The sequence below is a fragment of the Punica granatum genome, chromosome 2 (assembly GCF_007655135.1).
Source record: "Punica granatum isolate Tunisia-2019 chromosome 2, ASM765513v2, whole genome shotgun sequence".
NCBI lineage: Eukaryota > Viridiplantae > Streptophyta > Magnoliopsida > Myrtales > Lythraceae > Punica > Punica granatum.
In genome coordinates this window covers 35,924,740-36,036,306 of record NC_045128.1, presented here as the reverse complement: position 1 = coordinate 36,036,306, position 111,567 = coordinate 35,924,740, and the positions used below count along the sequence as shown (strand labels likewise).

General features: G+C 37.2%; 10 protein-coding genes and 1 pseudogene across 34 annotated transcripts; 9 read left to right on the top strand and 2 right to left on the bottom strand.

Annotated features, from left to right (window-relative positions):
- Positions 1 to 5,775: 5,775 nt before the first annotated feature.
- Positions 5,776 to 6,465, bottom strand: LOC116197364 (protein PELPK2-like). Its single transcript, XM_031527486.1, has one exon. The coding sequence runs from the start codon at positions 6,412 to 6,414 to the stop codon at positions 5,983 to 5,985; it is 432 nt and encodes a 143-aa protein (XP_031383346.1). The 5' UTR covers positions 6,415 to 6,465; the 3' UTR covers positions 5,776 to 5,982.
- A 4,329-nt stretch (positions 6,466 to 10,794) lies between these two features.
- LOC116193924 (protein PELPK1-like) lies at positions 10,795 to 11,211 on the bottom strand. The gene has a single exon (XM_031522664.1). It carries the CDS (start codon positions 11,209 to 11,211, stop codon positions 10,795 to 10,797), a length of 417 nt encoding a protein of 138 aa, XP_031378524.1.
- A 2,087-nt stretch (positions 11,212 to 13,298) lies between these two features.
- LOC116194537 (beta carbonic anhydrase 5, chloroplastic) lies at positions 13,299 to 17,008 on the top strand. Of its 3 annotated transcripts, XM_031523358.1 has the most exons (10): positions 13,299 to 13,725; positions 13,832 to 13,899; positions 14,448 to 14,519; positions 14,637 to 14,798; positions 15,162 to 15,210; positions 15,294 to 15,407; positions 15,582 to 15,635; positions 15,814 to 15,899; positions 16,049 to 16,151; positions 16,638 to 17,008. In XM_031523358.1, the coding sequence occupies exons 1-10, from the start codon at positions 13,666 to 13,668 to the stop codon at positions 16,845 to 16,847; spliced, it is 978 nt and encodes a 325-aa protein (XP_031379218.1). In that variant the 5' UTR covers positions 13,299 to 13,665; the 3' UTR covers positions 16,848 to 17,008. The 3 variants fall into 3 exon arrangements, with proteins under 3 accessions (XP_031379218.1, XP_031379220.1, XP_031379221.1); XM_031523360.1 differs by lacking the exon at positions 14,448 to 14,519 and having other exon boundaries at positions 13,303 to 13,725; positions 16,638 to 16,976; XM_031523361.1 differs by lacking the exon at positions 13,299 to 13,725 and having other exon boundaries at positions 13,845 to 13,899; positions 14,448 to 14,515; positions 14,614 to 14,798; positions 16,638 to 16,976.
- A 241-nt stretch (positions 17,009 to 17,249) lies between these two features.
- Positions 17,250 to 52,827, top strand: LOC116194536 (dihydroorotate dehydrogenase (quinone), mitochondrial-like). Of its 4 annotated transcripts, none has more exons than XM_031523355.1 (12): positions 17,250 to 17,695; positions 18,182 to 18,264; positions 18,382 to 18,705; positions 18,875 to 19,130; positions 19,413 to 19,493; positions 19,585 to 19,692; positions 19,785 to 19,814; positions 20,073 to 20,210; positions 20,313 to 20,350; positions 51,683 to 51,782; positions 52,485 to 52,568; positions 52,738 to 52,827. In XM_031523355.1, the coding sequence occupies exons 1-12, from the start codon at positions 17,534 to 17,536 to the stop codon at positions 52,801 to 52,803; spliced, it is 1,470 nt and encodes a 489-aa protein (XP_031379215.1). In that variant the 5' UTR covers positions 17,250 to 17,533; the 3' UTR covers positions 52,804 to 52,827. The 4 variants fall into 4 exon arrangements, 3 of the variants coding, with proteins under 3 accessions (XP_031379215.1, XP_031379216.1, XP_031379217.1); XM_031523357.1 differs by lacking the exons at positions 51,683 to 51,782; positions 52,485 to 52,568; positions 52,738 to 52,827 and adding exons at positions 20,452 to 20,551; positions 21,065 to 21,148; positions 21,333 to 21,591 and having other exon boundaries at positions 17,252 to 17,695; XM_031523356.1 differs by having other exon boundaries at positions 17,251 to 17,695; positions 52,485 to 52,827.
- LOC116194539 (MADS-box protein SVP-like) lies at positions 26,518 to 36,841 on the top strand. Of its 6 annotated transcripts, XM_031523373.1 has the most exons (12): positions 26,747 to 26,896; positions 27,708 to 27,908; positions 29,155 to 29,227; positions 29,802 to 29,860; positions 30,079 to 30,178; positions 30,365 to 30,407; positions 30,701 to 30,739; positions 30,920 to 31,055; positions 31,891 to 32,826; positions 32,998 to 34,274; positions 34,367 to 34,418; positions 34,520 to 34,534. In XM_031523373.1, exons 2-9 carry the CDS (start codon positions 27,727 to 27,729, stop codon positions 31,907 to 31,909), a joined length of 651 nt encoding a protein of 216 aa, XP_031379233.1. In that variant the 5' UTR covers positions 26,747 to 26,896; positions 27,708 to 27,726; the 3' UTR covers positions 31,910 to 32,826; positions 32,998 to 34,274; positions 34,367 to 34,418; positions 34,520 to 34,534. The 6 variants fall into 6 exon arrangements, with proteins under 6 accessions (XP_031379231.1, XP_031379230.1, XP_031379233.1 ...); XM_031523375.1 differs by lacking the exon at positions 30,920 to 31,055; XM_031523371.1 differs by lacking the exons at positions 26,747 to 26,896; positions 27,708 to 27,908; positions 29,155 to 29,227; ... (3 more) ...; positions 30,701 to 30,739; positions 30,920 to 31,055 and adding exons at positions 26,518 to 26,725; positions 29,523 to 29,544; positions 36,576 to 36,841 and having other exon boundaries at positions 32,722 to 32,826; positions 32,998 to 33,213; positions 33,932 to 34,070; positions 34,167 to 34,274; positions 34,520 to 34,621.
- On the top strand, positions 40,734 to 46,145 carry LOC116194543 (MADS-box protein SVP-like). 7 transcript variants are annotated; one of them, XM_031523380.1, is made up of 10 exons: positions 40,939 to 41,047; positions 41,410 to 41,563; positions 41,673 to 41,873; positions 43,353 to 43,425; positions 43,974 to 44,032; positions 44,251 to 44,350; positions 44,536 to 44,576; positions 44,880 to 44,920; positions 45,078 to 45,216; positions 45,865 to 46,145. In XM_031523380.1, exons 3-10 carry the CDS (start codon positions 41,692 to 41,694, stop codon positions 45,881 to 45,883), a joined length of 654 nt encoding a protein of 217 aa, XP_031379240.1. In that variant the 5' UTR covers positions 40,939 to 41,047; positions 41,410 to 41,563; positions 41,673 to 41,691; the 3' UTR covers positions 45,884 to 46,145. The 7 variants fall into 7 exon arrangements, with proteins under 7 accessions (XP_031379238.1, XP_031379241.1, XP_031379236.1 ...); XM_031523379.1 differs by lacking the exon at positions 40,939 to 41,047 and adding an exon at positions 41,057 to 41,219; XM_031523378.1 differs by lacking the exons at positions 40,939 to 41,047; positions 41,410 to 41,563 and adding an exon at positions 40,734 to 40,876.
- Positions 52,828 to 56,436: 3,609 nt separating the features above from the next.
- LOC116194538 (MADS-box protein SVP-like) lies at positions 56,437 to 62,159 on the top strand. Of its 7 annotated transcripts, none has more exons than XM_031523365.1 (10): positions 56,437 to 56,590; positions 57,434 to 57,635; positions 59,129 to 59,201; positions 59,834 to 59,892; positions 60,099 to 60,198; positions 60,384 to 60,425; positions 60,696 to 60,734; positions 60,949 to 61,046; positions 61,559 to 61,616; positions 61,900 to 62,159. In XM_031523365.1, exons 2-10 carry the CDS (start codon positions 57,454 to 57,456, stop codon positions 62,053 to 62,055), a joined length of 807 nt encoding a protein of 268 aa, XP_031379225.1. In that variant the 5' UTR covers positions 56,437 to 56,590; positions 57,434 to 57,453; the 3' UTR covers positions 62,056 to 62,159. The 7 variants fall into 7 exon arrangements, with proteins under 7 accessions (XP_031379225.1, XP_031379222.1, XP_031379226.1 ...); XM_031523362.1 differs by having other exon boundaries at positions 60,934 to 61,046; XM_031523366.1 differs by having other exon boundaries at positions 60,934 to 61,046; positions 61,559 to 61,636; positions 61,900 to 62,067.
- Positions 62,160 to 77,676: 15,517 nt separating this feature from the next.
- On the top strand, positions 77,677 to 80,127 carry LOC116193922 (annotated as a pseudogene).
- Positions 80,128 to 85,983: 5,856 nt separating this feature from the next.
- Positions 85,984 to 88,579, top strand: LOC116194549 (MADS-box protein SVP-like). Its single transcript, XM_031523396.1, has 4 exons — positions 85,984 to 86,097; positions 86,888 to 87,088; positions 87,987 to 88,040; positions 88,536 to 88,579. Exons 2-4 carry the CDS (start codon positions 86,907 to 86,909, stop codon positions 88,537 to 88,539), a joined length of 240 nt encoding a protein of 79 aa, XP_031379256.1. The 5' UTR covers positions 85,984 to 86,097; positions 86,888 to 86,906; the 3' UTR covers positions 88,540 to 88,579.
- Positions 88,580 to 90,547: 1,968 nt separating this feature from the next.
- Positions 90,548 to 92,976, top strand: LOC116194548. 2 transcript variants are annotated; one of them, XM_031523394.1, is made up of 3 exons: positions 90,548 to 91,798; positions 91,900 to 92,000; positions 92,244 to 92,549. In XM_031523394.1, exons 1-3 carry the CDS (start codon positions 91,734 to 91,736, stop codon positions 92,504 to 92,506), a joined length of 429 nt encoding a protein of 142 aa, XP_031379254.1. In that variant the 5' UTR covers positions 90,548 to 91,733; the 3' UTR covers positions 92,507 to 92,549. The 2 variants fall into 2 exon arrangements, 1 of the variants encoding a protein (XP_031379254.1); XR_004154458.1 differs by lacking the exons at positions 90,548 to 91,798; positions 92,244 to 92,549 and adding an exon at positions 92,556 to 92,976 and having other exon boundaries at positions 91,805 to 92,000.
- A 7,187-nt stretch (positions 92,977 to 100,163) lies between these two features.
- Positions 100,164 to 103,711, top strand: LOC116194547 (MADS-box protein SVP-like). Of its 2 annotated transcripts, none has more exons than XM_031523392.1 (5): positions 100,164 to 100,313; positions 100,987 to 101,187; positions 102,683 to 102,755; positions 103,304 to 103,362; positions 103,552 to 103,711. In XM_031523392.1, the coding sequence occupies exons 2-5, from the start codon at positions 101,006 to 101,008 to the stop codon at positions 103,694 to 103,696; spliced, it is 459 nt and encodes a 152-aa protein (XP_031379252.1). In that variant the 5' UTR covers positions 100,164 to 100,313; positions 100,987 to 101,005; the 3' UTR covers positions 103,697 to 103,711. The 2 variants fall into 2 exon arrangements, with proteins under 2 accessions (XP_031379252.1, XP_031379253.1); XM_031523393.1 differs by lacking the exon at positions 100,164 to 100,313 and adding an exon at positions 100,773 to 100,877.
- The last annotated feature ends 7,856 nt before the right edge of the window (positions 103,712 to 111,567 follow it).

Below are 111,567 nucleotides of genomic sequence, written 5' to 3'. Positions count from 1 at the left end.
ACAAATACCAGACTAATTGTGTACTTGACTAAGATAAAAACGGATAATAGCGGGATAGGCATTAGGTTCTAGGATTTACGAGCGGAACCCATGTTCGGGTAATAACTTGTAATAGCCGTAGTGTCACAACGTAGAACAATCCTAAAAGCAACCCACAAATACAAGACTTGACAACAGACGTCACGTACGTCAAGTTCTCGGAAAATAATGCCAAATGCGAAATACCTTCCCGAGGCGATCCTTGATCGATACACACCCTATACCCATTTAGTCTATTTTAGGATAGGATTTGCATGCCAAGATACCCCAGTTAATAATCGGTTAATTCACGTAAATTCGGCAATAACAAAACCACATTGTCTGTTCATTTGTGCCCACTTGTTATATTCTCGCACTTATTTGTTATGCGGATCTAGCTCGATCCTTTAGGATACGATCCATAGGGGGTCCAACGCTCCAACTGTAGATCACGGGGTCCAATCCCCTGATACTGAGCGCGCATCTTAATTTCAATTCCAGTCTTTTCAAACCAAACGGTGAGCACAAGTGGAATAATAATCGAACGCGATTGAGATTCAGTTGTAATTTATATTTTATTTATTTGAGAGAATAATGTAAGGGTTTATGTTGTACATTTATTCATGTAAGAATTCCGGTCGGAGAGTGGACGGTCGGAGTGTTTATTCGAATTTACGGTGTTAAAACGCGTAAGATGAGCGGAACTCAATTAAGCGGTAATTAAATTAAAATAACAAACCTAGACAAGCTAGAGTACCGATAGGGCTTGCAAGATATAGGCTCACATGTAACAGAACCCCCGAATTCGGAACCTCGGGTTTCACAAACCATATGCCTTAGCAATTAGGTGTATCCCGTTCCCCTAGACTCGGGTAACTTGTCGGCTCTCGACTTTCGGGTCGTAAAATGACAAGTGACGACTTCTTCTTACGTGCGTCCGTCGCGCGTCCCCGGAAAAGTGGACACTCCCAAGCCGCGTTGCATAGGCGCGCGCACGGGTGCCTCGACGAGATGAAATTCGGGTGCGCACATGCGTCTATTATGTTTAATTACGAAATTCTCTCCATAAGGACATGCATCATTTTGGGAGAGGAACGAAGCCTATGGTCAATATTTAGAAGTCCAATATTGCTTCTTCTATTTACAAAAGGGAATCAGTATTATTCATATTTATGTGGCGTATGAAGCAAGCACGTTCAAGATTGGTCTGCACCAGGTTAACTTGTACTAACATCATCAGTTACGTAAACACGGGTACCTGATGGATGCATGATATAAATAAATAAATAATATATATATATATATATATATATATATATATATAGATCGATGTTCCACGACTGAGATGAGATGAAATCACCTGGACAAGATTAATTGTATACATCCTTGTGAGGTCTAAGTTGGGTCGATTAAAACGTGATGGAAATCATATAAGGTTTATATATATAGTGGAGATTTTTGGGGCATCCAAATATAAATAGTCCCTCTTATAGTTGTGCTATTGGCACAAATAAAGGAAGAACCCTCTGGTTGCCTCTGATTCCACCGAAACAACCCATACGATCAACCAAAATGAAAAGTAACACAACGAGAAGTTATTGGGTGATCATATCTCGTCACGTGGCATGATGAAGCATCAATCAAATTACATGAAATTAGAGATTTGGTGCTAATCACTCAAATAATTGTTATAATTATTCTTCATTAAAGAATTCTTATTGGTTTTTTCTCACTACATCATTTGAGATAGGATCATCTAAAACTTTCTCGGAACATAAGTAATTTATAGTAATTCCCATCAATGTACTTGCTTGGCTTTGATGGCTGTTACTCGAATTGCTGAAGAAGATTAGGCTAGTTAGAAGTTTAGTGTGCCTAATTAATTACCCATTAGAATAATAACAAAGAAGAAATGAATTAAAGAACAGAGACAACTCAAACATATCTATGTACACAAATCCACTTAAGCCCATTGAACTTTAATATGGATTAGGAGCCCACTTAAGACTTTAAAGCCCACAACATTTCACCTCTCCCTTTCTGATCTGTTAACTTGGCTCTCTTTTATATATATATATATATATATATTACTCTCTTAATCACCCGATTCAAGCTAAGCTTTGCTCTTTTTATGGGCAGGGAAGGGCAGGCGATGTGGGAATTAATCTGCTTTTTTAATTCTGTGTACACCGATAACCAGTTTTTCCTAGAGCAAATGAATATATTTTTATGATATGAAGAAAGCAGTTAGATTTCTTTCATCCCTTCGTTCGTTTGTTCGTTCGTCGTCTTTGGTCCTCTGTTATATCTTTGTCTGAAATCGATCGTTTTCTTATCTTTTTTCGTTCTACAATTTTTATGGGGCATCCTTCCTTAGTTCTCGACCAGACAGGGAGTCGGTCGGGGGTCCTGATTTGGAGCAAGCCGTAGAATGGCGGCAGGTTACGAAGCGGGGGAATTCGATTAGTGAGGGAATTCAGTTCAGGGGACAGGACAGAATCTGAAGATCTGCCCCTTTAGTTTTTCCCCCCTAAAAGTTTGTCCCCATCAGTTTCGAATTGTTCCTATTTTAACATTTGTAATTTGGGAAGGACCCATCTCAATGGATCTGGGCCAGATTTATTTAGCTAGCGACTAACGATATTGGATGGAAGGATTTTTCTTTTGATGTCCTATAAGTTAACCGTGATTTCCTAATTTTGAAAACCGTGACCGTCCCCGTAACTGATTTTCCTTTTAATGTCCCAAACTGAATATTTTTCGAAACTGATTAAATTAGAGTTTTTTGGGTTTGGTACATGACGATTTTGCAGGATGGCTCGGTTATCGATGATTTTATTTATTTATTTATTTTCCCCAAAGCCCTACCCCATTTCCATTGCATCCTTAGCTTCGACCAAAGTTGATCCATACTTGTTTGGTTATCCCCTATGACCGTCGCAGGGGTTTCAAGAAATACTGATAGTTGCCAAACCGACAAACCGATCCAACTAATAATTCAAGAATTGACTTCCAGGAGTCGGCCCAAATGCCCCTTGGATAACGCTTTTTTATGTGCGGCCCATGTCAATCTTTAATTCGGGCGATAAAATAAAATTCATAGGATTCTTTATATATGTAAAAAAAGATCTTCATTTATTTACAAATTTTTTGATGAAGTTACTTTATTTAAATGCGATGCTTTCGAGCCTCAAATTTTGTCGAAGGGGTGGTTAATATTATCGTTCTCTCTTCAGCACATTATTTGCAAAAGGATATCCTTCTTAGAGGCTTAATAGTAAACTTTGAAAATTGATTCAATATTTTTAAGACTGCGCACAATAAAGTTTTTAATTTTAAATGATGATTAATTTATCCTAATTAATCAGCATCAGGTGTCTCATTTGTAACTTAAATTACTGGCTTAGTAGTAGACTTTGAAAATTGATTCCACTTTTTAAAATTTTATTTTCAATGCATGTGCATCACCTGATGTCCTGAACTTCAATAAGCCCAATTTGTAGCGCATGCTGGGCAAAATTTCAAGAGGATTTACAAAAATATGGTATGTACATCCCAAATCCGGATCATTAATTAGCTGCCAAAGTACGTAGTCACAATGACGGACTTCAGACTGGGACTCATAAAAGAGTAGACATGCTTATCTCTTAGGATTCATCCTGAATGTTGCATGGTATGTAATCTTAAATGTACAACTTCTCCTGTAATAAATCACCAAACATTAAAAGTAAATCCATGGCATGTGACATGTTTTTCAATCATATTCCAAACAGTTTATAGTAAAGTTTTCATAACGCTAGGAATTTTGAACTTTTCGATCATATTTCAAACTGTTTTCGTGTAACTTGCTGCATATACATGCGATGAAGAATTTTCATATGATGTATATAGAATTAATGGTCCAATGTAGTATAAACTGTACCTTAATATTCTAACGAATAATTTTAACGATTATGTGTCTTGGAGAGAGAGTTGGCTCAAATTATGTCGCGCGGCTGATCATATCCTACATAACGATAATCAACCAACATCTTGATTCTATTTTCTACACACAAAATATGCCAATGATATTTGACTCTGGAATTCTGTCGTGACAATCATATGATCTTTAACTAATTAAAGAGCCCAAGCAGACATCGGATACATATGTAAAGCTGCTGGGAAAGTAATATGTGCCCATAAACAAGCCTACAAATAAGATGCTTGAGCAGAATTTCTAGTAATTCCAATCAATGTACTTGTTCGGCTTTGATGGCTGTAACTTGAATCGCCAAGAAAGATTAGGCTAGTTAAAAGTTTAGCGGACCTAATTACCCATTACAGTAATAACAAAAGAAGATAGGAAGAACAGAACAGAGATAACTCCAATCAAGGTGCATTCAGCCATAGTTCATGCTTGATGAAATGAGAAGGATTAATGCTATGCGACGAGTAATCCCTCCAATCGTTAAATTCAACAACCCACATCGTTAATTTAATTATCTCAAGTTCGATTCGATACACGCACACAAAGACATGATTTATCACAGGTTTTTGCAAAAATTAATATTGCAGTCTTCCTCAAATTTCTTTAAGTTGTAAGATGATACATTAGGTTGTGCATTGAACAGTCTTCTTTTTCCTTAATTTGCACAGTCGTCCTCGTTATAGAGTATCGGTTGCCCTTGGCCTCTTCTTGATGTGTACGTATTATTGCTACATATATTGCAATGTGTCGTGGTACTTCAGGGACTTTCTTCACTTCTGGGTTTACTATATTTTATGACAAAATTCTCTCCACAAGGACAATTGCATCAATTTGGGATCTTCTCTTTCTTCACTTTCTTCACCGCTGACTAGTTCAAGTGGAACACCGACGGATCTTCTCTTGGAAAACTTGGCCCGCGGGTATCAAAGGTATTCTCAAAGATTCAAAAGGTCTTATTATCTGTCTGTTGTGTTCTTCTTCTGGTATTATAGATTCAAATCTTACTAAGTTACTTGTAATTAGACGTGCCCTGCAAATTTCCGCTTTGAACTTCATTTTCCTTGGTCCCTCTCTCTTCATCGAGTCGGATTCCAAGATTGCTTTATCCTAGATTATGAAATCTACCAGCTCACTATAGAATTATCGGAGTATACTATTGGACATTCAGTTATTTGCTATGCACTTCACTTTGGTTCATAACAATACTACTAGAGAATCCAATGGTTTTGTGGTCGGTTTAGCCAAATCGTGTATTGATAGGCCTTCGAATTTTATTGCATGGTTGTAGGGATTATCTTGTTTCTCTTTTGTAAGTGTTTCCTTGTGCTTCTTCTTGTTTGTGGTTGTAGGGGTTGTTTGTAATTCTTTTGTAAATCTCTCATGATCTTCATTTTGTAATATCACCTCTACTAATGAAAATTGAATAAATTATCCAAAAAAAAAAATTTGCATCAATTTGGGAGAGCAGCGAAGCGCACTGTCAATATTTAGAAGCCCAATGTTGCATCTTCCATTTACAAAAGACAGTCAGTATTATTCATATGCATGTGTGGCCTATGAAGCATGTTCAGCATTGGTCAAGCGGTTTGAGACTTGTTTCGCTTAAATAAGATCTCGATTCAAGTCCTTATAAATATAGAAAATCCACGCTGGAAAAGTTTTACTTCTTAGTGCACCGACCCGATTCAACTAGATTAGTCGGTGACCAAATAGGTTTCCGGATACCAGGATCCACTCCGAAAAAAATCATCAGCTTAGGTAAACACGGATACCTGATGCATAACTTATATATACATATATATAGATGTTCCACAATGCGAACTGTAATTATGAGGAACTCGATTGTATATCTTAGTATTGGATCGGAGAAATCTGTGGTCGTAAATCATAATACTATATATTAAATTTAACACACCATATGATACCAAAAGATCACATCTATCGGACAAAACCCCTAATGATAGCACAAAAGAATATATGTTTGCCTTTCTCAACTCTCAGGGGCTTGAAATCGTTGCTGGAGGTGGAGAGAGGAACGGGATGGAGGGAATGTTGGTCGGGATCGATGGCATGCTAGGTAGCGGTGGTAATGCAACCTTCGGGACGCTAACGGCCGGGATGGTGGGCAAGCTTGGAAGCGGTGGCAGCATGGGCTTAGGCATCGCCGGCTGGCCAGTGGGCAATGTCGGCAGAGTGGGCTGAGGCAGAGTAGTTGGGATTGAGGGCATGGGTGGCACCGCTAGCTTCGGCAATGCTGGCATGGAAGGAAGGAGCGGTAGGGTGGCTGTAGGCAATGTGGGGATGGTGGGCAGTGCCGGAGCTGGCGGTGGAGTCGTATCGAGTAGATGACGTGCAGCTGAGCTCAATCCAATGCTCGAGAAGAGCAAAGCAACCGAGAAAGCCATAAGGAAACGCTTGCAAGAAGCCATTTGTGGTGAATGGAATAATAGTTGATCCCTAGCTAGTGAATGTTTAGTGGTGTTGTCTTTGGGTTTGGGAAATTGGAGAGTTGGGATTGGGCTTTATATAATTGTGGAGGTAATGGGGTAGGTAACTTGCCATCTGCTAGTTAGGGGGAAAAAAAAAGAAATACAATATTTTTCTACTAAATAATTAATTGATTGGGTTCCATTATTGTTAATTAGTTTATCTCCTTTTCGATCTGCCGAAGGAAAAATGTCCACAATGTTCTCAAGTCAAAGACAAGTACACGACCTGAGGATTAAGTCTGATCTACAGGGCAATCTCCAATTTGTTCAGCTCTGGTATCTTAAGTGTGCTGAACATTTTTCTTCCCATTAACAACCCCCGTTGGTCCAGCTCCATTCGGTGTTTGAACAGATGAGGTAGCAACCAGATCTATCGGCTAATTCTTTTATGTAGTCACAACTAACATCATGTTTCGTTTGTACGAAATTTGGATTCCAGTATGTATCTAATATTACATATGGAATTGGAATAACTTAGCAATTTAAATGATATTGTTTGTTAGATATAACAACATGCCAAATTGCCCTAGGCCAAAGAAAAACGAAAAAAAGAAAAGCTTTAACAAGGTAATACTTGTTGCAGAGAAGGATTCTCAGCATATTTCACTCTCTTTTTTTTTTGTCGGTTAGAATGGAGATTATGGATTTTAGTAAAGGAAAATAGAAAGTTAAATAAAAGAACACAACTAGTTCTATTAACAAGAATATCGAACGAAACATATATCGCCACGGGCGGATCTACTAAATTTTGGAATAATTCACTTTGATTACCCATAGTTGGTAGTATTTTTTAAATTAGTTCATTGATATTTAAATAACTCCAAATAAGTGTAATTAGAAATGGCAAATTGAATCCATTTTATCTCCTCATTCTCTCCTAAGGCTTTGTTTTATCTCCTCATTCTCTGGTAAGGCTTTGTTTTGGTGAATTCTTTCAAAATCATGATTTGGCTAATTTCCGCGATTGGAAACGTGATTTTCTCCAGCAGATTAATGTATACTTATAAAAATTACTTCTGTTTATTCTCTATTTTAAGCATTAATTTTAATTTCAGTAATTTCATATTGTTATCTCGCTTTTGTTTATTCTAAAATCACAACTTATTTTACAGTAATTATACTTCAACACTTTTGTTTCATTAACAATGCTCCCAAACCAAATCTTATACATCGAAAAAAAAGGGTCAAAAAATTAGGGTCAATTCTAAAAAAAAAATTAAATTCCCACAAATCTCTCCCATTTTTCTCTCATGAATGGCTGAAACAAAATCCTTAAATATACTAAAACTCTTGTTTCATCTCTTCCCTTCCATCCTCATGCCACCTGTCCATTTAACCCATTTTTCTATTTAGCAATCCGCACCTTCTTTTATTTTCAATTTTTCATTAAACTTCTTAAATTTTTCATTTATATCCTTCTCAAATTATAGGCCTTACAATATTCTCTTTCAATATAATGAAAGCCAATATTTGGAACTCCAATGACGCCATGCATTCTGCCATCGAATTTATGTTTTATAACCCAAAATGCTTAAGCGTTTTAATTTTCCATAAGAAATTACAGTAGAACGAAAACAAAAACTTGTTATGTCACAAAAATTTGCAATAGAATTGGTACAAGAAATATTTATTTTAGTATCAATAAAGATAGGAACTGAAATATTTATTTTAGTATCAATAAAGATAGGAACTTAATACATATCTACCTTCATCTTTAATCTTTTACTTTGGATAAATTGGCCCACATTTTTTGTGCGATTTTATTAGAAAATCAATTAAAGTGATAAAATAGAAGATATCTCTATCTACATATATTATTCTTTTTTATTGTTTTTCTTTTTAAGATTCTCATTCTATCCTGGGAGTTCCATTGGTTGCTTTTGTTTTTAGGTTACAATTTGTATGCTAATTCGGTTTTATCCTTAGAGAGCGGTTATGAATATAAATATGCAGAATTTAGTTTTCACTAGAATAACTTTTAAATTCTAAATAACCAATATATCTTTTGATAGAGTATTTAGATACATTAAATTAAATATCAATATTAACTTTAAAATGTCTTATATATATATCAAATTATCACTTAATCATAAATCACATCATAATTGGCCCTTTTATCTCATTTATATTATATTTTTGATTTATTTTATTCCGCTTAGTATCATTTACGTTAATAACTTCTAAAATATAGTACAATTGTATTGCAAGCAGGTGTAGCGTGATCAATTATATAATGCCTTAAAAAATTGCATTTAAGTTTTCGATATTGCAATTTAATTTTCATTTACTACAAAATAACTAGAATGAAAAGAAAATTAATTATATTTAGAAAAGTTATTTTTTTCCTCTCTTGCAGCGAAGCGCGAGTATTGCCCTAGTATAGAAGAAAGACGATTCTCTCTTTCCTTACATACAGCGCCTGTTGGTCATTCTCGGGTGAATTTTGCATAAATAGTAAGTACAATTTTTTCTATCCATCTTTATCAATTCCAATTGATTTTTTCCCTCTTAATTTTTAATTTACGATATAATTTCTTTGTTTCTGCAATTAGAACTACCATTTTTGTCTCTTTGGAAAGAGCAAATGATTAACAAATGTAAAGTTTTCATAGTTTTTAAAATTATCATATGATTAATTAATTGATAACCCCAATATAAAATTAAAGATAGCTTGGAGAACAATCGTAAAACGTTTCAATATATTCATATTTTTGCTATTAAGCTTTTATTTACCTTTTTATTTGCAATATTCTAACATTATTATGAAATTATAAAATATTAATACTTTCTACGACCGAAATAGATTGTACTTCTGCACCATTTAGCTCTTGCGTCCTAGATCCACACATGTATATCACTTTTTGAATGAGACTGTATACCACTACTTTACATCCCTTTTCTTCTTGCACTTATTTTATTTAATACTAAGTTCTATTTGTATAATGTACTATTAGGAAAACTTGAGAGAATTCATCCCGATTTATGCTTATCAACTTTGTCATTGAGATAACTAATTCGCAGTTTTCCCCTATAATAAGGGATGAGTGAGATATTTGGCATCATCGATCGATAAAAGCAAAAGGCTCACTCGCCCATCTAACCCGGAAAACTAAGTTGATGATACCAACTCGCCAATACGACCGATGCCCGTTACAAGGATAATCTTGCAATTACTCGTACCAGAGACGTCCCTGAAAGGCCCCAGAATAGACGTATAACTGGTCCTATATAGGATTCTATTCTGAGCACAACAATTTTTGGTTGAAGGAATCCCTACTCGACTAGCGACAACGATCTCGAGACGAACACAATGCAAAAAAAAATGACAATTCTCTTTTGTAGTCTTCGTCATATATATTAATATATTTTGCTCTGTGTCCTCGGGTCAAGTGAATTCACTCGTGTAATTTGAACAAAATTCATTTTCCCAGCTGTTAAACGGGGGTGTATTAACGCGAATCGATATAACAACTCTTTCTTGTCTCCACAAAAGAGATGGCTCCGAGCATGTCCGAAGATCTGAGGGATATTATAACGATGCACAGCATTGATCGTGATAGATGAAATCAAAGTTTGCAGATATGAAAATGGAGGTACGTGCATTTAAAATGAGCTGGGGGAACGAGATCCACTAGCAGACGATCATAATTATATATTCATACAAGAAGGTGTCAATCTCCGTGAATCCCACGTCGGTTTTGTGCAAGGAAGAAATTTAAGATTTATATGTAAGGCCCAATAATATTATTAGCAGTCAGCACTTTAAGTGCTGGGCCCGTGGTTGTTTCATTTTTATCACGTCACGTAAATCCCACATAGATTGTAGCTATTACAAAAGGCAAAAATACGATGAAACAATTAATGTCTATATTTACTGGCGCATTTGTTTTGATTAAGTTTTACGCTTTCTTGAGTATATACAGGAGTGAATGCTTCTCTTGAAACCAAAATTGATCAATGTCGATGAAAAGATCAAAAGATCAATGTCATTATGTTGATTCATGTCATATATATTAAGCTATACGGCAACGTAAGGAGAGGTAATCGCCAAGAGATAGAGAGGATCGAGTGAAACCAACTCAATTGTATGTAATAAGGTATTGTAAGGTGCAACATGCCAAATGAAATACTAGAAAAATTTAAATAATTAACACAAACAAATGAAAACACCACACTAAGCGAACTCTCTCAATCAATAAATACATATCCAAACCACAAACCATGATACGCGGTAGTCTCCGGTGACAATCCGTAATATGACACTACCGGCAACGAATTTTATTTAGCTACTGACGACATGACTCCACAGATGTAACTCTCTCAAGGGCTAGTCGGGGCCGGGGGTGGAGAGAAGAACGGAATAGAGGGAATGGTAGTCGGGATCGAGGGCATGCTTGGGAGTGGTGGCAATGTGACCTTCGGGATGTTAGTCGGCACTGAGGGGAAGCTCGGAAGAGGCGGCAGTGTCCCCGGCTTGGGCAGAGTCGGTTGAGTCGTGGGGAGCGTTGGCAGGGTTGGCTGAGGCAGTGTGGTAGGGATCGAAGGCATGGGCGGCACTGCCAGCTTCGGCATTGAGGGAAGTGGTGGTAGAGTAGCTGTTGGAAGGGTGGGGATGGTGGGCAGCACAGGCGGCGGTGGAGTCGTGTCAAGCAACTTCCGAGCTGCGGAGCCTGCGCTTATGCTTGAGAATAGTATAGCGATGGAGAAAGCAAGTGCAAAACTCGTGCAAGAGGCCATCTCAGGGACGATGACTAAGATGAGAAGAAATCACCTGGACAAGATTAATTGTACTTCTGAGGTATGAGTTGGGTTGATGAAAATGTGATGGAATTATAAGGTTTATGTAGTGGAGATTTTGGGCATGGCTTTGTCAGGTTGGTGGCTTAACCATTGGCATAGTTGGGAAAAGATCTGCCTAGAACCTGTCCTCATTGGTACTGTGGTTAGTTCATCTTCTTCATCAATATTTTCTTTTGACTAACAAAAAGATTATGGAAAAGAAGAAAAATAAAGATATTGCCAGATATTATGAATATAGAAGCTTTCGCACTTAGCCTGGTCAAATATGTCTCTCCATTTCAGATATATTTCTCTTAATCCAAGCATTAAGAGACATATTCTCTTTTGCAAAAGAGGGGAAGTCCACCACATTAAAATTAGATTTTGGGAAGGTTCTCAGCAACATTATATTTTCTTATTTGGCTTCGATATATCTCTAATCACAAGATACTTTTAATTGATTCAAATCCTTATCTATACTGCAAATAAAGTTCGCTGAATGAGATTTCAAATTTCTCCGTTGCTTCATATTTTCGTGGCTTTTGTGAACATATATTATTCTTCACAAAAAAATTTGTTCAACAAAAATAAATATGGCAATTTAATGGGGAAAAAAAGTGTTTCGGAAGGGAAATGGGGGTTTGGGGCCCAAAAAAAAGGTTAGGATTGTATGATTGGGCCCTTACAGTTGATCCAAGATAAGTGGGCTGGGATTGGACACGGCCCAGAGCATGTGCACATTTTTTTTTTCGTGTCCATGATGAGCATATGGTTAATTATTCACCAATTAATCACTTAACAGATGGTTACTCATTCACTAATTATAACCATCAATCAATATATATATAATGTCTTATCCCGTACTATTAAATAGGAGTAGAATCGTAAATATCTAATAAATTAGTATGTTATATTAAAATTGAATAATATTAATTATTATTGTAATTAAAGTAAATATATTCATAGAAACATTAAAGAAGAATTCTAATCACTTAATATTTTATAAGCAATGCTATTTTATTAGTAAATAAATATACAAAATTAGCCTTATAAAAGTTAAATTAAGTAAATCTCTCATTGAAATGGTTAGTTGTTTTATCTAAAATTATTTAAATTTACAAAACTTAATATATGAAGTATGAACGAGAAAAAAGACAATTGCGAATACTTAATGTTGAAATTTTATGGACTCTATGATTATTAATCTTTCAATAATAAAAAACTAGCTAGCGATTTTTTTTATTTTATAATTCTTTTCTTATAAATTGAATTGATAATTGACATCATGCTTATTAAATATTTTATATGAATTATTTACTTGTGAGTTGTTCAATTAATATTATCTTCCTTGGGTATGAAATTTATCATATTAAAATTTATATAGTATAAGAACAATTTTTCTATTTTCTATATATTAATATAAAGTTGCACGGATGCAATAGCTTAGTATTCTCTGAGATAGAAATCAGTAATTGATAATTGAGATTGGTATGATTTAAAAATATATGAATTTATTTCATTATACTAGGTCATGTCTCCTTCATATTAGAAAAAAAATATCGCGTCTGTAATAAAATTTATATCTCACGTAATCTCGGCTCATCTGAAACACCCCACTCGACACCGTATAATCTAGAAGTACATAGGCGTGAAAGGGGGCAAACTTCATAGTTCAAACCGGTCTCATTAGACAAAAAAACGAGAAGTTCAAAATCTCTAGCATTATGAAAACCTTATTATAAACAGTTTGAATATGATCGGAAAACATCTCGTATACCATGGATTTAGTTTTAGTATTTTGTTGCATATATCAAACAAATTCCGAATACGAGCCGCCGACCCCGAGTTCGTCATGGACTCCAGAACTGGGAATCAGTTGTAACTCCAACTCAAATGGGGAAGTTGGTGTACGACCCAATTCATGAAGATGGGCAAAAATCTATGGAACCGATTTTTTTTTTTCTTTTCTATTTTTTTGGCCTTGCAATATTTCATCCGTGTGGGATCGGAGTCTTTCAGTTTACAGTTAATTACGTTGAACTCAAAATGATCTCCCATCTCTCTCTCTCTCTCTCTCTCTCCCCCTCTCCCCCCATGTCGACATTACCTAATTAGGATTGCAGTCGCTCACATACCGCCAACACCCCACCAAGAAAAGAGCTTCGGTTTCTCCGTCTTTCTTGGAGGGCTGAGCCCGACAAGTGTCCCTTCCTTCCTTCGATCCCATCACCACCTCCTCACAAACAATTTCCCTTTTTCTTTTTTTTTTTTGTTTCTTTATCAACATATACATACATACAGCTGCAGATCTAGCACTATCCTCAATCAATGCCCATTCTGTTCTCTCATCAATCTCCAATCCATTTTCTCCTTCTTCCTCCGCGTTTGCGTAGCTTTTGTCCGTGATCTCCAATGGCGAGTCTCACCCCACCCTCCACTTCCTGCAATAATGGCTCCTCGAGGACTTCAACTGTATGTACCGCCCCGGCTCTCTCCCTGTCTCTCTTTGGTGGGATTGGGCGATTGGGCTTTTCGTTCTTGGTTTTATCTTATTTCGTGTCCTTCCTTTTTGTTGTAGATCTTTGGGTTGATGCTGAAGTCGGGGGAAGTTGAGCAGACCCATTTGAGTTTACCTGGCTCTTTCAGGTAATTTCAGTTGTTTTTGCTGCCAAAAGCAGTTTTGCTGCTGATCTTGGAGCTGATTTCTGCCATTTTCATGCACATGTTTTAGCAGATTTTTCTGTCCATCATCTGGTCTTGTTCAACAGCTGTAGCTAGAAAAGGAAATTGTGATATCAATTAGAAACTTTTCATGGAGATATGTTCAGTTCAATGACGCAATAACAGGGTTGAGCAGGAGATGATATTAAAAGTAAGGGCCATTGTGGAAAAATTCTTAGGCGAACTACAGTATTTCATAATTTTGCTGCTCCAGATTTAAGATGAATTTTGGCTTTAAATTTGAGATCCCTCTTACATCATAGGCTGATAATCATAAATGAATGAGGAATTGACCTGATTTGAGATTGTATTGGTTATGCCCTATGTTGGTTGGGACTTGCAACATCCGTTTCAGTGTCCTTGCAAAACTAATGTTGTTTTAGTACAAAATTGACAGCCTGGTTTATGAGCCAAAATCAGACTCGCTACGTATCACAATCTTCTAATGGCTACTGTTTGGTGATTTGTTATAGGAGAAGTTGTACATTTAAGATTACATACGACTACCATACTATGCAACATTCAGGATGTATCATAAGAGATAAGCATGTCTACTCTTTTTTTTGTTTTTATCCACTTCCTTGCTGTCCACCTGTTTGAGCAATAAGTTATTGATGTGGCTGTTTTTGCCTGCTACACATGTATTTACCGGGCGTTTGCAGGATGAGTCCCAGACTGAGTCTGAAGGCTTCTAAGGAGTCTCCAGGACTGACCAAGGAAATTAGGAGGGAGAAATTCAAGACTGCAGGGGACAAGCAAAATGAACAGGAGTTATTCGATGAATTGAAGAACCGGTTTCTTTCTTTTAAAAGGAACAACTACTTGTAAGTGGCAGAAACTTTGAGCTGTGATTGCGTCATCGGGTTCCTTTTTGGATTGAGCCAATTGGCAAAGCTTTCCTAATCATTCTTATTTCTATTTCCCAAATAAAGGGAAGAGCAGCTAAAAGGCCTCGAAATGTTTTACGAAAGGGGAAGTCTTGAGTATTTATCTGCGCTTAGATATTCATAGTATTCTATATAATCTGCTCAACCAACTAATCTCTTCTATCCACGTGTGTCGAGAAATTGTCTTGTTCTGTTTTTCCTTTTTCTACATGGAGGGGACATGGCATCGGAAATTAATACTAATTATATCCGTTTATATTTATATTGAAATTTACTAATTATATGGTTCTTGTGAATCAGGGAAAATTTGGAGGAGTATGAAAAACTTGCCAAAGGTCAAGCGCCTAAGGTAATGATGGTTTCTGTTTGTTCATTTTTTACATAACACAATTGCAAAGGCCATAATTCATTCACTGGCTCTTCTTGAAACAGTTCATGGTGATTGCTTGTGCGGATTCTCGGGTATGTCCCTCTGTTATCCTTGGATTTCAACCCGGGGAAGCCTTCATGGTCCGAAATGTAGCGAACCTAGTCCCACCATATGAGGTATCCAATATACTCAATTCACCTCTTTCCTTTGCATGTGCACTATGAATTTGTTTTGGAATGGCTATCTCTGCATTTCACAACTTAGTATTGTTAGTAAATATACCGTCACTTTGAGTAGTTATCAGTAATATCTGTTCATTCAGTCTTCCCCTTCCTTTCCTGGTTTTGCAGAGTGGACCTTCAGAAACAAATGCTGCCTTGGAATTTGCTGTAAATTCTCTCGAAGTAAGTGATTTCTGTTTCTAAGCATGCTCTATTCTATTATTTCTGTTTCTAAGCATGCTTTGTTCTATTATTGCTCTATTCTTCAGGTTTCTTCTTTTGGGGGTGCACTCTTTGAGCAGTCATATAAAATGATTTCGCGTTTCAGTAGTAGCAAGTAAATTTGTTCCTTTATTTGCAGGTTGAAAATATACTAGTAATTGGCCATAGCTGTTGTGGGGGCATTCGTGCCCTAATGAGTATGCAGGAGGGTTCAGATGATTCAAGGTTTAGTTAACAGTTCGTTTTTTATTCGATCTTTTATTTCAATTTCAACATTTTTATTGTCTGCTAAGCGCACTATCTTTTTCCTTTTTATTTTTTTTTTCTGCTCCTTCGCTTTTCCTTTTCCTAATGCATTCAATCTCTTTCATTAGCTTCATCAAGAGCTGGGTCAGAGTTGGGAAGAATGCAAGCATAAGCACAAAGGCTACTGCTTCAAATCTCAGTTTCGATCAGCAATGCAGGCACTGTGAGAAGGTGCTTTTCTCTTCAGTTATGTCATACGACTAATCTATAATAATTGACCCATTTAGTTCTCCACTTGGTTGTCTGGGTCAAGACGACATGCAATATGTCAAATATATGCTTGATATTCAGTTTAACTTAAGCTTCCTTGTTGAACCGTACCAAGCATATATTTGACATATTGCAAGGAAGTAGCTGGGCACATCTTGGCATTAAATAAGGAAGGATGCTTCCTTGTTTCGCGATTTGATTCAAATCAGGATCTATCAATATACTAGTAATACTTATGTGGATGATATTATGGGTATGGACCTGATCCACACGTTTAAATCTGGTACGGGCCATTCAGAATATATGGTTAATGAAGCTTTCTCTTCAATTTTTGCAAATTTACTGAATACGTTGAGCTCTTTAATCTGATCTCTGGCATGCGGTGCTCGAAGTCTTCGTTGAGAAGATTTGGAACTACTTCTTGACTCTTTGGTCTTTTGATTACAGGAATCAGTGAGTCGTTCTCTCTCGAATCTACTGACTTACCCATGGATAGAAGAGAGAGTGATGAGGGGGTTACTCTCCCTTCACGGCGGCTACTACGACTTTGTAGACTGCTCGTTCGAGAAATGGACTCTCGATTACATGGGGAGCAGCCTGAAAGAAAAGGCGGGTGGAGGCAAACACGCCACCAAGAACCATTCCTTTTGGCGTTAGATTGATCTCTTAGGCTGTGCCAATTTGTGTAACAGTTTGTTGTAATTGTTTGTGTCGATTGGACGAGGCGGATACAATAGCCACCATCTTGAGTGTGTGATTTTGCAAAGAAAACTACATATTCCAAATCGTTGCCTGGTTAGTAGATTCCGTGTTTCGACTATGGCTTCCGATTACCATGAAAAGAGTGGCAATTGTGGAAAGAGAACTACTTTTGATGATACCCGACAGATCAATGAACGAATCCAAGCATAATAAAGGAAAAGAAAAGGTTTAGGGGTCTAAGTGTTATAAACAACATTTATGCGAGGCTAGTTGGCGAAGAACTCCATAGTTTGGGGGGCTTTCTGTAATTAAACCAACGTGCTAGTGACCAGGGTTTTAGGTCCGCCACTATGTCTCTCTCTCTCTCTCTCTCCGCCAAAACCCTCTCTCTCTCTTCAAAGGCTTCTCCTTCTCCACTGCAAGCGCAAACTATCGTCCGGGAATCCATCCGAGAATACAGAAGACATCTCTCTCCCCCCCCCCCCCCCTCTCTCTCACTCTGTTCGTGTTCGTTGTGTAATCTTCTTCTCGTGCATTCGTGCATTCATTGTGTTGGGTGATTCTCTGATAAGATTCTGAATCATTGAGGGAGAGAATCATTGAGTGAGAGAGGACTTGGGATTTCTCGAGGTCACTGAGCTATGGCTGCGAGGAAACTATTCAGAGATTATTTGGCCAAAAGGGTTTCTTCGAGCTCTATTGGAGGGGGCGCCAGACGTTACTGCTCCTCTTCTTCTTCCTCTGCTTCTTCATCTGCTGCTGCTTCAGAGTCTTACCCCAGAATCCCGCATTTCTCCAAACGAGTAAGTATCAATTTTCAGACGTCTCTTTCTTATATAATTGAATTTGGATACTTACTTGCCGATAAAGTTTGAATTTTTTTCCTAATCTGTGTAAATTTTTGGTGGAAACATTAGGCTGCAGTAATACTTAACACTGACGTTTTCACTTGCTACTAAATGCGTCTGAATTTATTGAATAGTCGAATTTCACCACACTGAAGCTAAAGCTTGTGGTGGTGTATGGAATAAATCTGGTTTTCGATGGATGAAATTCGAAGACGGGATTGTTGAGAATCCATTTTACTGGTAAATATGGTCATCTTATTGGAAAGGCCGGGAAGGGATGCTGATCCTTTTATTCATACAAGAAGAGGAAACGTAGTGTGGCATCAAATGGGTCTCAAGGACACCGCAGGGGTTATAATTTATTGCAGCATGGAGTTTATTTCATTTGTACTTGATGTTCTTGTTTTTGCCTTGCTTTGTTTTGATCATTGTGATTCAAAGGGGAGACTGCTGACTGGAGCCACCATAGGATTGGTAATAGCAGGCGGAGCTTATGTGAGTACTGTAGATGAGGCAACTTTCTGGTACCTTATGATCTCTGAATACCAGTTCAATTCTCTTTAGCTTATTTAATGATGTTCTTCTTTTCTGAGAACTTTTCATTTAAGTTTTCCAGTTCCTTGCTATTCTTTATTCCACAGCGGTTGGCTATTCTCAGCGACCAAACTCGTCAATCCATTGTTTGCTCTTCTGGATGCTGAATTCGCTCATACACTTGCGGTATCAGCTGCTGCACGGGGCTGGGTCCCAAGGGAGAAACGGCCTGATCCATCAAATTTGGGACTGGAGGTTTGGGGAAGGAAGTTCTCAAATCCTGTGGGTCTCGCTGCTGGATTTGATAAAAATGCTGAGGCTGTCGAAGGTTTATTAGGGATGGGCTTTGGCTTTGTAGAGGTTGGCTCCGTAACCCCTGTTCCACAGGAAGGTAACCCAAAGCCACGAATCTTCAGATTGCGCAAAGAAGGGTAAGAATGCATGAGTTTCTCGCATACCCTTTTAAAAAAAAGATTAATAACGATCCCATGATAAACATCTAATAAGAAGTCGATGCATGTGAAGGAGTATGCTGAAGGTGCTTGTCCATGATTTGCTTGATTACAAGGAATTTTAACGCTGTCCCTTTTCATTGGACAGTGCTATTATAAATCGATGTGGGTTTAACAGTGAAGGCATTGTGGTGGTAGCCAAGCGACTCGGTGCCCAACATGGTAAAAGGAAGTTGGATGAGACTTCTAGTACATCGCCTGTGTCTGGCGATGATGTAAAACATGGAGGAAAAGCTGGTCCTGGCATTCTCGGTGTGAACCTTGGGAAGAATAAGACGAGTGAAGATGCTGCAGCAGATTATGTGCAGGGGGTCCATACATTGTCACAATATGCAGATTATTTGGTATTACTTTCACTTAGTTCTTCCTAAATAAGGACTATACACCAGATTGCAATAGTCTAGGTTGGTGCGAAAAGTTTTACATGGTCTAGTAATCTTCCACCATGCATCATTACCTCAATCTGGAGTTAGTTGCTTCGGACGAGTTACAGCTTTCTTTCATGTTATTCTGGTGTGAAAATTAATATCTTCATTTTCACCTTTAATTTCAAAGTGAAAGTTATTCGAGCTGATCTGGATTTTTTACTGACTATTCTTGACCATGGACATGTTTTATCTGAACAGGTGATTAATGTCTCTTCTCCAAATACTCCAGGACTGCGCATGCTTCAAGGAAGAAAGCAGTTGAAAGATCTTGTTAAGAAGGTTATTATCTTGAGTGAGTTGTCCGAACTTACTTTAGCACAGCAAGAGCTAACATTTTCTTCCATTTTTTCTTTTCTTTGGGTGAATCAAGGTTCAAGCTGCCCGTGATGAAATGCAATGGGCTGAGGACGGTTCACCTCCATTGCTTGTCAAGATTGCTCCAGACTTGTCCAAAGAAGACCTTGAGGATATTGCTGCGGTGTGTATAATTTATCTCTCCTTCTATAACACTTTTTCTCTTTCTCGGGAGCTGCTTGTTGGAATCTTATTGTTCCTTACCAATTGCTGTAGGTTGCCCTTGCTCTCCGCCTCGATGGACTGGTAATTCCGACCTCAATCATGGAACTGTGTAAAACCATTTCTCTCTAAAATGCTCCATATCGTTTTTTATTTCTTTTAAAAGTTTCTCATTTGTCACGTATTTTAGTTCCATCTTTATGAGCTGCTGACACGTCATGGTAAGAATCAAGACAAAAATTTTGGAATTTGGAAGGAAAGAGTGCTTAACAACCGGCTTACGCATTGTTAACCTCGGTCTCTTTTAAGTTCTTGAATTTGTAACTTTTTCTTTGTGATTAGATCATATCAAACACAACAATTTCACGGCCGGATCCTGTCAAACAAAATCCAGTATCTGAGGAGGCTGGTGGTTTGAGTGGAAAACCTCTTTTTAATTTGTCCACAAATATCCTAAGGGAAATGTATATTTTAACGAGGGTATGTTCTCTCTTTCTCTCTCGCCTCTCATTAGTACCTGTTAAAGAAGATAGTACATATTGGAAAATGAACTTGACGATTCTCCCCAACTTTTTGCTCCAGGGGAAGATTCCTCTGATCGGCTGTGGTGGTATAAGCAGGTAAAGGTGGTCTTGTTTCCATTTATTCAGCAATTATCTCGTTAGCACTTAGACCATTAGTGTATTTTATTGCTCTAAATTCGGTACACTCCCCAAATCAGTGGTGAAGATGCATACAAAAAAATAAGAGCGGGTGCGACTCTGGTTCAGCTTTACACAGGATTTGCTTATGGGGGTCCTGCTCTCATTCCAAAGATAAAGGTACATCTCCTGTTGAATAAATTTACATTTAGAATACTGAATCATAACGCCATAATACGGTTGAAGGTTTGCACTTTGCTTGTGCTTGGGAATAATGAATGAACCCTTTTAAAGCACAGACTGTTCATCCAAGACATTTAGTTGAAGGTAATTACGAGATATTGGAGTCTAATGATAAATCAAAATTTTCTTATCATGTAAGTGATGCGATAATTGAGTTATTATAAGTTGTCCCTTTTAGTGGGGACAGCCCCTACTGTCCTGGATCAGACCGTCCGGCCCCCTCAGACAGTCCTTCCTAGGACCTTAAAGTTTTCTCTCATGATACCACCAGAAACATTGGGAGCCCACCTCTTAAAAGTTCTAGTTGAATGTGCTTGTTTGATTGTTTTAGTCTTACACCAAGATATCTTTATCCCGTGACAGCTATGGATCATGTGAAAGAAAATATCACTTTCTCCCGATAAATGTTTGTTTAAGGTTATAACATGGTCGTATTGAATTTTATCCCAGGCTGAACTATCCGAGTGCTTAGAAAGGGACGGTTTCAAGAACATATTGGAAGCAGTGGGGACAGATTGCAGATAGTGTTTGCAGGTTTCCCTTCACTCGGCCTCATGATCTTCACCCATTTGAATGAGTTCCCTATTTCATTTGATATATATATATATATATATATATATATATTTACTCAACTTATGAAATGTTTTGGTTTCAAATGTATTTCCATTTTCTTGTCATTCCCTTTTTTATTTCACCCTTCCTCGTTGTTGGGTTGCAGATCTTTCTCCGCTTGTATCATACGAGAATTTTGTTGTCTGTTAACAATGAAGTTGTGAAGGGAGATGAAGTTGTGAAGGGATAATAGGTTTGTGCCAGTAGATTCTTTGCAGTACCCTGCAAGATTAATTTCATGATTTGCCATAGATCACATTGTACTTGACTGACTTGTATTGCGGCTTGCCCATGGTCTAGAAGAGGATGGGATGCACTCTCGATGGCCTAACTAAGTGGGACTATGCTATTTTCGATTTCAAAAAGAGTGATCTAAGTTTGGACACCGTGACGAATACGGCGTGATGCAATTTGAAAGTTTTAAATGACCGAAATGACAGATTGCACGGAAGATTGATGAGAATTGATAACAGGATGAATCATGAGAAGCTGAATAGAATACCTAACTTGGAAAAGGACTGGCTATAAGGAAGAGAGAGGTCAAAATTCCTTCGCTTTCTTTTTTTGTGGAATTTAAACAATACTATTTAAGTGGGTCTAAGCTATTTTCGATTTCAAAAAGAATGATGTAAGTTTGGACACCGTGACGAATACGGGGTGGCGCAACTTGAAAGTTTTAAATGACCAAAATAACAGATTGCACGGAAGATTGATGAAAATCGATAACAAGATGAATCATGAGGAGCAGGATAGGATACCTAACTTGAAAAAGGACCGGTTATAGGGAAGAAGAGAGAAAGGTCAAAATTCCTTACCTCTTTTTTTTTTTTTTTGAGTAGTCCACAAATAATTCCTGATAAACAACACGTAAAAGTACACGTGGGCTGTACAATAGGCTACGTTGTATGGGCCCCATGCCTTAATTAATGCTAAAACTGGCCCATTCATGAGGTATAGGCCCGTTGCTGTGCCTATGGATAGTCCGTTTCTTTCATTTGTCCTTTCATCTTTTATTTTATTTTTTATTATTCTAAATAATTAGTTTATGTCTTCCACTTTTTTTTTAAAAAAATGGATAGTTTATTATAGTAGGCAGTCACACACTCCCCGGGTCCTGGAGTTTTTATCCCACATAGCTAGACTCACAGGGCGCGACCCCCCATTAATATGCTTAGTGGACAGTAGGGGATGGCTTAAATGAACTCCCTCGATTCGTGTATACATTCCCACAGACATTTCTAGCTACGTACAAAACTCTTATCTATTGAAAATCCAATGGGCTAGCTTTGGGTCAATTTCTATTTAAAAGCTCAAGCTAAGAAGTATTAATACTCAAGTCTCATATGAACTAATGGATTTTAATTCGTTTTTTCAATATGAGATTAATATCCTCAACACTCGCCCTCATGTGCAACGTGTAATCTATTTTCTACCTACATGTTATCACATGTCCTTAAACACCAACTCTCAACAACTGACTTCGAGCCGATCTTAAGAGAGAGGGGACTTACACAAGGAGCATTATTGGCTGCACTTGGACATATTGGGCTTGACTTTGTGTAGGTGCGCATACGTGAGTGGACACACATATGCGTAACCTGGACTCTGATACCATGTAAAATACCTACATAGTATATAAGCGATTAGCTCTATCTCCAATTCAAAAGTTCGAGCTGATTGGTTATGGTACTAAATTTCTTATAAACTTATGGAATTTCTCTTATATTTTTCGATGCAAGACTTAACTCATTCTTAACTCTCAACACCCGCCCTCACGTTGACACGTACCCTTAAACACCTGCGCTCAATAACTAACCACAAGTCGGGGATTATCTCCCGTGCTCGGGTAATAGAGGACAAATCAAACCAATCACGAGTTTCACACTCGGGCCTGACTTAACATGATGTGCAATCTTTGTTGCCTCGAAACTATACTTAACCATACTCAGGCCAACACGGACGCATTTTTCAACTACCTACATAAATATACGTTAAATGACATGGTGTGAGTCCACATATGTGCGTGCATAAGTATATAAACTGCTTTGATATTATATTGAAAATCCAATGGGCTTATACGAGCTTGAGTTCATTTCCACTTAAAAGTTCAAACTGATAAGTGTTGGTCCCAATTCTCATATAAATCAATTAATTTTGATTCATTTTTTCAATGTTGGATTAACATTTTCAACATTATCTTAGGAAAATTGTAATTGAACGGGAGGTGACTCGAACTCGGGACATTCAAGATAACTGTCCCAATCCTTATCATCAGGTTGTCAGGCTTCGGTGGTATATTTGATTTGGTCTTAGCTCTCTGGAATCTGACAGGATTTTCTTATCCTCAGAAGTAGAGGGTCCTGATGTCCTTTAATATCAACAACAAAAGATGGAAATGTATGTGTGTGTATATATCTATACATATATTTACCCACATAAGTATATTATCCTTTGTGTTGGCTTCCCCCGGAGAGTGCAATTCTTCTAGAGCACTTTATCGAAATCTAAGCTTAAGAGTGAATCGTCAACTAAAACGAGAAAAACAAGGATATCATAATATATATTATTTTAAAAACTACAATATATCTCCAATATTTTTTAGATCTTGTATATTAGGTAGAGGTTATTCTTTTGTTCGATGTATATAATTGTAGTCTATATAAATAAAAGCACCCTTTGCACTAATTATGTGTGTGAGTGCGAGTGTTTTCATGAATCTCTTTTTTCTAAAGTTTCCATCCAGCATCAAAGCCCAAGTCGGATAATGTCGCGCACGCATTTAATTAGTTTTGTGCTAATGGGCACTCAGAACTAATCGAGCCAATATATAAGGAGGAGTACTGGATAAGAAATACATAAATCATATGACATTTTATATTAGAAGGTTATAACTAACCACATGAATATCAGTCAATATTAGATATTAATCTACAATATATTGAATATATGCACGCAAAATCAGTGGGAATTCCATAATAGTTAAAGGGTAAATTGCACCGGTGGTCCAAAATATTTTACAAATGTTTCATGATGGTCCAAAAAGTTTTTTTCGCTACATGATAGTACAAAATGTTTCAAAGTTGTTTTATGATGGTACAAACCGTCAACTCGAGCTGACGCCGTTAATATTTTGCTGACGTGGCGCGTCCTATGTGTCACTTTTGTTACGTGGAACCAATCATAGTGCGCCATGTCATTTAAGACAAAATAAAATTTTAAAAAGTCCAAAAAAAATACAAAAAATAATTTAAAAAATACAAAAAAAGAATAAAAATTTTGAAAAAAAGAGTAAAAATTTAGAAAAAATATTTTAAAATATTTTAAAATTTTAAAATTATTTTTTAAAAATTTAATTATTTTTAAAATTTTTAAATAAGATTTTTATTTTGAAAAAAATTTTAAAATTTTAAAAAAATTTAAAATTTAAAAATTTAAAATTTAAATTAAAAAATTTACCCTTTTAAAAATAAAAAAATTATTTTAAAATTAAAATTTTTTAAAAATATTTTAAAAATTTCAAAATTTCAAAATAATTTTTTTTTATTTTTTTCTAAATTTTTACTCTTTTTTGTATTTTTTAAATATATTTTTAAAAAAATTAAAAAATTTTAAAATTTTTAAAATAATTTTAAAATTTTCAAAATTTTTTAATTTTTTTTTTCAAAAATTTTACTCTTTTTTTGTATTTTTTTAATTATTTTTTTGGAATTTTTAAAATTTTATTTTGTCTTAAATGATGTGGCGCACTATGATTGGTTCCAGGTAACAAAAGTGACACATAAGACACACCACGTCAGCAAAATGTTAACGGCGTTAGCTCGAGTTGACGGTTTGTACCATCATGAAACAATTTTGAAACATTTTGTACCATCATGTAACGAAAAAAACTTTTTGGACCATCATGAAACATTTGTAAAACATTTTGGACCACTTGTGCAATTTACCCATAGTTAAAATAGCCACAATTATTGTGATTTTCTATTAACCTATACAAGAATGATCCCCATTGTTATGAGATTTTTGTTATATTTGTTTACAAAATGATATTTAACTTTACTTTATTTTACTTTTCCTTCAATTCAACAATATAATAATCACTTTTCTATCTTTTTTCTTCAAATTCTATTGCATATTTTTTCTTATATATTATTACAATTAATTTTTAATTCTAAATTCTTTCAACTGTTCAATATTTTTTTTCCTTAATTTTAATATTTTTTTATCAATTTAACAACACAATCATTACTTTTTAATTTACTTCTTCAAATTCTCTCGCATACTTTTCTCAACTACTTTTGTCTTCATCTCCTCAAATCAAACTAAATTCAATTAAATCAAACTTAATTTCGTTACAAATGCAATATTTGTGAGTTATATTCATAGCTTTCAATTTATTTCTTTATTTATTGTTTGGTTTTGGTTTTGGTTTTTCATGAGAGTGAGAATGTGTACCACGCGGGAATAGCTAATGGAGTAGAAAATGAGATAACGTAGGGGGGTCGGGGAACAAGGCAAGGTGAGTACGATGAGGGTGACGTCTGTGTTGCCATTACATCTTGTGACCATATTAAATGTCGGCATGGCTCCCCTCTGTACGGAAAAAGCTTGATATTGATATTGTGATGAGCATTGCAAATCATTATTTTTTCAGAAAAAAGCATATGAACTCTCTTGTGCTCGCTCATCTATCTAGTATGAGATAGAAAATGAGAAATAAAAATTCATATTTACTTAACTTTGGTATCTCTTTATTTCAGATTGGGATGATGAATACAATACTTTACCGAGCATCATAAGTAGTAGTACTATATATAAGCTTTCTATAGCCACTAAGAACACGAGAATCAGATGTCTGAGCAATGAGAACGAATGCTTAAAAATTAACTTGGAGACAATAGTAATAAAAAAAAAGGGAGAGACCAAATGGACATTTTTAGTGTAAATGATTGATATTGACAATGACTAAAATGATGTAACTAAGTAATGACTAAATTGATGTGACCAAATGAATGGACTAAATTGATGTGACCGGAGATCAAATTGGTGTGATAAAGAACCAATTAATGCTCCCAAAGATAAAATTGATGTGACCAAAGATTAAATTGATGTTACTAATAATTAAATTAAAAGACAAAATTGATATAACCTGAGATAAAATTGATAAAATATTTTTTCCAGGGACTCAAATAATACAATTTAATAAGTCATGCACGAAAAAGATGGTTTTACTCTCAACTTGCTATAACAAGAGAGAGGGTTTGCTGTTGGGTCATAAAAAGAATCCTCTCTTTCTATCTGTCTGTCTATCGGTTCAGTCTCTCTGTCTCTCTCTATCTTTACCTGTCTCTCTCCATCTTTACCTGTCTCTCTCCCTATTTATTTCCTTTCTTTTAACAAGAGCAAAGGTTGTTCCCTGTGGCTGGCGGTGCAGTACTCTCTCTATATCAGCAGCAAGAAGCAACAAAACAAGCTAAGGAACAGAAAGAAATTTATAACAAGGTAATAATTTAAATAAATTTATAATTAATTTGATATGAACTGAAGTGTGGCCACAATGTATATGTCCCTTTTTTTTGCTGAATCACAATGTATATGTCCTCCCCCTTCCACTTTCCCACCCCCTGCAACTTGCTCTGAGTCATGAAAGCTGTGATTGACTCCTCTTCTTTGGTATCTCACTTCGCTTTATCCTCTTCTTATTCTTCTTCCTCCTCCTCTTCTTGATCAGCTAAGCTTGGCCCATGATCCATGGACTCCATTGCCTGCTGTTCCCCTCATAAAGTTCTTCTTCTTCTTCTTGTCTGCGAGCATATATGTCAAGTTAGCTAGCTAGGGTTCTTAGGTTTGTTTCGTAATTTTCTCTGGATACATCGGATCTTGTCGTTTCTTTCCTGCAATCTGAATCCTGTGTGCTTCTTCCATTGTTCTCCTTTCATATTTATAGAATTCCTTTCTTTTGATTATTTTAGCTTTCTGTGTGTGTAAATGTTTGTGAATGGTCAGATTTTGTGACTCTAATGTCTTCCAATATTCTTGGCAATATTTTCTCCTCTACTCATGAGCATCTTGTATGGAGTACACTTGGTCTTTATATGAATAAAAAATGTCCTGTGATTATTTTCTAGGTTTATGAGATTTACTCACTCGCGATCATATCTGCCCTCATACGTATATAGATCTACATTTTTTAACGGAGCTTAATTAAACTAACAGCCATTCATCACCATCATGCAGAAATTAATCGATTGACAAACGGCCATCAATATTTACCAATACCTAAGTACCATTTCTAAATTTTTTAAATATTTTGCTCTGATGGGATAAGGTTAATTTATTTGTGTGGATCTCGGATTTTATATGTGCCAATCCATGGTAATTGTATCTTCCCCCCCATTTATTTTATTACCTTTGATTACTTCGCGGCCAAAGAGCAAATATGGCTGAGTGTTCTAATTTTTTGTTTTATGATGTTATGTTATAGGTTGAGGAAGAAGGGAAGGATGACAAGGAAGAGAACAGAGATAAAGAAGATAGACAACCTGAGCGCGAGGCAAGTGACCTTCACTAAGAGGAGAAGAGGGCTCATCAAGAAAGCTCATCAACTCTCTACCCTCTGCGATGCCGAGATCGCCCTCATCATCTTCTCTTCCACCGGCAAGCTCTTCGAGTTCTCCAGCTCCAGGTATTTAAATTAATTTTTGCTATATCACTAATTCTCTCCCCTAGCTAGCTACTTAAAATTGTATTATATAGTGTAATTAGGCAATCTTTTGCTAAGGTTTCTTTTTTTTTTTTGAGGAAGGTACTCATAGTATTTTGTATATACGAATTCACGGATCTTATTCCGAAGAGTATGAGACAGAGAGGACCGGTGTAGTGATACACACACACACTCAACATTGTGTGGGTATATCAGTGTTTGTAAACAGATATCCCCTTAAAAACTACTGATTTTAATTTCTCAAAAATTCTCTTGCATATCTTCTCTAGTTCTCTTTGTAATTAATTCATGACCCAAGTAATCAACCAGAAAACTCGTTCCTGCTAATGTACTTTGTAATGTAATATTTAGAAGCTTGTGCTATTCTTAATCAATGATCACAAATGATGAGATGTGTCATCCAATATGTGCATATATCATGCATTTTTCAGATTATGTTCAAATTATTGATATGTAATGGGGAAAATCTCAGAAATATATACCTTAGATGCAGTATATCATGTATATACACACACACACACACTCAACATTGTGTGGGTATATCAGTGTTTGTAAACAGATATCCCCTTAAAAACTGCTGATTTTAATTTCTCAAAAATTCTCTTGCATATCTTCTCTAGTTCTCTTTGTTCTAATTAATTTATGACCCTAGTAATCAACCGGAAAACTCGTTCCTGCTAATGTACTTTGTAATGTAATACTTAGAAGCTTGTGCTATTCTTAATCAATGATCACAAATGATGAGATGTGTCATCCAATATGTGCATATATCATGCATTTTTCAGATTATGTTCAAATTATTTATATGTAATGGGGAAAATCTCAGAAATATATACCTTAGATGTAGTATATCATGTATATACATCCATTGTTAACTATTATGAAAAGTCTTATCACGCACAAAGTTTACATTATATGGTTGTAGTGGATAATATATTCATATATAACATGCATAAAGATATATCTATCTTTATGAAATTTCATATTTTGTACTTCTGGCATTCATTTGTATTCATATTTATGTGTGATTGTGAAGCCATAGTATATCTTGTCAAAATTTCTTTTATTGATCGATTTCTCGAGAGATTTCGGCCCGTGGAAAGTAACCTAAAAAATATGATACAAATGTTTCTTTTCTTGTTAGCTCTGACATCGATAAATAACTTGACTCAAGGGCCCAGGCACTCTTCCATTTTTATTGTCTTAGTACAGAACAGGTGATCGAGAGGCATATCAATCTGTCCTCAGAGAAAAGCCTCAACCCCTCTGCTCAGCAACAGGTAAATTAAATTAATTAGGATTGCTTCACTCTTCTCTTACACTACAGTGTAAGTGGATTTTCTCAGTCCAATACAGGTCTCATATTAATGAAAGGCTGTGTGGTTAAACCAACATGTTGGACTATGCATGTAGTGTGTTTTACAGAATTTCTTTCGAGCATCACTGGAAATGACCTACCGACTAAAATCGAAATACCATAAAACTACAATCTGTGTCTTCTCCTCTTATGCATGACAGACGTTTAGGAATTCCCTTCTAGTATTACATACTGAAAGAATAATCTTCATGTAGCAGTGAAGAACTTCTCAAAAGCTGGTTCCTATGATGAAAAGGTTAATGTCATAACTCTTCTAAGCTAGCCACCAAAGCTTTGGAGCCATCACGAGATTACTCTGGACGAAAAAATTCTGAAACTATAATGTGCCGGTCTCCACTCGATCAGCTTATGTGCACAATTATGAGTTCCGGACTTCAAATTTTCAATCATTCTTGTTTTAGTACACAGTACAAAAAATAAGGTTTAATATCTGAATACAAGGTCTCAGTTGCTGGAGTGGTGTTGTCTTAATGCAGGTAGATGATATCCCATGTGCCTTAAGGAAGGATCTCTCCGATAGGGCTCGCGAGCTAAGGTATATATACTATTTTCGAATATCTGTTGTTTGAAGGTTGCATTTGTCGTCATTACTGGAGACAATCGGTCCATGAATCAAGTATGTATATATATATATACACACACACTCATGAAAATACGTAATCGTTCCGTAATTTATTATAAGCTAGTAGTTTAGCCTTTTACACCGTGAAGCGAACTAGTGACAATTCATTTATATGGGATCGGGAAGGACAGGCACTTGAGGGGGGAAGATCTACATGAATTGAATCTTGATCAACTTAATCAATTTGAGAAGTCACTCAAAGCCAGTCTGCTCCGTGTTTCAGAAACAAAGGTATACGTATGTACATTTTATCATCAGCATCCCTATTTTCTTCCCTTTTTCTCGTTCGGGGCCTCATTACTTAACCTGCTATTTTTTTTGTAAAGAATAATTAATGTGCTTATGTCTGTAGCAGTTTGTTACTAAATATCTTTTTCTAACATGTGGGACGATGACTGTGTTTCTTGTCGCACCCAGGCCGGAAGGATCATGAACGAGATCAGTGCCCTAAAAAAAAAAGGTTTGTTGTGCATTCAACAACTATCTACATTTTTATCTCTATTGGGAATGGGCTATGTAATTAATTAAGCTCTCCATAAGGCAATCAAATGTCGGTAACCTTAACTAAGTTCGTAATATTACGCAATTCTTTTAGAATTTAATATTTTTTATTACTTTATAAATAGACGAATATATATCACATATTTGAAGTCATATAAACCGTTTTATACTATAAAAGACATGTACTATCCGTAAAAAAAATCTAATTATTATTTATTTTTACCGTTGATTTGGGACGTTGAAATTATGCAGGGAGCACAGCTTCTGGAAGAGAACAAGCACATGAAAATGGTAAGAGCAAAGAAAATTTCATCTATGGCTAAATCGCAAATATATATATATATATATATACATACACACACATCCATCTTGACAAGAAGCCAGATACTGCATGTATTCTTTTCGATTTGCTGTTTTTATTCTGGTCTCCTTCTCCTGTTTTGTGGCTTTTTTCTATTATGCCCCAAGAAGAAAGGGTTATATATATTTTGCAGATGGTGAAAATGCAAGAAGCAATGAGAGTTCCTCGAAATAACCATTTGTCAGGAGATTATGATCACTCGTCAGCTTATTCTAATAACAACTTTGATACATCTCTCAAGCTGGGGTTAGTTTGCTCTAATTAATTGCCTTCTTGAGACGATTGATGTATGCGTGCATCTCTCTTGAACATCTTTCTAATCTCTCGTAAAACTTACTCATGCACGTGTTTTCTCACTAGATATGAATATCTAGCGCGGTTGATTACAGGTGAAGAAAAGGCAAATTCCCATTCTAGCCAAGAAAGATAATAATTCTTAGATTTAATGGACTTACACATCACCGTCTATCAACTCGTACTTTTAATTTAGAGATACATTCAAATTCTTATAGATTGGGGCTGAATTTAATTCTGACTTTTACAATTATTTTATTATAACTAAGATGTCGTAATATGACTGGTTCCTTGTGATCTTCTGGGTAACATCTCGAGTGGGGTTTCTAGGGTTGGATCACATGCAACATGACCTATTAGTTATTTTACAATATATATACATATTCATATGTATATATATGTTGGGAAAAAAATTTGGTTATTACAAAAGGCTAGAGTGACATTGTGTTACTGTAACACGCGATTCCACCCATTGAATGCACGTGAGGCCCGCGGGGCATTGTAACATCTGACAGTGAGAATTGCGGTGCCACGGTAATACAATGTCCGACTAGAATTTTCCTACAAAACATGTAGTCCACTGAAATTTTATCGGACAAAGCTTAGCTTTTCACTATTGCATAGTCTTCTCGTATATATATACACATGATGGATTTTTCTTTGGACTTAAAATTTTAAAAAAGAAAAGTATCATCTGGTACTTTTTTTTTATTTTAATCTTCTTGTTGTCCTTTTTCTCAACAAGATCGAAAGCATTAAACCTGAAGCATTTCATGTTGCGTTGCAGGTTGCCTTTCCCGCAGTAGATTGTCAGATCAATGACGTATTCCATTTGCAATTGAAAAGTGTCCTTCAACAATGCGTAAATAGAAGGATTACAATGCGGTGATTATTTTATCGACATGTATTCATAAGTCCCATAAATATATCAATAATTTCGCAAAGTTATACTGTTTGTCGCGGTTCAAAAGGTCTCGGATATTATTTATCATTATCGGTCGTTATGATGATGCTAAGATGGATATCACATGCATTCTTTTAATTGACACAGTGAATCTCCACGTTGATGAAAGAGGAGATGAGATCAGCCGTACAATAATTCTATTATGGAGGATTTTGACTTCAACAGTTATTTATATATAGGGAAAAAATATACTATATATGGTTGATGGGACATATGACATGAAAATATGGAAAAAAAAAAGAAGGAAAAAGAAATGAAAGATGCTGCATATATAGATTGCTCAAACGGCTAACCGGGAGGAACCTACAACAAGAAGTTTGGTCATCTAATGGTCATCTACATAGAACATTATCTTGTGTTCCACGGGTCTAAATGGCGGGTACTTACATGGGGGTGTCCGGATATTTTGTTATGGACGAGGTATACAATATTTCTATGTGGGTGGCTACCATTACATGTGTACGATGAAGATAGAAGACTGGATCACCTCACGCTTCCAATGACCACTTCCGGATCACAACCTTCCCCCTAATGCCCGAATTTCCCTTTCTAATATTCTCCTGAATTTCTCTTCCTCCTTCCTCCTGTCGTTTTCAATCATATGTGTCTGTCTGTGTGCCTGTCTGTTCATCATCTGATAGTGATCGAACAAAGTATCCTCCATAGATCAAAATGGATGAAGAGTACGACGTGATAGTGCTGGGGCCAGGTCTCGAGGAATGCATCCTCAGTGGGCTTCCCCCCTTTGATGGTCTCAAGGTCTGTATCCAATTCCAATCCAATCCACATTTTCAATTACCACTTCCATTTTCGTTATATCAGGAGTATTACATACCATGCCCGTGTCAATTGTCGACTGAGGGGTTCCAATTTAATGGACGTTGCCAAACCATTATTCAGCTCGAAATCATATGACCATTCTCTTTCTAGGCAAAGCTCAAAACGCGGAAAAATATTCCAGCATTGTTACTGCATTGTTACTGAGCTATGGCTGCGAGGAAACTATTCAGAGATTATTTGGCCAAAAGGGTTTCTTCGAGCTCCATTGGAGGGGGCGCCAGACGTTACTGCTCTTCTTCTTCCTCTGCTTCTTCATCTGCTGCTGCTTCAGAGTCTTACCCCAGAATCCATCATTTCTCCAAACGAGTAAGTATCAATTTTCAGACGTCTCTCTCTTATATAATTGAATTTGGATACTTACTTATCGATAAAGTTTGAATTTTTTTTCCTAATCTGTGTAAATTTTTGGTGGAAACATTAGGCAGCAGTAATACTTCACACTGACGTTTTCACTTGCTACTAAATGCGTCTGATTTTATTGAATAGTCGAATTTCACCACGCTGAAGCTAAAGCTTGAGTTGGTGTATGGAATAAATCTGGTTTTCGATGGATGAAACTCAAAGACAGGAGTGTTGAGAATCCATTTTACTGGTAAATATGGTCATCTTATTGGAAAGGCCGCGAAGGGATGCTGATCCTTTTATTCATACAAGAAGAGGAAACGTAGTGTGCATCAAATGGGTCTCAAGAACAGCACAGGGGTTATAATTTATTGCAGCATGGAGTTTATTTCATTTGTTCTTGTTTTTATCTTGCTTTCTTTTGATAATTGTGATTCAAAGGGGAGACTGCTGACTGGAGCCACCATAAGATTGGTAATAGCGGGCAGAGCTTATGCGAGTACTGTAGACGAGGCAACTTTCTGGGACCATTTCAATTTCAATTCTCTTTAGCTTATTTAATCATGTTCTTCTTTTCCGAGAACTTTTCATTTAAGTTTTCCAGTTCCTTGCTATTCTTTGTTATTTAATCCATTGTTTGCTCTCCTGGATGCTGAATTCGCTCATACACTTGCGGTATCAGCTGCTGCATGGGGCTGGGTCCCTCCCAAGGGATAAACGGCCTGATCCATCAAATTTGGGACTGGAGGTTTGGGGAAGGAAGTTCTCAAATCCTGTGGGTCTCGCTGCTGGATTTGATAAAAATGCTGAGGCTGTCGAAGGTTTATTAGGGATGGGCTTTGGCTTTGCCGAACTTACTTTAGCACAGCAAGAGCTAACATTTTCTTCCATTTTTTCTTTTCTTTGGGTGAATCAAGGTTCAAGCTGCCCGTGATGAAATGCAATGGGCTGAGGACGGTTCACCTCCATTGCTTGTCAAGATTGCTCCAGACTTGTCCAAAGAAGACCTTGAGGATATTGCTGCGGTGTGTATAATTTATCTCTCCTTCTATAACACTTTTTCTCTTTCTCGGGAGCTGCTTGTTGGAATCTTATTGTTCCTTACCAATTGCTGTAGGTTGTCCTTGCTCTCCGCCTTGATGGACTGGTAAAGGTGGTGGTATATGCAGGTAAAGGTGGTATTGTTTCCATTTATTCAGCAATTATCTCGTTAGCACTCAGACCATTTGTATATTTTATTGCTATAAATTCGTTACACTCTCCAAATCAGTGGTGAAGATGCATACAAAAAAAAAAAAGAGCGGGTGCGACTCTGGTTCAGCTTTACACAAGATTTGCTTATGGGGGTCATGCTCTCATTCCAAAGATAAAGGTACATCTTCTGTTGAATAAATTTAAATTTAGAATACTGAATCATAAGGCCATAATACGGTTGAAGGTTTGCACTTTGCTTGTGCTTGGGAATAATGAATGAACCCCTTTAAAGCACAGAGTGTTCATCCAAGACATTTAGTTGAAGGTAGTTACGAAATATTGGAGTTTAATGATAAATCAAAATTTTCTTATCATGTAAGTGATGCGATAATTGAGTTATTATAAGTTGTCCCTTTTGGTGGGGACTGCCCCTACTGTCATGGATCAGACCGTTTGGCCCCCTCAAATAGTCCCTCCCAGGACCTTAAAGTTTTCTCTCATGATACCACCAGAAACATTGGGAGCCCACCTCTTAAAAGTTCTAATTGAATGTTCTTGTTTGATTATTTGTCTTACACCAAGATATATTTATCCCATAACAGCTACGGATCCTTTGAAAGAAAATATCACTCTCTTCTGACTAATGTTTGTTTAAGGTTATAACATGGTCGTATTGAATTTTATCCCAGGCAAAACTATTCGAGTGCTAAAAAGGGACGGTTTTAAGAACATAATAGAAGCAATGGGGATAGATTGCAGATAGTGTTTGCCGGTTTCCCTTCACTCGGCCTCATGATCTTCACCCATTTGAATATATATATATATATATATATATATAATTTACTCAAATTCCTTCTCTCTCTCTCTTGAATTTTAACATAAGTTCTCGTAAACACCACATAAAAGTACACGTGGGCTGTACAATGGGCTACGCTGTATGGGTCCCATGCCTCAATTTAATGTTAAAGCTGGCCCATTCGTGGGATGCAAGCTGGTTGGGCCCGGGGCCCTGTACTGTGCCTATGAATAGTCTCTTTCTTTCATTTATCCTTTCATCTTTTATATTTTTTTATTATAATAATTCGATTATGTCTTCCACTTTTTTTTTTGAAAAAAATAGGGAGTTTATTATAATGGGCAATCACACTCTTCTTGGGCCTCGAAATTTTTATCCACATAGCTACCCTCACAGGACGCGGCCACTGAGACACTTAGTGGACATCATGGGATAGCTTATATGAACTCCTCGATTCGTGTACACCCTCCTATAGATATTTCTAGCTACGTATAGAACTCATACATATTGAAAATCTAATGAGGTTATACGGGCTTGAGCCCATTTCCACTTATAAAGTCAAGCTGATAAGTGTTGGTACGCAAGTCTTATATAAACCAATATATTTTTATTCATCTTTTCAATGTGGAATTAATATCCTTAACACCTATCTTCACGTGCAATTTGTGGTCTATTTTTACTTGCACGTTATCACATGCCCTTAAACACCCGCCCTCAATAAATGACATTGAACCGGGGCTTCTTCTTTCGTGCTCGGGCAATGGAGGACTTAGACGAGGCGTACTCTTGGCTGCACTTGGACATATTGGACTTGACGTGGTGTGGGTGTGCATATGTGCGTTAGCACGCATATGCGTAGTCTAAACTCTGATACCATGTAAAATACTCACTAGGTCTATATGCAATGGGATTTATCTCCAACCAAAAAACTCGAGTTGATTGGTTTTGGTATTCAATTTCTTATGAACTTGTAGAATTCCTCTATTTTTGAGACTTAACTCATTATTAACTCTCAACACCCATCCTCTTATATTTCTGATGTGAGACTTAACTCATTCTTAACTCTTAACACCCGCCCTTATGTTGCCATGTGCCCTTAAGCACCTACACTCAACAACTAACCACGAGCCGGGCATTGGTTTCCATCACAAAGAGATGTTAAACCCACACATGTGCGTGCGAAAGTATAACTCGCTTATACGGATTTGGGCTAATTTCCACATAAAAGTTCAAACTGATAAGTATTGGTATCGAAGTATCATATAAATCAATGAATTTTGATTCATCTTTTTAATGTGAGATTAATATTCTCAATGTTACCTTGGTTGAACTGTAGTTGCATGGGAGGAGATTCGAACTCGAGACGCCCAACACAACTGTCCCAAGCCTCAGCATCAGGTTGCCAGGCCTTGATGGTATATGTCTTCCCCTTGACTTGGTCTTAGAGAGGGGGTCCCTCTGGAATCTGATAGGGTTTCTTATCCTCAGAAGTAGAGGGTCCTGATGTCCTTTAACAACAACAAAAAAGGAAATGTATGTGTGTGTATATATCTATACATATATTTACCCACATAAATATATTATACTTTATATTGGCTTCCACTGGAGAGTGCAATTTTTCTTGAGCACTTTACCAATTTCTAGACTTAAGAGCATAGTTATTAGAACCGGGCCGGACCGACTGGTTCGACCGGTCGGATCGAAAATCGGCACTATAACAGGTCCAGTTCCACCTTCAGACCGAAAATGCACATTTGAATTCAAACTGGCCGGTTCTGTGGGTTCAACGGTTTACTATATTTAAATCAAAATAAATGAATGTGGTGGCCCTGGTGGGATTTGAACCCCTACCCCTCCACTTCACACCCAACTTATGACCATCTCACTAACCAGCTAAGCCACAGGTCCTTTTCTGCATAACTATACAAATGTTATGTATTTATTATCAATTTATTTTATCTAAAGCAATAATATAAACATTTATTATACAATTAATTAAACACGTGGTCCGACCCATCGAACCCTCGGTTGAACCCGTGAACCCATGAACCCATGCCTTACCCGGTTCGCTATCCGGTCCGATTTTAATAACACTGCTTAAGAGTGAATCATCAACTTAACGAGAAAAACAAGGAAATTATAATATATATAATTTGATATACTTTAAAAAACTACAATATATGAGAAATGAGGTGTAATGCAGTGACTAATACTCTCACTTGGTAATCTAGAGGTTCCAGGTTCGATTCTCATCAGTGGGACTACCCGTGCCCCTTTATTTAGATTTCCTTTCCATTTCCTTGTACGAGGCCATGAGTCTTCTATTGTAACCGAAAAAAAAACTACAATATATCTTCAATATTTTTAAGATCTTGTCGATTAAGCAGAGGTTATTCTTTTATGTTGTGTATGTAATTGTAGTCTATATAAATAAAAGCACCCTTCGCACTAATCATGTATGTGAGTATGAGTGTTTCCATTAATCTCATTTCTCAAGTTTTTGTCCGGTATCAAAGTGTAGGTTGGATAATATATCGCACGCATTTAATAAATTATGCGCTAATGGGCATTCAGAACTAATCAAGGCAAATATATAAGGGGAGTATTGGATACGAAATACATAAATCATATAACATTTTAGATTAGACGGTTATAATTAACCACATAGATATTAGTCAATTTTAGATATAAATTTACAATACATTGAACAGCTGCTGGGCAAAATCAATAGGCACTCCATAATAGTTAAAATAACCACAATTATTGTGATTTTCTAGAAACCTATACAAGAATGATCACCATTGTTAAGAGATTTTTGCTATGTTTGTTTGCAAAATGATATTTAATGTAGCTTGACTTTACTTTGTTTTTCCCTAAGTTAAACAATATAATCATTACTTTTCTATACTTATCTTCAAATTTATTTATTTGTTGGTTTTGTTTTTTCATGAGAGTGAGAATGTGAATCACGTGGGAATAGTTAATGGAGTAGAAAATGAGATAAGGGAGGAGGGCTGGGGAACAGGACAAGGCGGGTACGATGAGGGTGACGTCTGTGTCGCCATTACATCTTGTGATCCCATTAAATGTCAGCATGGCTCCCCTATTTACGGAAAAACCCGATATTGATATTGTGACGGGAAGTACAAATCCTTATTTTATCGGAAAAAAGCATATGGACTCTCCCGTGCTCGCTCATATATTTAGTACGAGATAGAAAATGAGAAATAAAATTCATATTTACTTAACTTTTGTATCTCTTTATTTCAGATCGGGATGATGAATACAATACTTTACCGAGCATCTTTTAATTTCTCAGCTTTGTAAATCTTTCAAAAAAATAAAAATAAAAAATAAAAAGAAAATCTATCATCGATTAGTAGGTTGTGGGCTTCACTTCCAAATACATTTTCATTCGAGACTTGCAAACTTTTAATTTGAGATAATAATTACGATGACTATATTGACGAGATAGTCGAGGATACTCTACTGAGTACGCATTGTCTTAACTGTACAGGTTTTCAATTCATCTCTATTGAGATTTTAAATCCTACATAGAAGAGTTAAGGAAAATTTAATATGTTTATATCAAATCGGGTATTACAACCTATTAGTTCGAATTTTGAGTTGGAGATGAGTCTAATCGCGTATAGACTAAGTGAAAATTTTAGATGGCATTGAAGTACTTGTGGCTCACACTATGGCACTCATACTAGCCAAACACAATTCTGGAACTTGTGGTCGTCAATTAAATGGGCTTTTAAGAGATTTGACACTCTGAGTGCTTGCAAATTACAGCGGTGATTGCAAAGAATTCTTCCAGGCAACTGGCCTATGGATATGCCGATCCTATTAAGAGTGTTAATCATCTATGGTTATTTTATTGCTAGATAGAGCTAGGATATATGCTTGGAGTCACAATAAACGAGAAACAAGAAAGAAAAGAAAAATCTATACATTTCCTAGCTACTAGTTGCACCAACTTGCTGAGTAGACTGTCAATTTTGTCATTAACTCATGCAAGTTGTATTAATTGGGTCCCTCAAAAAAATATTACATAAATTCAGTTCTAAGTCACATCAATTTTGTCCTTGATCATATCAATTTAGTTCTTGGGCACATTAATTTCGTCCTTAATCATATCAATTAGGTCCATTGTCATATCAATTTAGTCCATCTGCTTGGTCATATTAATTCAGTCCTTACTTGGTCACATCATTTTGCTCATTGTCAACGTCAATTCTTTACATAAAAAAAGGTCCATCTAGCCTCTCCCTCATTTTTACTACTATTGTCTCCGAGCCAATTACGGAGTAATCATTCTCATTGCTCAGACATCTAATTCTTGTCATAGTGGCTATAAAAAACTTGTACATAGCACTACTATTTAAGATCAGATTTCGAGCCAAAAAACAAAGGAAGAAGTTAGAAAAAAGCAATTGAAATTCGATTTTCACAAGGTAGAAATTTAATAAAGCCATATTTCTTCAATCACGCAATGAAATTACAAGCCGTTAAGTGTTGTAGCTTCCTTACGATTTGAGGAATCTGTCTATATAAATTCTTGGACCAATATTGACTCTATAAAAATTTGCCATTAATGATCTATAAAGTTTTCTCTTTATAAAACACAGGAACAAATTCTTATAGAGTCAATATTGACCAAAAAAATTATATAGAAAAATTTCTCATATCATAAGGAAGTTACACCACTTGTCGGCTAATAATTTCGTTTTACTGTTTAAGAGATATTACTCCTTGAATTTTTTGCATTGTGAGTGAAAACCAAATTTCAATAACAGTTTTCTAACTTATTTCTTTGCTTTTTTCCTCGAAACTTGATCCTAAGTAGTAGTACTATGTATAAGCTTTCTATAGCCACCAAGAACACAAGAATCAGAGGTCCGAGCAATGAGAATAAATGCTCCAAAGTTGGCTCGGAAACAAGAATAGTAAAAGGAGGGAGAGGCCATAGTGACATTTTTTATGTAAATAATTAATATTGACAACAACAAAAAATGATGTGACCAAGTAAGAACTGAATTGATGTGACCAAGCGGAGAGACTAAATTGATGAGATCAACGATCAAATTAATATGATCAATGACAAAATTGATGTGCTCAAGGACTAAATTGAGATAACCAAAGACTAAATCGATGTGAGCATGGACGAAATTGATGTGACTAGAGATGAAATTGATATAACTTGGAATCGAATTGATGTAATATTTTTATCAAGGACGCGATTAATACAACTTACATAAGTCATGGATGAAATTGATGTGACTAAGAATTAAATTGATATTACCAATAATTAAATTGATGTGATTATAGACAAAATTAATTTGACCTAAAACCAAATTGTTGTAACAATTTTTCAGGGACTCGATTAATATAACTTATATAAGTCAGGGACGAAAAAGAGGGTTTTACTCTCGACTTGCTATAACAAGAGAGAGGGTTTCCTGTTGGGCCATAAAAGGAATCCGCTCTTTCTATCTATCTATCTATCTCTTAGTCTCGCTGTCTCTCTCTATCTTTACCTGTCTCTCTCCCTATTTATTTCTTTTCTTTTAACAAGAGCAAAGGTTGTTCCCTACAAAACAAGCTAAGGAACAGAAAGAAATTTATAACAAGGTAATAATTTAAATAAATTTATAATTAATTTGATATGAACTGAAGTGTGGCCACAATGTATATGTCCCTTTTTTTTGCTGAATCACAATGTATATGTCCTCCCCCTTCCACTTTCCCACCCCCTGCAACTTGCTCTGAGTCATGAAAGCTGTGATTGACTCCTCTTCTTTGGTATCTCACTTCGCTTTATCCTCTTCTTATTCTTCTTCCTCCTCCTCTTCTTGATCAGCTAAGCTTGGCCCATGATCCATTGACTCCATTGCCTGCTGTTCCCCTCATAAAGTTCTTCTTCTTCTTCTTGTCTGCGAGCATATATGTCAAGTTAGCTAGCTAGGGTTCTTAGGTTTGTTTCGTAATTTTCTCTGGATACATCGGATCTTGTCGTTTCTTTCCTGCAATCTGAATCCTGTGTGCTTCTTCCATTGTTCTCCTTTCATATTTATAGAATTCCTTTCTTTTGATTATTTTAGCTTTCTGTGTGTGTAAATGTTTATAGATCTACAGTTTTTAACGGAGCTTAATTAAACTAACAGCCATTCATCACCATCATGCAGAAATTACATGGATCCGAAAGCTGAGTTTTTCTTTACCAATACCTAAGTACCATTTCGAAATTTTTTTTATATTTTTCTCTGATGGGATATGGTTATTTGTGTGGATCTCGGATTTTATATGTGCCAATCCATGGTAATTGTATCTTTCCCCCCATTTATTTTATTACCTTTGATTACTTCGCGGCCAAAGAGCAAATATAGCTGAGTGTTCTAATATTTTGTTTTATGATGTTATGTTATAGGTTGAGAAAGAAGGGAAGGATGACAAGGAAGAGAACAGAGATAAAGAAGATAGACAACCTGAGCGCGAGGCAAGTGACCTTCACTAAGAGGAGAAGAGGGCTCATCAAGAAAGCTCATCAACTCTCTACCCTCTGCGATGCCGAGATCGCCCTCATCATCTTCTCTTCCACCGGCAAGCTCTTCGAGTTCTCCAGCTCTAGGTATTTAAATTAATTTTTTTCTATATCACTAATTCTCTCCCCTAGCCAGCTACTTAAAATTGTATTATATAGTGTAATTGGGCAATCTTTTGCTAAAGTTTTTTTTTTCTTTTTGAGGAAGGTACTCATAGTATTTTGTATATACGAATTCACGGATCGTATTCCGATAAGTATGAGACAGAGAGTACCGATCGAGGGGAAAAAAAAATTGTTAATACATATATATACATATTTTGTTAAAGCTATGTATCAAAGTACTGAATGAACAAATCAATGATCAAGACTGCCTCCCATATGTACTGAAGAATCTTTGGGTTTTGGTGAAGTTAGATCCTCAATGTTTACACTTACACACACACACTCAACATTGTGTGGGTATATCAGTGTTTGTAAACAGATATCCCCTTAAAAACTGCTGATTTTAATTTCTCAAAAATTCTCTTGCATATCTTCTCTAGTTCCTGCTAATGTACTTTGTAATGTAATATTTAGAAGCTTGTGCTATTCTTAATCAATGATCACAAATGATGAGATGTGTCATCGACATGCACATAATGAGTTGTTCATCTGGATTTTCATAGATAATCAAGCAGCCGATACAATATTTTCATAGAATTTTCAATTTTCCGAGAAGATCTTCTAAAAAGTAGATGACTACAAAAAAATACATCTACTTACATAGAATTGAAATGATTTTTCTAAGAAAATTTTCTTCTCCACTATTCAAATTTGTGGATATTAGAAAACTCTTTTTTTAGTTCTCTAATTTTTCATTAGGCAATTCTCCTCATTTCTAACTTTTAATATATGACTTCCCTTTCTTCTTTATCAATCATCATTTATTTTCACAATATTTGAGCCCCAATACTAAATTAGTGATTGATTTACTATGAATTACGATTTTCTTACTTTAACATTAATAAATATATTTTTATATTTTTCAATGGAGAAATAAATTTAGAAAAGGAGAAGAAAAGTGAAAATTAGTTCTCTAAAAGTAAACAGGTTGTACGCTCCCAATATGTGCATATATCATGCATTTTTCAGATTATGTTCAAATTATTTATATGTAACGGGGAAAATCTCAGAAATATATACCTTAGATGTAGTATATCATGTATATACATCCCTTATTAACTATTATGAAAAGTCTTATCATGCACAAAGTTTTCATTATATGGTTGTAGTGGATAATATATTCATATATAACAGGCGTATAAATATATCTATCTTTCTAAAATTTCATATTTTATACTTCTGCCATTCATTTGTATTCATATTTATGTGTGATTGTGAAGCCAGAGTATATATTGTCAAAATTTCTTTTATTGATCGATTTCTCGAGAGGTTTCGGCCCGTGGAAAGTAACCTAAAAAATATTTGAAAATATGATACAAATGTTTCTTTTCTTGTTAGCTCTGATATCGATAAATGACTCGACTCGAGGGCTGAGGCACTCTTCCATTTTTATTATCTTAGTACTGAACAGGTAATCGAGAGGCATATCAATCTGCACTCAGAGAAAAGCCTCAACCCCTCTGCTCAGCAACAGGTAAATTAAATTAATTAGGATTGCTTCACTCTTCTCTTCACTAGATTGATAGTCTAGTGTAAGTGGATTTTCTCAGTCCAATACAGGTCTCGTATTAATGAAAGGTTGTGTGGTTAAACCAACATGTTGGACTATGCATGTAGTGTGTTTTACAGAATTTCTTTCGAGCGTCACTGGAAATGACCTACCGACTAAAATCGAAATACCATAAAACTACAATCTGTGTCTTCTCTTCTTATGCATAACAGACGTTTAGGAATTCCCTTCTAGTATTACATACTGAAGGAATAGTCTTCATGTAGCAGTGAAGAACTTCTCAAAAGCTGGTTCCTACGATGCAAAGGTTAATGTCATAACTCTTCTCAGCTAGTCACCAAAGCTTTGGAACCATCATGAGATTACTCTGGACGAAAAAATTCTGAACCTATAATGTGCCGGTCTCCACTCGATCAGCTTAATAATTCTTGTTTTAGTACACAGTACAAAAAATAAGGTTTAATATCTGAATACAAGGTCTCAGTTGCTGGAGTGGTGTTGTCTTAATGCAGGTAGATGATATCCCATGTGCCTTAAGGAAGGATCTCTCCGATAGGGCTCGCGAGCTAAGGTATATATACTATTTTCGAATATCTGTTGTTTGAAGGTTGCATTTGTCGTCATCACTGGAGACAATCGGTCCATGAATCAAGTATGTATATATATATATACACACACACACATGAAAATACGTAATCGTTCCGTACTCTATTATAAGCTAGTAGTTTAGCCTTTTACACCGTGAAGCGAACTAGTGACAATTCATTTATATGGGATCGGGAAGGACAGGCACTTGAGGGGGGAAGATCTACATGAATTGAATCTTGATCAACTTAATCAACTTGAGAAGTCACTCAAAGCCAGTCTGCTCCGTGTTTCAGAAACAAAGGTATACGTATGTACATTTTATCATCAGCATCCCTATTTTCTTCCCTTTTTCTCGTTCGGGGCCTCATTACTTAGCCTGCTATTTTTTTGTAAAGATTAATTAATGCACTGATGTCTGTAGCAGTTTGTTACTAAATATCTTTTTCTAACATGTGGGACGATGACGGTGTTTCTTGTCGCACACAGGCCGGAAGGATCATGAACGAGATCAGTGCCCTAAAAAAAAAGGTTTGTTGTGCATTTAACAATGATCTACATTTGTTTCTCTATTGGGGATGGGCTATGTAATTAATTAAGCTCTCCATTAGGCAATCAGATGTCGGTAGCCTTGACTAAGATCGTAATATACGCAATTCTTTTAGAATTTAATTGTCATACTTAAAATTTTTTCTTTTCTATAAATAGACGAATATATATCACATATTTGAAGTGATGTAATTCGTTTTATACTCTAAAAGACATGTGCTATCAGTAAAAAAAATCTAATTATTATTTATTTTTACCATTGATTTCGGACGTTGAAATTATGCAGGGAGCACAACTTCTAGAAGAGAACAAGCACATGAAAATGGTAAGAGCAAAGAAAATTTCATCATTGGCTAAATCGCAAATACACACACACATCCATCTTGACAAGAAGCCAGATACTGCATGTATTCTTTTCCATTTGCTGTTTTTATTCTGGTCTCCTCCTCCTGTTTTGAGGCTTTTTTCTATTATGCCCCAAGAAGAAAGGGTTATATATATTTTGCAGATGGTGAAAATGCAAGAAGCAAAGAGAGTTCCTCGAATTAACCACTTGTCAGGAGATTATGATCTCTCGTCAGCTTATTCTAATAACAACTTCGATACGTCTCTCAAGCTGGGGTTAGTTTGCTCTAATTAATTGTTTTCTTGGGATGATTGATGTATGCGTACGTCTCTCTTGAACATCTTCATAATCTCTCGTAAAACTTACTCATGCACATGTTTTTCTCACTGGGCGCGGTTGATTACAGGTGAAGAAAAAGCAAATTCCCATTCTAGCCAAGAAAAGATGATAACTCTAAGATTTAATGGACTTAAACATCACCGTCTATCAACTCGTATTTTTAATTTAAAGATATATTCAAATTCTTATAGAGATTTAACTCTAATTTTTACAATTAATTTATTATAACTAATACATAATATGACTAGTTCCTTATAAATTTATGGATAACATCTGGAGTGGGGTTTCTAGGGTTGGATCACATGCAACATGACCTATTAGTTATTTTACAATATATATGCATATTCATATTTATATATATATTGGGAAAGAATTTTGGTTATTACAAAAAGTTAAAATGACATTGTGTTACTGTGACATGCGATTACTGCCATTGAATGCAGGTGATAGATTTTTCTTTGGACTTAAATTTTTTTTAAAAAAGACAAGTATCATCTGGTACAATTTTTTTTTATCTTCTTCTTGTCCTTTTTCTCGACAAGATCGAAAGCATTAAACCTGAAGCATTTCATGTTGCGTTGCAGGTTGCCTTTCCCACAGTAGATTGTCAGATCAATGACCTATTCCATTTGCAATTTAAAAGTGTCCTTCAGCAATGCGTCAATAGAAGGATTACTATCCGGTCATTATCTTATCGACGTGTATTCATAAGTCCCATAAATATATCAATAATTTCCTAGAGTCGTACTGTTAAGTTGTGATTTAACGAAATTTTGGCCCAATTTCAAGCACATCTTTGTGGTTGTCGCGGTTCAAACAGGTCTCAGATGTTATTTATCATTATCGGTCGTTATTATGATGCCAAGATGGATCTCACATGCATTCTTTTAATTGACACAACGAGTCTCCACGTTGATGAAAAAGAAGATGAGATCAACCCGTACAATAATTTTACTCTGGAGGATTTTGACTTCAACAATTATTTATATAAAAGGAAAAGAATATACTATATATGGTTGATGGGACATATGACATTCGAATCCGAAAAATAGAAATAAGAAAAAGAAGGAAAAAGAAAAGAAAGATGCTGCATATATAGATGCGTTGGATATGATCATGACCTGAGAGAATCGCCAACCAATCCGTGAGTATAGCCATGGGTATAATTGTATATCCATGGTATGCATATATCAAATACCCGAGTGATGACCCATAACCAATAGGGTAATTTTTGGCTCAAACGGCTAAATATTATGTCGGAATTTTCATACGAAATGTTATTTTTCAAGTACAAAAATATTTCGTACAAAATATCAATTAACTGATTCGTATATGCAGTCGACTGGTTGTTTTGTATGAATCGTTATGCTCCTTGTAGGAAATTTGATTCTCCAAATACGAAAACATTTTGTTAGGGACACAACGACTGAATATTCAGTCGTTGGACCCAATAATTTTTCATGAAGTACATCAAGTGGTGGTTATATCATGGTATAAGCAGGTAAAGGTGGTCTTGTTTCCATTTATTCAGCAATTATCTCATTAGCACTCAGACTGTCAGCACCCCATTTTGGTCCACCGGCTCTAGGATATGACATCAACAAGGCTCCCGACTAGAGTTCCACAACTCTAACAAAAAAATGGCGAGGGCAACATATGGAATTTTGTAGTACACACAATTGATCCTGAAGAGTAAGGCACGAATTATCGATATTCGAATCGAAAGCAGTGGACAAAGGAGAAATCACGTCTCTATATCATTTTCTTCTGTGAGAATGACTATCTTCGTGGATCCTAGAACCAAGTTCGATATTTTTAGATCAAGTTTTGGTGAGTCGGGGACATTTCAATGCAAAAATCACGTCGAGAGCCCATTCGAGCAAAAAGATAAAATTCGTGGGAGCTGGGGCGCCCAAACAGTGAATACAGCAGCTCAAGCATGGGATTCGACGCATTATATCATGCTCAATCCTGAATCTAAAAGGGTAAATTCCATATGTTCAACCTAGGAAATAGAGTTAGGTTCAATTTGACGGGTCATTCATTCCAAGATTCAATACGAAGAGAGAGTTATGAATTTTTGAGCTCACCATGCCCGAAACTGTTCAATCGGGACAGACTCTGCCAGTCAAGGGAGAAAATCCATAAAAAATTCAATTCTTCTTATTTTCAAGCATGGCCAACGTTATTGGATTCCTAATTCACTTAAGATTCAGAAAATAAAAAAAAGGAGATTTTTTCGGCTAGATTAATACAGAATCGAATATATTCTCACAGATCAGAACCAAATCTCCCGGTTCGGGTCAGCTGTCAAAGAAAAATTGTTTCGGGAACTTCCCGAGGTCAAACGATCTTCAAATTTTAGGAGGATGTTCCCAACTCATGTAGGGATCAAGGAAAATTATCAGAGAGATTAAAAGTCTCATGAGCAATTCAAGAAAATTTCGAATATTCTGATCAGCTCATGGACTGTTGGTGACAGCTAGTACAGCACCCTGACTTCTCTCCTCCAGCTGCCTTCTTTCCTAAAAACGCTGACTCCCTAAAAAAAAAACCCTAGCTGCCACAACTCCCTCCTCTGTTTTTTCCCATAGCTCCTCTCCTCTCTTCTTCCTCCGGATTCCGGGATCCAAAAAAAAAAAAAAACAACGCCCACAGCTCCCTCAACTCACGGCCATCCCCAGCCCGACAACCGACACCATCGTCTCCCCTTCACCACCTCCCTTACTGCTTTTATTTGCCGTTGTGCTTCGTTACATTGCCGCCCAAACTGCCCATTCGCCATCGAGTTGATGATTGCCTCCGAAGCTAAGTCTCCTCCATCTCTATGTCAGTATGCATGTCTCTTAACTAATTTTTCTGCTCTAATACATTTTTTTCTTTTTTTCTTTTTTTTGTTGGCCTTTGTCCTTTCTCGCGCTATCCTTTCTCCTCGCGGACATCAAAGTTGGCCAAGCAAGACGAGAGGAAGAAGTCCCGCGGCCGCGCCTACAAACGGATGCATTAAAATCAGAGCCGGTGAGCACCGAATTGCACTTGTGCTCAATTAAATCTCTGGCCTAGGTTGCTTTGCTTCTTCGATCTGATTCGTTGACTAGAATGATGATTAGATAAGCCTATTCGTTTATTTGTGTTGCGGATTGGTTTATGGAAAGATTAATTTGAAGGCTTTGCAGCAAAAATAAAAAAAATTGACAGCTTTCTCTTATTGGAGTTGTCATCCTGTGTGCCTTTGTTTCTTCGTGTTTCAATCATGACCCAAATTCTCTATTTGGGTGAACTGATCTGATAGTGATGGCAACCTGATAATTTTTTTTTTCAATTCGATTGGACGTGATGTATGCCTTTGTTGTTACTCGATTTGCACATGTCTCCGTTCCGCAATCTAAACATGGGGCTAATCTCGAACTCATTGAGCGTGCAACACATTGAGCGTATGATGAGCACGAAGTGAACTTGTTCTCAGTTTCTCGGAGTCAGGATGTTTTGCTTCTTCATTCTAGACTAAGAGGATTAAATTAATCATGCCTCTCTTACTATTTTTGGTAAATTGATTTATTTTATAAAAAAATTTGTTATTGCATCGAACAGAACATAATTTCAATCCATATATATATATATATATACACTTTTTGTAGAAAAAGAAAAATGATAATTTTTGCGTGTTTCAAGCATCATTGCCTCTTGCATTTAATTCGCTCATGTTATGAATATATAATAGATCATATTGGATAACTTGTTTGGGTTTTGGGATTGTTTCGAATTTCATGTTTCATCATCGTCTATTGTTTTCTCTGATGTTTGCTCGTCTCATGTTGGCTCGAGTCCTTCGGAGTTGTATTTCCTCTTTTTCTCTTCCTCCTGGTTCTCTTCTTGTTTTCTTGCATGTCTCACGAGAGGAGAAGAAAGGTGGCGAGACAAGAAGATATTAGGCCAATATCGGTGGGGCTCGAAGATGACGGGGAGACTTACCTAGGCTTAGGTTGAGTCTGGATTTGAAGGCCACCTAGGTCCGTGGTTGTCGTGGGATCTTCCGAGCTAATCGATCCCATGAATCTCCTAGGATAAGGTATAATTCTTCGATCCTAGTGGTATGTCTAGGACTCCCCCTTGATGTGATTGCGTGATAACCCGGGAAACAAAAGATAAAGTAAGTTTTTAAAACCGTGATGATGAGCGGGACCATTTTCAAGCTTGGTTTTATAAGTTTTCAAACTGTTTCAGCTCAGTCCTTGCAACTCTTTTTCATCGTTTTCAGATCAGCCCGAAATTTTCAGATTTGTTTCAGTTGAACTCTGGCCATTTTCAGCATTTTTTCAGTTCAGCCACTGAACTTCCCAGACAATTCAAATCAGTCCGGGGAACTTTTTAATTCGTTTCAGTTAAGTCCTTATGATTCTTTTTTTTTCTTTTTCCAGATCAGTCCCAAACTTTCAAATCTGTTTCAATCATGTCTCAGGTCATTTTTAATTCCCATTCAGCCACAAAACTTTTCAAACGTTCCAAATTAGTCCAGGGAACTTTTCAAGTTGTCTCAAATCAGTCCCAGGGATTTTTAACCGAATTTTCAAATCAGTCTCTGTTCTTTCAAAATTATTTTAATTCAATCCTTGAGCAATTTATAAAATGCGTGTTATGTTCGTGATTGATATATGTTTGCATGCAACCGTATTTCATGTTTAGTTTTGATCGAACGATAAATCGTAAGTTAAATGTGTTAGATTTAAATAAATCACTTTATAAATCCCTAATTTCTAAGGCAAATGATACATCAAAATGGTATAATTAATCACTTGGACTTAAAACAGACGAATTAATTTATTTGTGATTTTTTTGTCGATATTCGTGTGCTTGGGATGTTTGAATGTGTCTTTGATTAAAACCTCACATGAATCGGTTTAATTACGTAAAGTTGACTAAAAATTGGATTTAACCCCAAGGCGGTCGGAAATTAGAGTTTATCGGGCGGCCCACCAATGGCCATTCCGACGGCTCGAAATCCGTAGACTAAAGCATTCGGTAAATTTCTAATTAACATAAAAGTCCACACATGGGATAATCGGGACACTAAATTTGGCTAAATTAAATCACTTGACTCATTTAAATGAATTGCACAAACCGATTAATAATCCGTAATCGCGTCGACAGTTCAAGAACTGTTAGCCATGCCCTTTTAAAAAAATTCACAATTTCAAAAACACCGAGATACCTGCAACGTAATCTTGATTTTGTATGCACACACATTTCCTGATTCAAGGGCATGACTATCGGTTCTTGTCCCGCCGTCATCCTAGCGTAGGTTTGTGCATAGAATGGGTAAAAACACGGGAAAACAAATTAATCACAAACTCGGCTTAATGAAACATGGGCAAATAGTCAAGCAGAGGGTTAGGTTTCGGGTTTTAGGTGAAAATACTCTTAATCTGTAAAAGTCATATTGTCACGATACAAAATAATCTAAAAATAACTCACAAATTCAGGACTTGACTACAGACATTATGTCTGTCGGGTCTGTTAAAATAATGCGGAATGCTACACGTCCTCTCTACCACCCCGCTTATTTGTTTTAGGGTAGGATTTACATGCCAAGATACCCCGGTTAATAATCGGTTAATTCACGTAAATTCGGCAATAATAAAACCACATTGTCTGTTCATTTATGCCCGCTTGTTACATTCTCGCACTTGGTTGTTATGCGGATCGAGCCCGACCCTTAGGATACGATTTACATGGGTCCAACGCCCCTAACCGTCGATCACAGGGTCCAATGCCCCCATACACCGAGTGCGTATCTTAATTTAATTTTCAGTCTTATCCAAATCATACGGTGAACACGAGTGAAATAATGACCGAACGCGAACCGATTGGGATTCCGTCGTAATTTTTATTTTTATTTATTTGAGAGAACAATGTATGAGTTTATGTTGTACATTTATTTATGTAAGAATCCCGGTCGGAGAGTGGACGGTCTGAGTGTTTCTTTGAATTTACGGTGCCAAAACGAGCGAGTCGAGTGCAACCCTAAATCATGCTGTAAATAAATGAAATGGCAAGCCTAGCAAGCTAGAGTACTGAAAGGGCGTATGGGATATAGGCCCATACGTAATAGAATCCCCAAATTCGGAATTTCCGGTTCCGTACAGACCATTGCCTTAGCATATTAGGTGTATCCCATACTCTTAGACCCGGGCAACTCATCGGCCCTCGACCTTCGGATCGTAAACAGGTAGTGGCGACTCCTTCTCACGTGCGTCCGTCGCGCGTCCCCGGAAAGGTGGACACTCCCAAGCCGCGTTGCATTTAGGCGCGCGCATGCGTACCCCGACGAGATTAAAATTCGAGTGCGCACACATACCATTTGTGTATTTTATTATTTTAAATTCGTTACACTCTCCAAATCAGTGGTGAAGATGCATACAAGAAAATAAGAGCGGGTGCGACACTGGTTCAGCTTTACACAGGATTTGCTTATGTGGGTCCTGCTCTCATTCCAAAGATAAAGGTACATCTTCTGTTGAATAAATTTACATTTAGAATACTGAATCATAAGGCCATAATACGGTTGAAGGTTTGCACTTTGCTTGTGCTTGGGAATAATGAATGAACCCTGTTAAAGCACATACTGTTTATCCAAGACATTTAGTTGAAGGTAGTTACGAGATATTGGAGTTTAATGATAAATCAAAATTTTCTTATCATGTAAGTGATACGATAATTGAGTTATTATAAGTTGTCTCTTCTAGTGGGGACAACCCCTATTGTCCTGGGTCAGACCGTCTGGCCCCCTCAGACAGTCCCTCTTAGGACCTTAATTGTGCGTTTGGTTTCACATTTAAAATAATTTTGATTTTGATTATGAAAAATGACAAATGATTGTGTAGTGTGTTGAGTTAAAGTTAAAGTTAAAATTTTTGTGATTTTAACTACAAAACCAAATGGAGCATAAAGTTTTCTCTCATATTGCTCTCCAGCTCTTAGAGTACAACACCAGTTTCTTCTGGAGTCTCCGATGATACCACTAGAAACATTGGGAGCCCACCTTTTAAAAGTTCTAGTTGAATGTGCTTGTTTGATTGTTTTAGTCTTACACCGAGATATCTTTATCCTATAACAGCTACAGATCCTTTGAAAGAAATCATCAATCTCTCTCCTAATAAATGTTTTTTTTAAGGTTGTAACATAGTCGTATTGAATTTTATCCCAGGCTGAACTATCCAAGTGCTTACAAAGGGACGATTTCAAGAACATATTGGAAGTAGCGGGGACAGATTGCATATTGTGTTTGCAGGTTTTCCTTCACCCGGCCTCATGATCTTCACCCATTTGAATGAGTTCTCTATTTCATTTGATATATATATATATATATATACTCTTATGAAATGTTTTGGTTTCGAATGTATTTCCATTTTTTTGTCATTCCCATTTTTATTTCACCCTTCCTTATTGTTGGGTTGCAGATCTTTCTCCGCTTGTATCATATGAGAATTTTGTTGTCTGTTAACAATGAAGTTGTGAAGGGATAATACATTTGTGCCAGTGGACTCTTTGCAGTACCTTGCAAGATTAATTTCATGATTTGCCATAGATCACATTGTACTTGACTGACTTGTATTGTGACTTGCCCATGGTCTAGAAGAGGATGGGATGCACTATCGATAGCCCAACTAAGTGGGACTGTGCTATTTTCGATTTCAAAAAGAATGATCTAAGTCACACACTCCTCGAGTCCTGGAGTTTTTATCTGATATAGCTAGCCTCACAGGGCGCGACCCCCTACTAAGACGCTTAGTGGACAGTAGGGGACATCTTACGTGAATTCCCCCGGTTTGTGTATACTTTCCTACAAATATTTCTAGCTACTTACATAATTGTTACCTATTGAAAATCCAATGGGCTCATACAGGCTTGGGTACGTTTCCACTTAAAAACTGAAGCTAATAAGTGTTAGTACCCAAGTTTCAGATAAATGAATGGATTTTGATTTATCTTTTCAACGTGAGATTAATATCCTCAACACTTGCCCTCATGTGCAACGTCTGATCTATTTTTGCCTACACGTTATCAAATGCTCTTAAATATCCAACCTTAACAACTGACCTTGAGCGAGGCTTCATCTTCCGTGCTCGGGCGTGATGGGACTTACACGAGGTGCACTCTTGGCTGCACTTGGATATATTGGGCTTGACGTGGTGTAGGTGCGTATACGCGCGTGGACACGCATATGCGTAACCTGGGCTCTGATACCATGTAAAATATTCACATGACCTATAACCGATTAGCCCAATCTTCAACCCAAAAGTTCGAGCTGATTTGTTATGGTACTTAATCCCTTATAAACTTGTGTAATTTCTCTTATATATTTTTTTATGTGGAATTAACTCATTTGTAACTCTCAACATTTACTCTCATGTTGCCACGTACCCTTAAATACAAACGCTCATTGTCTTCCGTACTCAAGCAAGGGAGGACAAATCAAACTAACCACAAGTTCCATACTCGGGCTTGACTTAACATGATGCACATTCTTGGTTGTCTCGAAACTGGGTCTAACCACACTCAAGCCAACATGGACGCATTTTTCAACTACCCACACATACCTGCGTTAAACCTGGCATTGTGTGAGTTCACATACGTGCATTTGGAAGTATATAACATACTTTGATACTATATTGAAAATCCAATGGGCTTATACGGACTTGGGCTTATTTTCCTTTAAAATCTCAAATTGATAAATGTTGGTCCCAAGCCTCATATAAATTAATGAATTTTGATTCATCTTTTTAATGTGGGATTAACATTCTAAACATTATCTTAGAAAAACTTTAATTGCACGGGATGAGACTCGAACTCAGGACGTTCAAGATAACTGTTCCAAGTCTTACCACCAGGCTGCCGGGCCTTAATGGGATATTTGACTTGGTCTTAGAGAGGGGTAATTCTGGAATCTGATAGGGTTTCTTATCCTCAGAAGTAGAGAGCCCTGATGTCCTTTAATATCAGCAACAAAAAAGGAAATGTATGTGTGTGTGTATATCTATACATATATTTACCCACATAAATATATTACACTTTACATTGGCTTCCACTGGAGAGTGCAATTCTTCTAGGGCACTTTACTGATTTCTAGGCTTAAGAGTGAATCATCAATTAAACGAGAAAAACAAGGATATCATAATATATATAATTTGATATAATTTTAAAAACTACAATATATCTCCAATACTTTTCAGATCTTGTATATTAGTAGAGGTTATTCTTTTATTCGATGTATGTAATTGTAGTCTATATAAATAAAAGCACCCTTTGCACTAATTATGTGTGTGGTTGCGAGTGTTTCCATGAATCTCTTCTTTCTAAAGTTTCTATCCGGTATCAAAGCGCAAGTTGGATAATGTCGTGCACGCGTTTAATTAATTTTGCGCTAATGGGCACTTAGAACTAATCAAGCCAATATATAAGGGGGACTACTGGATAAGAAATACATAAATCATATAACATTTTAGATTTGATGGTTATGACTAACCACATAGATATCAGTCAATTTTAGATATAAATATATAATATATTGAGCAGTTGCGGGCGAAATCAATAGGAACCCATAATAGTTAAAATAGCCACAATTATTGTGATTTTCTAGTAACCTACACAAAAATGATCGCCATTGTTAAGAGATTTTTGCTATATTTGTTTACAAAATGTACTTTTTCCCATAATAGTTCAAATTCTCTCCCAAACTTTTCACAACTATTCTTGTCTTCATCTCCTCAAATCAAACTAAATTAAATTAAATCAAACTTAATTTTGTTACCAAATGCAATATTTATGGCTTATATTCATAGCTTTCAATTTTATTTAGAGTTAATTACACTGGTGATCCAAAAAGTTTTAATAATGTATCAGGTTAGTCCAAAAAGTTTTTTTTGCTACTTGATGGTACAAAATGTTTCAAAGTTGTAACATGATAGTACAAACCGTCAACTCGCTATTGACGCCGTCAAGCCGTCCTTTACAAGACCGTAAATTTTACACCATCATATAACTTACGTAAAACATTTTGTACTATTAAGTTACAACTTCAAGACATTTTGCACCATCATGTAACGTCCCACAAAAACCGGTTTTGTACCATCATTGTCGGTTTGACGGCGTCAATGGCGAGATGACGGTTTGTACTATCATGTTACAACTTTGAAACATTTTATATCATCAAGTAGCGAAAAAATTTTTTTGGACCAACCTGATACATTATTAAAACGTTTTGGACCACCAGTGTAATTTACTCATTTATTTATTGTTTGGTTTTGGTTTTTCATGAGGGTGAGAATGTGTATCCTCGTGGGAATAGTTAATGGAGTAGAAAATGAGATAAGGTAAGGGGCCGGGGAACTAGGCAAAGTGGGTACGATGAGAGTGACATTTGTGCCGCCATTACATCTTGTGGCCCCATTAAATGTTGGATGTCTCCCCTCTGTACGGAAAAGCTTGATATTGATATTTTGACGGGCAGTGCAAATCCTTATTTTATCAGGAAAAAACATATGAACTTTCGTGCACGCTCATCTGAATTTTCTGCATTGTGAGTGAAAACCAAATTTTAATAATATTTTTTTAACTTATTTATTTGCTTTTTGCCTCAAAACTTGATCTTAAGTAGTAGTACTATGTATAAGCTTTCTATAGCCGTCAAGAATACGAGAATTAGAGGTCCGAGCAATGAGAACAAATGCTCTAAAGTCGGCTCGGATACAAGAGTAGGAAAAAGGAGGGAGATGCCATAGTGACCTTTTTAATGTAAAGAATTGATGTTGACAATGACTAAAATGATGTGACCAAATAAGAACTGAATTGATGTAACCAAGCAGAGAGACTAAATTGATGTGATCAAAGATCAAATTAATATGACCAAGGACAAAATTAATGTGCTTAAGGATTAAATTGAGGTGATCAATGACTAAATCGATGTGATCAGGGACAATATTAATGTGACTTGGGATGAAATTGATGTGATTTGAGACTGAATTGATGTAAAATTTTTCTCAAGGATTCAATTGATGCAAGTGAATGAAATTGATCGTTTACTCCCAAATAACAGGAGAGAGGGTTTCCTGTTGGGGCATAAAAGGAATCCCCTCTTTCTTTCTATTGGTTCGTTCTCTCTGTCTCTATCCTTACCTGTCTCTCCCCCTTTTTATTTCCTTTCTTTTAACAAGAGCAAAGGTTGTTCTCTGTGGCTGGCAGTGCAGTACTCTCTCTATATAAGCAGCAAGCTGCAACGAACAAGCTGAGGAGGAGAAAGAAATTTATAACAAGGTAATAATTTAATTAAATTTATAATTAATTTGATATGAACTGAAGTGTGGCCACAATGTATATGTCCTCCCCCACCCTCTGCAACTTGCTCTGAGTCATGAAGCTGTGATTGACTCCTCTTCTTTGGTATCTCACTTAACTTTATCCTCTTCTTCTTCTTCCTCCTCCTCTTCTTGATCAGCTAAGCTTGGCCTATGATCCATTGGCTCCATTCCCTGCTTTTCCCCTCATAAAGTTCTTCTTCTTCTTCTTGTCTGTCAGCATATAAGTCAAGCTAGCTAACTAGGGTTCTTTGGTTTGTTTCATAATTTTCTCTGGATACATCGGCACTTGTCGTTTCTTTCCTGCAATCTGAATCTTGTGTGCTTCTTCCATTGTTCTCCTTTCATATTTATAGAATTCCTTTCTTTTCTTCTTTTGAATATTTTAGCTTTCGGTGTGTGTAAATGTTTGTGAATGGTCAGATTTTGTGACTCTTATGTCTTCCAGTATTCTTGGCAATATTTTCTACTCATGAGCATCTTGTAGGGAGTACATTTGGTCTTTATATGAATAAAAAATGTCCTGCGATTATTTTCTAGGTTTATGAGATTTACTCACTCCCGATCATATCTGCCCTCATACGTATATAGATCTACATTTTTTAACGGAGCTTAATTAAACTCGCAGCAATTCATCTCCATCATGCAGAAATTACATGGGTCCGAAAGATGAGTTTTTCTTATATTGGGATTTAATCGATTGACAAACGGCCATCAATATTTACCAATACCTAACTACCATTTCGAAATTTTTTTTATATTTTGCTCTGATGGGATAATGTTTTATGATGTTATGTTATAGGTTGAGGAAGAAACGGAAAGATGACAAGGAAGAGAATAGAGATAAAGAAGATAGAAAACCTGAGCGCGAGGCAAGTGACCTTCACAAAGAGGAGAAGAGGGCTCATCAAGAAAGCTCACCAGCTCTCTACCCTCTGCGATGCCGAGATCGCCCTCATCATCTTCTCTTCCACCGGCAAGCTCTTCGAGTTCTCCAGCTCTAGGTATTTAAATTAATTTTTTGCCATATCACTAGTTCTCTCCCCTAGCTAGCTACTTAAAATTGTATTATATAGTGTAATTAGGCAATCTTTTGCTAAGGTTTCTTTATTTCTTTTTCTTTTTTTTTTGAGGAAGGTACTCATAGTATTTTGTATATACGAATTCACGGATCTTATTCCGAAGAGTATGAGACATAGAGGACCCGTCGAGGGGAAAAAAGAATTGTTAATACATATATATACATGTTTTATTAAAGCTATGTATCAAAGTACTGAATGAACAAATCAATGATCAAGACTGCCTCCCATATGTACTGAAGAATCTCTGGGTTTTGGTGAAGTTAGATCCTTAAAAACTGCTGATTTTAATTTCTCAAAAATTCTCTTGCATATCTTCTCTAGTTCTCTCTGTTCTAATTAATTTATGACCCAAGTAATCAACCGGAAAACTCGTTCCTGCTAATGTACTTTGTAATGTAATATTTAGAAGCTTGTGGTATTCTTAATCAATGATCTCAAATGATGAGATGTGTCGTCGATATGCACATAATGAGTTGTTCATCTGGATTTTCATAGATAATCACACAGTTAGTACAATATTTGGGAGTCCAGCCTGCTTATGCTTGTTTACTTTCGGAGAATTTTCAATTTTCCGAGAAAATCTTCAAAAAAGTAGATGACTACAAAAAATATGTCTACTTACATAGAATTGAAATGATTTTTCTAAGAAAATTTTCTGTTCCACTATTCAAATTTGTGGAGATTAGAAAACTCTTTTTGTATTTCTCCAATTTTTCATTAGGCAATTCTCTTCTTTTCTAACTTTTTATGACTTCCCTTTCTTCTTTATCAATCATCATTTATTTTCACAAGATTTGAGCCCCAATATTAAATTAGTGATTGATTTACTATGAATTACAATTTTCTAACTTTAACATTAATAAACATATTTTTATATTTTTCAATGGAGAAATAAATTTAGAAAAGGAGAAGAAAAGTGAAAGTTAGTTTTCTAAAAGTAAACAGGCTATACGCTTCCTATACGTGCATAAATCATGCATTTTTCAGATTATGTTCAAATTATTCATATGTAGCGGGGAAAATTTTAGAAATATATACCTTAGATGTAGCATATCATGTATATACAACCGTTGTTAACTATTATGAAAAGTCTTATCACGCACAAAGTTTGCATTATATGGTTGTAGTTGATAATATTTCATATATAACATGCGTATAGAGATATCTATCTTTCTGAAATTTTATTTTTGTACTTCCCATTCATTTGTATTCATATTTATATGTGATTGTGAAACCAATGTATATCTTGTCAAAATTTCTTTTATTGATCGATTTCTCGAGAGGTTTCGGCATGTGGAAAGTAACCCAAAATATATTTGAAATTATGATACAAATGTTTCTTTTCTTGTTAGCTCTGATATCAATAAATAACTCGACTCGAGGGCTGAGGCATTCTTCCATTTTTATTGTCTTAGTATTGAACAGGTAATCGAGAGGCATATCAATCTGCAATCAGAGAAAAGGCTCAACCCCTCTTCTCAGCAACGGGTAAATTAAATTAATTAGGATTGCTTAACTTAAATTAAAATTAAATTAAAAATTTTCCGTGAAAATTCTGATTGATAGTCTAGTGTAAGTGGATTTTCACAGTCCAATACAGGTCTCATATTAATGAAAGGTTGTGTGGTTAAACCAACATGTTGGACTATGCATGTAGTGTGTTTTACAGAATTTCTTTCAAGTGTCACTGGAAATGACCTACTGACTAAAATCGAATTACCATAACCTACAAGACAGACGTTTAGGAATTCACCTCTAGTATTACATACTGAAAGAATAATCTTCATGTAGCAGTGAAGAACTTCTCAAAAGCTGGTTCCTATGATGCAAAGGTTAATGTCATAGCTCTTCTGAGCTAGCCACCAAAGCTTTGGAACCCTCATGAGATTACTTTGGACAAAAAAATTCTGAACCTATACTGTGCCGGTCTCCACTTACTTTGGACGAAAAAATTCTGAACCTATAATGTGCCGGTCTCCATTCGATCAGCTTATGTGCACAATTACGAGTTCCGGATTCAAATTTTCAGTAATTCTTGTTTTAGTACACAGTACAAAAAAATAACGTTTAATATCTGAATACAAGGTCTCAGTTGCTGGAGTGGTGTTGTCTTAATGCAGGTAGATGATATCCAATGTGCCTTAAGGAAGGATCTCACTGATAGGGCTCGCGAGCTAAGGTATATATACTGTTTTCGAATATCTGTTGTTTGAAGGTTGCATTTGTTGTCATTACTGGAGACAATCGGTCCACGAATCAAGTATATATATATAGACGCATAAAAATACGTAATCGTTCCTTACTTTATTATAAGCTAGTAGTTTAGCCTTTTTCACCGTGAAGTGAACCAGTGACAATTCATTTATATGGGGTCGGGAAGAACAGGCACTTGAGGGGGGAAGATCTACATGAATTGAATCTTGATCAACTGAATCAACTTGAGAAGTCACTCGAAGCCGGTCTGCTCCGTGTGTCAGAAACCAAGGTATACGTATGTACATTTTATCATCAGCATCCCTATTTTCTTCCCTTTTTCTCGTTCGGGGCCTCATTACTTAGCCTGCTATTTTTTTGTAAAGATTAATTAATGCACTGATGTCTGTAGCAGTTTGTTACTAAATATCTTTTTCTAACATGTGGGACGATGACTGTGTTTCTTGTCGCACACAGGCCGGAAGGATCATGAACGAGATCAGTGCCCTAAAAAAAAAGGTTTGTTGTGCATTTAACAATGATCTACATTTTTATCTCTATTGGGAATGGGCTATGTAATTAATTAAGCTCTCCATTAGGCAATCAAATGTCGGTAACCTTAACTAAGTTCGTAATATACGCAATTCTTTTAGGATTTCATTGTCATACTTCAAATGTTTTCTTTTCTATAAATAGACGAATATATATCACATATTTGAAGTCATATAATTCGTGTTATCCTAATTTTATTTATTTTTACCGTTGATTTCGGTCGTTGAAATTATGCAGGGAGTACAGCTTCTGGAAGAGAACAAGCAGCTGAAAATGGTATTAGAAAAGAAAATTTATTCAATGGTTAAATCGCAAATATATATATATATATATACACACGCACACATCCATCTTGACAAGAAGCTAGATACTGTATATATTCTTTTCGATTTGCTTGTTTTTATTATAGGCTCCTCCAGTTTTGTGGCTTTTTTCTATTATGCGCCAAGAAGAAAGGGTTATATATATTTTACAGATGGTGCAAATGCAGGAAGCAAAGAGAGTTCCTCGAAATAACCATTTGTCAGGAGATTATGATCACTCGTCCGCTTATTCCAATAACAACTTTGATACATCTCTCAAGCTGGGGTTAGTTTGCTCTAATTAATTGTTTTCTTGGGACGATTGACGTATGCGTGCGTCTCTCTTGAAGATCTTCATAATCTCTCTTACAATTTATTCCTGCACCTGTTTTCTTACTAGATATGAATATATAGCACAGTTGATTAGAGGTGAAGAAAAAGCAAATTCTCACACTAGCCAAGAAGATTATAACTCTTAGATTTTATGAACTTGGACATCACTACCTATCAACTTGTACTTTTAAGTTGGAGGTAGATTCAATCTCTTATATGTTTGGGTTGAATTTAACTCTTACTTTTACAATTAATTTATTACAATTAAGACGTCGTAATATGACTGTTCCTTGTGAACTTCTAGTTAACATCTCTAGTGGGGTTTCTAGGGTTGGATCACCTGCAACATGACCTGTTAATTATTTTACAATATATAGCATATTCTTATGTATATATATGTTGAATATATATGTTGAGAAAGAATTTTGGTTATTACAAAAGTCTAGATTGACATTATGTCTGCAGAACGCGATTCCCCCCATTGAATGTGCGGGGGGCCCGTGGGACATTGTGGCATCCGATGGTGAGAAGTGTGATGTCACGGTAGTATAATTTCGTATTAGAATTTTCCTACAAAATATATAGTCCACTGAAATTTTACTTGACAAAGCTTAGCTTTTCACTGTTTGCATAGTCTTCTCGTACATATATACACATGATGGATTTTTCTTCGGACTTAAATTTTTAAAAAAGAAAAAGAAAAAAGAAAAGTATCATCTGGTACTTTTTTTTTTAATCTACTTGTTGTCCTTTTTCTCGACAAGATCGAAAGCATTAAACCTGAAGCATTTCATGCTGCGTTGCAGGTTGCCTTTCCCACAGTAGATTGTCAGATCAATGACGTATTCCATTTGCAATTGAAAAGTGTCCTTCAACAATGCGTCAATAGAAGGATTACTATCCGGTCATTATCTCATCGACATGTATTCATAAGTCCCATAAATATATCAATAATTTCCTAGAGTTGTACTGTTTGTCACGGTTTAAACAGGTCTCAGATGTTATTTATCATTATCGGTCGTTATTATGATGCCAAGATGGATCTCACATGCATCCTTTTAATTGACGCAATGAGTCCACGTTGATGGAAGAGGAGATGAAATCAGCCCGTCCAATAATTCCACTCCGGAGGATTTTGACTTCAACAATTATTTATATATAGGGAAAAAAATTGTCACGACTCGAAATTTTCGTTGAATTTTTCTTATATTTTTTCGATATCCGTTACCACATAACTACTAACATAAAATAGGTTTTCAATAGACTCTCAAAAATATCAAACTCTAATATGTATATACATCTCAAAAGGGAGTAATTTTCTTTCCTCAACCAATCACTAAACCAAAACTAATCATAAATTTCAAGTCGTAACATATTTAAATACATTATATGCAAAAAGAATATCTATCAAATAACTAAAGTCCCTACCTAGTTATCCGAGCTGATCCCCGACATCAAAAAGTGGTTCTTCCGCGCAGCTAGAAGCTTATCTAGAAAATATATGCAAGGTGTGAGCTGCATCTCAATGAGTACTATATTCCAAAGCAAAATGACTTATTTTTAAATAAATATTTAATTACAAATAATCAAATATTTTAATAAATAATACAATCATATCCAATCCAATTATCAGCTCACCACACACATATACAGTGTATATATAAATACAAACCATAATAATAATTATTCCCAATATATTAACTAAATTTAAGTTCTACTAACAATACACACAACTCTTCTAATCATTTATTTAATATCCAATATCACATAAACATCAAATATCCATTCATTAGCGTTCCATAGAAACTCACAACACAATCACTTGACAAGTCAAACTCTAGCAACAACACGGCTTCTACAGAATAATTTCATATAATTTCAACAATCATCACATTTCCAGCAATCTCAACAATCACCATATCTCCAATAATCATACCAGACAAACAATATACAATACAACCAATTAATATAGCCATAGGGTTACATTTCCTCGCAACATAGTTGTGATGGTACCGTGACCCCGCATACCATTACTCATATAATCCTTAACTCCCCATATTCATATCTCATAAGCGGGGGCCGCCTATTAACCTCTGGTGGTAAAAATTGACCTCAATTTATATTCCGCTGGGTCGAACGGCCGATCAGGCCCCTTTTTCTACTCCGTCGGGTGCAACAACCGATCAGCTCATATTTGTATTCCGCCGGGTCCAGCAGCCGATCAGACCCCTATTTATATTCCGTCAGGTCCAGCGGCCGATCAGGCCCATTTTATAATTCGTCGGGTCCAGCGGTCCCATGGCTATAGTTAAACAACAATACAAGCAAAATCAATTGCAACCATACCATCTCATCTCATATATCATCATACACAAACACAATCCCAATCACGTGACAATGGCAGCATGTTATCATCACATATCTCACACATAATCAATATACATAATCACACTGCATATCCCAAATCCAAAATAAAACATAAAATGACAATATCACTCAAATCAATTCACACAAAATAGCAAAACCGACTTCTTAATCTCTAACTATCACAATATTCTTCTTAAATAATTTATATAACTATAGTACTTCATTTCACAAGGGAATAGATTACTCCCATAACATATATATATATATATATATATATATATATCATTTCGCAATGGAATGAAGTATTCACCTAATACCAAAAATGATTCACCAAACTTGACATTCGGAGTGCATAATCGATGTCCTCAGCTCTATTTATCAAGATTATTGATCCATCATAACGTATATATATATATTGACATACAATTCAAACTAACTAGGTCAGCCCACATATCACTGTACGCACCCGAATTTCTTCTCGTCGGGGCACGCATGCGTGCGCCTATGCAACGCGGCTTGGGAGTGTCCACCTTCTCGGGGACGCGCGACGGATGCACGTGAGAAGGAGTCGCCACTTGCCATTTTACGACCCGAAGGTCGAGGGCCGGCAAGTTACCCGGGTCTAGGAGTACGGGATACACCTAAGATGCTAAGGCAATGGTCTGTACGGAACCGAAAATTCCGAATTCGGGGGTTCTATTACGTGTGGTCCTATATCCCACAGGCCCTTTCGGTACTCTAACTTGTCTAGGCTTGCCATTTTAATTTAATTATCGCTTTATTAAGTTCCGCTCATCTTATGCGTTTTGACACCGTAAATTCGAAGAAACCTTCTGACCGTCCACTCTCCGACCGGGATTTTACATGAATATATGTATAATGTAAAACCTTACATTATTCTCTCAAATAAATAAAAGATAAATTACAATGACTGAATCCCGGTCGGTTCGCGTTCGGCCGTTATTTCACTCATGCTCACCGTATGATTTTGAAAAAGACCGGAAATTAAATTAAATGCGCACTCGGTGTATGGGGGCATTGGACCCCGTGATCGAAGGTTATGGGCATTGGACCCGGTGAATCGTATCCTAAAGGATCGGGCTCGACCCACATAACAAATAAGTGTAAAAATGTAACAAGAAAGCGCAAATAAACAAACAATGAGATTTTGTTATTGTCGAATTTACGTGAGTTAATCAATTATTATTCGGAGTATCTTGGCATATAAATCCTACCCTAAAACAAACAAATAGGATGATGGATAGGGTATGTAGCATTTGGCATTATTTTAACGGACCCGATAGACGTGATATCCATAGTCAAGTCTCGAATGTGTGGGTTGTTTTTAGATTATTCTGTATTGTGACAATATGGCTTTTACAGATTAAAAGTATTTTCACCTAAAACCCAAAAACCTAACCCTCTAATTGACTATTGCCCATGTTTGATTTAAGCCGAGTTTGTGATTAATTTGTTTTCCCATGTTTTGACCAATTCTATGCACAAACCTACGCTAGGATCACGGCAGAACAAGAACCGGTAATCATGCCCTTGAATCGGTAAATATGTGTGTGCATGAAAATCAAAATTACGTTGTACGTATCTCGGTGCTTTTGAAATTGTGAATTTTAAAAAGGGCATGACTAACAGTTCTTGAACTGTCGACGCGATTACAAGTTATTAATCAATTCGTGCAACCCAATTAAAGAAATCAAGTGATTTAATTTAGCCAAATTTAACGTCCCGATTATCCCGTGTGTAGAATTTTAGGGTAATTAAAAAACTTTCGAATGCTTTAGTCTACGGATTTCGAGCCGTCGAGATAACTATTAGTTGACCGCCCGATAAACCCTAATTTCCGACATGGTCACATAATTACAAAAATGAAATATTTAAATGGGGCACATACATTGTCGGTGGGTGATCCAAGTAGAAAAGGGCCGGATATTTAGAAAATGTCCAGGGGACTGAATTGAACAATTTTAAAAGAGCAGGGACTGATTTGAAAATTCTGAAAAAAAATTGGGGACTGATTTGAAAATTCTAAGAAATTGGGGACTGATCTGAAAATTCTAAAAAATGGGGACTGTGTAAAAAAATTTACTGAAAATGTCCTAGGACTTATTTGAAATGAAATTGAAAATCGGGACTGATCTGAAAACAAACAAATGGCCCCAGGACTAAACTGAAACAACTCGAAAAGTTCCTAGGGATTCTTGAAAAATTATGGGAATTCCAGGGCTGATTGGAAAATAGTAAAATGAATGGGACTTTATAGAAAAGAATTTTTGAAATTCGGGGCAGATCTGAAAAGGGTGAAAAATGATCCCGGGACTAAACTGAAATAATCTGAAAAGTTCTTTGGGATTCTTTGAAAAATTCTGAAAAAATCCAAGGACTGATTGGAAAATAGGAAAATGATCGGGGCTTGATTGAAAATGATTTTGAAATTCGGGGCAGATCTTAAAAAAATAAAATACGTCCTCTGGACTGAAATGTGACTAACAGAAAGTTCGTAAAATCGAGTTCGGGACAAATCCGATCACCCACGCGACCCAAGAATACTCATTTCACATTATATCCATCAAGCAAGCAATAATATTCAGGAAATGAGCCCTAATCATGCCACTAAGTCGAGAATTTACTTAGTTCGGAAAGTGAGGGGCTTCTCTGTAAAAATAAAAAAAATCGCCGGATGAATCTGGCTTGATCGGATCGGACCTGACCGTCCGAAGGAGGAACCGCCCGGAAGAACGCTGGGCCGAACTGGGGAAGTTGGGCTTGGCTAGGCTTGGATTGGGCCTGCGAAAAAAACGAACTGGGCCGAGGCCCGTTAGCCAAAGGGCGGCCGGGATCGGGGGGCAGCGGCGGCGACGAGGCTGGGGGCGGCGGTTCTCGCCCCTGGACGCCGCGACGACGGCCGGAATGGACGCGGGAGATAGCTCTGGGCGCTGCCGATGCTTCGCCGTGGTCGATCGGGACCTCACCGGCGCTTAATCAGTCGGAATCGGGAGGAAAAAGTTGCGGCTTTCCGGCAAAGGTTCTGAGTTCTCCGATTTCAAAATTCGTTAAAACGGGAGCAAATTTTCCGATTTCTCTCCCTGGGTCCTGTTCCTCCCCATCCCAATTCTATTTATGTTTATTTAATTGCAATTTCTTCCCCTTTTCCGTTAAGATTTCGGCCGATTTGGAGAATATCGCGGAAAACCGCGATTTGGGGAGTTACGGGCCGACGGGGATCGCGGGCAGCCGGCGAGCGCTGCCCGGCCCTGCTCGGCCTACCCGAAATTATTATTATTTTTTTTAAATTAGGGCCGGCGGGTCACGGGCAGCCGATCAACGCTGCCCGACCTGCCCGGCCCTGCCCGAATCTTTTCTTTTCTTTTTTAAATATATATATATATATAATTTAATTTAATTTAATTTAAATTAATTAATTTTTATTTTTATTTTTTTATTATTAAAAAAAGGGTAAGAAATGGGAAAAATGACGATTTTGCCCCCCGGAGCCGATGGACCGAAATGGGGTGCTGACAATCCTAATACCCAAAGAAAATAGTCTCATCATACTTAAAAATAAATATCAAAACCAGACTAGCTCACATGACGGCACTTAAATCAATGAAAAGAATTAATTATAGGTCTCGTACTTGACATATTTTCTTCTTCTTCTTTCCACTAATAAGATAAGTTCCTCTAAATTTTCATACGTGAATATTAATAAGACTATAAGAACAAGAATAGTGTAAGTAATTATATTCATTTACCAATATATAATTAATTTAATTTAAATTAATTAATTAATATTTTTATTTTTTTATTATTAAAAAAAGGTAATAAATGGGAAAAATGACGATTTTGCCCCCTGGAACCGATGGACCGAAATGGGGTGCTGACAATCTTAATACCCAAAGAAAATAGTCTCATCATACTTAAAAATAAATATCAAAACCAGACTAGCTCACATGACGGCACTTAAATCAATGAAAAGAATTAATTATAGGTCTCCTACTTGACATATTTTCTTCTTCTTCTTTCCACTAATAAGACAAGTTCCTCTAAATTTTCATACGTGAATATTAATAAGACTATAAGAACAAGAATAGTGTAAGTAATCATATTCATTTACCAATAGTTCGTTCCTCCTAATAATAAGGTACCAAACAACACCCTTTTGGCCTCAACACTAAATAAATCACCAGTTCATTCTAATAGCTAACTCCTTAATGAAATTACCTAAACTTCTAAAAAGCAAGATCAGTAATGTCTAAGCACTCAACCTATTCAAGCTCAACTCTTGTTTTAGGCGTGACTAATAATAAAGGATTTAAAAACAAACATAATCTGAAGTTTCTCAGTTCCAGATTTAGTCAATTTCCCACCGAAAAGGATAAGAAAGCAATTCATCCACCGTAACCATCTCCCAACAAAACAACACCAATAATCATCAAGAAATAATTCTTGGATAACCCATAAATTCTTCACCAATACAATTGATGGATAACCGAAAAAAAATTCACTAAAAGGAATCGATAAAAAAAATTATCGTATAGGCAGCCACATGAGCACGTGTTGATGAGCTCAACGTATCAAGACGAAGCTTATACCACTAGAAATCACCCTCTGAAGTTTCACAGAAAACAGGTAATAACTCACCTTTCGATCGACTCCCGAAACATCCCTTAACTTGTCTGTTTTCTGCAGAAATTCACCTCTGCAATCACACTCCTGTTTCAGCTTTGTATTACCAATGTCCAGCTCGATTAAGTTCCCATACAATCAAAATAAACGCTATCAGCTGCCCTTCTACTCATACATGTCCCCTATCCTTGCTCTACTCGAATTTTTGAATCCACAAAACCACACGTTGCTATCCAATTTAAAGAGAGAGAACAGGATTGATGAAAAGAACTCAAACAACATGAAATCAGTAAAAGATACCTAAATTGGTCTATCAAACTACTCGATTCTTACCTCCCTCTTCCGACCCTTTCTCATCTCACTCTCTTGTTTTCTCTCGGACAGAGCTCTCTCTCTCTCTCTCTCTGTTCCTCTCTTGCTCTGTTTCTCTGTCTCTGTTTTTTTTTGTTTTTTTTTTCGAACTTGAAAGAACCCTAAAAGGAAAGAAAATGAAAACAATGAAAAACGGTGGAGAAAAGCTGAGGCGGTGGAAGAGGATTACTTGGGGGAAAATGGGGCCAGGTGGGGTCCTCTTACCATTTCTTTTTTTTTTCAGCGTATATATATAAATATATATATATATATAAAAGCATATGTAAGTGTATGTATGGATATGCACGTTTGAAAATGTCAGGTCTTACAAAAATATACTATAAATGGTTTTTGGGACATATGACATGTATATCCGAAAAATAGGGAAAAAAAAAAAGAAGGAAAAAGAAAAGAAAGATGCTGCATATGCAGATGCGATGGATATGATCATGACCTGAGAGAACCGCCAACCAATCCGAGGGATGACCCATAATCTAGAGGGCAATTTTTGGCTCAAACGGCTAACCGGAAGGAACCTACAACAAGAAGTTTGGTCATCTAATGGTCATCTACATGGGACATTATCTTGTGTTCCACGGGTCTAAATTGCGGGTACTTACATGGGGGTGTCCAGATGTTTTGTTATGGACGAGGTATACAACATTTCTATGTGCGGGGCTACCATTACATGTGTACGATGAAGATAGAAGACTGGATCACCTCACGCTTCCAATGACCACTTCCGGATCACAACCTTCCCCCTAATGCCCGAATTTCCCTTTCTTATATTCTCCCGAATTTCTCTTCCTCCTTCCTCCTGTCCTTTTCAATCATCTGTGTCTGTCTGTCTGTCTGCCTGTCTATCCATCATCTGACAGTGATCGAACAAAGTATCCTCCATAGATCAAAATGGATCATAGATCAAAATGGATGAAGAGTACAACGTGATAGTGCTGGGGACAGGTCTCCAGGAATGCATCCTCAGTGGGCTTCTCCCCTTTGATGGTCTCAAGATCTGTATCCAATTCCAATCCAATCCACATTTTCAATTACCACTTCCATTTTCGTTATATCAGGAGTATTACATACCATGCCCGGGTCAATTGTCGACTGAGCTAGGGGGTTCCAATTTAATGGACGTTGCCGAACCATTATTCAGCTCAAAATCATATGACCATTCTCTTTCTAGGCAAAGCTCAAAACGCGGAAAAATATTCCAGCATTGTTATTGCATTGTTACTGAGCTATGGCTGCGAGGAAACTATTCAGAGATTATTTGGCCAAAAGGGTTTCTTCGAGCTCCATTGGAGGGGGCGCCAGACGTTACTGCTCTTCTTCTTCTTCCTCTGCTTCTTCATCTGCTGCTGCTTCAGAGTCTTACCTCAGAATCCCTCATTTCTCCAATCGAGTATGTATCAATTTTCAGACGTCTCTCTCTTATTTAATTGAACTTGGATACTTACTTATCGATAAAGTTTGAATTTTTTTCCTAATCAGTGTAAATTTTTGGTGGAAACATTAGCCAGCGGTTATACTTAACACTGACGTTTTCACTTGCTACTAAATGCGTCTGAATTTATTAAATAGTCGAATTTTACCACGCTGAAGCTAAAGCTTGAGTTGGTGTATGGAATAAATCTGGTTTTCGAAGGATGAAACTCGAAGACGGGATTGTTGAGAATCCATTTTACTGGTAAATATGGTCATCTTATGGGAAAGGCCGGGAAGGGATGCTGATCCTTTTATTCATACAAGAAGAGGAAACGTAATGTGCATCAAATGGGTCTCAAGGACAGCACAGGGGTTATAATTTATTGCAGCATGAGGTTTATTTCATAAGGCCATAGTACGGTTGAAGGTTTGCACTTTACTTGTGCTTGGGAATAATGAATGAACCCTTCGAAAGCACAGACTGTTCATCCAAGACATTTAGTTAAAGGTAGTTACGAGATGTTGGAGTTTAATGATAAATCAAAATTTTCTTATCATGTAAGTGATGCGATAATTGAGTTATTATAAGTTGTCTCTTTTGGTGCGGACAGCCCCTACTGTCATGGATCAGACCGTCTGGCCCCCTCAGACAATCCCCCCCAGGACCTTAAAGTTTTCTCTCATGATACGACCAGAAACATTGGGAGCCCACCTCTTCAAAGTTCTAATTGAATGTGCTTGTTTGATTGTTTTAGTCTTACACCGAGATATCTTTATCCCATAACAGCTACAGATCCTTTGAAAGAAAATATCACTCTCTTCTAATTAATGTTTGTTTAAGGTTATAGCATGGTCGTATTGAATTTTATCCCAGGCAAAACTATCCGAGCGCTTAGAAAGGGACGGTTTTAAGAACATATTAGAAGCAATGGGGACAGATTGCAGATAGTATTTGCAGGTTTCCCTTCACTCGGCCTCATGATCTTCACCCATTTGAATATATATATATATATATATATATATATATTTACTCAACTTATGAAATGTTTTGAATTCAAATGTATTTCCATTTTTTTGTCATTCCCTTTTTTATTTTGCCCTTCCTCGTTGTTGGGCTGCAGATATTTCTCCTCTTCTATCATACGAGAATTTTGTTGTCCATTAACAATGAAGTTGTGAAGGGAAATGAAGTTGTGAAGGGATAATAGATTTGTGCTAGCAGATTCTTTGCAGTACCCTGCAAGATTAATTTCATGATTTGCCATAGATTACATTGTACTTGACTGACTAGTATTGCCGCTTGCCCATGGTCTAGAAGAGGATGGGATGCACTCTCGATGGCCCAACTAAGTGGGAATGTGCTATTTTCGATTTCAAAAAGAGTGATCTAAGTTTGGACACCGTGACGAATATGGAGTGACGCCACTTGAAAGTTTTAAATGACTGAAATGACAAATCACACGGAAGATTGATGATAATAGATAACAAGATGAATTATGAGGAGCTGAATATGGTACCTAACTTGGAAAAGGATAAGTTATAAGGAAGAAGTGAGAGATGTCAAAATTCCTTCTCTCTCTCTCTTGAATTTTAACATAAGTTCTCGTAAACACCACATAAAAGTACACGTGGGCTGTACAGTGGGCTACGCTGTATGGGTCTCATGCCTCAATTTAATGCTAAAGCTGGCCCATTTGTGGGATGCAAGCTGGTTGGGCCCGAGGCCCTATACTGTGCCTATGAATAGTCTCTTTCTTTCATTTATCCTTTCATCTTTTCTATTTTTTTTATTATAATAATTTGATTATGTCTTCCACTTTTTTTTTTTTTGAAAAAAATAGGGAGTTTATTATAATGGGCAATCACACTCTTCTTGGGCCCTGGAATTTTTATCCACATAGCTACCCTTACAGAACGCGGTCCCACACAGAGACACTTAGTGGGTATCATGGGATAGCTTATATGAACTCCCCGATTCGTGTACACATTCCTATAGATATTTCTAGCTATGTATAGAACTCTTACATATTGAAAATCCAATGAATTTATATGGACTTGAGCCCATTTCCACTTATAAAGTCAAGCTGATAAGTATTGGTACGTAAGTCTCATATAAACCAATATATTTTTATTCATCTTTTCAATGTGGAATTAATATCCTGAACACCTGCCCTCACGTGCAATTTGTGGTCTATTTTTGCTTGCACGTTATCACATACCCTTAAACACCCGCCCTCAATAAATGACATTGAACCGGGCTTCTCCCGAATTTCTCTTCCTCCTTCCTCCTGTCTGACGCAGCGTACAACGAGAGTAACCATCACAGACCCGTTGATTCGCGCACGAATACCAGAACTACAACCTTCTATACCTGTTGATTCTACGAATGCCAGGAAATAGGCATCAAACTCGAATTGATACGAGATTGGACAAAGCACAAAAGCTCTGAATTTTATTAATAATTCAAAAGACGACTCCCGTGCCCTAGGGCTTACAGAAAGCTTAAATAGGGTATTAATAAACTTAAATTGCATAAAAAGAACTAAACTTTTCAAAAATTGCAAAAACACCCTAATTAACATAAATTGCTTGTTTGAGACCATAAACGATGGAATTTGCCTTAAATATCGAAAAATCACGGCGAAGCCGTGTGTTTTGCTCCGGAGGCCATTTCCTTCAAAATAGGGCCGTCAGAACCTATTTTTTTCTAGGTACCGACTTGCCAGGTCTTCTGTCGCATCATTCTCCCCTTGATGGAGAGAATTTGTCCTCGAATCGTCATCGTCCAAGCTATCACCTGTGTAAGGAATCAGGTGCTTAACATTAAACACATCGGCAGTACGAATGTGGCTGGGAAGTTTAAGCCGATAGGCGTTCGAATTGATTTTCTCAACGATCTCCACAGGACCAATCTTTCTAGCAGCGAGCATGTGGTAGTCACCAGCAGAAAATCTATCCTTCGTAAGGACAGCCTAAACAAAATCGCCAACTTCAAACTCCACGTGCCTTCTCCTTCGGTCAGCAACAGCCTTGTATTTCATGGCAGCATTCTTCAAATTATTTTGGACAGCTTCATGAATCTCTTGCAGCCCGTGAACGAAGTCAGCTGCCTTACCATGAACCCTAGTCTTATCCGGCACGGGTAACAGATCAAGGGGACCCCGAGGAGTAACAGAATATACCACTTGGAATGGACTGAAACTAGTGCTGCAATTAACAGCATGGTTGTGCGCAAACTCCGCCGGACTTGACTTCTGATCCCAGCTCTTCACGTGCTTCCCTACTAAATCTCTCAACAGATTGCCCAAGGACCTGTTAACCACTTCTGTTTGTCCATCTGTCTGCGGTTGATACGCCGTACTGAAGTTCAACTGGGTGTTCACCATCTTCCAAAGGCTCCGTCAAAAATGACTCAAGAAACGGGTGTCCCTATCAGACACAATAGAGACTGGCAGACCATGCATACGGTATACCTCTTGAAAATACAACTGAGCAACTCGCACAACATCAGTGGTCTTCTTGCACGGAATAAAATGTGCCATCTTGGAGAACCTGTCTACGACCACATATATAGAATCATTTCCTCTTTGGGTACGGGGCAGGCCGAGGACGAAATCCATACTGATATCTACCCATGGCTGCGAGGGAATCGGTAGGGGCATGTACAACCCCGTGTTAGTTGCTGTACCCTTGGACACTTGACAAACCTTACAGCGCTGCACGTACTTCTCCACTTCTTTACGAATTGTAGGCCAGAAATACGATGACTGGACCAGCTGCAATGCCCTGTCTCTTCCAACATGGCCCTCGCTGTGTAGCTGCTGAATAATGTGGGCTCGCAAACTCAACCGTCATCCTGTTCATAATGCTACGCCTCCGACTAAGAGCATCTGCAACGCGATTAGTGACTCCGCTCTTGTGCTTTACCACGAAAGTAAAACGCTCCAAGTAAGCCACCCATGATGCATGACGAGCTAACACCTTATCTTGGCTATGAAGGTGCTTCAGGGCCTCGTGGTCGGTATACAAAATGAACTCCTTGTGGAAAAGGTAATGTCGCCAATGCTTAATCGCCTGCACTACCGCATAGAATTCCACGTCGTAGGTGTTGTATCTCACTTTCGCCCCTGTCAGCTTCTCGCTGAAGAAAGCAATTGGCCTGCTGTTTTGGCTCAAGACTGCTCCAATCCCCACCCTCGATGTATCAGAATGCAACTCAAAGGGCTACTAAAAATCTGGCAGGACAAGAATCGAGGCGGTCGTCAAACGCTCCTTAATATTCTGGAATGCCGTTTCTGCCCCCTCAGTCCACTCTAATTTGCCTCCCTTCATGCAGTCAGTTAAGGGAGCCATAATACTACTGAAATGAGGAATAAACCACCTGTAGAATGAGGCTAACCCATGCAAACTCCTGACTTCTACAATGCTCGTTGGTCTAGGCCACTGCCTGACTGCCTCGACCTTAGATGAGTCAACCCTCAAACCATCAGCAGTAACAACATAACCAAGAAAAAAAAACTTCTGACCTCATAAAAACACATTTCTCCAGCGCCGCATATAGTTTCTCGCGTCGAAGAACAGAGAGGACTTCACGCAAGTGGGCCAGGTGTTGCTCGGGGTCGGCGCTGTAGATCAAGATGTCATCAAAATACACAACCACACACCGACCAACCGACCAATGAAAGGCCGCAGAATCTGATTCATCACTCTCATAAACGTACTTGGTGCATTCGACAGCCCAAACAGCATTACCAGCCATTCATATAACCCCTCCCTAGTCTTGAATGCGGTCTTCCATTCATCTCCAAGACAAATCTGAATCTGGTGATACCCGCTCTTCAAGTCTAGCTTCGTTAAAATCCTAGCACCACTCAGCTGGTCAAGCAAATCATCCAAGCGAGGAATGGCAAAACGATACCTGATCGTTATCTTATTGATGGCTCGACGGTCTACACACATACGCCATGATCCATCCTTCTTAGGCACTAGAAGTGCTGGGACAGCACACGGGCTCATACTCTCCCGAATAAACCCCTTCGATATCAGCTCCTCCACCTGTCTCCTTAACTCTTCATGTTCAGCCGGGCTCATCCTGTAGTGTGGTCTGTTCGGAAGGGCCGCACCAGGCTGCAAGTCGATATGGTGCTGGATGTCCCGCAAGGGTGGTAGACCATTTGGCAGCTCCTCAGGAAAGACATCATGAAATTCTTTCAAGATCGGTAAGGACTCACAAGACGTAAGACCCTCCACGAGAGCAAACATATACTCTGCATCATGCAACTCCTCCTGAAATCGGGCAAGGGACAGCAAGTTGGTTGCGGTAACCGGATTCGCTGGTTCAAGCTCAATAGCGTCCCTCCCTCTGTTTGGTTCCAGCACAATCTTTAATCCCTTATGCATGAAGCTGTATTTATTGGTTCGTCCATCATGGCTCACGCTCCTATCAAACTACCAGGGCCTTCCCAACAACAAGTGACACGCGTCCATCATGACAACATCACACCACACAGAGTCCCTATACCGAGGGCCAATAGAAAAAGTAACCAACGCGCGCTTCAACACACTCACTTCACCTCTTTTCTTCAGCCATGCCAGCTTATACGGTTTGGGATGTGGCTCACTTCGCAGGCTCAACTTCTGCATGGCCTCAGCAGATACGATGTTCTCGCAGCTGCCCGAGTCTATCATGAAACGACAGACTTTATTTCCGATGGTGCAGGTGGACTGGAAGATGTTGTTACGCAGCCAGTCTTCGTTCGCAGCTCTCGGGGTCATACAAGACCTTCTCACCACCAGATTTGGCACTCCATCTCTAGTCACAATTTCTTCCTCCTCGTCAAACTCGACCTCTCCATCGCCTCCAGCTACATAACTGCGTCATCAGACAATTCCTCTTCAATAAACATCACCCTTTTTTTTCCCCTTTGCTGCACTCAGATTGCCGATGCCCGGGCTCTCCACACTTGAAGCACTTTGACCCGCTACTGCTCGGCCCAATATTGGCAGGCCTCATTGGACGTCCAGGAATAGCACTACTACCGCCAGCTCGGACGGGCCCACCGGTTCTTGCAACCGCAACACCTCCACCGAACGCCCTGCTACTCGCTCGCTTCTGCTGTCTTTCGATAATCAGGGCCCTCTGATGGGCGGAAGACACGTTAATAGGGTCGAACAAATTAACTGTGTCCTGTAGCTGCACTCTCAGCCCGCCAATATATCTCGCCACTAGCTGATCCTCGGTTTCCTGAAGCTCGTTACGAGCAACCAACTGGTAGAACTCATTGGTGTAATCATCCACCGACTTACTGCCCTGCCTCAAGTTCTGCAAGCGTTGGTACATAATCCTCTGAAAATTATAGTGCAGAAAGGTAGCCCTCATCTTTTTCTTCATCTTTTCCCATGACGTGATCTTCGGTTTGCCCATCCTACTACGGGTAAGCTTCACCTGCTGCCACCACGCCGACGCCCTACCACGCAACCGAGTCGCCACAAGCTGTACCCACTTGGTCTCAGGTACCCCTTTGAACTCCAAAACCTCTTCTACCGTTGCCAGCCAATCTAGAAACTCTTCTGGCTGCAAACCCCCTTGGAATTCGGGAATATCGGTCCGAATGCCCGTCTCCCATCGCTGCCTGTCTTCCTCGATTGGGCCCCTTTGCCGTCTTCGTGGAACATCAGCGAAAAAATTCTCCCTTTCCGACTCCGCTTCAGTTTCCTCTCACTTTCCGATTCTCCATAAGTGCAGCCATCTGCTGTGTTAGCTGCTCCACCATACGATCCAACCTCTGATCCCTCTGCTGATTCCTCTGATCTAGCTGATCCAGCCTCTGCTCCAGATGTCGCAGATTATCACGGTCATAAACATCTTCCACACGATCCCTCCTCCTGGGCGGCATCGTTGATCCAAGAATGAACGCAGCTCTGATACCAACTGACGCAGCGTACAACGCGAGTAACCGTCACAGACCCGTTGATTCGCGCACGAATACCGGAACTACAACCTTCTATACCTGTTGATTCTACGAATACTAGGAAATAGGCATCAAATTCGAATTGATCCGAGATTGGACAAAGCACAAAAGCTCTGAATTTTATTAATAATTCAAAAGATTACTCCCGTGCCCTAGGGCTTACAGAAAGCTTAAATAGGGTATTAATATACCTAAATTGCATAAAAAGAACTAAACTTTCCAAAAATTACATAAACACCCTAACTAACATAAATTGCCTGTTTGAGACCCTAAATGATGGAATTTCCCTTAAATATCAAAAAATCATGGCAAAGCGGTGAGTTTTGCTCCGGAGGCCATTTCCTTCAAAATAGGGCCGTCAGAACCTATTTTTTTCCACGTACCAACTTGCCAGGTCTTCTGCCGCATCACTGTCCTTTTCAATCTTCTGTGTCTGTCTGTCTGTCTGCCTGTCTATTCATCATCTGACAGTGATCGAACAAAGTATCCTCCATAGATCAAAATGGATGAAGATTACAACGTGATAGTGCTGGGGACAGGTCTGAAGGAATGCATCCTCAATGGGCTTCTCCCCTTTGATGGTCTCAAGATCTGTATCCAATTCCAATCCAATCCACATTTTCAATTACCACTTCCATTTTCGTTATATCAGGAGTATTACATACCATGCCCGTGTCAATTGTCGACTGAGCTAGGGGGCTCCAATTTAATGGACGTTGCCGAACCATTATTCAGCTCGAAATCATATGACCATTCTCTTTCTAGGCAAAGCTCAAAACGCGGAAAAATATTCCAGCATTGTTACTGCATTGTTACTGAGCTATGGCTGAGAGGAAACTATTCAGAGATTATTTGGCCAAAAGGGTTTCTTCGAGCTCCATTGGAGGGGGCGCTAGACGTTACTGCTCTTCTTCTTCTTCCTCTGCTTCTTCATCTGCTGCTGCTTCAGAGTCTTACCTCAAAATCCCGCATTTCTCCAATCGAGTATGTATCAATTTCAGACGTCTCTCTCTTATATAATTGAATTTGGATACTTACTTATCGATAAAGTTTGAATTTTTTTCCTAATCTGTGTAAATTTTTGGTGGAAACATTAGGCAGCGGTTATACTTAACACTGATGTTTTCACTTGCTACTAAATGCGTCTGAATTTATTGAATAGTCGAATTTCACCATGCTGAAGCTAAAGCTTGAGTTGGTGTATGGAATAAATCTGGTTTTCGAAGGATGAAACTCGAAGACGGGATTGTTGAGAATCCATTTTACTGGTAAATATGGTCATCTTATGGGAAAGGCTGGGAAGGGATGCTGATCCTTTTATTCATACAAGAAGAGGAAACGTAATGTGCATCAAATGGGTCTCAAGGACAGCACAGGGGTTATAATTTATTGCAGCATGGAGTTTATTTCATTTGTTCTTGTTTTTATCTTGCTTTGTTTTGATCATTGTGATTCAAAGGGGAGACTGCTGACTGGAGCCACCATAGGATTGGTAATAGCGGGCGGAGCTTATGCGAGTACTGTAGATGAGGCAACTTTCTGGTACCTTATGATCTCTGAATACCAGTTCAATTCTCTTTAGCTTATCTAATCATGTTCTTCTTTTCCGAGAACTTTTCATTTAAGTTTTCCAGTTCCTTGCTATTCTTTGTTCCACAGCGGTTGGCTATTCTCAACGACCAAACTCGTCAATCCATTGTTTGCTCTTCTAGATGCTGAATTCGCTCATACACTTGCGGTATCAGCTGCTGCACGGGGCTGGGTCCCTCCCAAGGGATAAACGGCCTGATCCATCAAATTTGGGACTGGAGGTTTGGGGAAGGAAGTTCTCAAATCCTGTGGGTCTCGCTGCTGGATTTGATAAAAATGCTGAGGCTGTCGAAGGTTTATTAGGGATGGGCTTTGGCTTTGCCGAACTTACTTTAGCACAGCAAGAGCTAACATTTTCTTCCATTTTTTCTTTTCTTTGGGTGAATCAAGGATCAAGCTGCCCGTGATGAAATGCAATGGGCTGAGGACGGTTCACCTCCATTGCTTGTCAAGATTTCCCTCTAAAATGCTCCATATCGTCTTTTATTTCTTTTAAAGGTTTATCATTTGTCACGTATTTTAGTTCCATCTTTATGAGCTGCTGACATGTCATGGTAAGAATCAAGTAAAAAAATTTGGAATTTGGAAGGAAAGAGTGCTTAACCACAGGCTTACGCATTGTTAACCTCGGTCTCTTTTAAGTTCTTGAATTTGTAACTTTTCCTTTGTGATTAGATCATATCAAACACAACAATTTCACGGCCGGATCCTGTCAAACAAATATCCTTAGAGAAATGTATATTTTAACGAGGGTAGGCTCTCTTTTTCTCTCTCGCCTCTCATTAGTACCTGTTAAAGAAGATAGTACATATTGGAAAATGAACTTGACGATTCCCCCCAACTTTTTGCTCCTGGGGAAGATTCCTCTGATCGGCTGTGGTGGTATAAGCAGGTAAAGGTGGTCTTGTTTCCATTTATCCAGCAATTATCTTGTTAGCACTCAGACCATTTGTGTATTTTATTGCTCTAAATTCTTTACACTCTCCAAATCAGTGGTGAAGATGCATACAAAAAAAAATAAGAGCGGGTGCGACTCTGGTTCAGCTTTACACAGGATTTGCTTATGGGGGTCTTGCTCTCATTCCAAAGATAAAGGTACATCTCCTGTTGAATAAATTTACATTTAGAATACTGAATCATAAGGCCATAATACGGTTGAAGGTTTACATTTTGCTTGTGCTTGGGAATAATGGATGAACCCTTTTAAAGCACAGACTGTTCATCCAAGACATTTAGTTGAAGGTAGTTACGAGATATTGGAGTTTAATGATAAATCAAAATTTTCTTATCATGTAAGTGATGCGATAATTGAGTTATTATAAGTTGTCCCTTTTGGTGGGGACAGCCCCTACTGTCCTGGATCAGACCGTCTGGCCCCCTCAGACAGTCCCTCCCAGGACCTTAAAGTTTTCTCTCATGATACCACCAGAAACATTGGGTGCCCACCTCTTAAAAGTTCTAATTGAATGTGCTTGTTTGATTGTTTTAGTCTTACACCGATATATCTTTATCCCATAACAACAACGGATCCTTTGAAAGAAAATATCACTCTCTTCTGATTAATGTTTGTTTAAGGTTATAACATGGTCGTATTGAATTTTATCCCAGGCAAAACTATCCGAGTGCTTAGAAAGGGACGGTTTTAAGAACATATTAGAAGCAATGGGGACAGATTGCAGATAGTGTTTGTAGGTTTCCCTTCACTCGGCCTCATGATCTTCACCCATTTGATATATATATATATATTTACTCAACTTATGAAATGTTTTGACTTCAAATGTATTTCCATTTTTTTGTCATTCCCTTTTTTTATTTCACCCTTCCTCGTTGTTGGGTTGCAGATCTTTCTCCGCTTGTATCATAAGAGAATTTTGTTGTCTGTTAACAATGAAGTTGTGAAGGGAAATGAAGTTGTGAAGGGATAATAGATTTGTGCCATTAGATTCTTTGCAGTACCCTGCAAGATTAATTTCATGATTTGCCATAGATCACATTGTACTTGACTGACTTGTATTGCGGCTTGCCCATGGTCTACAAGAGAATGGGATGCACTCTCGATGGCCCAACTAAGTGGGACTGTGCTATTTTCGATTTCAAAAAGTGTGATCTAAGTTTGGACACCGTGATGAATATGGAGTGACGCCACTTGAAAGTTTTAAATGACCGAAATGACAAATCACACGAAAGATTGATGATAATCGATAACAAGATGAATTATGAGGAATTGAATATGGTACCCAACTTGGAAAAGGATCGGTTATAAGGAAGAAGTGAGAGATGTCAAAATTCCTTCTCTTTCTCTCTTGAATTTTAACATAAGTTCTCGTAAACACCACATAAAAGTACACGTGGGCTGTACAGTGGGCTACGCTGTATGGGTCCCATGCCTCAATTTAATGCTAAAGCTGGCCCATTCGTGGGATGCAAGCTGGTTGGGCCCGGGGCCCTGTACTGTGCCTATGAATAGTCTCTTTCTTTCATTTATCCTTTCATCTTTTATATTTTTTTATTATACTAATTCGATTATGTCTTCCACTTTTTTTTTTTGAAAAAAAATAGGGAGTTTATTATAATGGGCAATCACACTCTTCCCGGGCTCCAGAATTTTTATCCACATAGCTACCCTCATAGGACGCGACCCCCCACTGAGACACTTAGTGGACATCATGGGATAGCTTATATGAACTCCCCGATTCGTGTACACCTTCCTATAGATATTTCTAGCTACGTATAGAACTCTTACATATTGAAAATCCAATGAGCTTATATGGGCTTGAGCCCATTTCCACTTATAAAGTCAAGCTGATAAGTGTTGGCACACAAGTCTCATATAAACCAATATATTTTTATTCATCTTTTCAATGTGGAATTAATATCCTTAACACCTGCCATCACGTGCAATTTGTGGTCTATTTTTGCTTGCACGTTATCACATGCCCTTAAACACCCGCCCTCAATAAAAGATATTGAACCGGGCTTCATCTTCCGTGCTCGGGCAATGGAGGACTTACACGAGGCGTACTCTTGGTTGCACTCGGACATATTGGGCTTGACGTGGTGTGGGTGTGTATATGTGCGTTGGCACGCATATGCGTAGTCTAAACTCTGATACTATGTAAAATACTCACCAGGTCTATATGCAATAGGACTTATCTCCAACCCAAAAACTCAATTTCTTATGAACTTGTAGAATTCCTCTATTTTCGAGACTTAACTCATTATTAACTCTCAACACCCATCCTCTTATATTTCTCATGTGAGATTTAACTCATTCTTAACTCTCAACACCCGCCCTTATGTTGCCATGTGATCTTAAGCACCTACCCTCAACAACTGACCGCGAGCCAGGCATTGTTTTCCATCACAAAGAGATGTTAAACCCATACATGTGCGTGCGAAAGTATAACCCGCTTATACGGATTTGGGTTCATTTTCACTTAGAAGTTTAAACTGATAAGTATTGGTATCGAAGTATCATATAAATCAATGGATTTTAATTCATCTTTTTAATGTGAGATTAATATTTTCAATGTTACCTTGGTTGAACTGTATTTGCATGGGAGGAGATTCGAACTCAAGACGCCCAACACAACTGTCCCAAGCCTTGGCATCAGGTTGCCAGGCCTTGATGGTATATGTCTTCCCCTTGACTTGGTCTTAGAGAGGGGTCTCTCTGGAATCTGATAGGGTTTCTTATCCTCAGAAGTAGAGGGTCCGGATGTCCTTTAACAACAACAAAAAAGGAAATGTACGTGTGTGTATAAATCTATACATATATTTACCCACATAAATATATTATACTCTATATTGGCTTCCACTGGAGAGTGCAATTTTTCTAGAGCACTTTACCAATTTCTAGACTTAAGAGTGAATCATCAACTTAACGAGAAAAACAAGGAAATTATAATATAAATAATTTGATATACTTTAAAAAACTACAATATATGAGAAATGAGGTGTAGTGCAGTGGCTAACACTCTCACTTGGTAATCTAGAGGTTCCAGGTTCGATTCTCCTTAGTGGGACTACCCTTGCCCCTTTATTTAGATTTCTTTTCCATTTCCTTGTACTAGGTCATGAGTCTTCTATTATAACCGAAAAAAAAACTACAATATATCTTCAATATTTTTAAGATCTTGTAGATTAAGCAGAGGTTATTCTTTTATGTTGTGTATGTAATTGTAGTCTATATAAATAAAAGCACCCTTCACACTAATCATGTATGTGAGTATGAGTGTTTCCATTAATCTCCTTTCTCAAGTTTTTGTCCTGTATCAAAGTGTAGGTTGGATAATATATCGCACGCATTTAATAAATTCTGCGCTAATGGGCATTCAGAACTAATCAAGGCAAATATATAAGGGGAGTATTGGATACGAAATACATAAATCATATAACATTTTAGATTAGACGGTTATAATTAACCACATAGATATTAGTTAATTTTAGATATAAATCTACAATACATTAAACAGCTGCAGGGCGAAATCAGTAGGTACTCCATAATAGTTAAAATAACCACAATTAGTGTGATTTTCTATAAACCTATACAAGAATGATCACCATTGTTAAGAGACTTTTGCTATGTTTGTTTGCAAAATGATATTTAATGTAGCTTAACTTTACTTTGTTTTTCTCTAAATTAAACAATATAATCATTACTTTATATATTTTTCTTTAAATTTATTTATTTGTTGGTTTTTTTTTCATGAGAGTGAGAATGTGAATCACGTGGGAATAATTAATGGAGTAGAAAATGAGATAAGGGAGGAGGGCTGGGGAACAGGACAAGGCGGGTACGATGAGAGTGACGTCTATGTCACCATTACATCTTGTGGTCCCATTAAATGTCAGCATGGCTCCCCTATTTACGGAAAAACCCGATATTAATATTGTGACGGGAAGTACAAATCCTTATTTTATCGGAAAAAAGCATATGAACTCTCTCGTGCTCGCTCATGTATCTAGTATGAGATAGAAAATGAGAAATAAAAATTCATATTTACTTAACTTTTGTATCTCTTTATTTCAAATCGGGATGATGAATACAATACTTTACCGAGCATCTTTTAATTTCTCAGCTTTGTAAATCTTTCAAAAAAATAAAAATAAAAAATAAAAAGAAAATCTATCATCGATTAGTAGGTTGTGGGCTTCACTTCCAAATACATTTTCATTCGAGACTTGCAAACTTTTAATTTGAGATAATAATTATGATGACTATATTGACAAGATAGTCAAGGATACTCCACTGAGTACGCATTGTCTTAACTGTACAGGTTTTCAATTAATCTCTATTGAGATTTTAAATCCCACATAGAAGAGTTAAGGAAAATTTAATATGTTTATATAAAATCGGGTATTACAATCTATTAGTTCGAATTTTGAGTTGGAGATGAGTCTAATCGCGTATAGACTAAGTGAAAAGTTTAGATGGCAGCAGAGTACTTGTGGCTCACACTCTGCCACTCATACTAGCCAAACACAATTATGGAACTCGTGGTCGTCAATTAAATGGGCTTTTAAGAGATTTGACACTCTGAGTGCTTGTAAATTACAGCGGTGATTGCAGAGAATTCTTCCAGGCAACTGGCGTATGGATATGCCGATCCTATTAAGAGTGTTAATCAATCTATGGTTATTTTATTGCTAGATAGAGCTAGGATATATGCTCGGAGTCACAATAAATGAGAAACAAGATGGAAAAGAAAAATCTATACATTTCCTAGCTACTAGTTGCACCAACTTGTTGAGTAGACTGTCAATTTTGTCATTAACTTATACAAGTTGTATCAATTGGGTTCCTCAAAAAAATGTTACATAAATTCAGTCTCAAGTCACATCAATTTCGTCCCTGATCATATCAATTTAGTCCTTGGGCACATTAATTTCGTCCTTGATCATATCAATTTGGTCCATTGTCACATCAATTTAGTCCATCTGCTTGGTCACATTAATTTAGTTCTTACTTGGTCACATCATTTTGCTCATTGACAACGTCAATTCTTTACATAAAAAAGATCCATCTAGTCTCTCCCTCGTTTTTACTACTATTGTCTCCGAGCCAATTACGGAGTATTCATTCTCATTGCTCAGACATCTAATTCTTGTCTTAGTGGCTATAAAATACTTATACATAGCACTACTATTTAAGATCAGATTTCGAGCCAAAAACAAAGAAAGAAGTTAGAAAAATGCAGTTGAAATTTGATTTTCACAAGGTAGAAATTTCATAAAGCCATATTTCTTCAATCGCGCAACGAAATTACAAGCCGTCAAGTGTTGTAGCTTCCTTACGATATGAGGAATCTGTCTATATAAATTTTTGGACCAATATTGACTCTATAAGAATTTGCCATTAATGATCTATAAAGTTTTCTCTTTATAAAACACAGGAACAAATTCTTATAGAGTCAATATTGATCAAAAAAATTATATAGACAGATTTCTCATATCATAAGGAAGTTACACCACTTACCGGCTCATAATTTCGTTCTATTGTTTAAGAGATATTACTCCATGAATTTTTTGCATTGTGAGTGAAAACCAAATTTCAACAACAGTTTTCTAACTTATTTCTTTGCTTTTTTCCTCGAAACTTGATCCTAAGTAGTAGTACTATGTATAAGCTTTCTAGAGCCACCAAGAACACAATAATCAGAGGTCCGAGCAATTAGAACAAATGCTCCAAAGTCGGCTCGGAGACAAGAATAGTAAAAGGAGGGAGATGCCATAGTGACATTTTTTTTTTATGTAAATAATTAATATTGACAACAACAAAAAATGATGTGACCAAGTAAGAACTGAATTGATGTGACCAAGCAGAGAGACTAAATTGATGTGATCAATGATCAAATTAATATGATCAATGACAAAATTGATGTGCTCAAGGACTAAATTGAGGTAACCAAAGACTAAATCGATGTGATCATAGACGAAATTGATGTGACTAGAGACGAAATTGATGTAACTTGGAATCGAACTGATGTAATATTTTTATCAAGGACGCGATTAATACAACTTACATAAGTCATGAATGAAATTGATGTGACTAAGAATTAAATTTATGTTACCAATAATTAAATTGATATGATCATGGATAAAATAGATTTGACTTAAAACCAAATTGATGTAATATTTTTTTAGGGACTCGATTAATATAACTTATATATAAGTCACGGACGAAAAAGATGGTTTTACTCTCAACTTGCTATAACAAGAGAGAGGGTTTCCTGTTGGGCCATAAAAGGAATCCGCTCATTCTTTCTATCTATCTATCTATCTATCTATCGGTTCAGTCTCTCTGTCTCTCTCTATCTTTACCTGTCTCTCTCCATCTTTACCTGTCTCTCTCCGCATTTATTTCCTTTCTTTTAACAAGAGCAAAGGTTGTTCCCTGTGGCTGGCGGTGCAGTACTCTCTCTATATCAGCAGCCAGAAGCAACAAAACAAGCTAAGGAACAGAAAGAAATTTATAACAAGGTAATAATTTAAATAAATTTATAATTAATTTGATATGAACTGAAGTGTGGCCACAATGTATATGTCCCTTTTTTTTGCTGAATCACAATGTATATGTCCTCCCCCTTCCATTTCCCCACCCCCTGCAACTTGCTCTGAGTCATGAAAGCTGTGATTGACTCCTCTTCTTTGGTATCTCACTTCGCTTTATCCTCTTCTTATTCTTCTTCCTCCTCCTCTTCTTGATCAGCTAAGCTTGGCCCATGATCCATTGACTCCATTGCCTGCTGTTCCCCTCATGAAGTTCTTCTTCTTCTTCTTGTCTGCGAGCATATATGTCAAGTTAGCTAGCTAGGGTTCTTAGGTTTGTTTCGTAATTTTCTCTGGATACATCGGATCTTGTCGTTTCTTTCCTGCAATCTGAATCCTGTGTGCTTCTTCCATTGTTCTCCTTTCATATTTATAGAATTCCTTTCTTTTGATTATTTTAGCTTTCTGTGTGTGTAAATGTTTGTGAATGGTCAGATTTTGTGACTCTAATGTCTTCCAATATTCTTGGCAATATTTTCTCCTCTACTCATGAGCATCTTGTATGGAGTACACTTGGTCTTTATATGAATAAAAAATGTCCTGTGATTTACTCACTCGCGATCATATCTGCCCTCATACGTATATAGATCTACATTTTTTAACGGAGCTTAATTAAACTAACAGCCATTCATCACCATCATGCAGAAATTAATCGATTGACAAACGGCCATCAATATTTACCAATACCTAAGTACCATTTCTAAATTTTTTTAATATTTTGCTCTGATGGGATAAGGTTAATTTATTTGTGTGGATCTCGGATTTTATATGTGCCAATCCATGGTAATTGTATCTTTCCCCCCATTTATTTTATTACCTTTGATTACTTCGCGGCCAAAGAGCAAATATGGCTGAGTGTTCTAATTTTTTGTTTTATGATGTTATGTTATAGGTTGAGGAAGAAGGGAAGGATGACAAGGAAGAGAACAGAGATAAAGAAGATAGACAACCTGAGCGCGAGGCAAGTGACCTTCACTAAGAGGAGAAGAGGGCTCATCAAGAAAGCTCATCAACTCTCTACCCTCTGCGATGCCGAGATCGCCCTCATCATCTTCTCTTTCACCGGCAAGCTCTTTGAGTTCTCCAGCTCTAGGTATTTAAATTAATTTTTTCCATATCACTAATTCTCTCCCCTAGCTAGCTACTTAAAATTGTATTATGTAGTGTAATTAGGCAATCTTTTGCTAAAGTTTCTTTTTTTTTTTTTTGAGGAAGGTACTCATAGTATTTTGTCTATATGAATTCACGGATCTTATTCCGAAGAGTATGAGACAGAGAGGACCGGTGTAGTGATATACACACACACACACTCAACATTGTGTGGGTATATCAGTGTTTGTAAACAGATATCCCCTTAAAAACTGCTGATTTTAATTTCTCAAAAATTCTCTTGCATATCTTCTCTAGTTCTCTTTGTAATTAATTTATGACCCAAGTAATCAACCGGAAAACTCGTTCCAGCTAATGTACTTTGTAATGTAATATTTAGAAGCTTGTGCTATTCTTAATCAATGATCACAAATGATGAGATGTGTCATCCAATATGTGCATATATCATGCATTTTTCAGATTATGTTCAAATTATTGATATGTAATGGGGAAAATCTCAGAAATATATACCTTAGATGTAGTATATCATGTATATACATCCATTGTTAACTATTATGAAAAGTCTTATCACGCACAAAGTTTACATTATATGGTTGTAGTGGATAATATATTCATATATAACATGCGTAAAGATATATCTATCTTTCTGAAATTTCATATTTTGTACTTTTGGCATTCATTTGTATTCATATTTATATGTGATTGTGAAGCCAGAGTATATCTTGTCAAAATTTCTTTTATTGATCGATTTCTCGAGAGGTTTCGGCCCGTGGAAAGTATCCTAAAAAATATGATACAAATGTTTCTTTTCTTCTTAGCTCTGATATCGATAAATGACTTGACTCTAGGGCTGAGGCACTCTTCCATTTTTATTGTCTTAGTACTGAACAGGTAATCGAGAGGCATATCAATCTGCCCTCAGAGAAAAGTCTAGTGTAAGTGGATTTTCTCAGTCCAATACAGGTCTCATATTAATGAAAGGCTGTGCGGTTAAACCAACATGTTGGACTATGCATGTAGTGTGTTTTACAGAATTTCTTTCGAGCATCACTGGAAATGACCTACCGACTAAAATCGAAATACCATAAAACTACAATCTGTGTCTTCTCCTTCTAGTATTACATACTGAAAGAATAATCTTCATGTAGCAGTGAAGAACTTCTCAAAAGCTGGTTTCTATGATGAAAAGGTTAATGTCATAACTCTTCTAAGCTAGTCGCCAAAGCTTTGGAACCATCACGAGATTACTCTGGACGAAAAAATTCTGAAACTATAATGTGCCGGTCTCCACTCGATCAGCTTATGTGCACAATTACGAGTTCCGGACGTCAAATTTTCAATCATTCTTGTTTTAGTACACAGTACAAGAAATAAGGTTTAATATCTGAATACAAGGTCTCAGTTGCTGGAGTGGTGTTGTCTTAATGCAGGTAGATGATATCCCATGTGCCTTAAGGAAGGATCTCACCGATAGGGCTCGCGAGCTAAGGTATATATACTATTTTCAAATATCTGTTATTTATATACACACACACGCATGAAAATACGTAATCGTTCCTTACTTTATTATAAGCTGGTAGTTTAGCCTTTTACACCGTGAAGCGAACTAGTGACAATTCATTTATATGGGATCGGGAAGATCTACATGAATTGAATCTTGATCAACTAAATCAACTTGAGAAGTCACTCAAAGCCAGTCTGCTCCGTGTTTCAGAAACCAAGGTATACGTATGTACATTTTATCATCAGCATCCCTATTTTCTTCCCTTTTTCTCGTTCGGGGCCTCATTACTTAACCTGCTATTTTTTTGTAAAGAATAATTATCTTTTTCTAACATGTGGGACGATGACTGTGATTCTTGTCGCACCCAGGCCGGAAGGATCATGAACGAGATCAGTGCCCTAAAAAAAAGGTTTGTTGTGCATTCAACAATGATCTACATTTTTATCTCTATTAGGAATGGGCTATGTAATTAATTAAGCTCTCCATTAGGCAATCAAATGTCAGTAACCTTAACTAAGTTCGTAATATAACACAATTCTTTTAGAATTTAATATTTTTTCTTACTCTATAAAAGGACGAATATATATCACATATTTGAAGTCATATAAATCGTTTTATACTATAAAAGACATGTACTATCAATAAAAGAAATCTAATTATTATTTATTTTTACCGTTGATTTCGGACGTTGAAATTATGCAGGGAGCACAGCTTCTGGAAGAGAACAAGCACATGAAAATGGTAAGAGCAAAGAAAATTTCATCAATGGCTAAATCGCAAATATATATATATATACATTTATATATATATATATATATACATACACACACATCCATCTTGACAAGAAGCCAGATACTGCATGTATTCTTTTCGATTTGCTGTTTTTATTCTGGTCTCCTCCTCTTGTTTTGTGGCTTTTTTCTATTATGCCCCAAGAAGAAAGGGTTATATATATTTTGCAGATGGTGAAAATGCAAGAAGCAACGAGAGTTCCTCGAAATAACCATTTGTCAGGAGATTATGATCACTCATCAGCTTATTCTAATAACAACTTTGATACATCTCTCAAGCTGGGGTTAGTTTGCTCTAATTAATTGTTTTCTTGGGACGATTGATGTATGCGTGCATCTCTCTTGAACATCTTTCTAATCTCTCGTAAAACTTACTCATGCACGTGTTTTCTCACTAGATATGAATATCTAGCGCGGTTGATTACAGGTGAAGAAAAGGCAAATTCCTATTCTAGCCAAGAAAGATAATAACTTTTAGATTTAATAGACTTACACATCACCGTCTATCAACTCGTACTTTTAATTTAGAGATACATTCAAATTCTTATAGGTTGGGGCTGAATTTAATTTTGACTTTTACAATTATTTTATTATAACTAAAACGTCGTAATATGACTGGTTCCTTGTGAACTTCTGGGTAACATCTCGACTGGGGTTTCTAGGGTTGGATCACATGCAACATGACCTATTAGTTATTTTACAATGTATATGCATATTCATATGTATATATATGTTGGGAAAAAAATTTGGTTATTACAAAAGGCTAGAGTGACATTGTGTTACTGTGACATGCGATTCCACCCATTGAATGCACGTGAAGCCCGCGGGGCATTGTAACATCTGACAGTGAGAATTGCGGTGTCACGGTAATACAATGTCCGACTAGAATTTTTTTACAAAACATGTAGTCCACTGAAATTTTACCGGACAAAGCTTAGCTTTTCACTGTTGCATAGTCTTCTCGTACATATATACACATGATGAATTTTTCTTTGGACTTAAAATTTTAAAAAAGAAAAAGAAAAAAGAAAAGTATCATCTGGTACCTTTTTTTTTTTAATCTTCTTGTTGTCCTTTTTCTCGACAAGATCGAAAGCATTAAACCTGAAGCATGTCATGTTGCGTTGCAGGTTGCCTTTCCGACAGTAGATTGTCAGATCAATGACGTATTCCATTTGCAATTGAAAAGTGTCCTTCAACAATGCGTAAATAGAAGGATTACAATCCGGTCGTTATCTTATCGACATGTATTCATAAGTCCCATAAATATATCAATAATTTCCTAAAGTTGTACTGTTTGTCGCTGTTCAAACAGGTCTCGGATGTTATTTATCATCTCGGTTCAATCCACATTTTCAATTACCACTTCCATTTTCGTTATATCAGGAGTATTACATACCATGCCCGTGTCAATTGTCGACTGAGCTAGGGGGTTCCAATTTAATGGACGTTGCCGAACCATTATTCAGCTCGAAATCATATGACCATTCTCTTTCTAGGCAAAGCTCAAAACGCTGGAAAAATATTCCAGCATTGTTACAGCATTGTTACTGAGCTATGGCTGCGAGGAAACTATTCAGAGATTATTTGGCCAAAAGGGTTTCTTCGAGATCCATTGGAGGGGGCGCCAGACGTTACTGCTCTTCTTCTTCCTCTGCTTCTTCATCTGCTGCTGCTTCAGAGTCTTACCCCAGAATCCATCATTTCTCCAAACGAGTAAGTATCAATTTTCAGACGTCTCTCTCTTATATAATTGAATTTGGATACTTACTTATCGATAAAGTTTGAATTTTTTTCCTAATCTGTGTAAATTTTTGGTGGAAACATTAGGCAGCAGTAATACTTAACACTGACGTTTTCACTTGCTACTAAATGCGTCTGATTTTATTGAATAGTCGAATTTCACCACGCTGAAGCTAAAGCTTGAGTTGGTGTATGGAATAAATCTGGTTTTTGATGGATGAAACTCAAAGACAGGAGTGTTGAGAATCCATTTTACTGGTAAATATGGTCATCTTATTCGAAAGGCCGCGAAGGGATGCTGATCCTTTTATTCATACAAGAAGAGGAAACGTAGTGTGCATCAAATGGGTCTCAAGAACAGCACAGGGGTTATAATTTATTGCAGCATGGAGTTTATTTCATTTGTTCTTGTTTTTATCTTGCTTTGTTTTGATCATTGTGATTCAAAGGGGAGACTGCTGACTGGAGCCACCATAGGATTGGTAATAGCGGGCGGAGCTTATGCGAGTACTGTAGATGAGGCAACTTTCTGGTACCTTTTGATCTCTGAATACCATTTCAATTCTCTTTAGCTTATGCGAGTACTGTAGATGAGTGCTGTAGGTTGTCCTTGCTCTCCGCCTCGATGGACTGGTAAAGGTGGTGGTATAAGCAGGTAAAGGTGGTCTTGTTTCCATTTATTCAGCAATTATCTCGTTAGCACTCAGACCATTTGTGTATTTTATTGCTTTAAATTCGTTACACTCTCCAAATCAGTGGTGAAGATGCATACAAAAAGAAAAAGAGCGGGTGCGACTCTGGTTCAGCTTTACACAGGATTTGCTTATGGGGGTCCTGCTCTCATTCCAAAGATAAAGGTACATCTTCTGTTGAATAAATTTACATTTAGAATACTGAATCATAAGGCCATAATACCGTTGAAGGTTTGCACTTTGCTTGTGCTTGGGTATAATGAATGAACCCTTTTAAAGCACAGACTGTTCATCCAAGACATTTAGTTGAAGGTAGTTACGAGATATTGGAGTTTAATGATAAATCAAAATTTCTTATCATGTAAGTGCTGCGATAATTGAGTTATTATAAGTTGTCCCTTTTGACAGCCCCTACTGTCCTGGATCAGACCGTCTGGCCCTCTCAGACAATCCCTCCCAAGACCTTAAAGTTTTCTCATATTGCTCTCCACCAAATTAGAGTACAACACCAGTTTCTGTTGGAGTCTCCGATGATACCGCCAGAAACATTGGGAGCCCACCTCTTAAAAGTTCTAGTTGAATGTGCTTGTTTGATTGTTTGTCTTACACAAAGATATCTTTATCCCACAACAGCTACGGATCCTTTGAAAGAAAATACCACTCTCTCCTAATAAATGTTTGTTTAAGGTTGTAACATGGTCGTATTGAATTTTATCCTAGGCTGAACTATCCGAGTGCTTAGAAAGGGACAGTTTCAAGAACATATTGGAAGCAGTGGGGACAGATTGCAGATAGTGTTTGCAGGTTTCCTTCACTCGGCCTCATGATCTTCACCCATTGGAATGAGTTCTCCATTTCATTTATATATATATATATATATATTGACTCAACTTATGAAATGTTTTGATTTCGAATGTATTTCCATTTTCTTGTCATTCCCTTTTTTATTTCGCCCTTCCTCGTTGTTGGGTTGCAGATCTTTCTTTGCTTGTATCATACGAGAATTTTGTTGTCTGTTAACAATGAAGTTGTGAATGGATAATAGATTTGTGCCAATAGATTCTTTGCAGTACCCTGCAAGATTAATTTCATGATTTGCCATAGATCACATTGTACTTGACTGACTTGTATTGCGGCTTGCCCATGGTCGAGAAGAGGATGGGAAGCACTCTTGATGCCCCAACTAAGTGGGACTATGCTATTTTCGATTTCGAAAAGAATGATCTAAGTCACACACTCCCTAAGTCCTAGAGTTGTTACTTGACATAGCCTCACAGGGCGCGGCCCCCTACTAAGACGCTTAGTGGACAATAAGGGACCGCTTACATGAGCTCCCCTGGTTTGTGTATACTTCCCTACAAATATTTCTAACTACGTACATAAATGTTACCTATTGAAAATCCAATGGGCTTTTACAGGCTTGGGCACATTTTCACTTAAAAACTGAAGCTGATAAGTGTTAGTATCCAAATTTCAGATAAATTAATGAATTTTGATTTATCTTTTTAATTTGAGATTAATATCCTCAATACTTTCCCTCATATGCAATGTATAATGTATTTCTACATACTCGTTATGAAATACTCTTAAATACCCACTCTTAACAACTGACCTTGAGTGGGGCTTCATTTTCCGTGCTCGGGTGTGATGGGACTAACACGAGGTGCATTCTTGGCTACACATGGATATATTGGGCTTTGTATGCACCCGAATTTTCATCTCGTCGGGGCACGCAATGCGCGCGCCTATGCAACGCGGCTTGGGAGTGTCCTCCTTCCCGGGGACGCGCGACGGACGCACGTGAGAAGGAGTCGCCACTTGCCATTTTACGACCCGAAGGTCGAGGACCGGCAAGTTACCCGGGTCTAGGGGTACATGGTACACCTAATTGCTAAGGCATATGGTCTACGAAACCTAAGGTTCCGAATTCGGGGGTTCTGTTACATGCGAGCCTATATCTCGCATGCCCTATCGGTACTCTAGCTTGTCTAGGCTTGCCATTTTAATTTAATTACCGCTTAATTAAGTTCCGCTCATCTTACGCGTTTTGACACCGTAAATTCGAAGGAACACTCCGACCGTCCACTCTTCGACCGGGATTCTTACATGAATGAATGTACAATATAAATCCTTACATTGTCCTCTCAAATAAATAAAATACAAGTTACAACAACTGAATCCCGGTCGAATTGCATTCGGTTATTATTCCACTCGTGCTCACCGTGTGGTTTGAAAAGACCGAAATTGAAATTAAGATGCGCGCTCAGTGTTGGGGAATTGAACCCCGTGATCTACGATTCGGGCATTGGACCCCCTATGAATCGTGCCCTGAAGGATCGGGCTCGATCCGCATAACAAACAAGTGCAAGAATGTTAACAAGCGGACATAAATAAACAAACAATGGGGTTTTATTGTTGCCGAATTTACGTTAATTAACCAATTATTAACCGAGGTATCTTGGCATACAAATCCTACCCTAAAGCAAACAAAGTGGGTACAAGGTGTGAATCGATCAAGGATCGCCTCGGGAAGGTATTTCGCATTTGGCATTATTTTCAAGGACTTAATGTTCGCGACGTCTGTTGTCAAATCTTGTGTTTGTGGGTTGCTTTTAGAATTGTTCTATGTTATGACACTACGTTGTTACAGGTTATTACCGAACATTGATTCCGCCCGTACATCCTAAAACCTAGTGCCTATCCCACTATTGCCCATTTTGTCTTAGCCAAGTATACAATTAATCCGGTATTTGTATTTTGAGCCAATCCACCCGAACTAACTACCCGAGACCATGCTAGAATAACAAAAACTCATCGGTCGGATAGGGCGGGCTATGCAGATGAACCTGCGCCTAGATAGGTAGCCCATCCCTACCCTGATACCGCATGTTTCTTTTATTCTAACCCTAGGGGGGGTGTCGCCAGGTTGCAAATAGACGATTTTGCCCTTGAGATAAAAATTGTTTTCGGGAAAGAGAGATTACGCTGTGCGGGCCACCTCGGCCTGTGACCGGCGCTAACCGATCCCCTGGACCTTCCAGGGTTGTCAAGAACCCTAAAAGAGCCAAAAGATCTGTTAATCTATCCGGAAGTGATCTAAGAAGAACTTCCACGTCCCGACCTGAGTTTCTTGAAATCAGGTGAGGCCTCGAGTCAAGACGCGCAAGTCCTTGCTAGACATCCATGTCACATCGAACTACGTGTCTCGAGTTTTATAAAATTTGCAAGTTTTGAGAAGGGCACCAACGCATGTTTGCAACCTATCGACGCGTGTTACCGGTTTATTACCAATTCGTACAAAATTATTAGGGCCAAGTGAATTAATTAATCGTGTGAACGTCCAATTACCCCGTTAGTGAAATTATTGATTAAATTAATTAATGTTTTGCCAAATGCTCTAAATATTCGGGTTTCGGACTGTCAAGCCGATCATTGATGGACCGTCCGGTGCGAATCCTAATTCCCGACCACCTTAGGATTTAAAAATTAATTTTAGGTCGTGTTTGCAGGATTAATCCGATTCATGTGAGGTTTCGATTAAAACGAGAATAAAGCATTTAAGCACGGATCAAGAGCATATTACCACATCAAGCGCGACGAACATACAAATTTACATAACCGGTGCCGCCATGATCATGATAAACACATACAAACATACGCATAAACATAATATCAACGAAATCGATAAAACGACACCGATTCATGGAAGCGGAAAATCATGCAAAGCACACACGTTGTCATGCCGTATACATATAATTACAGGAATAAAATATTTAAACAGGGCACATACGTTGTCGGTCGGTGATCCAAGTAGGAAAGGGGTGGATATCTTAAAAATGTCCAGGGACTTATATGAATGATTTTAAAAGAACAGGGACTGATTTGAAAATTCGGATAAAGTTTCGGGGATTGATTTGGAAATTCAGGAAAATTGGGGACTGTGTAAGAATTATTGAAAATGTCCCAGGACTCCCTTGAAACGAATTTGAAAGTTTGGGCTGATCTGAAAAGTGAAAAAAAATGCCCCAAGGACTGAACTGAAACGACACAAAAAGTTCCGGAACTGATTTAGAAAATTCTGAAAATTTCGAGGATTGATCTGGAAGTATCAAAATGACCGGGACTTGAACGGAAAATAATTTTAAAATTCGGGGCAGATCTGAAAGAGGCGAAAATGGGCCCGGGACTAAACTGAAACAACTTGAAAAGTTCGTTGGAATGCTTGAAAAATTCTGAAAAAATTCAAGGATTGAATGGGAAATGGTACAAATGACTGGGACTTGGCTGGAAAGAATTTTAAAATTTGGGGCAGATCTGGAAAAATAAAAATGCGTCCTCTGGACTGAAATGAGATAAAATGAAAAGTTCGTAAAATCGAGTTCGCGACGAATCCGATTACCCACACGACCCAATAACGCTCATTTCACATCATATTCGTCCAAGCAAGCATAAATATTCAGAAATGGAGCCCTAAACATGCCACTAAATCGAGGATTTACCTAGTTCGGGAGATTGGAGGTGAATCTGTAAAATAAAAAAGTTTAAAAAAAATTTAAAAACGCCGGACGGGTTGGGCTGCTAGAGGGGCCGGATTGGGCCGAATTTGGCCAAACTGGGGTATCGGGCCGAACTGGGCCTTTGGCTGCTGAACTGGCCCGATGAGGACGGACTGGGCCTGACTGGACAGCGGTTAGTGGGCCGGACCGGACCGCGATGGCTGGGCCGGGCTGGCGTGCGCGGGCCGAGCTGCTGGATGGCGTGCCTGTTCAACCCGAAAAAGAGAAAATCGACCCGGTTAATGTCGAACGGGAAGCCGAGAGAAAGGTGAGCTGAGGGAGCCCGGAGATGGGCGAATCAGCCGAGCTAAGGGTTCGCTGGGCTGAGGGACGAGCTGGGAATTTCCGGGCTTGAGAGTGAGTTGGACCGTGGGCGAGCTCGTGGTTTCGGGTGTGAGCTGGGGTTCCGGAAGTTCGAGCTTCCTTTCTTTTTATCAGTGAACTATCGTTCTTTCTCTCAAAAGAACGAGCTGCCGAGAGAGAGGGAGGATCCGAGCTGAGGGGTCCGAGTCCGGGAGCTGAGGGCGGATCGTCAGAACGAGCTGAGGGAGAGAATCGGTGAGCTGAGAGTTTTTTTTTTTTGGGTGTCCTCGTCTGTGAGCTCCCGGGAATTTTTTCTGTCCGCCCCCCCATTTTTCGTGTGAGCTTCCGGTTTTGTTCCGGAATCGAGAGAGAGAGAGAGAGAGATCGCGTGCACGAAATCCATTCGCGTGTGCAGAGGAAGACGTTGGCGTGTGCAGAGGAGTTGGCGTGTGGCAGGCTCGGGTGCAGCGGCGCGGGAGGCTCGGGTTCGTCCCTGCCAGGAGGGAGAAGAAGAAGGAAAGAAAAGAAAAAGAAAAGAAAAGAGGAAGAAGAAGAACAGGAAAATAAATGATGAAAGAGGAGCAGCGGTCAGAAGTCAGTGACTTCTGACCATTGCTGACTTTTTTTTTTTTTTTTCGAATTTCAAAATCGACGCCCGTATAAATTTAAAAATCTCGTCTTCTTGATCGGACGTCGGAAAAATAATTCGAGACCGCCATCACGCTTCGAAAAATTTGATGATCGATATTACGCGATAAAATTATTTTCAATCTCGAATTTTGTCCCGAATTTTGAAAATTGACGTCGATGTACGCGAAATTTGAAAACGTCCAAAAATAGTATTATTTTTGAAAAATCATAAAATTGGTGCTAGATTAGGAAAATGTGCTATCTCCGAAAAGTCGTGAATACTCGGGTAATTAATCGGAAATACTTCCCTCACGGGCGGCAAAAAAACGACGATTCTGCCCCTCTGAAGCCGGTGGACCAAAATTGGGTGCTGACAGGCTTGACATGGTGTAGGTGCACGTACGCGTGTAGGCACATATATGCGTAACTTGGACTCTGATACCATATAAAATATCAACATGGCCTATAAGCGATTAGTTCAACCTCCAACCCAAAAGTTCGAGTTGATTGATTATGGTACTCCATCCCTTATAATCTTATGAAATTTCTCTTTATATTTTTTATGTAGAACTGACCACGAGCCGAGCATTGTCTTTCATGCTCAGGCAAGAGACGACAAATGAAACTAACCACGAGTTCCACACTCGAGCCTAACTTAACACGATGCGTATTCATGGTTGTCTCGAAACTGGATCTAACCACACTCAGGCCAATACGGACGTATTTTTCAGCTACCCACACACACAAACGTTAAACCTGGCGTGGTGTAAGTCCACATACGTGCATTCGGAAGTCTATAACCTACTATGATACTATATTGAAAATCCAATGGACTTATACGGACTTGGACTTATTTTCCCTTCAAAACTCAAACTAATAAGTGTTGGTCCCAAACCTCATATAAATTAATGAATTTTTATTCATCTTTTCAACGTGGGATTAATATTCTAAACATTATCTTAGAAAAATTTTAATTGTATGGAATGAGACCCGAACTCAGGACGCTCAAGATAATTGTTCCAAGTCTTACCACCAGGCTGCCAAGCATCGTCGGTATATTTCACTTGGTCTTAGAGAGGGGTCCTTTTGGAATCTGATAGGGTTTCTTATCTTCAGAAGTAGAGGGCTCTGATGTCCTTTTTTATTAGCAACAAAAAAGGAAATGTATGTGTGTATATATATTATACTTTACATTGGCTTCTAAAGAGTGCAATTCTTCTAGAGCACTTTACCGATTTCTAGGCTTAAGAGTGAATCATCAATTAACCGAGAAAAAAAGGATATTATAATATATATAATTTGATATAATTTTAAAAACTACAATATATCTCCAATATTTTTTAGATCTTGCATATTAGTAGAGGTTATTCTTTTATTCGATGAATGTAATTGTAGTCTATATAAATTAAAGCACCATTTGCACTAATTATGTGTGTGGTTGCGAGTGTTTCCATGAATCTCTTCTTTCTAAAGTTTCTATCTGGTATCAAAGCACAAGTTGGATACTGTTGCGCACGCATTTAATTAATTTTGCGCTAATGGGCACTCAGAACTAATCAAGCCAATATATAAGGGGAGTACTTGTTAAGAAATATATAAATCATATAACATTTTAGATTAGACAGTTATGACTAACCACATAGATATCAATCAATTTTAGATATAGATCTATAATATATTGAGCAATTGCGGGCGAAATCAATAGGAACCCATAATAGTTAAAATAACCACAATTATTGTGATTTTCTAGTAACCTATACAAGAATGATCGCCATTGTTAAGAGATTTTTGCTATATTTGTTTACAAAATGTACTTTTTTCCATAATAGTTCAAATTCTCTCGCATACTTTTCACAATTATTTTTGCCTTTATCTCCTTAAATCAAACTTAATTTCGTTACCAAATGCAATATTTATGGCTTATATTCATAGCTTTCAATTTTATTTATTGTTTGGTTTTGGTTTTTCATGAGGGTGAGAATGTGTATCCCGTGGGAATAGTTAATGGAGTAGAAAATGAGATACGGTAGGGGGTCGGGGAACAAGGCAAGGCGGCTACGATGAGGGTGACATCTGTGTCGCCATTACATCTTGTGTCCCCATTAAATGTCGGCATATCTCCCCTCTGTATGGAAAAGCCTGATATTGATATTGTGACGGGCAGTGCATAACCTTATTTTATCAGGAAAAAGCATTTGTACTTTCGTACACGCTCATCTGAATTTTCTGCATTGTGAGTGAAAATCAATTTTCAATCACATTTTTCTAACTTATTTATTTGCCTTTTGCCTCGAAACTTGATCTTAAGTAGTAGTACTACGTGTAAGCTTTCTATAGCCATCAAGAACACAAGAATTAGAGGTCCAAGCAATGAGAACAAATGCTCTAAAGTCTGCTCGGAGATAAGAGTAGGAAAAAGGAGGGAGATGCCATAGTGACCTTTTTGATGTAAAGAATTGATGTTGACAAGAACCAAAATGATGTGACAAAATAAAAACTGAATTGATGTGAACAAGCGGGGGGATTAAATTGATGTGATCAAGAATCAAATTAATATGACCAAGGACAAAATTAATGTGCTCAAGGACTAAATTAAAGTGACCAATGACTAAATCGATGTGATCATGGATGAAATTGATATGATTAGGGATGAAATTGATGTTACTTGAGACCGAATTGATGTAAAATTTTTCTCAAGGATTCGATTGATGCAACTCATATAAGTCATGAATGAAATTGATCGTTTAAGGTTTTAGGGTATAGGGATGAAATTGATAGTTTACTCCCAACTTGCTATAACAGGAGAGAGGGTTCCCTGTTGGGCCATAAATGGATTCCTCGCTTTCTATCTATCTATCTTCTTGATCAGCTAAGCTTGGCCCATGATCCATTGACTCCATTGCCTGCTGTTCCCCTCATAAAGTTCTTCATCTTCTTCTTCTTCTTGTCTGCGAGCATATATGTCAAGTTAGCTAGCTAGGGTTCTTAGGTTTGTTTCGTAATTTTCTCTGGATACATCGGATCTTGTCGTTTCTTTCCTGCAATCTGAATCCTGTGTGCTTCTTCCATTGTTCTCCTTTCATATTTATAGAATTCCTTTCTTTTGATTATTTTAGCTTTCTGTGTGTGTAAATGTTTGTGAATGGTCAGATTTTGTGACTCTAATGTCTTCCAATATTCTTGGCAATATTTTCTCCTCTACTCATGAGCATCTGGTATGGAGTACATTTGGTCTTTATATGAATAAAAAATGTCCTGTGATTATTTTCTAGGTTTATGAGATTTACTCACTCGCGATCATATCTGCCTTCATACGTAGATAGATCTACATTTTTTAACGGAGCTTACTTAAACTAGTAGCCATTCATCACCATCATGCAACAATTACATGGGTCCGAAAGATGAGTTTTTCTTATATTGGGATTTAATCGATCCGAAAGCTGAGTTTTTCTTTACCAATACCTAAGTACCATTTCGAAATTTTTTTTATATTTTTCTCTGATGGGATATGGTTATTTGTGTGGATCTCGGATTTTATATGTGCCAATCCATGGTAATTGTATCTTTCCCCCCATTTATTTTATTACCTTTGATTACTTCGCGGCCAAAGAGCAAATATAGCTGAGTGTTCTAATATTTTGTTTTATGATGTTATGTTATAGGTTGAGAAAGAAGGGAAGGATGACAAGGAAGAGAACAGAGATAAAGAAGATAGACAACCTGAGCGCGAGGCAAGTGACCTTCACTAAGAGGAGAAGAGGGCTCATCAAGAAAGCTCATCAACTCTCTACCCTCTGCGATGCCGAGATAGCCCTCATCATCTTCTCTTCCACCGGCAAGCTCTTCGAGTTCTCCAGCTCTAGGTATTTAAATTAATTTTTGCCATATCACTAATTCTCTCCCCTAGCTAGCTACTTAAAATTGTATTATATAGTGTAATTAGGCAATCTTTTACTAAGGTTTCTTTCTTTCTTTCTTTTTTTTTTTTTTTTGAGGAAGGTACTCATAGTATTTTGTATATACGAATTCACAGATCTTATTCCGAAGAGTCTGAGACATAGAGGACCGGTCGAGGGGAAAAAAGAATTGTTAATACATATATATACATATTTTGTTAAAGCTATGTATCAAAGTACTGAATGAACAAATCAATGATCAAGACTGCCTCCCATATGTACTGAAGAATCTTTGGGTTTTGGTGAAGTTAGATCTTCAATGTTTACACATACACACACACACACTCAACATTGTTTGGGTATATCAGTGTTTGTAAACAGATATCCCCTTAAAAACTGCTGATTTTAATTTCTAAAAAATTCTCTTGCATATCTTCTCTAGTTCCTGCTAATGTACTTTGTAATGTAATATTTAGAAGCTTGTGCTATTCTTAATCAATGATCACAAATGATGAGATGTGTCATCGACATGCACATAATGAGTTGTTCATCTGGATTTTCATAGATAATCACGCAGTCATTACAATATTTTCATACAATTTTCAATTTTCCAAGAAAATCTTCTAAAAAGTAGATGACTACAAAAAATACATCTACTTACATAGAATTGAAATGATTTTTCTAAGAAAATTTTCTTTTCCACTATTCAAATTTGTGGATATTAGAAAACTCTTTTTTTAGTTCTCTAATTTTTCATTAGGCAATTCTCCTCATTTCTAACTTTTAATATATGACTTCCCTTTCTTCTTTATCAATCATCATTTATTTTCACAATATTTGAGCCCCAATACTAAATTAGTGATTGATTTACTATGAATTACGATTTTCTAACTTTAACATTAATAAATATATTTTTGTATTTTTCAGTGGAGAAATAAATTTAGAAAAGGAGAAGAAAAGTGAAAATTAGTTCTCTAAAAGTAAACAGGTTGTACGCTTCCAATATGTGCACATATCATGCATTTTTCAGATTATGTTCAAATTATTTATATGTAACGGGGAAATTCTCATAAATATATACCTTAGATGTAGTATATCATGTATATACATCCCTTGTTAACTATTATGAAAAGTCTTATCACGCACAAAGTTTTCATTATATGGTTGTAGTGGATAATATATTCATATATAACATGCGTATAAATATATCTATCTTTCTAAAATTTCATATTTTATACTTCTGGCATTCATTTGTATTCATATTTATGTGTGATTGTGAAGCCAAAGTATATATCGTCAAAATTTCTTTTATTGATCGATTTCTCGAGAGATTTCAGCCCGTGGAAAGTAACCTAAAAAATATTTGAAAATATGATACAAATGTTTCTTTTCTTGTTAGCTCTGATATCGATAAATGACTCGACTCGAGGGCTGAGGCACTCTTCCATTTTTATTATCTTAGTACTGAACAGGTAATCGAGAGGCATATCAATCTGCACTCAGAGAAAAGCCTCAACCCCTCTGCTCAGCAACAGGTAAATTAAATTAATTAGGATTGCTTCACTCTTCTCTTCACTAGATTGATAGTCTAGTGTAAGTGGATTTTCTCAGTCCAATACAGGTCTCGTATTAATGAAAGGTTGTGTGGTTAAACCAACATGTTGGACTATGCATGTAGTGTGTTTTACAGAATTTCTTTCGAGCATCACTGGAAATGACCTACCGACTAAAATCGAAATACCATAAAACTACAATCTGTGTCTTCTCTTCTTATGCATAACAGACGTTTAGGAATTCCCTTCTAGTATTACATACTGAAAGAATAATCTTCATGTAGCAGTGAAGAACTTCTCAAAAGCTGGTTCCTACGATGCAAAGGTTAATGTCATAACTCTTCTAAGCTAGTCACCAAAGCTTTGGAACCATCATGAGATTACTCTGGACGAAAAAATTCTGAACCTATAATGTGCCGGTCTCCACTTGATCAGCTTAATAATTCTTGTTTTAGTACACAGTACAAAAAATAAGGTTTAATATCTGAATACAAGGTCTCAGTTGCTGGAGTGGTGTTGTCTTAATGCAGGTAGATGATATCCCATGTGCCTTAAGGAAGGATCTCTCCGATAGGGCTCGCGAGCTAAGGTATATATATTATTTTCGAATATCTGTTGTTTGAAGGTTGCATTTGTCGTCATTACTGGAGACAATCGGTCCATGAATCAAGTATGTATATATATATATACACACACACATGAAAATACGTAATCGTTCCGTACTTGAGATCGGGAAGCGAACTAGTGACAATCATATATATGGGATCGGGAAGGACAGGCACTTGAGGGGGGAAGATCTACATGAATTGAATCTTGATCAACTTAATCAACTTGAGAAGTCACTCAAAGGTATACGTATGTACATTTTATCATCAGCATCCCTATTTTCTGCCCTTTTTCTCGTTCGGGGCCTCATTACTTAACCTGCTATTTTTTTGTAAAGAATAATTAATGTGCTTATGTCTGTAGCAGTTTGTTACTAAATATCTTTTTCTAACATGTGGGACGATGACGGTGTTTCTTGTCGCACACAGGCCGGAAGGATCATGAACGAGATCAGTGCCCTAAAAAAAAAGGTTTGTTGTGCATTTAACAATGATCTTCATTTGTTTCTCTATTGGGGATGGGCTATGTAATTAATTAAGCTCTCCATTAGGCAATCAGATGTCCGTAGCCTTGACTAAGATCGTAATATACGCAATTCTTTTAGAATTTAATTGTCATACTTAAAATTTTTTCTTTTCTATAAATAGACGAATATATATCACATATTTGAAGTGATGTAATTCGTTTTATACTCTAAAAGACATGTGCTATCAGTAAAAAAAATCTAATTATTATTTATTTTTACCATTGATTTCGGACGTTGAAATTATGCAGGGAGCACAGCTTCTGGAAGAGAACAAGCACATGAAAATGGTAAGGGCAAAGAAAATTTCATCAATGGCTAAATCGCAAATACACACACATCCATCTTGACAAGAAGCCAGATACTGCATGTATTCTTTTCCATTTGCTGTTTTTATTCTGGTCTCCTCCTCCTGTTTTGAGGCTTTTTTCTATTATGCCCCAAGAAGAAAGGGTTATATATATTTTGCAGATGGTGAAAATGCAAGAAGCAAAGAGAGTTCCTCGAATTAACCACTTGTCAGGAGATTATGATCTCTCGTCAGCTTATTCTAATAACAACTTCGATACGTCTCTCAAGCTGGGGTTAGTTTGCTCTAATTAATTGTTTTCTTGGGATGATTGATGTATGCGTACGTCTCTCTTGAACATCTTCATAATCTCTCGTAAAACTTACTCATGCACATGTTTTTCTCACTGGGCGCGGTTGATTACAGGTGAAGAAAAAGCAAATTCCCATTCTAGCCAAGAAAAGATGATAACTCTAAGATTTAATGGACTTAAACATTACCGTCTATCAACTCGTACTTTTAATTTAAAGATATATTCAAATTCTTATAGAGATTTAACTCTAATTTTTACAATTAATTTATTATAACTAATACGTAATATGACTAGTTCCTTATAAATTTATGGATAACATCTGGAGTGGGGTTTCTAGGGTTGGATCACATGCAACATGACCTATTAGTTATTTTACAATATATATGCATATTCATATTTATATATATATTGGGAAAGAATTTTGGTTATTACAAAAAGTTAAAGTGAGATTGTGATACTGTGACATGCGATTACTGCCATTGAATGCTTGTGATGGATTTTTCTTTGGACTTAAATTTTTTTTAAAAAAGACAAGTATCATCTGGTACAATTTTTTTTTTATCTTCTTCTTGTCCTTTTTCTCGACAAGATCGAAAGCACTAAACCGGAAGCATTTCATGTTGCGTTGCAGGTTGCCTTTCCCACAGTAGATTGTCAGATCAATGACGTATTCCATTTGCAATTTAAAAGTGTCCTTCAGCAATGCGTCAATAGAAGGATTACTATCCGGTCATTATCTTATCGACGTGTATTCATAAGTCCCATAAATATATCAATAATTTTCTAGAGTCGTACTGTTAAGTTGTGATTTATCGAAATTTTGGCCCAGTTTCAAACACATCTTTGTGGTTGTCGCGGTTCAAACAGGTCTCAGTTGTTATTTATCATTATCGGTCGTTATTATAATGCCAAGATGGATCTCACATGCATCCTTTTAATTGACACAGCGAGTCTCCACGTTGATGAAAAAGAAGATGAGATCAACCCGTACAATAATTTTACTCTGGAGGATTTTGACTTCAACAATTATTTGTATAAAGGGAAAAGAATATACTATATATGGTTGATGGGACATATGACATTCGAATCCGAAAAATAGAAATAAGAAAAAGAAGGAAAAAGAAAAGAAAGATGCTGCATATATAGATGCGTTGGATATGAATCATGACCTGAGAGAATCGCCAACCAATCCGTGAGTATAGCCATGGGTATAATTGTATATCCATGGTATGCATAAATCAAATGCCCGAGTGATGACCCATAACCAATAGGGTAATTTTTGGCTCAAATGACTAAATATTATGTCGGAATTTTCATACGAAATGTTTTTTTCTTCTACGAAATGTTTTTTTTCAGGTACAAAAATATTTCGTACAAAATATTAATTAACTGATTCGTATATGCAGTCGATTGATTATTTTGTATGAATCATTATGCTCCTTGTAGGAAATTTGATTCTCCAAATACGAAAACATTTTGTAAGGGACACAACCATTGAATATTCAGTCGTTGGACCCAATAATTTTTCATGGAGTACATCAAGTGGTGGTTATATCATGGTATAAGCAAGTAAAGGTGGTCTTGTTTCCATTTATTCTGCAATTATCTCGTTAGCACTCAGACCATTTGTGTATTTTATTGTTTTAAATTCATTACACTCTCCAAATCAGTGGTGAAGATGCATACAAGAAAATAAGAGCAGGTGCAACACTGGTTCAGCTTTACACAGGATTTGCTTATGGGGGTCCTGCTCTCATTCCAAAGATAAAGGTACATCTTCTGTTGAATAAATTTACATTTAGAATACTGAATCATAAGGCCATAATACGGTTGAAGGTTTGCGCTTTGTTTGTGCTTGGGAATAATGAATGAACCCTGTTAAAGCACAGACTGTTCATCCAAGACATTTAGTTGAAGGTAGTTACGAGATATTAGAGTTTAATGATAAATCAAAATTTTCTTATCATGTAAGTGATGCGATAATTGAGTTATTATAAGTTGTCTCTTCTAGTGGGGATAGCCCCTACTGTCTTGGGTCAGACCGTCTGACCCCCTCATACAGTCCCTCATAGGGCCTTAATGGTGCAGTTGGTTTCAGAGTTAAAATAACTTTGATTTTGATTGTGGAAAAAGACAAATGATTGTGTAGTTGAGTTAAAATTAAAGTTTTTGACTTGGGAAATGTGTATTTTTGTTGTGTAGTGTGTTGAGTTAAAGTTAAAGTTCAAATTTTTGTGATTTTAATTGCAAAACCAAACGGAACATAAAGTTCTCTCTCATATTGCTCTCCAGCTCTTAGAGTACAACACCAGTTTCTTCTGGAGTCTCCGATGATACCACTAGAAACATTGGGAGTCCACCTCTTAAATGTTCTTGTTGAATGTGCTTGTTTGATTGTTTTAGTCTTACACCGACATATCTTTATCCTATAACAGCTACAAATCCTTTGAAAGAAAACATCAATCTCTTTCCTGATAAATGCTTTTTTTAAGGTTGTAACGTAGTCGTATTGAATTTTATCCCAGGCTGAACTATCCGAGTGCTTACAATGGGACGGTTTCAAGAACATATTGGAAGTAGCGGGGACAGATTGCATATTGTGTTTGCAGGTTTCCCTTCACTCGGCCTCATGATCTTCACCCATTTGAATGAGTTCTCTATTTCATTTGATATATATATATATATATATATTTACTCTTATGAAATGTTTTCGTTTCGAATGTATTTCCATTTTTTTGTCATTCCCTTTTTTATTTCGCCCTTCCTCGTTGTTGGGTTGCAGATCTTTCTCCGCTTGTATCATATGAGAATTTTGTTGTCTATTAACAATGAAGTTATGAAGGAATAATAGATTTGTGCTAGTAGATTCTTTGCAGTACCCTGCAAGATTAATTTCATGATTTGCCATAGATCACATTGTACTTGACTGACTTATATTGTGACTTGCCCATGGTCTAGAAGAGGATGGGATGCACTCTCGATAGCCCAGCTAAGTGAGTCTGTGCTATTTTCGATTTCAAAAAGAATGATCTAAGTCACACACTCCCCGAGTCCTTGAGTTTTTATCTGATATAGCTAGCCTCACAGGGCGCGACCCCCTACTAAGACGCTTAGTGGACAGTACGGGACATCTTACATGAATTCCCTCGGTTTGTGTATACTTCCCTATAGATATTTCTAGCTACTTACATAATTGTTACCTATTGAAAATCCAATGGGCTCATACAGGCATGGGCACGTTTCCACTTAAAAACTGAAACTGATAATAGCTAGTACCCAAGTTTCAGATAAACGAATAGATTTTGATTTATCTTTTCAACGTGAGATTAATATCATCAACACTTGCCCTCATGTGCAACGTGTGATTTATTTTTGCCTACACGTTATCAAATGCTCTTAAATACCCAACCTTAACAACTGACCTTGAGCGAGGCTTCATCTTCCGTGCTCGGGCGTGATGGGACTTACACAAGGTGTACTCTTGGCTGCACTTGGATATATTGGGCTTGACGTGGTGTAGGTGCGTATACGCGCGTGGGCACGCATATGCGTAACCTAGGCTCTGATACCATGTAAAATATTCACATGACCTATAATCGATTAGCCCAATCTTCAACCCAAAAGTTCGAGCTGATTTGTTATGGTATTCAATCCCTTATAAACTTGTGTAATTCTCTTATATTTTTTTTTATGTGGAATTAACTCATTCGTTACTCTCAACATTCACTCTCATGTTGCCACGTACCCTTACATACCTGCGCTCATTGTCTTCCGGACTCAAGCAAGGGAGGACAAATCAAACTAACCACGAGTTCCATACTCGGGCCTGACTTAACATGATACACATTCTTGGCTGTCTCGAAACTGGGTCTAACCACACTCAAGCCAACACGAGTGCATTTTTCAACTACCCACACACACCTACGTTAAACCTGGCGTGGTGTGAGTTCACATACGTGCGTTCGGAAGTATATAACATACTTTGATACTATATTGAAAATCCAATGGGCTTATATGGACTGAGACTTATTTTCCTTTAAAATCTCAAATTGATAAGTGTTGGTCCCAAGCCTCATATAAATTAATGAATTTTGATTCATTTTTTCAATGTGGGATTAACATTCTAAACATTATCTTAGAAAAACTTTAATTGCACGGGATGAGACTCGAACTCAGGACGTTCAAGATAACTGTTCCAAGTCTTACCACCAGGCTGCCGGGCCTTAATGGGATATTTGACTTGGTCTTAGAGATGGGTAATTCTGGAATCTGATAGGGTTTCTTATCCTCAGAAGTAGAGAGCCCTGATGTCCTTTAATATCAGCAACAAAAAAGGAAATGTATGTGTGTGTATATATCTATACATATATTTACCCACATAAATATATTACACTTTACATTGGCTTCCACCGGAGAGTGCAATTCTTCTAGGGCACTTTACTGATTTCTAGGCTTAAGAGTGAATCATCAATTAAACGAGAAAAACAAGGATATCATAATATATATAATTTGATATAATTTTAAAAACTACAATATATCTCCAATACTTTTCAGATCTTGTATATTAGTAGAGGTTATTCTTTTATTCGATGTATGTAATTGTAGTCTATATAAATAAAAGCACCCTTTGCACTAATTATGTGTGTGGTTGCGAGTGTTTCCATGAATCTCTTCTTTCTAAAGTTTCTATCCGGTATCAAAGCGCAAGTTGGATAATGTCGTGCACGCGTTTAATTAATTTTGCGCTAATGGGTACTTAGAACTAATCAAGCCAATATATAAGGGGGACTACTGGATAAGAAATACATAAATCATATAACATTTTAGATTTGATGGTTATGACTAACCACATAGATATTAGTCAATTTTAGATATAAATATATAATATATTGAACAGTTGCGGGCGAAATCAATAGGAACCCATAATAGTTAAAATAGCCACAATTATTGTGATTTTCTAGTAACCTATACAAGAATGATCGCCATTGTTAAGAGATTTTTGCTATATTTGTTTACAAAATGTACTTTTTCTCATAATAGTTCAAATTCTCTCCCAAACTTTTCACAACTATTCTTGTCTTCATCTTCTCAAATCAAACTAAATTAAATTAAATCAAACTTAATTTTGTTACCAAATGCAATATTTATGGCTTATATTCATAGCTTTCAATTTTATTTAGGGTTAATTACACTGGTGATCCAAAAAGTTTTAATAATGTATCAGGTTGGTCCAAAAAGTTTTTTTTGCTACTTGATGGTACAAAATATTTTAAAGTTGTAACATGATAGTACAAACCGTCATCTCGCCATTGACGCCATCAAGCCGTCCTTTACAAGACTGTAAATTTTACACCGTCGTGTAACTTACGTAAAACATTTTGTACTATTAAGTTACAACTTCAAGACATTTTGCACCATCATGTAACGTCCCACAAAAACCGGTTTTGTACCATCATTGTCGGCTTGACGGCGTCAATAGCGATATGACGGTTTGTACTATCATGTTACAACTTTGAAACATTTTATATTATCAAGTAGCAAAAAAAAATTTTTGGACCAACCTGATATATTATTAAAACTTTTTGGACCACCAGTATAATTTACTCATTTATTTATTGTTTGGTTTTGGTTTTTTCATGAGGGTGAGAATGTGTATCCCGTGGGAATAGTTAATGGAGTAGAAAATGAGATAAGGTAAGGGGCCAGGGAACTAGGCAAAGCGGGTACGATGAGAGTGACATTTGTGTCGCCATTACATCTTGTGGCCCCATTAAATGTTGGCATGTCTCCCCCCGTACGGAAAAGCCTGATATTGATATTTTGATGGGCAGTGCAAATCCTTATTTTATCAAGAAAAAATATATGAATTTTCGTGCACGCTCATATTAATTTTCTGCATTGTGAGTGAAAATCAAATTTTAATAACATTTTTTTAACTTATTTATTTGCTTTTTGCCTCAAAACTTGATCTTAAGTAGTAGTACTGTGTATAAGTTTTCTATAGCCGCCAAGAAAATGAGAATTAGAGGTCCGAGCAATGAGAACAAATGCTCTAAAGTCGGCTCGGAGACAAGAGTAGGAAAAAGGAGGGAGATGCCATAGTGACCTTTTTAATGTAAAGAATTGATGTTGACAATGATTAAAATGATGTGACCAAGTGAGAACAGAATTGATGTGACCAAGCGGAGAGACTAAATTGATGTAATCAAAGATCAAATTAATATGACCAAGGACAAAATTAATGTGCTTAAGGACTAAATTAAGGTGATTATTGACTAAATCGATGTGATCGGGGACAATATTGATGTGACTTGGGATGAAATTGATGTGACTTGAGACTGAATTGATGTAAAAATTTTCTCAAGGATTCAATTGATGCAACTCGCGTAAGTCATGAATGAAATTGATCGGGTTTTAGGGTTTAGGGATGAAATTGATCGTTTACTCCCAAATAACAGGAGAGAGGGTTTCTGGTTGGGGCATAAAAGGAATCCCCTCTTTCTTTCTATTGGTTCATTCTCTCTGTCTCTGTCCTTACCTGTCTCTCTGCCTTTTTATTTCCTTTCTTTTAACAAGAGCAAAGGTTGTTCTCTGTGGCTGGCAGTGCAGAAATCTCTCTATATAAGCAGCAAGCTGCAACGAACAAGCTGAGGAGGAGAAAGAAATTTATAACAAGGTAATAATTTAAATAAATTTATAATTAATTTGATATGAACTGAAGTGTGGCCACAATGTATATGTCCTCCCCCACCCTCTGCAACTTGCTCTGAGTCATGAAGCTGTGATTGACTCCTCTTCTTTGGTATCTCACATAACTTTATCCTCTTCTTCTTCTTCCTCCTCCTCTTCTTGATCAGCTAAGCTTGGCCTATGATCCATTGGCTCCATTCCCTGCTTTTCCCCTCATAAAGTTCTTCTTCTTCTTCTTCGTCTCGTCTGTCAGCATATAAGTCAAGCTAGCTATCTAGGGTTCTTTGGTTTGTTTCATAATTTTCTCTGGATACATCGGCACTTGTCGTTTCTTTCCTGTAATCTGAATCTTGTGTGCTTCTTCCATTGTTCT

Excerpts from the sequence above, each read along its gene's own strand:
- LOC116194549 (XM_031523396.1), top strand. The coding sequence starts at position 86,907 with ATGACAAGGAAGAGAACAGAGATAAAGAAGATAGACAACCTGAGCGCG. Across the intron at positions 87,089-87,986 it reads TTTGAGTTCTCCAGCTCTAG|TACTGAACAGGTAATCGAGA; the intron begins GTATTTAAATTA and ends TTATTGTCTTAG.
- LOC116194548 (XM_031523394.1), top strand. The coding sequence starts at position 91,734 with ATGAGTGCTGTAGGTTGTCCTTGCTCTCCGCCTCGATGGACTGGTAAA. Across the intron at positions 91,799-91,899 it reads AAAGGTGGTGGTATAAGCAG|TGGTGAAGATGCATACAAAA; the intron begins GTAAAGGTGGTC and ends TCTCCAAATCAG. Across the intron at positions 92,001-92,243 it reads CTCTCATTCCAAAGATAAAG|CCCCTACTGTCCTGGATCAG; the intron begins GTACATCTTCTG and ends CCCTTTTGACAG.
- LOC116194536 (XM_031523355.1), top strand. The coding sequence starts at position 17,534 with ATGGCTGCGAGGAAACTATTCAGAGATTATTTGGCCAAAAGGGTTTCT. Across the intron at positions 19,131-19,412 it reads CACAATATGCAGATTATTTG|GTGATTAATGTCTCTTCTCC; the intron begins GTATTACTTTCA and ends TTATCTGAACAG. Across the intron at positions 52,569-52,737 it reads ATTGCATATTGTGTTTGCAG|ATCTTTCTCCGCTTGTATCA; the intron begins GTTTTCCTTCAC and ends GTTGGGTTGCAG.
- LOC116194537 (XM_031523358.1), top strand. The coding sequence starts at position 13,666 with ATGGCGAGTCTCACCCCACCCTCCACTTCCTGCAATAATGGCTCCTCG. Across the intron at positions 14,799-15,161 it reads TTTAAAAGGAACAACTACTT|GGAAAATTTGGAGGAGTATG; the intron begins GTAAGTGGCAGA and ends CTTGTGAATCAG. Across the intron at positions 15,636-15,813 it reads TTGCTGTAAATTCTCTCGAA|GTTGAAAATATACTAGTAAT; the intron begins GTAAGTGATTTC and ends CTTTATTTGCAG.
- LOC116193924 (XM_031522664.1), bottom strand. The coding sequence starts at position 11,211 with ATGGCCTCTTGCACGAGTTTTGCACTTGCTTTCTCCATCGCTATACTA.
- LOC116194543 (XM_031523378.1), top strand. The coding sequence starts at position 41,692 with ATGACAAGGAAGAGAACAGAGATAAAGAAGATAGACAACCTGAGCGCG. Across the intron at positions 43,426-43,973 it reads ACCCCTCTGCTCAGCAACAG|GTAGATGATATCCCATGTGC; the intron begins GTAAATTAAATT and ends GTCTTAATGCAG. Across the intron at positions 44,921-45,077 it reads AGAACAAGCACATGAAAATG|AAGAAAGGGTTATATATATT; the intron begins GTAAGAGCAAAG and ends TTATGCCCCAAG.
- LOC116197364 (XM_031527486.1), bottom strand. The coding sequence starts at position 6,414 with ATGGCTTCTTGCAAGCGTTTCCTTATGGCTTTCTCGGTTGCTTTGCTC.
- LOC116194539 (XM_031523371.1), top strand. Across the intron at positions 34,419-34,519 it reads AAAGGTGGTGGTATATGCAG|TGGTGAAGATGCATACAAAA; the intron begins GTAAAGGTGGTA and ends TCTCCAAATCAG. Across the intron at positions 34,622-36,575 it reads CTCTCATTCCAAAGATAAAG|TTGCATGGGAGGAGATTCGA; the intron begins GTACATCTTCTG and ends GTTGAACTGTAG.
- LOC116194547 (XM_031523392.1), top strand. The coding sequence starts at position 101,006 with ATGACAAGGAAGAGAACAGAGATAAAGAAGATAGACAACCTGAGCGCG. Across the intron at positions 102,756-103,303 it reads ACCCCTCTGCTCAGCAACAG|GTAGATGATATCCCATGTGC; the intron begins GTAAATTAAATT and ends GTCTTAATGCAG. Across the intron at positions 103,363-103,551 it reads GATAGGGCTCGCGAGCTAAG|GCACTTGAGGGGGGAAGATC; the intron begins GTATATATATTA and ends CGGGAAGGACAG.
- LOC116194538 (XM_031523362.1), top strand. The coding sequence starts at position 57,454 with ATGACAAGGAAGAGAATAGAGATAAAGAAGATAGAAAACCTGAGCGCG. Across the intron at positions 59,202-59,833 it reads ACCCCTCTTCTCAGCAACGG|GTAGATGATATCCAATGTGC; the intron begins GTAAATTAAATT and ends GTCTTAATGCAG. Across the intron at positions 60,199-60,383 it reads TCCGTGTGTCAGAAACCAAG|GCCGGAAGGATCATGAACGA; the intron begins GTATACGTATGT and ends TGTCGCACACAG.